The 144179-nt window shown below is 32.7% G+C and overlaps 4 protein-coding genes across 12 annotated transcripts in view; 2 read left to right on the forward strand and 2 right to left on the reverse strand.

The window, feature by feature from the left end:
* Window positions 1-1136: 1136 nt before the first annotated feature.
* On the forward strand, window positions 1137-21221 carry LOC143069592 (embryonic polarity protein dorsal-like). 4 transcript variants are annotated; one of them, XM_076244307.1, is made up of 13 exons: window positions 1178-1275; window positions 3721-3820; window positions 5703-5849; window positions 11655-11896; window positions 12639-12784; window positions 13272-13363; window positions 13797-13937; window positions 15215-15313; window positions 16304-16398; window positions 16771-16912; window positions 18002-18070; window positions 18470-18547; window positions 19150-21221. In XM_076244307.1, the coding sequence occupies exons 2-13, from the start codon at window positions 3805-3807 to the stop codon at window positions 19674-19676; spliced, it is 1794 nt and encodes a 597-aa protein (XP_076100422.1). In that variant the 5' UTR covers window positions 1178-1275; window positions 3721-3804; the 3' UTR covers window positions 19677-21221. The 4 variants fall into 4 exon arrangements, with proteins under 4 accessions (XP_076100424.1, XP_076100422.1, XP_076100421.1 ...); XM_076244309.1 differs by lacking the exon at window positions 3721-3820 and having other exon boundaries at window positions 1137-1275; XM_076244306.1 differs by lacking the exon at window positions 1178-1275 and having other exon boundaries at window positions 3752-3857.
* Window positions 21222-38164: 16943 nt separating this feature from the next.
* LOC143069594 (tRNA pseudouridine synthase Pus10-like) lies at window positions 38165-62755 on the reverse strand. The gene is made up of 19 exons (XM_076244310.1): window positions 62717-62755; window positions 60582-60713; window positions 60082-60201; window positions 59389-59475; window positions 58908-58942; window positions 57794-57905; window positions 57305-57366; window positions 56423-56474; window positions 55975-56048; window positions 55049-55134; window positions 54565-54690; window positions 47372-47428; window positions 46671-46747; window positions 45516-45571; window positions 44908-45025; window positions 43984-44027; window positions 43270-43368; window positions 40951-41050; window positions 38165-38280 (listed from the first exon to the last, which is right to left on the reverse strand). The coding sequence occupies exons 1-19, from the start codon at window positions 62735-62737 to the stop codon at window positions 38221-38223; spliced, it is 1518 nt and encodes a 505-aa protein (XP_076100425.1). The 5' UTR covers window positions 62738-62755; the 3' UTR covers window positions 38165-38220.
* On the forward strand, window positions 62709-108314 carry LOC143069589 (ral GTPase-activating protein subunit beta-like). 6 transcript variants are annotated; one of them, XM_076244297.1, is made up of 30 exons: window positions 62709-62863; window positions 69633-69857; window positions 71874-72072; window positions 72780-72944; window positions 74753-74773; window positions 77714-77953; window positions 80907-81173; window positions 82144-82284; window positions 83350-83559; window positions 84287-84516; window positions 85394-85536; window positions 86461-86561; window positions 87357-87482; window positions 88173-88277; window positions 89432-89524; window positions 90510-90877; window positions 92639-92701; window positions 94888-94998; window positions 95695-95872; window positions 96421-96512; window positions 96823-96953; window positions 97530-97709; window positions 98175-98247; window positions 100137-100310; window positions 100747-100888; window positions 101431-101571; window positions 104668-104919; window positions 105511-105667; window positions 107029-107145; window positions 107704-108314. In XM_076244297.1, exons 2-30 carry the CDS (start codon window positions 69654-69656, stop codon window positions 107819-107821), a joined length of 4542 nt encoding a protein of 1513 aa, XP_076100412.1. In that variant the 5' UTR covers window positions 62709-62863; window positions 69633-69653; the 3' UTR covers window positions 107822-108314. The 6 variants fall into 6 exon arrangements, with proteins under 6 accessions (XP_076100412.1, XP_076100414.1, XP_076100413.1 ...); XM_076244299.1 differs by lacking the exon at window positions 92639-92701; XM_076244298.1 differs by lacking the exon at window positions 74753-74773.
* Window positions 108315-143952: 35638 nt separating this feature from the next.
* Window positions 143953-144179, reverse strand: part of LOC143069596 (uncharacterized) — a 3941-nt gene continuing 3714 nt past the window's right edge. Inside the window, exon 2 of the mRNA XM_076244312.1 lies at window positions 143953-144179. This exon is cut by the window's right edge and continues 2338 nt beyond it. Coding sequence (XP_076100427.1) covers window positions 144147-144179 — 33 coding nt within the window. The 3' untranslated portion in view covers window positions 143953-144146.

A 144179-nucleotide genomic window follows, 5' to 3' on the forward strand; every position in this document is an offset into this window, starting at 1 on the left:
TTTACACTATAAATCCGTTGTACTGAAGAGAATACGTGATTTGTCTATTACAACTAACTTTCAGTAATTGCGAGTTCACTTTTTTTCAAATGTTTTGTCTCTAAGACTTCGGTGCCTCGGACCGAATCATATGAGTTGCGAATTTGCAACTGAGTTTTACCGCGAGTTTCATTATTATTTACTGTGTGTTCTTATGTTGTGTTGTTACATCGCTGTCCAAGATTCAGGAAGGGTTGAACGCTAACAGACATGTTTATCCCTTCAACATTATGTATGGGCCTGTCCAAATTCAGCCTGTAGTCCGGTGGTTGTCGTTGGTTCGCTGTATGTTGTCTGTCTTACATATTTGTTAATTTTCGTAAATAGTTTTGTTATAAATAAGGCGTTACTTTTCTCGTTTGGACATGTTGGATGGTTTAACATCGACACTTTCTGTACAGCTGATTATATATACATCACGAGCTTTCTCATTAGTCTTGAACACGGTTGCCTACATAATTGCTTACTACTACGACGGTCATTTCAACTCTGACTGTTCTACTAGTTATCAATAGCTGTCTGACTCTCATTGGCAATTATACCACGTATACATCTCCTTATTTTATATGAAATAAAGTTCCCTAAAGTCACAATTTAGTAACCAGTGCAAGTAACTGCTCCCACTTTATTAAGCTAGTGGTAGATGGATCATTCAATTGATTGAACGATTATACTATTATAAATAAAAATTGTTTGAAGGGGGTCTTAATTAATTTCTCATCCTTCCTTAAAGTAGGGACTTCAATCATCCCTAAAAAAAATAAGTCTAGTGATTCCAATTAATGTTTCCTCCTATCCCCGTGAAAAAAATAATAACCATGCAATGCAGTCCCTTGGAAATTAAAAAAGAAGCATATGTTTGATGCTATATTAGTCAGAGATATAAGTCTCTGATTTCAACGATTTCCGATAATCAGTTCTATCCCCCTATTCAATATAATTCTATAATGAAACTCTCCCAACTTTTTAGTTATTTGATTGACCTACTTATATTAAAAATTTCTGGAAAGTACGCAGGAATTTCCGCGTATTGATGTTCCGGAGATTAACGAATATGCCGGTTCTATTCGTGGTAAATCGTGTACATTCGTAAATTTAAAGATAATTTCAAAACGTAAGATGTCATAATAAATTGGGAATATCCTTATATTTACCGTGCGTTTCAAAAATCGAGTAGATGTGAAAAACATAGTGCAAAACAGGAGCCGGAAAACAATTTAAAAAGAAGATTGAAAGGTAAGAAAAACTTTTTTCAGAGGAAATGAAAGTCCCGACAAGAGGTTCTCCAACACCAAGAAAATAAAGACCGTGAGAAAATGCGAGAAAGGGGTTACAAATACACACGTTTTTTTAAAGTACGTGTTAAACCAGGAAGAGTTTTTGTATACATATTCATTTATAAATACGAAAAATTCAATGTATATGACATGTGTTTTGAATAATTTGTCATCCTCGTGGATCACAGTATTAAATTTTATTTTATTTTTTTAAATTAAAAAACCTAACTGAAGCTACCTTTAAAAATATCCGGAATTTAGGAGTGTTTCCTATAGCACATGAATAAAAAAAAAAAAACTAGGTTGTGTTAATTTCAGAGGTTCTATCGTTAACTTTCAAATGCACTGCGAAGGATAGAAAGTCAATAAAAGAAAACTATTAGTATATATCAATATATATATGTGTGAGTTTTAGAGGGACTAATGATACAAATGATAAACAACTAGGCAAAATCTAGTAATATCTAGAAAGTTCTTGCAACTACCCTTATTACATTCATTATGTTTAAGAAAAGGATCACTAGCTTTCAAATTCATGTTCATCGATTTGACTGACTCAAATTCTTATATGAAATGAAATCAAATGAAATCAAATCAAATCATTTTATTGGTATATGTGATTGAATGATTACATACTAAAACGTATATCCAGTTTACCATCAGTCTGAGATAAACAGTTAACAAAGCATGTACTCTATAATATGATATATCAGAATTTCGTGTTTATTTAGTCTAGAGTAGATGTCATCTAATTAACTATCCAGATGACCTCCGAATATTGCCGACGATCATATAACCCGATATAAACATAAACAGAAATAGATTGCTAACTCGTACAATTGGATTTTTATAGGTCTGATTTCAAGTTATAGGTTAAAAAAAGAGCTAAGTAACGTTTTTACCTGCAAAAGAATGATGACTGAACACGAATTATGCATGCGTAACCAATTTCTAGCTCAGTGGTTAAATTGAAAGTCGCATGCATACAGATTTAATGAGGATGAATTATTCACTTGCAAATTAAGTGAATAAGTCATCAGCGATATTTCTTTGCTTATTTTGATAGAATTGAACCGAATTGGCTGGCAAAAACGAATTAAAAGTTTCTTCATTTCCTCTTTTTTTTCAATGATAGAACCAAACGAAATCATATTCAATGTTTGTTTCATATCTCGTAGCTAGTGCCCATTTATAAAGTTTGATTTAAAACCTGTTTTCCCCAAACAATTTATCACAGAAAAACAAATACATATATAGTGTACATGGCATCTATCTGTGAGAAAGATGTCACAATTTTGTATCATGTTGAAGAAACTTTTTGATCTTACCGAATTCTAAATCATGACGATATGTAGTGAATTATCTACATATATATATATATTGCCCTCCTATTTTCTTTTATGGGTTCATCATTGGTGTCCAGTTTGTTCTATATTATATAGTTACTCTTTTTTAACTTTTGCAAATTAGTCACTGATCTTCACTTGTTCTTATCCATACACTTTTACAATTAATACATTATAGATCAAGATCGATGCTTAATTTGGTTTTCAAAAAGTGTTTGGCAAACTCGGATTTATCTTGCTCGCCATTACTATGAACTCAACCCTCTAATGTTTTGTAATACTCATGGGCGGATTTAGCCATTCGTTCGTCCGTCTGTCCCGCTTCAGGTTAAAGTTTTTGGTCAAGGTAGTTTTTGATGAAGCTGAAGTCCAATCAACTTGAAACTTAGTACACATGTTCCCTATGGTATGATCTTTCTAATTTTAATGCCACATTAGACTTTTTACCCAATTTCACGGTCCATTGAACATGGAAAATTATAGTGCGAGTGGGGCATCCGTGTACTTTGGACACATTCTTGTTGTAATTATTTTTGTTTTATATCTCTTATGAAATGAAAGAGATGTGAGTTAAACAGCAACAATATTGTGACTTTTTTTCCTGTGACTTTTTTTCTTGTGACTTTTTTTCCTGTGACTTTTTTTCTTGTGACTTTTTTTCCTGTGACTTTTTTTCTTGTGACTTTTTTTCCTGTGACTTTTTTTCCTAGTAATTTTGTGACTTTTTTTCCCGTGACTTTTTTTCCTGTGACTTTTTTTCCGTTTACCTTTAAAAAGAGGGTTCCCAACCCAGGATAAAGTGGAGGGGGGTTCCAACCACATGTCCCTATTCAAATGCATTGATCGCCCAACTGTATCCGCCACTGATACTTGTCACGGTTTTGTGTCATCTTAAACAATGTTGTTTTCAGAGATTTAATCGCAATTTATCACAAATATTGTATAAAATACTACTTTGAGAGAGTCCTCAGCTCGCTGTTTTCCGCCCACTGTAGTGAACAATTTTGTCCAATCAAAACAGGGTTATTATCCTGTGTTTCCCCGAATTCTTTTTTTAGCATATGACGTCTTTCACTGTGAAAGTCCAGTTTGGCCTAAAATAGACAGTAGCCGCAAATATTGTGCCGAGAAATCGGACTACGATGAGTGCATCAAAAGGTAAGACAGAAAGCCATGCCATTTAATCCAGTTGATGGTAAATATGCTATAATTATTGACCGAATCGTAAATTCCTTTATACACCATAAAGATGGTCGCCATATTTTCCTGGTCGTGGGCTGTTGAAAACAAATAAGAAACTTTGGGCTAGTTCTCAGCACGGAAATATAAACAACATGTAAACATGGAGTAGGCAATATAATAATTATATATTTCAGTCGAAGACGTTTGCATTACATGTCAACACGTGAAAAATATTAAAATCTGAGTGAATTCAGCTTTTGAACAGGCAGACAGGTAGAGAGTACTAGTGAATGTATAAAAACTCTACAGTTTCAATAATTAGAGTCTAACATGCTATTTTGTTCAACCTTTTACTGTTACATCTGGCTGTTATTTTTTGTCTTCGTAGGGATTTTCCTTTGTAATCTTACAATTAGGTTTTCTCAGTGTTGGAGCAATTTTATCTGGGTCTACTCCTCTGGGTGTGTTTGCCCTGTATTCTATCTGGGAACAGTATAACAGTCAATATATATATATATATATTCCATTATCCACAGGTTTTTTATTAATTAAAAAATAGTTTTATAAGTATAAAATGTTTTTTTTATGCTCCACCTACAATAGTAGAGGGGCATTATGTTTTCTGGTCTGTGCGTCCGTTCGTCTGTCGTGCTGTTTGTTCGTTCGTCCGTCCGTTCGTTCGTCTATCTGTCCCGCTTCAGGTTAAAGTTTTTGGTCAAGGTGGTTTTTGATGAAGTTGAAATCTAATCGACTTCAAACTTAGTATACATGTTCCCTATGATATGTCAGATCTTTTTAATTTTAATGCCATATTAGAGGGTTTACCCCAATTTCACGGTCCACTGAACATAGAAAATTACAGTGCGAGTGGGGCATTCGTGTACTGGGGACACATTCTTGTTTATTAATAAATTTACTTATTTTGTTTCATGTAAATGAAAAAATAATATGTATTTGAATCTTCTTGTCAGATGTGCCTCCGGTGTCTGGCTTTATACAGGTTGACAATTTATTAGAATACATTGCAATGGATATTTACAATGCTAATGAGGTATTATTATGTTGAACATGTTTGATTTCCATGATTGTTTAATCGAGCAATCAAACATTGTCAACTAAACATTAACCTTTGGAACCAAAATACAAATCTATTATAATATATACACGTAGATGGACCTCTGTTAGGCTTGACACCACACATTATAACTCTTTCTTCAACCCCAGACAGAATAATTATTACATATAAAAACAAGATATGTTTGTTTATACGATAAAAGATGCACTTTTTTTTAATCTGGGTCAAATATATAAAACTTGATTTCAGTGCATATGTACGGAACATACCTAATATATTTAAATTTCCTTGTAACAAAAAGACAGCACACATTTGCTTAAATTGAAACTTAATGCATATGATAGATCAAGGTTATATTGGGTTAGTTCTCCACAAGTTCAGCCAGGAGTTGCATAATCAAAATATACTTCTGAATGAATATAGCCTGGGGAATACATTAGATGAAATAACAACCCAACAAAATCACTTTAAACATTATCTTAGATTTTATGTATGGTTAAAGAAAGTAGTTTGCTTGTGTTTTAATGACTTTCACCCAATTCAAATGTAACTCCTTTTATTCAATATTCAATATTGTAAAATTAAGATACATTGTACATGTACTTAGAAAAGTTACCAGAACCTAAAAATTAAGCAACAATGTTACTATTAACATGACTAAGTATCCAATAATTCCTTGACAAATTTTGACTAATAAAATTAAAACGATTAAAATTTATAGTTTTCAAATCTAATGAACATGGTGAATGCATATATCTATAACTTTTGATTATTTGTTTACAGATTTCAGTCTGGAGGAGCTTGGAAACCTAAGTAGCCTTGAGCTACAACAGTTAATCAATAGTGGTGAACTAGATGTGTCCCCTTTACTTAATCTAGACCCTACGCAGCCCAACCTGACAACTAACAACGTTAGCCAAGGACATGCTGGTAAGTCCTCTTACTATGTTAACTTTTGTTCGGTTACTATCTTTATTTACCTTCAGACTACCAACAACTCATCTAGATGAGCGAGCACATGTTGTAAATAATGTATTGGTTTTGCTCATTGCTGAAGGCTGTGCTGTGATCTATACTTTGTATATGCTGGCTTCTTCATCATTTGGGTTTGGGTGGGGAGTTGTCTCATTGGCAATAATACCCTTACTTCTTATTTTTAAATTACATGAAACTAACGACAAGGCCATAAAAAAGAATATGTTTGTTTGTCTTAACTCCTAACCTTACCTACCCAGAAAATAGCTGTCTACTCAAAATCTTTTATTGCCTTGATTAGAAAAAGTTTTTTTTAATCAGATCTCCATTACTAAAAAAAAAACATCCAACACTTCCATTTCTCTTTTTCAAAATAAAAAAAAAGAAATGGCCTATCTACCTACCCACTGTCTCTACTTTTGGGTAGGGTATGGGCAAACCAAAATATTTTTAAGTGTGGCCCAATGTATTGTCAACCAAATATGTTGGATAAGTTCTTATTGAAGAAATGACCCCTACAAACAATGCTAGCTAATGCACTTGTTGAAAGGTTGAAACATGATAGACCCCTAGCCAACCAACAGATTTTAATTTATATCAGCCAAGTTTATAATGGTACTGGTATGGATTAAAAATAACTTATAAATATATTTTATAGGTAAAATTATTAGTTTTGAAAATAAAGAGTCCTCTACAATTTCAATAACTAACATGGTGGAATGTACTCTAGCTATAGTCTGCTATACTGTCTGGCAGGTTCAATTTTGGAAATTTAAACCACAGACTATACTAGCCTTTTGACAGTACTTTATTTTGATAAATGGAGAAAGAGCACACAACTTGTGACCCAATATCAGAAGACTTTTTACAAATTCAGATAAGGTTATAACCTATTAAATGATTCCTTAGCATCACAACCAATTAATCCTATCCCTATCAAGGTCATCTTGATAAGTTCTGTTGCAGTATACTGTAAATTCAGAAATGATTGCCTATATATAAAAGAGAAGATGTGGTATGATTGCCAATGAGACAACTGTCCACAAGAGACCAAAATGACACAGACATTAACAACTCGTTATTCGTTACTGTGAATTTTGGGGTTGAAAAAAGTTTTATCAAATACATGTACTATATGGTCAGTTGTACTATTCAATATTTGTTTTTTTGGGGATAAATGTTCAAACTCTTTAGGAATTTAGGGCAAAGAAGTGGTCCAAAAACCACAATTTTCCTTTTTCAGGATAATAATTTGTGTATGGATCTCTATGAAATTTTACCACAAGGTTCCATACCTAATATCTGATTTCAAATTAAAAGTTTCTACGACCACATTATTCCTTGTCGGAAACCTATGCCGTGTCAAATATTTAATCACAATCCAAATTTAGAGCTGTATTAAGCTTGAAGATAGTGTCTATACTTGCCCCAACTGATCAAGGTTTGACCTCTGCATTAGTAATTTCATATTAACTTTAAATTTTGAAAGAAATAAGATTTTTAAATTAATGAGAAATTGGAGTGAAATAATCTATGACAAATAATTTCCACCTGTTAAAGTAAAAATAAATAATCTTAAAAAAATAATCGTCAAGGTACAGCTGAAGTATTGACTGATGTATGGTCATCCTGTGCTTAGTAGGATTTATGTAAACTCATCATGACATTCAGATTCATGTTACAGGGGCTCACTACAGGGAAACAACTTCCTCAATTTATTCATGTTAAACAACTTCTCCTGTAGAACATGTCCACTGCTCTTTGAGCTACAATAGATTACTTTTACAAATTGAGACTTGGTCACTTGGATGGAGAGTTGTCTGCTTGGCACTCATACCACATCTTCTTATATCTACTTGAGTTTATAATTGTTTTGTGGGATAATTTCTCCTTTTATAACATGTGTACAATATGCAAGTTATTGAATGGCAAAGAGAGTTAAGTGGACAATAATTTTAATTCTCGGTGTTCTCAAAAATGTACATGTAGAAGCATGAAGTCTACGACTGACACTGGATTTTCAACATCTTTGTTCAATGTTGTGAAATTGATTTGGTGTTTGATGTCCATTAGTTTAATTGTTTAATACTATGTTAACAGACTGGTGTAGAAATAAGACAGTGCACTGATCAACTGGCATTTTGATTCAACTTGCCCTAATTAAACTCTGCTTGCTTGAGACTAACTTAAGACCTCTTATTTAACCTAAAGTCAGAAATATATGAACATAAAAATATGTTGTAGTATGATTTTAAATTAGACCACTATCAACCAGAGACCGAATTTTGAAATGACCTAAATGTTAACACCTACAAATGTATAGAACCCGAGTAAAATATAGGATAGGTGATGCTGTTGAATAGTACTAACACCACCTGAATGTTAATAGATGTTCTTCAGAGAAATGGACGTCCTAAGACAAAAAAAAGAGGATCATTGGATCTTAAACCCATTTAAATCAATTGTTTAAAGACCTCAAAAATTCAGTATATATCTCTCATTCTATTCCCCAACTATAGAAACCTGGTTTAAAAGGACTAAACTGCTTATTTCACAGGATAACAGTTTGCAGAAAGATATGTCACACACCCCACCTTGGTAGGGACACTAATCTGGTCTCAACTTCAAAAGCTTTTGCTCTTACTGCTTCAAAGTGCTCCTTATTGCGTGCGTAAGTTTGGCAAATTCTTAGATAAACTCAAGATCCTCTGTACAAAATGTACTTCTCGTCTTAATCAGGCTATTCAGTTTTGGGTGCCAAATTTTCAACCCACTTATTTGGATTTTGGTTTTAAATGCTATAATATTCTCCCCTACCTAAGAACCTTCTAATATTGAAATCAATATTTTCAATGAACTTTTATTCTCTATAACTGGTAATACTAAAGAGACATAGAGTTAGAATGAAAATCTGTAATTATTCATGGCTTATTTTAGCATGTCAGCCAAAAAGCATTATGAATGTGTGTACCTGAGATTGTTCTTTGTTACTATAAATCAATAATCCTTAGAACAGACTATAATTAAAAGCTTGTCATTCACAAATTGTAATTGATCTCAGTCGCATGCATGTTTTGCAGCAATTAGAAAAAAACACTGTTTCCCAAGGGTACATTTTTTTCTGAAAAGATGAGAAATAGCGGAATAGTTTTAAACTTTGTTGAAATTCGATTAGATCATAACAATTTTTCCCCAAAAATTTTTAGGGCTTGCTACATCCGATTTTCAACGAAACTTATTAAAAACAGAAATGTTCTGCAACAATAATAAAAATACCTGTTTATCATTGTTACACTTTTCTATAGAAAGGATATTAAATCACTGTTTGTACTCGGTTAGGTTACGTCAACATCCAACTTTTTGTGCGATTTTTTGGATACCACATCCGATTTTATAAAACTAAATGTTAAAAATAGAAATATCAAAAACTGTAAGGCAACAAAAAAAAAAATGTATGAGACAATTAAAAATGTACTCTTTAAAAGTTATGTCAACACCAAACTGTTGGTACAAACTTTTTGGTTACCACATCCGATTTTATAAAACTAAATGTTAAAAATAGAAATGCCTAAAACTGTTATGCCACTTTAAAAAACCCTGTTATTTATTTTTAAATATTGGCCATTTTTGCCGGAGGGGTCCAGTTAAGACCAGTTTTATTGTAATACTTCAAACTCATGTCGGCCAAATGTCTTTTTCTAGATTTTTTTTATCATGGCAATTTAAAGAAAACACCTTATTCAAATATTATGACATATAGTATGAATCATAACATTTAGTCATTATTTTAAGGTCCTTGTTTTTCTTGGCCGGTATTCTTTGAAAATATAAATTACGTTTGATATGTTTTCAAAAAATCCAAAGAATTGAAAATATAATTGGTGTAACCCTTTTATTCACTGCAGCATGAACTTTGAAAAGGTTAATTACCACTGGTGTTGTATTCTCACAATAGCATTTAAATGGCAGACTTATACAATGAGTACTTCTCTTTTTAAGATAAAATATCTTGGTGACATAAAACTTTATTTTTAGATTCTTTATATTGCGAAATGTATATCCTGTGGAAAAGTTTCCAGTTCTGCATACATTTGTATATTTAAACGGGACAGACGGTTTTTGTAATCATTATTGAAATGACATCCTGCGTTGTTCTCTGGTCATAAAAAAATACCTGTAACATGGATGAATATATCAACATGGATCCATTCCTGGATATTTTCAACAGTCAGCAGTATTTGCAGACGTGCATGTGTAAATTACTTTAATCTATATATAGCAAAATCAGTTAGTTGTTTGTTGGATTTTTTTTCTGCTAAAAATATGTTTTAGTTGCAATACATCTATTTTTCTTTTGATTTATAATAAATAATGTTGAAATGTGTAAGTTGCATTATTTTACTCTTTAATTTTTTGGGAATTTTTTAAAGGATAAAAGAAATGGTTGAAATTTTTTTTTTTGGATCAAATCTTGAACATTCTAATTTATAAGAAAAAAAAAGAAGTGATACAAATAGTAAAGCAGATTAAGAATCTCAGACAGTTTTTAGTAGCTAAAAAATTTAGAGAATAACAAATAAAGTTTTTGTGGTTTCAACACACTCTAAATATTTTTTTTCATTGAGTGAAATAAAACTTTGTGGTTTGTAACAAAAGGTGTTGGTTTGTTGAATTTTAAATTATGTGGTTTCATTATGTGCATTTGACAGTCGTCTATAATTGTGTATTCCGTTGGATTTTAAATATAGTGGTTTTAGTCAACAGCTAAACCCAAAATAATTTATACCCAGGAATACAATTTTCTTATTCATGTTTTTGAAACATTATAATGTAAGTAATATTTTCTTTCTTTTTATTTCGTATACTTGCAATAATAATCATTGAAAAATTGCAAAAGTTTAATATTTTTATACGACTGCAAAAAAAAATTGCGTCGTTTAATGGTATCATGTTGTTGTCATCTGCATCGTCGTCCGAAGACGCATATAATTTCAGGACAATAACTTTAGTTTTAGTGAATGCATCTCTATAAATTTTTACCATAAGGTCCAATACCACTAAAAAAAAGTTCGGATTGATTGGAAATGAGCATTTTTGCAATTTTCAAACAATAACATGTGTTTAAGTATACGAATCTCTCTGAAATTATTTAACAAATTTCCATACCATGAAGGTAACTATTGATTTTGGGGGTTATGGCTAAAAATGTTTTGGAATAAGGGGCAAAAAAGGGGGAAAAACTAGGTTTTTCTGGTCAATGGACAATTAAGACAATTTAAAAGCAGTGTACATGGTGTAAGGGAGGTAATTCAAAAACATTTAACATACAATGTTGGGTTTGTTCAGATATACCTCCCTTACACTTCTTTTAAATTATGTATAGAATGTCAGGTTTTGGGCTTATTGCAAAAAAAGGGGGGTGGGGGGTGGTAGTAGTTTTTCCAAATTTCTCAAATTCCAAATTTTTGAAAAGTTTGAAGAAGAAATCTTTAATTGCACAATATTGCGCAATAGATTTGTAAGATCTTGACATTTGTTTTGTGTCAGAAACTCATATTATGTAAAAAATTTGATCACAGTTCAAATTCAGAGCTGTACCAAGCTTGAATGTTGTGTCCATACTTCCCCAATAGTTCAGGGTTCAACATCTGCAGGGTTGTATAAAGCTGTGCCCTTCAGAGCACATGGTTATGAAATTTTGGAAATATTAATCTAGTGAACATTATGTTGCAAAAAATTATTTTTTTTCCACTTTTACAGCACAACAACTTCTACAGGGGTTTATGGCCGCTGATCAAAGTCCTGGTACATCTGCAACCAGAACCGTAACCAGAGGACCTACTGGACGGGCCCAGACTACTCCTGATGGCATTTATACAGAAATCGTAGAACAACCAAAACAGCGAGGGCTGAGGTTCCGTTATGAATGTGAGGGAAGATCTGCTGGGAGTATTCCTGGCGAGAAAAGTACTCAGGATAGGAAGTCGTTCCCAACTATTAAAGTAAGTTATTGAAGAGAATTTGAAAAAAAAAATACAATGATTGTACCATTCAAATTGAAGAAATAACAACATTTTTGTTTAGCGAATTTGAAAAAGAAGATTTATTTTTATTACCATCGTGCGATTCAAAATGTAGAAATACAGCATTTTGTTTAGAGAATTTTCAGTTTCAACTATGATATTGCAACAATTTACTTAGTGCGTAAACATTGCATGCTTTATTTCAGTGATTTAAAAGTATAAATAAACCTCAGTCGTTTATTACCTTTAAATGTATTGTCCTTGAAATGTCTGTGAAAGAATAAATATATAGACTTCTATATGAACGGCAAGAGACAAGGGTCATATACCATATATACTGGGTATATTTAAAAATCAAATAGATAAAATACCAAGTCTATTCAGTAATGATTGTTTTTCTCCCACACATGGTTGCAAGTATAATGTACAGCAGAAAAAACGGAATGAATTCAATATGAACAATGAAGCACAAAAAAATCATGTAACCTTTTAAAAACAAAAACAAAATTTTGGGTAATTTTTTTTTATTCACTTGTCTCAATAATCCGGACTTTCAAAAATAGAAAAAATTTAATATAAAATTATATATGCCATTTAAAAGTATACCAAAATGACATATACTGTATATGTATAAAGGACCTCTATACCATGGGTATTTAACTGAAATGAATAAAGTGTAAAAAAGTCATATAAATAAATATATTTTATATGTAAATTTCAGATTCATCAATATCAAGGAGTAGCTGTGATAGTGGTATCGTGTGTAACAAAAGATAATCCTTATGAACCTCATCCACATAACCTTGTAGGGAAAGACTGTAAAAGGGGTGTCTGTACACTCAAGGTCAAGGACACGAATGTAATTAGGTGAGTTTGAATATTCTACTTTGATATATTTTTTATTTTCTTTGTCAGTACTTGTAGATTAAATTGTGCCATTTATTACGAAAAAAAAAGTGAAAAAAGGGAGAAATTGAAGAATTTTTTTTAATATTTGATCTCTGACATGTACCAGTAGATATCCAGATGAAATAAGATATTGTGACACTCTCCCTGATATCTAGTGTTTTTCGCAGGATTTTTTTATAGTGCCATGGTAAACGCGCCATTATCCATATTACATTGTTTCAAATTTAAAAAACTTTTGCGCTAATATTTGAACGAATACCACTGCTGTATGCTCAATAGCACAGTGCTGAAATATGAAAGCTCTGAATATCACAGCGCTAAAACACTGGGTAGAACACTGATTGTTATAACAACTTAAATGGGTTGCTTTCTTTATTATTTAATTATTTTATTGTTACTGCTATCTTTATGATAGGATATTTTCAAAGTATTTATATTCTTTCAGCTTCCCACATCTTGGAATTCAGTGTGCGAAGAAGAAAGATGTGATGGACAACTTAAAACAAAGAAAAGAAATCAACGTTGATCCCTTTCAAAGTAGGTGTCCGATTATATTTCAAGTGTAACGAAAGTGTTTTTATTTTTAGTTATATTGATAAACATAGATTTATGATGTATAAACCACATTATTTTGGATTTTTTTTTATCAGTAACGAATTCAGAAGAAAAAAAACTCACATTGTATGACATATCTCCATATTGACCCAAAAATCATAATAACAATGTAACTAAATGTTATAAAATAATCTTAATGGTGAAACTTGTCTTGTTGGAACAATGTGATGGGGGTAGATTAAGATCCTAGTCTTCCATAAATAAGGCTGTCATAGACCTTAATAGAATCTTGCATACTGGTACTACATACATGACAAACAGAACATAGTATTGATATATTTAAGTAAACTACACAAAAATGAAAAACATTGTAGAATTGTAAAAAGATGTTTAACTTTATGTTTTAATTAACCAGGTGGATTTAAACATATGCAGAAAGCCAATAATATTGACCTGAATGTAGTTAGATTGTGCTTCCAAGTTTTCCTTCCTGACGAGAATGGAAAAATTACAAGAATTGTTCCCCCGGTGGTGTCGCATCCTATACATGATAAAAGTAAGTTGATATTTATAGATTATCATTGGTCATCTCGATGAGAATGGTTTTCTTGTTTAAGGTGTTGTGACGAAATTGAGAAAAGCAATCGATGACCAATGATGATATGTTAATTACTATTTTGCCTATGACAATATTAATGTTTACATTGACAACAGCACATGCTCCCCTTAGTTTCTTTTCCTATCACTTTACATTGACAACAGCACATGCTCCCCTTAGTTTCTTTTCCTATCACTCTACATTGACAACAGCACATGCTCCCCTTAGTTTCTTTTCCTATCACTCTACATTGACAACAGCACATGCTCCCCTTAGTTTCTTTTCCTATCACTCTACATTGACAACAGCACATGCTCCCCTGAGTTTCTTTTCCTATCACTCTACTGAGCTGAGAAAGGAAATTATTAATCAGTAGGATCAAAGGAAATTCTGTATAATAGCTATTAATTGATTTTTAGCTCACCTGGCCCGAAGGGCCAAGTGAGCTTTTCTCATCACTTGGCGTCCGGCGTCCGTCGTCGTCGTCGTCCGTCGTCGTCCTGCGTCCGGCGTTAACTTTTACAAAAATCTTCTCCTCTGAAACTACTGGGCCAAATTTAACCAAACTTGGCCACAATCATCATTGGGGTATCTAGTTTAAAAAATGTGTCCGGTGACCTGGCCATCAAACCAAGATGGCCGCCACGGCTAAAAATAGAACATAGGGGTAAAATGCAGTTTTTGGCTTATAACTCAAAAACCAAATAATTTAGAGAAAATCTGACATGAAGTAAAATTGTTAATCAGGTCAAGATCTATCTGCCCTGAAATTTTCAGATGAATTGGACAACCTGTTTTTGGGTTGCGGCCCCTGAATTGGTAATTTTAAGGAAATTTTGCTGTTTTATATTGAATATTATTATAGATATAGGTAAACTGTAAACAGCAATAATGTTCAGCAAAGTAAGATCTACAAATAAGTCAACATGAACGAAATCGTCAATTGACCCCTGTAGGAGTTATTGACCTTTGTAGTCAATTTTCAATCTGCTTCCTTTGTTTAATATTCACATAGACCAAGGTGAGCGACACAGGCTCTTTAGAGCCTCTAGTTTTTTTTTGCAAGAGTTTTGTTGTCTTAATTAAGCAGGGTAAAACTTTAAATTCGTTCAAGTTAAATTGATCGGAATTTTAGTATCTCATATTATCCAACAAAATTATAGCTTACAGTTTTATTCTTGGGTAAAGTGAAAGTAGAGATTATTTTTGAATAACATATACATTTACTTTTGTAGAATCATTGAATGAGTTAGTAATTTGTCGAGTGGACAAGTCGTCTGGAAGAGCAAAAGGCGGGGATGAAGTCTTTCTTCTTTGTGAAAAAATTAATAAAGGTGAGATATTTATTACTGTTTCCTATTGTAACTATGAGTAAGGAAGAGAAGGAAAGCAGGGAACATTTTAAGAGGGGGATGTAAAAATATGTCTTATGAATAATTGTTGATGGGCCAAAGAGCATTCATTTTTCTCAGTGCCTTTTTAAATGTTTCATGGTTTCCACTCATGAAGCCTTGAATGTTTAATAACCAGAATTATGGGAAATCATTCATGGTGTGAGAAATTTTGTTTGGATATTCTATATTGAATATATGGGAAGTGTAATCCAGATTACTAATCTTAGGTTCATCAATTGAAGAAAATGTTATTTATAATTTTATGCAATGCAAAACTGCATAGAATTGTTAAGAAATTGTGGACCATATAATGTATTGTATTAAGGTTTAACAGATTTTATCAAATATCTGGGATTTCCTCTATATTTAGCATAGCCTTTTGTTATTTTATAGTATAACACGATTGATTTCAGTTGAAACATTCTTTAAGAATAAGGTTGATGACACTAGAAGATTAAAGAAAAACTGTTAGTTGTGTTATATATGCATTTGAAAGGAATATAGGTCATGACTGTATCTTATTTGTTTTGCATGGTTTAACATTCAAAACTTATCAGTCAGTAAGGAAGAAAGAAACATATCAAATACCTGTTTTTAAAATCTAAATTTCATGATTTAAAATTGATTTTCTGAAATATTAAAAAAAAAGCAGCAAGCATATTTCGTGACTATCAGAAACTTTGTCTTTAAACTTCGCTTTTCATTGTAAATGTGTAACTGATTTAAATTTATTAAGAAAAAAGAAATTAATTTCTAGTTTATAATTTTGGTCAAAATTAGAACTTTTAAGACAAGCTAGCACAACAAAAAAAATGAATAAAAAATCAGCCATTGCTAAAAATCAAAATTTAACAAAAATACTGAAATCAAACTTTACCTTGAAGCCCTGACGTAAAACTTAAATCCTAACTTAATTATTTATTCTTACAGATGATGTTAGAATAAGATTTTACCAGGAGAATGATAATGGAGATGTGGTATGGGAAGATTCCGGTGATTTTAGTGCTAATGATATACATCGACAGGTATGTTGAAGTTCAAGACAAAAATATACATAGCTTTGCAGAGTGTAGATTCAGAATTTATTTGGCTAGTAAGATACAATTTTTAAAAGCTAAATATTGTCTGTTAATTGTTTGATTTGAAATTCTTATGATTTTGAAAGGAAAAAAATATAAGTGAGGTCAAAAATTACCACACTTACAGTATAATTTAAAGGCAATATCTAAACACCCTTTTATCATTATTATTGTAACAATAAACCAATTTTTGATAGGTTTCGGCCCTTGGCCTTCTTTAGATCTTTATTTGATTTATTTGATGATTCCCTTTTATCAGCTAAGTGATGTGATTGAAATACTACACAGATTTACTAATTAGTCCTTATTCTCTTTCAGTATGCCATTGTTTTTAAAACCCCGCCATACAAAGACCAGTACATTACACGACCAGAACAGGTTAAAATGCAGTTACAACGATTAAATGACCCAGCAGAAACCAGTGATCCAATACCATTTATATATATGCCAGAAGATCCAGGTAAATACCAGTTCTTAACTTGTTAAGCAAAGTACAATTTTCTTTAAATGGTCCTAAAATAAGAAAAGGAAAATGGCCATGTCCAATATTGTCAACTATGATTAATACAGAGCTACTATAGTATTTTAGGATAGCAATCTAGACATTAGTTCTACTGCATTAGTCAGAACTTTAAATTTGTACAGATTGTTTAATTCTTAGGTTATTTTAGTTTTCGGAGGAAAATAGCATTTTCAAGTGAATTAATGTGAAAAATTGTTATGAATACATTATTATTTGTTGGTTATCTTCTGTCCATGCACAAAACTCTTAGTGCTCAACAATATACAAGATTTCTCAACGCTTCAAAGCAGAAATTGTTTAAACCACAAAACCAAGTATCAAATAAGCATCCGTTCCTCAATTCACTAATAATGGTAACACCAAAATAAACAAGTTCAAAGTATTTAAATTGAGCATCTCAAATTTGAAATTCTGCACCAAATATTCTAAATCTGAATTAACCCTTTAGTCATCTGCTTGTAAATTTACAATTTTTACTTGGAAAGTATTCTGAAAGCAAAAATCCGTTTGTATACCATTGTTCATATTGATGATTTGTGAGATGCAGAGTGTTTTATGATAAATTAAAAAAACCCATGAAACATTGAAACAAGAAAAACTGGAAACCACAAAAAGTAGCATGTGTGTGTCCTGATGTGACTAACAGTAGGTCAAACAGATTCTGTGTCCTGATGTGACTCACAGTAGGTCAAACAGATGCAAAAACTTAAAAACTGGTACTTTCAAGAAATCATTCAAGATTAAATAGAACATTACATAAGTATGGACCATAAAGAGACTTAAAAAACTTATTTTATAAAAACTTCCAATTAGTAAGCAAAAGTCTTAATGCTTTGTTAGAAATTGCAAGTAATTCCTTGCTATTGCTGAAAGTCATTAATTCTCTGTGCAAACTCTTGTTTTCTCCAGCAATGACTGCCATGATATAGCAAAGAGTGCTAAAAAGAGCATTAAATAATTAATTTATTGTATGAACTCTCCCATATTTGTTGTCCTATATATTGACTTTTTGTTCTCTTATTACAGATCCAGATAGGATATTTGAGAAGAGAAAGAGGAAAGCAGATCAGCTGAGGTCACTGGGACTGTTAGATAGTAAGTTTATTTTAAAACAAGTCACTCACACCACATCTTCCTATATCTATACATTATGGCACACTGACTGGAAGATTATATGATGATATTTAGTGTTGGTGAACTTTGACTTTAATGACGGGGAACTTTGATGTATGAGATTTTTTGAAAACATTGAAGCAATGTTTAAATTTTTTGTCAGCGTATTTCTTTTTGAAAAATCTGTGTAAAGAAATAAGGCATAATGATTTTAAATTAAAAATTTTATACTAAGTATGATACAAAATAAAAGTTTCCTCCAACACAGCCATACATTTCTCTCTGTCACAACCCCAATAGATGTTTTACATATTAAAGATTTTGCACCATGACATATTAATAGAACAGTGATTTAAGATATAATTATTATTTCTTTTACAGACCCTTCACCAGACGACATTAAACAGAGGCTGAAGATTAAAGCCACAAAATCACGCATTAAGCAAGAAAAAATTGATAGTAAGTGTTATGTTATATCCAGGGTTTCTAGTGGTTTTCTATTTACTAATCAAAATGGTTTAATATGAATATAAGAAGGTGCGGGGTAAACAATGAGACAATTATAAACAAATTCACATGAAGAGGTCAGTATGAAGTCTCCAATAAAAGGCAGGTGTCTGTCCAATATGTCGAGCTCTAAATTCTGTAAAAGTTGTGAATTTTATCAGAAACAATAAAAGATCTACAGTTACACCCAATTTTCCAAATCGTAAAAACAATAAAGATTTATGCATATAACCACTCGCAAGGTTACTTTCTATAAACTCATTACTGTAAAAATGTACTGAGTATTGAAAACCATTATATTTAATGCATAATTAAGCATTCAATATAAATTGCCATTGAATTTAAGTCAATCAGAATTTCATTAAAGACAGCATGGAACTGCTATTATGAAAATCAAAGTAAAAAATCTATATGGCACAACAATTTTGAGACAATTTATGAACAAGACAAAATGGATAGATGAAAAACTATGTATTTTTAAGATTATTGGGTTTATTTTGGTATTTTATTTATCTTCTTACACAACTTTTAAATTTGCTTCATTACATTTTCAGCACCAACAGTGGTAGATGAGATCCCATTCAGTAACCTTGGAGCTTCGAGCCAGTTTACAACAAATACCTCTTCCGTCCGCACTTCTGACAACACTGGCATTGGAAATATGACAATTAACGTAGATAGTTTAAAAGCTCAGTTAGCCAGTTTACCGGAGACTTTACAGAACCAGCTGTTACAGCGACTTGCCATGCAAAAACTACAACAGGAGATGCAAATGCAGCAAAACTCCCAATCCAGCCAAGGTTTCGATTTAGCGGCAGCTTCTTCATCCGGTCTCGTAAACGCTGGATTATTAAACGATATTCAGATGCAGCCGGCTAATACTGAACAGAACACTATGAATATGATACAACAGTATTTAGGTGATCAAGGAACGAGTGTTTCCTTCGAAAGTTTGGAATTATCGGGAAATCTAATGAATGTGGAGTTTGATCCGAATATAGGGGCAATGGAGAGTGTAGCTAGTGATGAGAGACAAATAGACGAAGCTAATTTGGCTATTCATGCTTTAAATCAATCCTGAATTTTGACATTGGCATAATGTTTGGTGCTCAAAATACCCAAAATTCCGACCAGAGTTAGTTACTTGATTTGGCTAGTGTCGGTTATTTGAAGAATGGTATATTTTGTCAGAAATATTCTATTTTTGGAAAGAAAATGAAATGTTTGAAAGATGGTTAGATGAAGGGAAAAAAATGAAAAGAGAACACATTAATTGTGTCAGTTGCTTGTGCTGTTCTGTTTATAACCACAAAAAAAATGGCAGCTTGTTAATTGTGTTTTGTTTATGTTTTTGTTATTTTCTTATATTTTTGTTGAATCTCTGTTTGTATGATTTTCGCTGCTGAAGTGACAACCATTATTATTGCTTTGATAACATAAATGTTAAAAGGAAGTTTTTTTAGGAAAGAAATATCTGTTTGTAAAATGTGACTAGTTGGGTTCTGGGATATTTCCTAGGTTTTTTCATTGTGTGGATAATTATTTTAATATAAGTATTTTCAAGACCAGATATATTTTTTATTTCTTTTAAAGAAATGTTTTGAGTCATAAATTATACCTTTATCTTTGAATGTACAATGACAAATATCAGTCTAAAAATTGGAGGGAACTTCTTATGGTGGGCAGATATGATAAACAACAACAAAAACTTTTCCTGTCCGGATTCCATATTTGGCATTCCAAGACCTGATTTTTTGTTTAGATCAAATACACATGCCATATATTTTGTCCTGTTTAAATTCCTAGGTTGTACTTCATGTGAGAAAAATCTCCCAATATTGTTTACATGTTTAGTAAATTCTGGAAATTCCCCAACAAAAACCCCATTGTTAGTTATACACCCACATCCTGTAAAAATGAAAGTAGCTATAGGTTACACCCACACCTTTTAAAAGTGAAAATAGAATAAAGTTATAAATAATTTTATAGAAAACAGGAAGTTTATTTATAGTACATGGTTTCCAGGAAGTAGTGATTATGTTGGTATTCAGATACATTCCAAGAAATAAGTTAGTCAACAGATAAATATAAGTAAATTAATTGTTTCATCATGGATAAGGGAGCTGATATTTATTTTTAGAAGGGGTTGTGCATGGAAGAAATAAAAAGAAAAATTAAATTTGAAAATTAAAAAAAAAATTAATACAAGGGCACTGGAAAATAACTTATATATAGAATACAGAGCTTATAGGACAATGTAGAAAATATAAAACTGAAAAAAAAGGAAAAAAAAAAAGAAATTAAAACAATGAAACCAATACAACTGATTAAAGAATTAAATATCAAACCACTTCCAAGCCTCCCCCTAAAAATCCAATGATTGTTCCCAAAAAATGTTAAATTCTATGCATGGTGTGTCAAACCATCTCTATGATAGGGGATACTGAAAGTGCTATTAAATTTTTGTTTACTTTTCTTGGATGCAAGGCTCTTAGTGTAATATATTAATTTTGATTTTAAAAAATGTTGTATATATTAAAATAATCATTTTTGATACACAAAAGATAAATTCTACAATCATAATGTCATAATATCATATATAACTCATTAAAATAGTGATAATCATTTTTCTTGTTTTTGTTGATGTACAGTATATATATTAAGAAAAAAAATAATATAATCATTTTAAGTACACAACACATTTGTCAAAAAACCCAACCAGAACTAACAGCTGGATACAGATTTTTTTCGTCAATGAAGAAACTTTGAAAAAAAACACTCATCAAAGATACCAGGCCTATTATTGTATATGCCAGACTTGTGTTGTATCTTCATAAAAATCATCAATTACACTCGATTCAAAAAAGTTGGTGGCCAATAAAATCTAAAGAAGAGCTTAAGAGGACAAAAATTCAAAAATATGTAACTAATATGGGATTCTATACCTTGGTTAGAACAGCTTAGAAAATTCCTTAGGATTTTTAATTATTTAAAGATTTGTGAACAGATAAAAAAACTTTCCAGGAATCTGATGTACAGTAGTTGTCGTCTGTTTATGTAGTTAAAAATTTTTCTCGATTCTATGTAGATTAGACAGTGGGTTTTCTTGTTTGAATGGTTTTACACTAGTAATTTTTTGGGGCCCTTTATGGCTTGCTGTTTGGTGTGAGCCAAGGCTCCGTTTTGAAAGCCGTACCTTAACCTATAATGGTTTACTTTTATAAATTGTTACTTGCATGGAGAGTTGTCTCATTGGCACTCATACCACATCTTCATATATCTATTTCCTGTGAATGTTTTATACACATTGGTTGTGAAACAAATCACTGATTATAAGGATGATTGCAAGTGACATTACATTGGAATTTCACAGTCCTGATTAAGATGGGAACTTGTGATTCATCACAACAAGAATTTTCTTATAAACTTTAGATAAATTTAATTATGACACATAACACATCATGATTACAATAGCTGAGTCTTGTCATCATCAATTGAATTTGATTGATTGTGCTCCCAATTTCAGCGCTACTTAATGAGTCCAGCACACCTGCCATATGAGGGTTTCAAACTCACAACCTCAGTGTTGACAGGCTAGTGATACATCAGTTAGCGGAATACTTAGGCTACTTGTCATCATCAAGATCGTCCATCTTTTAAAAAGTTTGGTAAAACATGCATTTTTCTATATTTTACTGAAAATTAACCTCTTTTTTCATTCATTGCTTTGCATAATGACAAAACAAACCTAATTGAAAAGAAAACGATGTATGCATTGATCACTTTAATGGCAGACACTGAAGTCCCCTTAGTGAGGTTTGGAGTATGATTTGGACTTAATACCTTTGTGATTTCGAGAAACAATCCTGCTTGCAGAGTTTTGTTTTCATGTTTATCTTGACTCTTAAGATCAAATGTTTCAATGGGAATAATAAAACTTGGAAAAAAAGAAAAATTATAAAACCAGTTACAAAGATCTTGACATCATATTATTTTAAGTCACACAATACCTACTTTACTTGATTCTGTTAATATGGTCCAATACAGATAACATTGCGATATCTGTAAATTTCATACAGGAAATGCAGATCATATATCCAAGTGTTATCATAGGTTTAATTGTGTTGCCTTTTGTGTTCCATACTCTAAAGATGATCAAATATCAAGAATAACATTAAAGCTAAGGTCATCTGGTAATAGGTCCCTTACTCTAACATGATCAATTAACATTAGCACCAAGGTCATCTAGTACATAGGTCCATGAGTTAAATATGTCCTTTACTTAAACAGGATCAATAAACAATAGAACAAAGATCATCTGGTACACAAGTCTTGGACTTTCACAGGATCAAATGACAATATAATTATGGTCACCTGGTACAGAAGTTTGGCAGCATAGTTCCCAGACTTTCACAGGATCAAATAATAATAGAACAAAGACCATTTTGTGGCATAGGTCCCAGACTTTCACAGGATGAAATAACAAATACAACTAATTTCATCTGGCACATAGTTCATAGCTTTGCTCATTGCTGAAAGCTGTAAGGAGAGCTATAGTTGTTCATTTCTGTGTCATTTGGTCTCTTGTGAAGAGTTGTCTCATTGGCAATCATACCACAACCACTAGCTGAGTCTATTCATCATCAAATATTATCACCCATCTTTCAAAAAGTATTAAAGAACATACATTTTACTACAAATTAACAAGTATTGACGAACGTTCATTCATTGCATTGCATTATGACTAAACATAAAGAATAGAAAGATTAAAATATCATAGTTAGGACTGTTCTATGATTTGGTTTTATTGCATGGACTATAAATTTTGTTATTTAACCCCTTCGTCCCCAATCCCGCCTGTAGGCGTGATGGCGATAACCATTCTTTGATGGCCAGTATGACCCTCCATACTTTTCTTGAACAGCCCCAGCTGAACTGTCATGATGGCAGGGACTTTAACCAAGCAGTTCATGGTCCATAAACTCTTCTCAGATGTCTGTTTATGATAATATGGCATTCTGAAAGCCGTGTTAGAGTTAAAAATCGAAAAACCGTGAAAAGTAGCCAAAATCAGGTGGGGTGGGCATCTTTTGTTGGCAGCTACATAACTGGTAGTGACTGTAGATATAAACTATTATCATAAATGCATGCATAGGTAGCACAGGAACACAAAAAAGGTATAATATGGCCAATAGGAATCAATTCTGTAAAATCTAGAACACCGTTTTGTCAAAAATCCGTAAAAACAGACATTTTCGCAGACATGACTTGACAATAATAATCCCCCAGCAAGACACGTAGGTCCCATGAATAGACTTCTGTAACTATAGGGTAATACTCGAATGACAAAGAAACACAGTCTGGTCAATTTTCACCTCTCAAGGTCGTTTTAAAATCGAAAAATAGACTGAAAATGACAATTTTCAGTGGGGGTGGGTTCAAACCCACGAGAAAATATTCTACATCCACCCAACCCCACTCATGCCATCCGCCTCAAAATCTCAATACATAGTTTAATAGATGAGCGTCAGTCACAGCATAAAAAAATTACAATTTTTCAGTGGGGGTGGGTTCAATTTCCATGAGAAAATATTTCCAGAAATCTCTTTGTGCGAATGAGTTAAAGAAACAATCCTGCTTGCAGAGTTTTATTTTCGTAGTGTTCCTGACTCCAAAAATCAAATTCATTCAAAGGGTTTAGAATACTTGGGTAATAAGCAAAAATAACCTATTCACAAAAATTATCCCACATACCATCTCATTTAGGTGATAGTACTGGTACTAGTTGATTCAGTAAAATAGGTCTATTATGGATGACATTGCAATATCTGTAAATTTGATATCAGAAATGTAGATCATACTTCCGAGTGTTTTTATAGATTTTGATGGAACCATCTTTTGTGCTCCATTTTCTAAAAACGATTGATTATCTTAAATAATAACAAAACTAAGGCCATCTGGAAAAAAGGTCCATGAGTTTGGCAGGATTTAATAACAAAATAACTAAGGTCATCTGATACATAGGTCCCAGACTTTCACAGATCAAATAGCAGTTGAACTATGATTATCTGGTACATAGGTCCAGTACTTTAACAGGATCAAATATAGGCCACCTACTGCATAGGACCCAGACTTTAACAGGATCAAATAGCAATAGAACTACGATCATCTGTTACATAGGTCCCAACTATACAGTTAATTTTCATATGGCATATGGGTTATTGAGTTTGTCAGGTTTTAATAACAACAAAACTATAATCATTTGTTACATTTGTTAACAATTGTTTTATCATGGTAATGGAAACCGTCAGCCATTATATTGAAATGCAGTTTGGTAAGTCAAAAAATTCTGAAGTTATTTTTTTAGTTGTTGATTGGCACTGCAACAGTTTGTCATCGCAACTCCTCTGAAACCACAGAATTTCATGAAAGTTTGTAGATAATTAGGGCATACTATGTAGATGTGCATATCGACAGGAAATTATAATTTAATTATCAAAGGTACCATGATTATAATTTAATACGCCAGACGCGCGATTCGTCTACATAAGACTCATCAGTGACGCTCAGATCAAAATAGTTGTAAAGCCAAACAAGTACAAAGTTGGAGAGCATTGAGGACCCGAAATTCCAAAAAGGTGTGCCAAATACGGCTAAGGTAATCTATTCCTGGAATAAGAAAATCCTTAGTTTTGCGAAAAATTCAAAGTTTTGTAACAGGAAATTTGTACAAAATGACCACATCAGGGATGGGGTAATCGTAATCTGTAATCGTAATCGATTGTAATTGATTACATTTTTTCCAGTAATCGAGAGTAATCTGTAATCGAAGACATTTTTGATTACATGTAATCGTAATTTAATCGATTACAGCAAAAATTATGATGTAATCATCGATTACTTTTTGATTACATTTCGATTACTTTAGTAAAATAGTTTCATGAAAATAACCTTTTTTTAATGAAAATATGTATGTATTCATCACTTTGTAGTACAGATAAAATAGAATGTATTAATATGACTTGAGAGTTTATCAACTGTCTATTGTCTCATGCTGCATTATGATCAGCCAGATCCACTACCCAGTTTTACTTTATAACTAGCTTTTGAAACAAATGGATTTATGTGCTTTTCAATAATTCAAGACCTTTTATATATAGAATAAGAATATAGATTTGAAGTAAGAAAATAGATTTAAAATAAGAAATATGTCTTAAGTTAAGTTCTGTTCTACATTAAAGTAGTAGGCTTATTTGTATTAAAATTCATTAAAGCATAATTTTTAATAAGAGTTCTGTACAACATTAGAGTAGTAAGTTCATTTGTATTAAAATTCCTTAAAACACAATTTTCATTAAGAGTTGGGATTTAAGCTCAAAATAGACAAACAGTTGATTCCTTATAAAGTTATGATATATATAAAAATTAAGAAAGTACACAAAATCCTTTTGACAATGAACCAATGGCTATCCATTGACATTCTTTTCAGAAACAGATACATGTATTCCATTTTGACACTATAAATATATATTGTTTATAATTTAATTAAAGAATACAAAAATCTGAACAAACTTCTTGTCTTCACTAATCAGATGATCAAAGTCTTCTAATCAATAATATACAGACTTTGTTTTCGTTTCAATTATGTCTAATTAAGAAAGAGATTTACATTATTTTGCCCCAGTTTATATATTGTACTCCATTGGCAGTTTTATAACCTGTAAATAGGGTGGTTATCCAAACAAAATAATATAATAATAATAATAATAATAAATTCTTTATTTAAAGAGGGTAAAACTCAGTTAGTTACAATGAACTAAGCTTCTCTGAGGCCCTCACATACAAATTACAATACAATCAAAACAGATATTTACACATAGTTAATTTACACTCATGTAGTTCAATGTATTGTTATTAACATAAGATATAATGCTGTTTAAGATGTATACGTGTAGTCAAAAAATCAAATAAAAATAAAAATAAAAAATAGACAAATACATTGCAGCAAACATTTCTTATCAGTGTTGTGTTAGGTACTTCTTGATACTTTGCTTAAAAGTAAAAGTGTTTTGAGCTTTTAAAAGGATTAATTCAATATAATTATAAATTTTGGGCAGAATTAATTTGCGCCAATTGCAGTTTTGAAAAGGTATTAATTGCGCCATTCTCTTTTAATTTGATGGTATTAATTGCGCCAATAAATGAAATGAAATTGCGCCACATTTACCTGTTAATATGTTTTACCTAAATCAAGACAAGACAAGACAAAAACTTTATTAAAGTCTCTCCACTTGTTACATATAAATTATACAGCTTTTTAAAATACAAGTTAACAACAAGAGCCACTCTATAAAGAGTTTTGAGAGACTATAAAACATTTTTTCTTAAAATTATAATGCAAATACAAGTCAACTGTCACGAGTATAAAATACATTTTCGCTTTATTAAAATTTCATAGCAGATTTTGGCAGTATAAAATACCATATGTTCATTTTTAAAAAGAAATATAATTTTTTCATTATCAGTGTCCAGAAATTAGAACGTCAATTTTTCAGAACTGTGTGTATTTCAAAGAAAAGCAACCAATGTGTTGTCAGAGCCACCTTCAAAAATAATAAATTCAGAGATCTTCAAAATTGAAGAAGAGAATTTAGAAAAGAAAGATTTAAAATATGTGTGTCAGTCTGTGTATAGAGAGAGAGAAGAAAACTGCGTCCGGCTTAATCTAAAAATCGAGCCGAATTTCACAGAATATTGGATGATATTGGTATTGTTACAAACAAAGATGATGAGTTTGTATTGTGTAACGTTCCAGCAAGCGGTATAATTTTATAAGAATGCAAGGCTAATTTGAAATTTCAGTGTACAATGTCAGAGGAATTTTTTGCTGTTGGTACCTAGTCAATCATTTAGTTGTTATATATATAAATAAAAAAATATAAAATTGGCGCAATTAGATGATTATTTTATTGGCGCAAATGATACCTATAGTTTTGAAAATTAGGTGGCGCAAAAGAGGTATTGGTGCAATTAAGTTGTGGTGCAAATGAGTTACTTTTTGGCGCAAAAAGATATCGCCCTAAATTTTGATCTTTAAAATTAGCTGAACAAATTAATTATTCTACTTTTTTATATTTTTCTTCCATAGAAAACTTCCAACATTGTAATTGCCTATGTTAAAATATACCTGTTTTAATGCATAAAAACAAAAAAGCTAACATTAGTCAGTACGAAAGCAATTTTTTATATGAATAATTGATTGATGCAACATGATGTCATCTCTCATTCATGTTGAAATTCAAAATGTCAAGATTTTTTTTAATATTTCTGATCCTCAGTAAGAGATTCCATCTACAAAACAACTGTCAACTTATATTTTGGAAATAATGCTTTAAATGCTGTATTTGGTAAAGTTCTAAATTTCCACTATACAAACATTGAGACATAATTGTGTTTAAACTTACTTTATTAATTTAAAAAAAAAAATTAAGCATGTAATTGACAGTAATCGAAAAGTAATGTAATTACTTTTAATAAAGTAATCGATTGCAATCGATTACATACAAAAATCAGAGTAATCGATTATTCGATTTACACAAAAATCCTTCATGTAATCGATTATTAATCGATTACATTTGTCAGTAATCGTGCCCATCTCTGGACCACAAAATTGATATTCATGTCAACACCGAAGTGCTGACTACTGGGCTGGTGATAGGGTTTTTTTTCTAGGAGTTACGCCCCTTTGAACTTATTTCCTTCAATATACTACTGCAACAGTTTTTCATCGCAACTCCTCTGAAACCACACAACAGAATTGCATGAAACTTTGTAGATAATAAGGACATATTATGCAGATGTGCATATCGACAAGAAATTATGATTCATTTTTTTTCTTAAAGTTATATTTTTGTCCATTGACAATGTGGGGACGTTGGGTATGTGAGCACGCTCACTAAGGTTCTTTAATTTCCCATTCTTTTGAACCATTCTTCTCTATTTTTAATAATTTTTGCCCTTTATTCTCTATTCTCTGAACCCCAATCCACCACAATGTTGATTCAGTAAATATGGTCTAATATAGATGATTTTGCATATGATATTGCCCTCCTGTCAGCAACAAGAACACAGCTGCAAGCTATAACAGACAATATACAAAAACTGGCTTAGAAATAAACAAGAGAAAAAGTAAAATAATGTGTGTAAAGGCAAACAACATCCAGCCTATCACATTGGATAACGAAGAAATAGAGATAGTAGACAGCTTTACATACCTTGGGTCGGTCATAGATACCAACGACAATGCAACAGCCGACATAAGCAATAGAATTAAAAAGCAAGAGCAGCATACTATAAGCTAAGAAAAATATGGACATCAAACTAATACAGTAGAAACACCAAAATGAAAATTTATAAAAGCAATGTAATATCAGTGTTGCTATATGGGGCAGAATGTTGGAAGATAAGCAAGAGAGATGGAGATAGACTTAACACCTTCAACACCAGGAACTTGCGTAGAATCTTTAAGATATTTTGGCCAACTATGATATCCAACGCAGAACTGCTACAAAAAGCCAGCATGTGCAGCATAACCAACACCATTAAGAACAGGAGATGGAGTTGAATAGGTCACATCCTGAGGATGAACCCTTTAGAATGATTGTAGAATCGCCTTGACATGGACACCACAAGGAAAGAGAAATGTAGGAAGACCAAAAGAAACTTGGAGACGAGTGGTAGATAAGGAAAGGACAGAGTTTAGATGGAGAACATGGGGAGAAGCACAACAAGCAGCAGAAGACAGACTCAGGTGGAAGGATTCCATTCGCGCCCTATGTGACACATGGCGCTAACGGGAGTTGTAAATTGTAATATGAATAAAACAGCACAATCTGTACATTTCATACAAGAAACACATATACATCAGAGTGTTATCATATATTTAATTGAATCACATTTTGTGTTTCATATTCTTAAGAGGATCGAATATCATGAATAACAATAACACTAAGGTCATCTGTTACAAAGGTCCATGCGTTTGGCAGAATCAATTAACAATGTAAATAATTAGCTCATCCATTAAATAGGTCTGTTACTTTAACAGAATCAATGAACAATAGAACTAAGGTCATCTGGTACCAAGGTCACAGACTTTCACAGGAGGATCAAATAACACTAGAATTAAGGTCATTTAGTTGATAGGTCCCTACTTGGATGAAATAGCAAATATAACTAATTTCATCTATTACAGTTTTAATGGCGTTGCTCATTGTTGAAGGCTCTATGGTGACCCATAGTTGTTATTTTCTGTGTCATTTGTTCTCTTGTGAAGAGTTGTCTTATTGGCAATCATACCACATCTACTAGTCTTGTCATCATCAAAGATTATCCTTCATCTTTCAAAATATATCAAAGAACATATTTTTTACTGCAAATTAACAAGTATTGATGATGGTTCATTCATTGCTTTGCATAATGCCAAAACAAAAGTGAATAGAAATATTATAGTATATATTAGTGTGGACTGTGCTATGATTTGGTTGAAATGGACGTTTAAATTTTGTGATTTAAAGGAAAGATCTTGCTGACCGAGTTTTGTTTTCATGTTTTTCTTTACCCAAAGATCAATTTTTTCCATGGGAGTTATAAAACTTGGAAACTGAGCAAATATCATAAAACCATGTAATAAAAAAATATCCTTAATTTCACAGCACATTATAAAAATTCACATAGAACATACTAGTTGATTCAGTTAACATGGAAAACACTGCAATATCTGTAAAATTCATACAGGAAACACATATCGTACATCGAAGTGCTATTATAGATTTAATTGTATCACCTTTTTGTGCTTCATAATCTTAAGATGATTGAATATCATGAATAACAATAACACTAAGGTCATTTGGTAATACGTCCCTTACTCTAATAGGATCAATTAACATTAGAAACAAGGTAAATACATAGGTCCATGAGTTAAATATGTCCCTTACTTAAACAGGATCAATAAACAATAGAACTAAGGTCATCTGGTGCATAAGTCTTGGACTTTCACAGGATCAAATGACAATATAGTTATGGTCACCTGGTACAGGAGTTTGCCAGGATTTAATAACGAGGCACATAACATCATCTGACAAATATGTCCCTTAATTTAACAGGATCAATGAACAATAGAACAAAGATCATCTGGTACATAAGTCTTGGACTTTCACAGGATCAAATGACAATAGAATTATGGTCACCTGGTACAGGAGTTTGCCAGGATTTAATAACAATAGAACTATGGTCATCTGGTACATAGGTCCCAGACTCTCACAGGATCAAATAATAATAGAACAAAGACCGTTTTGTTGCATAAGTTCCAGACTTTCACAGGATGAAATAGCAAATACATCTAATTTCATCTGGCACATAGTTCACAGCTTTGTTCATTGATGAAGGCGGTATAGAGACATATAGTTGTTGATTTCTGTGTCATTTGGTCTCTGGTGAAGAGTTGTCTCATTGGCAATCATACCACATCTACTGAGTCTTGTCAGTATGAAAGAACATATATTTTACCGCAAATTAACAAGTATTGATGAGTGTTCATTCATTGCTTTGCATAATGGCTATACAAAAGTAAATAGAAAGATTAAAATATCTTAGTTTATTTCATGGACTTTAAATTTTGAGATTTCCAGGAACAATCCTGTTTGCAGAGTTTTGTTTTTCATTGCCTCTCTGACTCCAAAAATAAAATTTATTTAAGGGGTTTAGAATACTTGGGTAATAAGCACTATGTTCAGTGGAAAGTGAAATTGGGGTCAAAAATCAAATTTGGCATTCAAATTATAAAGATCATATCATAGAGAACATGTGTACTAAGTTTTAAGTTGATTGGACTTAACTTCATCAAAAACTACCTTGACAAAAATCTGTAACCGTCGGACAAACAAATGGACACACAGACCAGAAAACATAATGCCCCTCTACTATCTTAGGTGGATGACAGGTGGGGCATGCAAATATCCCAGTTAGCATCTTATATTATAAGTCATAGTACATACTAGTTGATTCAGTAAATATGGTCTTACTCTAATACAGATACCATTGTAATATCTATAAATTTCACACAGGAAATGCAGATCATATATCCAAGTGTTATCATAGGTCTAATTGTATAACCTTTTGTGTTCCGTATTCTAAAGATGATCCAATATCATGAATAACAAAAAGAAAAGAAAAGGTCATCTGGTAATAGGTCCATTACTTTAATAGGATCAATTAGCAATAGAATTGAGGTCATCTAGTACATTAGGTCCCATACTTTACAATAGAGTTATGTTCACCTAGTACATGAGTTTGGCAGGATTTAATAACAATAGAACAAGGTCATCTGGTACTAGCATGCAGACTAGTAGATTCAAATGGCAATAGAACAAAGCTCATCTGGTACCAAGTTCCCACACGTTCACATGACAAATGACAATAGAATAAAGGTCATCTGGTACCAAGTTCCCAGACTTTAACAGGACCAAATAACAAAAGACCTAAGGTAATCTGGTTGAAAGTGCCCACTTTCTGTGGATGAAAGACTAGTAGCAAATACAACTAATTTCATCTGACACAGAGTTCATGGCTGTGCTCATTGTTGAAGCAGTACAGTGACCTATAGTTGTTTATTTCTGTGTCATTTGGTCTCTTGTGAAAAGTTGTCCCATTGGCAATCATACCACATCTACTAGCTGAGTCTTGTCAGTATCAAAGAACATATATTTTATATCGCAAAATAACAAGTATATTGATGAGTGTTTATTCATTGCTTTGCATAATACTAGTAGATATACAAAAGTGAATAGAAAGATTTTAATATATATACTGTGGATTCATTATTATTCGTTGGATACTAATTTTGGTGGATTTTGTGGGTACAGGTGAACAACGAAATGACATGTTCAACGAATAGCAAGTTTTTTATAGGCTTATATGCAGACGTCTGCAAAACCACGAAAATAAATATCCACCAAAAAAATAAATGAATTCACAGAACTAGGACTGTGCCATAATTTGGTTTAAATTCATGGACTTTTAAATTTTGTGATTTAATGGAATTATCTTGCTGGCAAAGATTTGTTTTCATGTTTTTCTTTACTCCAAAGATCAAATTTTTCCATGGGAGTTATAAAAATTGGAAACTGAGCAAATAATATAAAACCATGAGATACAAAAATATCCTTAATTTCACAGCATATTATAACAATTCACATAGAACATACTAGTTGATTCAGTAAACATGGAAGACACTGCAATATCTGTAAAATTCATACAGGAAACACATATCATACATCGAAGTACTATAATATTTAATTGTATCACCTTTTTGTGCTTCATAATCTTAAGATGATTGAATATCATGAATAACAATAACACTAAGGTCATTTGATAATACGTCCCTTAATAGGATCAATTAGCAACTAAATTATGGTCACCTGGCAGGTATTAATAACATAAACAGGATCAAATAAAAATAGACATGAGGTCATCTGATACATAGGTCCCAAAATTTACCAAGATTTAATAACAATAGAACTAAGATCATCTGGTTCATGAGTCCCTGACTTTGGCAGGATGAAATAGCAATAAAACTTATGTCATTTGGTACATGGGTCAATGAGTTTTTCAGGATTTAATTACATTAAAACTACTTTAAATTTAGAAATTATTGAGAGGTTTTATTATTACGAATTATGCGACAGAGTTGTAAACGCAACAATTTAAACTTGCATTTTGAAATATATTCTATGAATTAAACAGAATTTTTCTCAAATTTGTAAAAATTAAAATCGTATTAATTCTAAATTGACAAAATTGCAAAAATAAATGCACGCAATAATTTCTGAATTTACAGTAATGTCATCTGGAACATGGGTCCCTGACTTTAACATGTTTATATTTCAACCAGAGTGCACAGGCTGAAATGTCTCGCCTTCTTTACTAATCATTGATATTATGTTGATATTCCTAAATATAAAGCTTTATTACAACTGTCACATAAACTTAACCAAGAAAACTAAACATTGACCAATGAACCATGAAAATGAGGTCAAGGTTAGATAAACCATGCCAGGCAGGCATGTACAGCTATCAATTCTTCCATAAATCAAATATAGTTGACCTATTGCTTATAGTTTAAGAAAATAGACCAAAACAAAAAAACTTAACACTGAGCAATGAACCGTGAAAATGAGGTCAAGGTCAAATAAAACCTGCGCGACTGACAAATAGATCATAAAATATTTCCATACACCAAATATAGTTGACCTATTGCAATTACAGTGACTTGACTGTTAGTGTTGCTATCCGACTATTGCAACTCATTCAAAAGTCTGACCAAATTGCAATTTGTTTTATAAAACCAAACTGTTCAACTGGTCAGAAATTTGAACAAACTGTTCAGTCAAATTGTGCAAGGTGATAAAATAAAATATACTTACAATCCTATAAGACTTTAACTCCACTTTGATGTTGAAGTAACAAAATCAGTCTAACAGTTTGTATAGATATATTATAGTCATTACCATGCAAGAGGTGAAATGTAATTTTGAATTGCTATAAAAATGTCCAAACTAATCTTTCATATAATTTTTCTTTTGAAAAGTCTTCTATATTCATAAGAATCAGACATCATTTGAATTAAAACATCATATATTCGGTAAACTATGTGTGAAATAACAATACGTTATTGATAAGTTTCCATGGGGAGATAACCTAAAACATTATTCTTTTGAATAAAGACTTTTTGATATAAAAAATGATTATCTCCCCATGGAAACTTCCTACAAACATATTGTAATTTTACACATATTTTACTGAATATAAAATGTTTTAATTCACATAATGTCTAATTCTTGTGAATATAAAAGACATTTTGAAAGAAAAACTATATGAAAGCTTAGTTTGGACATTTTTATAGCAATTCAAAATTACATTTCACCTTTATCATGAAAATTACCATAAAATATCTATACAAACTGATAGAATAAATTTACACATCAACAGTAATGTGGAGTTAAAGTCTTATAGGATTGTAAGTATGTTTTTATTTTACCACTTTGCACTTTCACGACTTGACTGTGATTTTCTACAGCAGTTTGTTCAAATTTTTGACCAGTTGAACAGTTTGGTTTTATAAAACAAATTGCAATTTGATCAAATTTTTGAATGAGTTGCAATAGTCAGATAGCAACACTAATAATCAAGTCACTGTAGTATTAGAAAAAAAAGACCAAACCTCAAAAACTTAACTTTGACCACTGAAAATGAGGTCAAGGTCAGATGACACTTGCCAGCTAGACATGTACACCTTTCAATCATTCCATACACAAAACATAGTAGACCTATTGCATACAGTATAAGAACCAGATGCTCCGCAGGGCGTAGCTTTATACGACCGCAGAGGTTGAACCCTGAACGGTTGGGGCAAGTATGGACACAACATTCAAGCTGGATTCAGCTCTAAATTTGGATTGTGATTAAATAGTTGACACAGCATAGGTTTCTGACACAGAATGAATGTGTTCTAATGAACTTAAAATTTTTGTTTTCTCTTAGAGCAATTCACTATGTTGTTGAATATTAATCCTCTCAAAACAAGAATGTGTCCTCAGTACACGAATGCCCCACTCGCACTATCATTTTCCATGTTCAGTGGACCGTGAAATTGGGGTAAAAACTCTAATTTGGCATTAAAATTAGAAAGATCATATCATAGGGGACATGTGTACTAAGTTTGAAGTCGATTGGACTTAAACTTCATCAAAAACTACCTTGATCAAAAACTTTAACCTGAAGCGGGACAGACGGACGGACGAACGGACGGACGAACGAACGAACGGACAGACGGACGGACGGACGTACAGACCAGAAAACATAATGCCCCTCTACTATCGTAGGTGGGGCATAAAAATGTTTGAAGAAATTTTCTTTTTTATTTATGAAATTTCAAATGAGAAAAATTGAACCCAATTTTTTTAATCACATCCCCCTTTCCCTTATTCCAAAACTAATCTCAATTAAAATTTCTAATGGAGTTTGCAACAATAACTGCTCATTTAAATACATCATAAAATATTAAGATGTAAAAAAAACTGCTTGTTATCACTGAATGTTATTTATTATAATTTATCAGTTGGTAGTAAAAAGTGAATATACATTGTATATTGTATATAACAAAGATTTAAGTTGATTCTGGACAAAGAAAGATAACTCCAATTAAAAAAAAATCTTGCTATTGCACAATATTTTGCAATTAGATATTTCTTGCTTACTATTCTGGACAAAGAAAGATAACTCTAATTAAAAAAAAATTTGCTATTTCACAATATTGTGCAATTAGATATTTCTTGCCATTGCGCAATACTGTGCAATTGAAAAGACTTGCTATTGCACAATACTTAATATAATAATTTTAGATCCTGATTTGGACCAACTTGAAAACTGGGCCCATAATAAAAAATCTAAGTACATTTTTGGATTCAGCATATCAAAGAACCCCAAGATTTCAATTTTTGTTGAAAACAGGACTTTGGTATATCAAAGAACCCCATTTATTCAATTTTTGATGAAATCAAACAAAGTTTAATTTTGGACCCCGATTTGGACCAACTTGAAAACTGGGCCAATAATCTAAGTACATTTTTAGATTCAGCATATCAAAGAACCTAACTGATCCATTTTTTGTCAAAATCAAACTAAGTTTAATTTTGGACCCTTTGGACCTTAATGTAGACCAATTTGAAAACGGGACCAAAAGTTAAGAATCTACATACACAGTCATGACAGTTAGATTCGGCATATCAAAGAACCCCAATTATTCAATTTTGATGAAATCAAACAAAGTTTAATTTTGGACCCTTTGGGCCCCTTATTCTGTTGGGACCAAAACTCCCAAAATCAATACCAACCTTCCTTTTATGGTCATAAACCTTGTGTTTAAATTTCATAGATTTCTATTTACTTATACTAACGTTATGGTGCGAAAACCAAGAAAAATGCTTATTTGGGTCCCTTTTTGGCCCCTAATTCCTAAACTGTTGGGACCTAAACTCCCAAAATCAATACCAACCTTCCTTTTGTAGTCATTAACATTGTGTTTAAATTTCATTGATTTCTATTTACTTAAACTAAAGTTATTGTGCAAAAACCAAGAATAATGCTTATTTGGGCCCTTTTTTGGCCCCTAATTCCTAAACTGTTGAAACCTAAACTCCCAAAATCAATCCCAACCGTTCTTTTGTGGTCATAAACCTTGTGTCAAAATTTCATAGATTTCTATTAACTTAAAACTAAAGTTATAGTGCGAAAACCAAGAAAATGCTTATTTGGGCCCTTTTTGGCCCCTAATTCCTAAAATGTTGGGACCAAAACTCCCAAAATCAATACCAACCTTCCTTTTGTGGTCATAAACCTTGTGTTAAAATTTCATAGATTTCCATTCACTTTTACTAAAGTTAGAGTGCGAAAACTAAAAGTATTCGGACGCCGGACGACGACGACGACGCAGACGCCAACGTGATAGCAATATACGACGAAAAATTTTTCAAATTTTGCGGTCGTATAAAAACCGACCAAAACACAAAAACTTAACTATAACCACTGAACAATGAAAATGAGGTCAAGGTCAGATGACACCTGCCAGATGGACATGTACACCTTACAGTCCTTCCATACACCGAATATACTAGACCTTTTGCTTATAGTATCTAAGATATGGACTTGACCATCAAAACTTAACCTTGTTCACTGATCCATGAAATGAGGTTGAGGTCAAGTGAAAACTGTCTGACGGGCATGAGGACCTTGCAAGGTACGCGCATACCAAATATAGTTATCCTATTACTTATAATAAGAGAGAATTTAACATTGCAAAAAATCTAACTTTTTTTTCAAGTAGTCACTGAACCATGAAAATGAGGTCAAGGACATTGGACATGTGACTGAAAGAAACTTCGTAACATGAGGTATCCATATACAAAGTATGAAGCATCCAGGTCGTCCACCTTCTTAAATTTAAAGCTTTTATGAAGTTAGCTAATGCCGCCGCCGCTGCTGCCTGATCACTATCCCTATTATGAGCTTTCTGCAACAAAAGTTGCAGGCTCCACAATAAAACTATAGGCTATCTAGTTCAAAGGATCACAAACAAACAATTGTTCCATTACTGCAATGGAATCTGTTTGCCATATGCAGTTTGATAGGTACAGAAATTTAAAGAACAAAAATAAAGATCTTCATATAAAGATCTTTAAATAAATAATTTTTTTTTGTAGTTCTTCACAATTTATGAGAAAAGCATAAGTGCATTGGTATAAAAATATGCAGATAAGATTGTTGGTGTGATATAAATATGAACCCTTGTTTGTACTAGACTTATACACTGATCTGGATTTTAAAACACTATTGAACAAGATAAAAGACTACAGGAAGATATGTCACCTTCACCAACATTTCTCTGACTCTAAAAACTTCATTTCCTTTTCTTCCATGATATAGAAATCTGATGTACAGTAATAAAACTTGAATCTATTTCATACATTTTTAGATTATTTTTAATGAAATTTAAAAATTAGTATTAAATATGACTAATGTTCATCATTTGTGTGGTTATTCTCTAATCTTTTTGGCCATTCCAACTCTACAGACTGAAAAGAAAAGAAGAAAAGTGATCAGATGTTTATTCTCAGTCAACTCGTACTACAAACAAATCTAATCTTTTACACATTTAGCCCTCACCAGCCAATTTTGATGTGATTTAGTTCCGCAATTTTTCTTATGTATTCCTCTAAGAGAAATTCAAAGTTTGACATATTCTAAATATATTTTCATTTTATTTTTTTTTATAGTTGAAATAAAACAAATTGATTAAAGATGGAACACTATTGGTTTTCTATGAATAAAATTCTCAATTCAATTCAATACTGTAAATTCAGAAATTATTGCGTGCATTTTATTTTTGTGATTTTGTCATTTTACACTTAAATGTGATTTTAATTTTTACGATTTTGAGAAAAATCCTGTTTAACACATATAAAACATTTCAAAATGCGAGTTTAAATTAGTGTGTTAACAACTCTGTACATTTTTCACAATAATAATAAACAGCTGCGCCATGAGCGCATGATACGCCCGACGTCTTGTGTGGAAGTTTTATGCAATAATCATAAATAGTTTCTGAGAAAATTTTAAACAATAACCATATATTGTTTTTGAGACACGGCGGGACATGTGAAACCCCCAACCCTCTTTTTTAAAAACTAAATATCACTAAAATAAAATTTTGAATCAAAACCAAAAAGTATACAGATCTTTAGATTAATATAACAAAGAAGTGTAAAGTTTTAAGCAATAATCATAAATTATTTTTGAGATACGGCGCGACATGTAAAAAAACCTTCCCCTGTTTAACAAAATACTCAATAACTCCAAAATAAAGTTTTGGATCATCACCAAAAAGTATACAGATCTTTAGATTAATATAACAAAGAAGTGTGTAAAGTTTTAAGCAATAATCATAAATTGTTTTTGAGATACGGCACAACATGTAAAAAAAACCTCCCCCGTTTTTACAAAATACTCAATAACTCAAAAATGAAATTTTGAATCATCACCAAAAAGTGATATTAAGATTGATATAACTAAGAAGTTTTTAGAGTTTTAAGCCATAATCAAGAATCGTTTTTGAGATACGGTGCGACATGTGATAAAAACACACCCATGTTTTAGTTACAAAGTGCCGTAACTCAAAAAGTTTTAATCTTATTTTCACCAAAAAGTATACAGATCATTTGACCATCATAAGAAACAACTATGTTAAGTTTCATGAAATTTGGATAAGTCGTTCTCAAGTTACGGTGTGACATGTTTACGCTGGACAGACGGAGGGACAGACGGACGGACACCGGACATTGTATACCATAATACGTCCCGTCAAAATTTTGACGAGCGTATAAAAACTCCGCAATAATTTCTGAATTTACAGTATGTTAAACAGATTTTGAATTTCGTCAATGGTCATACTATATTTTTTCAGCTTTTAATGATAAGTACTAATGGAAAGCAATTAACTGCATACTGTAACTTTAGAAATTATCGTGAGGTTTTTTTATCAATGTGAAAATAATGCGACTGTGTAAGTATTGTAATAATAAGTTGGATTTTGATTACCGGTACTGAAAATTACACCTTTACACAGATTCTTTTGAAATTGCAAAAAATCGCAACAATTAAAATCACATTTTTGTCCATTCTTAAAAAATCGCTATAATAAATGCACACAACAATTTCTGAAATTTTATCAATAGTGTAACAATATAAGTTAAAGTATAATACATGTATAGCTTTAAACAAGAATCTGTCCATATGACACATGAAATTAGGGTCAAAATCTAATTTGGCATTTGCCAATTCTCGTAATTGATCCTGTAATTAGAGATCCCTAAAAAAGTTGTCTCCCTTAAGAGGGACATTAATTTTTATTTACAATGGAGAGCTAGCAGAAAAAGCAAATCTACCTGTGCATAATGTGAGTAATCGATAAGGTTTTCAAATCTTTTAATAACATTATTTTGTTGTTTAACTAAATTACTTTTGACATCAGAAATTATTAGTTAAACCGCCAATACGTCACTTTCAATTCGTCATGCATTGCATTGGCTTAAGCCATTTTGTCCGGTATGGAACCAGTCTACGATTGACAAAGGGAAGTAATTTGTTTAAAAAGTGTGTAATAACAGAATCAAATCGGTAATTGGCAAATGGACTTTTTGAAATGTTAACAGCATAATGAACATGTATATATAGTTTAAAGTTGATGTGACCACAACTTTATCAATAAAAAATATTTTTTCTTGTTTGTATTGTTTTACATTTATTATTTCAGGAACATTTTAAAGCTGAATATGCAATATGGGTTTTGCTTGTTGTTGAAGGCTGTACAATGACCAATGTCATTTTGTCTCTTGTAGAGAGTTGTCTCATTAGCAATTATACAACAACTTTGACCAGAAACTTTAATCTGATACAGGACAGATGAAGAAACAAATGTAATAACCAACTTACAGATGAGCAGACCAGAAAACATGTCTTTCTTCTATTGTAGAGGAGCATTAAGAATGTCAAGGTTCATTTATTGGTTACATTTTTCATGTCTCATTTTTTGCATTGATATATACACTGCATTAATTACTGAATTGACAATACCTTACCTCTACATCTAAAGTTAATATATCACACTCCATCATGAATTAACAATATCTTACCTCTACATCTAAAGTTAATATATCACACTCCATCATGAATTAACAATATCTTACCTCTACATCTAAAGTTAATATATCACACTCCATGTCCAGTAACGTACACATGTTGGGTGTTGATCTACCAAAATCTCCATGCACAAATTCTTTTATATATCTATTTACTGTTAACGAAACAATGCATGATATAAACAGTATGTTCAAAGTGTCTTTTATTTTGGTTTTATGAGGGACTCAATCAAGGTCTGGAAACAGTTATATTTGCTAGTCTTGTCCTAAACTGAAAGTATTTGTCCTAAACAAGTAATTGGGATTTTGAACAAATTTTATTTTTTAACAGAAATAATTAGTCAATTTGTTGATATCGAGTTTCTAAACTGCCATTTTGAACTTGTTTTTGTTTTGTTATCCCTTTCCTGTAATAAAACTGCCCCAAAACTGCCACTCCAGTATAGTGTTATAATCCTGAGGGCCCTCCTAACATGCCTAATAACTATATTAATGCCTAGGTGAAATTGTCTTCATTATCTAATTATTTAAAATTAAACTAAAACTTGATTTAATTTACGTAGAAAAATACATTTTTTTAAAACTAACACACATGCTTTGTTTACTATGTAATACGTATGCTTGGAATTCTCTACCGCAGATTAGACTCTAAATCATAAATTCAAAATGATTTCATGCTAAATAAAGCAAGTGCAACTAATACCATTAATATTCAAACACTAATCACAGGTAATAAATTAAAAAGCCGATGATTTCCTGTGAATTTGATAAACATAACTAATCCTGGAAATGAGTCCGGAATTGTTAGTTTTAGTATTGTCGCAAAACATCTTGTTTTAATTTTGTCTTCAAAATTGACAGAAATGTTAGTGAGTTCTTAGAAACTGATCTATTTGAGTCATTAAAACCATTTAATTCTTTAACTGTTGCCTTCACTTAATTGCTCTTGCACGATGTTAAGAAAATGGTAGGAAAATTCATGAAGTAAATACAATGCAACAGTTAAAGAATTTTGTTGATGCTGATGATCTTTTTTTGAACAAGAATGTGTCCAAAGTACACGGATGCCCCACTCGCACTATCATTTTCCATGTTTTATGGACTTTGAAATTGGGTAAATATCTAATTTGGCATTAAAATTAGAAAGATTATACTATAGGGAACATGTGTACTAAGTTTCAAGTTGATTGGACTTCAATTTCATCAAAAACTACCTTGACCAAAAACTTTAACCTGAAGCGGGACGAACGAATGAACGAACGGATGGACGAACGAACGAACGGAGCCACAGACCAGAAAACATAATCCCCCTCTACTATCGTAGGTGGGGCATAAAAAGGGTACCAACTTTTAAGTTATCTCAAAATGACCGAAATTAGGTGAAAAAATTCCAGATTCTTGGTCTCAATCACTCATCTAGTAAACACTATATTGAATACTTTGGAATGAATGATTTTTGTATGATTTAAACTGGCCTAGCTGTTTTTGAGGAAAAGATATTGTAATGTAGAAAATGTACCTTTTCAATAAGATTCTCAATAAATTATTTTCCCTGGTTGGGTAACTTTCAATACAAACAGGGTCATATAATCTTATTTAGATAATAAATATAAAATAAACTACCGTCTTTTGGTATGTATAACGTGCACATTTATACCCTGGGTCATGTTTCTTGTAAAAGGAGTGCACTTCATACATGACTACAAACATTTTCTTAGTCTTTTTTTAGGTCCAAACTCCGACAAAGAAATTTCCAAGTGAAGTGAAGACATTTTTGGTATGTATAGTGCGCATTTGTGTATTTCACAAATCATGCTTTCTCGCCAACAGGAAATTTGTAAGTGTTTAAATTTGTTCATCTTTACCAAATAAATCCACTAAACTATAAGTCTAAGCATCAAACAAATAATTATGAATTTACAGTAATTCAAATATGTATATATAAAGGTATCCATAACAAGGATACAACTTAGATCAAATTTGGTTTCCAATGCACAAATCTATTACTGTATATGTAATACTTTATCTGTTGCTGATTTCAGAAGATAATCCACAAAAGTTAATATAAAAGAGAAGATGTGGTATGATTGCCAATGAGACAATTCTCTACAGGAGACAAGTGTTCTCTTTGAAAAAAAAATCACTTAAAACTGCTGTATTATAGTGGTCCTTTTACAGGTAGGCAGTAAATGGGACAAAACTCTGTAGGAGAAATGAACAGGTGCTTTAAGTGATCCTTTTAAAATAGGACTATCTTTCCAACTAATTTAATGAATTTTTAAACCCCAACTTGATTTCTACAATTCTTTAGCTTCTAAAGTGTGATGAAAGTTACTGTACATATAGCTTGACTAATGTAAAGGATACGTTCCTGCTTGAGTATTGAGAAGAAGTATAAAATGATGGTCATCTTGTAACTTGGCAGACATACTGTGAACAGTTCTTTCTCTAGTGGCTAGTGGTCGTCTATAAACAGAAATAGTATACTATTATGTATTTACACACAGAGAAACAATGTTTTATGAGCATTTCAAACTTGTGAATCTTTAGTTGTGAATAGTTCAATAGTTTTAGTCTTAAAATTATTAGACATTTTTCCTGCTAGGAGAATATATATCTTAAGAAGATATTTTTGGTGCAAATTGAATGAAGCTAGGAAGCTAATAAGCTATCTAAAAATGTGCAATTTCTTCAGTTCTTGGCTTCCATGACTGTTAAATGAATGAAATTAATAGTTAAATGTAATTTAATAAAAAAAATATAACAGAACAGAACATTCATCTCGTTTCAATGATCATGAGTAGACACTGGTATAGGGGTGTCTAATAAGGTTTTTTTTCTTGTTTTTTTTTCTACATAGAATACTTTTAAATATGAAGCTTCTATAAGAAAAAAAATCACAAAAATACTGATTTCCAAGGTAATTCAAAACAGAAAGTCCCTAATCAAATGGAAATATCAAAAGCTGAAACACATCAAACGAATGAACAACAACTATAAGTGCATCTTATGATTCATAGGCAGAGGATAGGATAATTGTCAACTTGCGATCTCGATTAGAATTTAAGTCCTTGAACATACCTGTGTAGGACTCTTATTGGTGTCTTTTGCTGCATGACCAAATCCTGTAAGGGAATAAGAATAGAATTTCAAATAAATACCACTATACTAATTATTTCGATAGCAAACATCTACTATGTTTTAGTGAATAACAAATTAAGATGCAATATGTGTAAACATGCAACAGGTATGATAGCTGGTTTAAATTTACCAGATTGTTTCTGTGGTTATAAGGGATTCTGTGGTGTCAAACCAGAAAAAAATGACCCCAACTCAGATTCTAATTTATGTTCTTCTATCTTTTTTTACCACTTAATCAAAATGTTCTGACATAAAATCACATAGAAATCTGTTAATGTACAAATTTAGAAACCCTTTCATCCTAAAAGACATATAAGACATACCAACACAAGTACAGACTGTTGCTTAATACGTTTATTGCATAAGCTTCTATTGAAATTTAGATTTTAATAAAGAATCTCAAGAAAAATGTTTTTGTTAATATAACTATATTTATATGAAAAATGTATAAAATTGACTATTGATCAATTAATTGATTGATTGTAATTAAGGCCACTTTCAGAAAAAGTGCCTGTATTGTGGCAGTCACTTTCTTTGTTTGTTGTAAATAAAGATTGGACTTGAGCACACCTGTCACATGAGGGTTCGAACTCACAACCCCAGTGTTAAAGTAGTTGAAACTAGGTCACTGAGGCCCCATAAAATTAATAAAACTTCTACCTAAATTTTTGTCACATATATGAAAAGCATATTCTAACCCAACAAACCTTGATAGAATCTAATTTTAACAGTTTATCAGCAGTAAGAGGTTCAGCAGTTTAAACTACATAGAACAGTCAGTCACAGAGGCCTCGTTAAATTTTATCAAACTTCTACCTTAATTTATTGTCACATGTATTATAAGCATATCTTAATCCAACAAACCTTGATAGAATCTAATTTTAATAGTTTATCAGCTGTGAGAGGTTCAGCAGCCCAACACAACGCTGAGTAACATTTGGTCTTTTCCATTTCTCCTTCCTTTAGATTGTTTGTTTCTTCTCTGTAAAAACAAATGTTCACTTTAAATACAACATTTATTTTGTGACTAAAATAAGTTAACTTCTGAAGATTATTTTTCAGTAACAAAAACTACTAACATATTTTCAAATTATTTTACTAAGATTTAAATTTGTATTTTTGTGGACATTCTATCTCTGATTTAAAACTTTTAACAGCAGACTTTGAAACTTTTCATGTAAATGTTACTTTATAGCTTGCTGTTTGGTGTGAGCCAAGGCTCTGTCTTGAAGGCCATACTTTGACCTATAATTGTTTACTTATATAAATTGTCACTTGGATTGGAAGTTGTCTCATTGGCACTCATACCTCATCTTCTTTAAATATTTATGTGATTTTTAGTTTCATGTTAATAAATGTTTCGTAATAATTGAAGAAATAACAGCTCTTGAAACAAGTTTTTTACTTAACTGTCTCCAAGATAATTTCACTAAATGGTCCCATAATGAGGTAAGGTTAATGCAGTACCTTACTTTGAAACAATCTGTAGATCTTGAACTTTCACATCTGTGGAATTTTTGTTGATTTCCTGAAAATTAAATAAACAAAATAATATGACATTATATAAATAAAACATAGCTGAGTGGATAATAGAGCTGATTGTTACCCTGAGAAAACATTGTTAACTGCAGTGAAGCAAAGGTTAACAATGCTTTTTCAAGGGGTAACAATCTGCTCTATCACCCTTTAAGCTTTGGGTTATTTACTTTATTATACTGCATGTTCGGTTATTTACTACTTAAGGAAGCTGGCTTGTCATGTTTTGGAATTTTGGTCTGATTTACGGAATTCTCTGGTTTTATCCACTTGAATGCATTAACAAATTTTGCCCGGTGACCCCAACTTTTCTTTTTATAATTCTTTTACATGTATAATGATAAGCTGTCTGTTAAAGTCTTTTAAAATTTAATAGTTTTTGAGGACTTTAACTTGTCAATGATAAAGCTATGAAAAGTCAAGAGAGAACATTTTCCCGCCAAAATTTCAATGGCTAATATATCGAAAACGAGCACGGTGACCTATATATTTTTTTCGCTCTTTGTATTCCTTTATTAATCCCCTATCAATATAAACTAGTGTTTTGAAAAGTTAATTACTTTGAAACTGAGAAGCGAACTCCCTTAATAAATTTCACGTCTCATACACTCAGTCATTCCTATTAAGCAAAGAGCACATATGATCAAGCGTCTCCATGAAGGGTAATAGAGTAGTTGCCATGGGATAAATCAAATTGTCTCCCTCATATTAACCAAAGAAATCTGGCATCTTGACATGAAGTACAAAATGTATAATAATATATACTTTATGATATGACATACCACCCATTAAAAAAGACAAACCAAAGAAGTACATATTTTACACTAAGCATTTCCTATGCATATCTGTAACTTGGTAAATATGTTAAATATTTGGGCTATTTTAGAATCAAATGAAAGCTTCAGCACTATGGATGGTATAACTCAACTAAAACTGAGGTAAATGCAAGTTATTTCACTGGACCTAATCATATTTCAACAGCAAATGATTTCTTAAATAGTTATATAGCAATCTTAAACAGAACTGATCAATTGCTAGAAAATCAATAAAAGTATTAAATGTTACTTCATAGCTAACTTAGATACACCTACATGTTGTAACAATATCATTTCTTCTTCTGTTACTGTAATTTTTCTTGGATTGATCATTTCTACAACAAAGGGCCTACCTGAAATAAAAGGTAAATATACAACCCAATTAATTATACAACAATAAAAACATCATCTAAAAATAAAAGGTTTCAATTTGCAGTATTTAAATTTAATCTCACATTTTGATCAGTAGTAAGGGATTTTCAATATTTTCTCAGGTTTGTACATCCAAAAGTGATATCAGTTGCACAGTTTTTAAAGCCAAGTGACTAAAAATCCTAAGTAGTGCATGTCCAATTTGTTTGTTCATGGGGAGCAAAGAATTAGTAATTGTCTGTTCTTTAAATTTCATTAAGTTATGCAAAGAGTTGATTGCCATATTTTCGAAGGTTTGAATTAAGTGTTATTTTCTTTCAATATGTTCTATTTTCTATGTATGTATACCTATATTTTTGTTGGCTTCCAATTTACTTGGATATTTAATTTTGTGGTTTGCCAAAGTCTGCCTTCAAGCCTATAGAAAGTTTGTAATTCCTTGAACATTTAAATTCAGGGTTCACATGAACCTGCAAAATCTAGGAAAATTGGTGTACCACTAATTATTATAAAGAATCCACAGTACAAGCACCAAAGAAAGACAACTCTTGTATAAAACTATGGAAAGGGAGAGAACTCTTAAGTTAGTAGGAAGGGATATTTACCTGAACCTAACATTCTCACATCTACATCCTCTCTACCTGAGGCTGAAAATCTCCCTTCTGAAATGATAATAAACAGTCTAACTTTAAATTTCATTTCATAAACCCAATAATTTTTCAAACCAACAAATATGAAAGCTGATTATTTCACATGTGTATCAAACAATATTGAATTTTATATATACTCCTACTTTTAATTCAAATTTTTTTTTTTGTGCTATATTTTTTATTGTGATTGTTAAAACTTTTCATAAGTTATTCACTCTGTACAAAACACTGCTTGCTTTAACTTCCTTGTGTTTAATAATGGCTCAAATATAAAATATACTGTAAATTCAGAAATTAGTGCTGCTAAAAATTTAATAGGGTTATTATCATCACAATTGTTTTAACTTGCATTTTGAAATTTTTTATATGAATTAAGGTAGCACAATACAAAGATTTTATAACTCTAACTCCCCAGTTTTAAAATGCTGTAACTTTCTTAATAATGCTTGAAAATTTATAAAAGTGGTAGTTTTGGATAGCTAACATATTACTCTTTCAAATTAATGCAATGTTAGTATTATGCAACAATTATGTAACCAATTATAACGTTAACTGTGTCTAAAATATTTTTCACCAAATTTCCACTTTCAAATGAAATTAGCTTCTGCATAGGTATCCCTAGAGGGTTGATTTTATTATATGTTGTTCCTATGGCCATTATCTACAAAAGGGTGTCTCAGATTTCAGATAGAATGTATAGAACAAATTTTACACCTAATTAAACATTATGTTCTTTTATGTGGTTAGGATGTTTACACTAATTAGAGATTTATGAGGGAATGGAATACCATAGAGACAATCTGAGACACCCTTTTGAATCCCATGATGTGTTGATTAAGATTTCGTTAAAATTTTCTGTATAGTTAAAGAGATGATAGAGGTAAATTCATTCAAGTGAACTTACCAAGATTTTACTCAATATTGCAAACATTAAAATAGCACTTTTGTCTAAAAAGACAAAATCGTAATAATAAATGCACATAATAATTTCTGAATCTACAGTAATGGAAAGGGGGTATTTAAGATAAAGAGGGGGGACTTACTAAGACTGAAACCCCTAAAATAGGTTGTTATTTTTAGTTTCATAATATGTCAGGACCATTCAATTAAAATGGACATGTGAGGGTAGAAAGGGAAATTTTATTTGTGGACTTAAGTTATGGATCCTTTTTGGTATTATGCACCTAAGAAGTGCCAAAATATTTTCAAAGAATGTAGGTTGGTTCTTATAGTGCGGTGACTGAAGGCAGATTTTTTTTAATTTAATCTCCCCAACGAACACACACCTATATAATATATCATTGGAAAGAGGAAATCGTGTACTATAATAATATGCCTGTCGTCAAGACTTGATATGGTCACATTTTTTTTAAATTGAGGTCAAAGGTCATATGTAAAAATCTGTGAAAATTTTGGAGGGTTTCAATTTTGACATTTTTTTATATTTCTAAACTCTACCTAAATACAAATGATACTGTGTTGGCTTTAGTAATGTTTGTTATTATACATAAACCTTACTTTATTGAGATTTTTTTATCAAAAAAATTCATAAAACGACGTTTTATAAAAAAAACTTCAAAAATCAAGTTTTCAACCTATAAAATGTTGAGAGCACCTTAACCTTATGGCAATTTTCAAATTCAGGTAAACATCAAGTGTCATGCAGGACAATACTTTAAAATTGTTTTTTAAACCATCATATTGGGTGAGGTATGAAACCAAAGCAATAGAACACTACAGTCAAATATGACCTCAAATTGAATTTGCGGATACTTTATTTTTTTTTAAAGACTACTCGTTGCTTTTGGTTTTTTTCACAATTATTACTGCTTCCATAGTATTATCTGTTGTTGTGTATTTTACTCTGGTTAAAATCTATTACATTAGAGGTTTTGTACCTATATATCCCTTTTTTTCCACAAACTTCAAAAGTATTCCATATAAAAAAAAAGAAGATGTGATATCATTGCAAATGAGACATAAATTAACTTACAATTATAGGTCCCGTATGGGCTTCAACAATGAGTAAAAAATTAAATTCATACTGCATAGTCTTCAATTCCCGAAACAAATAATGTAAAACAAACGAAAAATCTAACGGCCCGATTAATGTACAAAATGAATAAGAAACAAATAGAAACAAACGACAAACACTGCATTACCATCTCGTGACTTGAAACTGACACATACAGAATGTGGCCGGGTTAAACTTTTTTAAGGGCGCACCAACACTCCCCTAACCTGGGTATACCAGTGCAACAAGCTTTATACCAAATCAACCGTTATCTTCATCATCTTCATTTTCATCAACCGTCACAAGACATGTTTTAATATTTCTACTCATTTCACTCATGGCCACATGTCTGCACATGAAAGGTTCTGCTCACAGCAAACACGTTATTTGGAGTTTTTCTTTACAAGTATAGACAAGGTATTGTAGGAAGTCCGAAGACATTTGTTCCTAAAAAAAATACCAGCTTCAAACCATCCCTATCAATTCATCCAAGATTTAACAGAGATCTAAAAGGGGGTTTAGGAAGGTGTGATGACATCCATATGCGTGTCTGTAAAGATGCTGAGGAAACATTATACGAGATGAACACACTATCTTGAATTCGCTCAATTTCATGGTTTGCAATACATTAGATAGCGTCGCACTTTACTTTAAGAAGCACAACGTCCATTGGCATTCAATGTTTCAACAAGGTGTTTTGAACTAAACTCATGGTACATTTGTAAAGCCAATCCTAAATAAAAAAGAGTAAAACAAAATTGGCCACACACACGATTGACTTAACAATTTCTTAGCATTTACGCAATTTCTCTGGTGCCATTTCCTGAGAATAGTCTTGGCTGTATGCAGTTTCATCAAGTAACTATAAAATGAATTGCAATAAATACGAAGGCATTGACTGACTTGAAGAAGGAAGAGACAATTCATCCGAAGTTGGGTATTCTTCTTTAGAGTTTCGATGTCTTTTCTAAGTATACCTGCAGCGGAATGAAATATCTGTCCGTTATGTGTGTCTATTACCGTTGACATTGAGATTTTGAGGTCAGTTTTCAATTGCCTAGCAGCTGATATTGCATCTCAAATAGTTATTTTGCTACTATATATTATGTTATATTGGCCTTGAACTTGTTGTTTGACAACTGAATTTCTATAGAAATCAATAAGTTTAGACCGCATGTTAAAAGTATAATATTTTAAATTAGAGTAGATCTGTATTTATCAAGTAACGGTGTCACGAGGAATGACCATTAAATGGTTGTCAATAGCCAAAATAAAATTAGTAAAAGCAGTATCGTGATCTGAGATATCTGCTTCCACGGGTTTGGATTTTTTTGGGTCTTTTCTCGTTTTTAGCAAATGATTTGTAATGCAACCAAAATGACAGAGTGCTTGAAGTTTAAAAGATGGACAGAAAAACTATTTCAATTTTAACTTTGTCTGACACGGATAAAACATTCTTCATACGCTCATCTGATTCAAACTTGCGTAGTTTTTTTGATATTTCTAAAATGTTTTGTTGCAACAAAATGTACAAGCGCTCCAGTTGAACGACTTCATTAGTTTAAACATATTTATTTATAGTGGATTGGGAAACAAGTTTTACAACTTATATTAATCCCTTTCCACTTTGCGGGTGCGAGTGCTGCCTTGTAGCGGCATTAGCCTGCTCTTTTTCGAAATCTACAAGGGTGTCTCTAACGTGCAAGAGATATGGCTCTCTCTTAACACGGGCCAGCCATTTATCGTCCCCGTCCGACAGACTATCATCGTTTCCTCAAGACCATACTCGCAAATGGTGTCAAGGGAGAGCCGAAAATTGAGTTCCTGAAATTTTCATCCCAAACGGGAATCGAACCAGGAACCTTTGTGTTAGTAGTCCGATGCACTAACCACTACACCACGGCTACGACTGCATTCTAGAACGCATACAAATACTCGAAACTGTGGGACAACAGTCCGATAATTGTATGTCGTCATTAAATATCAGATAAGAAGCTTCCTCGCTCTAAAAGGGGGCACAAATATGTTAACTTGTGTAACTTTTGTAGCATGAACGATGGTAAACTGCCTGCACGGAGTTCTTCGAATTAACAGCTATCGCATGAAATCATAGGCACTTGTTTCTGTCAATATGGGGTTTGCTATCCATACCCGTACGGGTGATTTTTCGTACGGGTATGGATAGTAAACCCATATTGACAGAAACAAGTGCCTTTTCATGAAACATGTTCACCTCATCCAATCTTTTATTCGATGCAGATACAAAAATCGACTTCCCTATATGGTTAAATTGACTCAAAATTCCAGTCGAGTTTTTTTTTTTGCATATTAAGCACTGTATAAAATTGAACGACTTTATTCTTTTCTTTTGGACTTATTGGAGCAAGTTGCAACGGACTTCACATATCACGGAATATTTACTGAAACTATCCGTCAATTATTTTGATTTTACATTAAGATTTTTCTGACAAAGTATATTTGATGTTTTGAAACAAAAAACATAGAATATAAACATATACAAACAATGTATGTGGCACATATGTGCACTTTAATTGAAAATATATGTATATAATAGCGAAAAAGGTAGTAATTCCATCTATCAGTTGAGAGCAAATTATTGACTAATACACAAAATGTGACGGAAGGCAAGTGATTAAGTTCCGTGTTGAAATTGAAGTTTTTAGTCAATTCTTTTTCCATTGATTTCTTAAGGTTTTTTTCATATTTTGGTTCCGAAATTTTTATCACTTATTAGTTTTATTAAATACTATATGCTTAAAATATCATGGGATAATTTTTATTACTGCTATGAAGAAGAAACCAAAGTTTGTGTCTGAATTTGCAATTAAAATTACCTCAATTTTAAACAGTCCAAACTTCGCAAATTTTATAGATTAGAAGAAAATAAAATACTAAATAGAATATTTTGACATAAAAATGGCTTCAGGAAAAACTATTTCAATTAAATGTGAGAAAACATACACATTTTTTCAATTTGAAAAAGGGGGGTTGAAACTCTCCAATATACTACTAGTCATTAAAACGACTTTTTAGAAAAATGTGACCGTACGAAATTCTGACGACAGGGCAAAAACTAAAGAAGACACATTTGTCTTTAAGTTAAGACTATTTTTAGCCGTGTGTTATTTGGGGAGATTAAACTCGCGATCTAGACGACTTTTTACACATCTGTCACCGCACTATTAGATGATTTTTGAAAGTCCTTATCTACCCTCCAACACCCTTTTTAATAAAATAGAGCTCATTCAATTGGTATTTTAAAATGCCTCTTTTGATATAATCTACCCAATTTCTTTCTGTTCATGATTATTTGAAAAACAATACAAGTTGGTTATATACAAACCCCCCCTATTTTCCCCATCCAGACATCTCCCATATTTTCAAAGATAGGATACTGTAAATTCAGAAATTATTGCATGCATTTATGATTGTGATATTGTCATTTCAAAATGGGAGTTTAAATTTTTGCAATTACAACCCTGTCACATTTTTATCAAAAATAAAAACATTGCATTAATTTCTGAATTTATAGTAGTCATTATCACTGGACTAGTATATATTTATTTAGGGGCCAGCTGAAGGACGCCTCCGGCAGGGCTTCCAAAATGGTCATATATTCCGGTCATTTGTATAATGTCCGGTAAAAGTCCGGCTGGTCAAAGCATGAAACGGTCATATACTTTTTAGTTTTCCAGGCTTTTTCGGTCATTTTTACATAATTCACGATCTTTTTGACCCAACCTTTTGGCTTTAACATCATCACATTTCCGGTCATAAATGTGACATGATGATTAATTACTATCAAAACAAGTGAAACTGCGAGCTACTGCTCACTGATGATACCCCCGCCACAAGTGGATAATATTAATAGTGTAAAAATATGCAAGTGTTCGGTAAACAGGAAGTTGTCGAGTGATGAATCTGAAAACGCATCACACGGTATAGCTGACTTATATAAATCCTGAAACCAAATTTCAGAAATCCTTGTATTGTAGTTCCTGAGAAAAATGTGACGAAAATTTTCAACTTGGCTATCATGTGTTGATACCAAATTACAGAAAGGGTGGATGTGTAGTTCCTGAGAAAAATGTGACGAAAGTTTCATGGGACGGACTGACTACTACAATACTTTCTAATTTTAATCAAGGCTAAGTAGTAGTTGGACAGCTGAAATCTACCTGTTCAGGTGACAGGTGATCTATGTTCAGTACCGGACATCGTATAAATTGATCGGTTTATTCACAATTTTTTTCTTACTTTTCAGCGGTTTGTTTCTAATTGATTTAGTCCAAAAGATTAAAATTATTAGAAATTAGTTTATCAACATGATTTGATGAAAAATTTAAAAAGGTTTTAAATGAAAAATCGTCAGAACTACGTCGTATGAACTAGAACACGTGTGCGCATGTGCACAGGTGGGAAATTTAATTATGCATCCTACATTTCTTCAAAAATGCTAAAATTATCATTGATACATGTATCTAACGTTCGTTTCAAGTATTTTGTTGAAGAAATAACGTGGAAAGAGCTTCTTCACTCAGTCGTGCTTTGTAAACGTACACGGATTTTACGTATCCGTTTATGGTCCAAGTTTTACCATTGTCAAGTCAACATCCGGTTGACCTCTCCGGTTAGAACAATGTGAAACGAAAGTAAAGTTTTTGACGATGTCATTTTGCACAAATAAAAAGTCTAAGGCAGATATGAGCGCGCTGATGTGCACACTTTGAATGATGCACTGCCAATTTAACAGTTACATCCGTACATCAAATTCATATCATATCAAAGTAAAGTTTAAAATCGTTTTTTTAATGTTATGTCAATCATTGGATTATGGCCATCTGATTACCATAATTGCCTTTTGTGACTAAGTCTTAAGGGATTAAAATCGGGATCAGATATGAAATGTCCGGCTGGCTCAAATATTTTTTGGAAGCCTTGGCCTCCGGGTGCGGGAATTTCTCGCTACATTGAAGACCTGTTGGTGACCCTCTGCTGTTGTTTTTTATTTGGTCGGGTTGTTGTCTCTTTGACACATTCCCCATTTCCATTCTCAATTTTATAACATGAATTTTTTAATCTATACCATAAAGCAAACAGACAATCCTTGTACCTTCATATCTGAACGTCTTTTTGATAAGATTACAAATTTCTTCTTCCACTGAGGACACGCCTTTTCTTTTACCCTCTATAAACCATGGTGTCTGGCTCAGCTCTCGGCTGTATTTGTTATATCTACCTGTAATAAACAATGGGATATGATAACTGATTAAAAAAAGATTTTTTTTAATATTGTAAATCAACCAACTTTCTGGAACCATTCATTAACACATTTGCTAAGAGAAAATTCATTGAAAATGATAAACTGGATGAATAGACAGGATTGTGGTTTGAAATGAAAACTTAAACACATCCCTCTTCATCTGTGTAACAAATATTCAATAGCAATTAACCAACTCAGCTTAGATACCAGGAAGTGGCCAGGATAGAAATTTTGTATATGCACCAGACGTTTGTTTCGTCTTCAAAAGTTTGAATGTCTCTTAATACATTTAAGACATGTAAGAAAACTCTTTACTTAAATATAGTCTATATACCTGCTACAAACACTGGTTCATGAGAACATTTAATGTCCAGAAAATTACATGAACTTTTAGGTGGTGATGGTGGAGTCTTATACAACCTAAAATTATACAAAAACAATATTACATCATATAAGGGTCTTCCTTCATCGTAAGTGGCTGACAATCAAGATTGAATATTTTCATGATTATTCTTTTTAGGGACTACAGTATGTTTTTTTCTACTTAAGGTGGTACCTAACACCTTAACTAAATCTAATTTGGCTCGTTTAATTTTCTTAAAATTTTTACAAAGTATTTACTTTGACCCTTTGACAAAAATACAAAAATTTCAAACCAACCGTTTAATCAGAAAATTTACACTGGTTATTTAACAGTTTGACAAACACTTATTTTGATCATTGAGAAGCTTAATATTCCCTTAATAAGTCAACGTCATTAAAACGTTCTGCTGATTTTACAGAGTTATCTCCCTGTAATGTTAGGTACCACCTTAACAGTATGTTTATAAATAACATAAAACTGTTACTTAGATAACAAGACTACAAAAAAGGAAGAACAGAACATTGACAAACAATCTTAGGATTGTGCAAACATGTTTAACCCTCCCACATTCTGTATGTTTGTCCCAAGTCAGCAGCCTGTAATTCAGTGGTTGTTGTTTGTTTCTGTGTGTTACATATTTGTTTTTTGTTAATTTCTTGTACATTAATTAACTTTCTCTTTGAATTGTTTTGCATTTGTCATTTCACTGCCTTTTATATCTGATTATGCGTTATGAGCTTTGCTCATTGTTGAAGGCTGTGCAGTGAAATATAGCTGTTAATTTCTGTGTCATTTGGTCTCCTGTGAACAGTGGTCTCATTGGCAATCATACCAAATCTTCTTTTTCATAATCAAAATCTCACAAAAATCTTACGAGACAGGATAATTTTTATTACCTTTTAAACAAATCTTCTGACATACTGTCTAAAGCTTTTATAACATTGTTCCTGGTGAAAGTTTCATCAAGGTTCTGAAAAAATACATTTTTAAATATGACAAATATGAGATCAAGAGAAAGTAATATATTGATTCTAAAGATATTATAGATGACTATCAAATTTGAGAATTTGCCCATACATTTCAGGTATCAAAATCTTTTAATAAAAGCTGAAGTAAGAGTTAAAATAGTTTGACAGCCTCATTTATGCTGAATGACCTAGATGTATTACTAACTTAATGGGGAGTGAGTCCATGGGACACAGATGATGCCCTTGCTTGCATGTAAGTTAAAACGTTTTAATGGAACATAACTCAAGAACTGTGTCTTTAAAAATAGATCTGCATAATTTATTTGGTTTAAATAAGGGTAATAAATGTCCCTATTTATTCTGTTAGAAAACTCACCCTAAAGTTTTTACTTTTTCTTTTGATAAATATATCAGGTTTCTCATCTGAACTGAAAATAAATATTAAATAATATATTCATTTTTAAAGAGATCCAAAGTCATTATTATGAATTTCAATGAAGTAAAGAATTAACATCACTTATAACCAGCAAACAAAAAGATAACATTATTTGGAATCAGTATAAACAATGTTGTCCTTAGTGACTCCTTTCTTTCAATGTTTTACTTTTATTTTCAATTTTTTTTATCATTCTGACAATTCTTTTTTTGTGTTTCAAGTAATATAGTTTATCAAATCTAAAAAATGTTTATCCCATAATGCATTACTGGTTGAACAAATCAGTAAAATACTTTGTAAGTTTAAATTCTCATATGTCTTATTCTAATATGACATGCTTCTTTTGCTTTGTGAACAAACCCATGCTCTAAATCCAATAAAATGTGTTTGCACATGTGTTTATTGACTTCTTTAGAATAAAGAATTTTATCAAATTATCATGCATTTTTAAATATATTTCCTTAACTTTAAAACACTTTCAAACTCTTAAATAGTGACATGATGTTACTATTCATTTATTATGACTGCAATGTGTTGCATTCCGAAAAAGACATATTTGACCTAGATACGACAACCGTTCATGCAGGCTGTTCAAACTCCTCCCTCTGAAAAATCACAGTGCCAGCCATTTGCTTCACTACAAACAGAATGGGAGGTTTATGGAAGATAAAATTGAGAATGGAAATGGAGGTTTATGGAAGAGCCTACACAATCACGAATATAATGCCTAACCATGTTAAAACTACAAAAAATATAGCTTGCATCAATTATTTCTTAAATTAAAACAGGTTCTGAAAAAAATCTAATAAATAATTGACTTACAGGAAAGCACATTCTTTGTCTGATCTTTCATAGTTAAACAACACAGCTATGTCAAACATACTCTGAAATATATTACATCACATTATTAGAGCATGAAGGATCAAACATACTCAAACGGTTGGTTTTCCTGTTTAAAATAGTTTTACACTGGTCCTTTTTGGGGCCCTTTATAGCTTGCTGTTTGGTGAGATCCAAGGCTCTGTGTTGAAGGGCGTACCTTGATCTATAATGGTTTACGAGATCCAAGGCTCTGTGTTGAAGGGCGTACCTTGATCTATAATGGTTTACTTTTACAAATTATGGCTTGGATAAAGAAAAGTTTCATTGGCAATAATACAACATCTAGATCTTCTAATATCTATTTATATACAACATCACAGCTATGTCAAACTTGTATTTAAATTAAATTCATATTGAACTTAAATGTACAATAAACTCAAATAAAACAGCAACCCAACAATATAAGACCAAACTTAGTAGTCTGCTTACCTTTTGATCAAATGGAACATTGATGAGATTAGATAACAATGGACCACACCTTAACTTCCATGCTTCTTTTATCGATACAAAATCTTGCAATGTCATAATTTCGTATTCATCTCTGAAAAATATTTAACAAAAAGTAAAATGAAAACTCTGAATTTCAGTTGTACAATACAGAGAGTAGGAGTTGTTATAATTTATTCATTTTTTTTTTTAATTTGATGCTTTTAAGCTTTTTATTAGGTTCACCTTTATCGAGAAGATGCTGGATGAGAGCAAAGGATGCATAACACTTGAATAAGACAATCCACCATATTTTGCCAGAAAAAGTTTGAACCTAAAGTTTCTTATCAATTTCTATATTTATCATAAAAAGGCTGTTATAGATAACTTCAGTATAGATTCACTAGCTAAGTTCTTATTAGAAAGAGAAGGAATATGGTTACCATACCCATAGCCAGGGGAGTTCGGAACCCCCCCTTGAAATCAAATAAGCACTGTTAAAATCAACATTTTGTTCAAATTGTGACTGTTAAAGTCGAGTCCAACAAACCCCCCCCCCCCCCCCCCCCCCCTGGAAGTTCCTGGCTACGGGTCTGGTTACTAAATTAAATATAAAATGTATTGCATTGAAACTTTCAGATCTTCAGTCCATTCCATAATATATGTTTACATACATTACCTAATTTCATATCTAAAAATGCATTTATGTAATGTATGTACATGCACTTTATGTTGGGATAAATTATCTCCCCTGTTTACATTTCAAACAGTTTGCATAAATTTGTTTATGGAAAAAATATCTCTCTTGTTTATATTTCAAATACATGTACATTGATGATATTTTTATAGATTTTTCATCTAAGCTACATATGCAATTTACCAATAAAATGACATAATGCAAATTAAAGGTATTCTTTTAACTTATTTAAATGAAATTATACATATTTTGCTAAATAACACAACTGGTGCACAAAATGCAGAACCCATTGATGTAGATACTAAAATAGAAAGGACTTTTTAAAATAAAACTCTTGATAAAGCAATAGTTTGGCATATTCTGATTACACCTTTACTTATAAGAAATAATTCTTCATAATACAAAATAGGATTCACTTACTTAAATTTGTCTTGTAAATGTATTAAAACAGAATGCTGAAATAAAAATAAAAAAATAATCAGAAAATCAAATGAGAATGTGATCTATAAACCAGCTAATTGCATCAAGATATCTCATAAGAAAATGTAAATATTTACGAAATAATATGTTCAGCTTTTATTGTACAATGTTTTACTTGTTTTTTGCTAGATCATTTATTTGACCCAAACACTGACCAAAGGTAGAGACAGACAGTAGATAGGTAGGAAGTTTCTTTTTTTTCATTAAAGAGAAATTGAAGAGTCAAATGTTTTTTAGTCTTCATGCCTGTTTGATTAAAAAAAAATCTTTTTCGCATCAGGGACAATAACAGATTTTCAGTAGGCAGCTATTTTCTGGGTAAGGGCAAACAAACATTCTTTTTTTATTGCCTCATTTAAGAACTTTGTGTGTATACTTGTAGTATCTTAATTAACTCATAAATATGTATTTCCATCCTCACCTCTCTAACCAAAATACAAACTGGTATTGTCAGTGAACATATAAAGGTCTTGAATTCATAATCATCTTTCTCTACAGCATTTTTAATCTATAAAATATAAAAAAAATATTAGTAACTTACAATTTTCTCCCAAAATATAAGATCAGCAAATGTGTTTTTTGTGACATCTAAATAAGATGTGATGATCAATCATGTGGCCTTACTTTTGAGCACAATACAGTGACTGAGCTTGTTCACAACAGTGTTTGTTTTTGCTATATCATTTTAAAAGAAAAAAGAAAAATCTATACATATTTTGCCCCAGCTAAACAAAGTTAAAACTATTCTTTTTCATCCAATACAAATACTATGTTAAAACAAGGATGATTTTAGTAAAAGTATAAACCGATGTGCATGTAGATAAATTGATTGCTGGTTGTGAACAGCAATCAAGCAATATAAGCTAAATTTTGGTGGCCAGTTTTTATTAATGGAGGAAGCCAGAGTGCATGGATAGAACCATCAACCTTTGGCAGTAAAACTGACAAGTCTAGATTTGAGACAAATGCACTTGCCATGGGCTAGGTTCGAAAACTCACAACCTCAGTGTTGACAAACTGGTGATACAGTACATGAACCAGTTAGACCAATAGTCCACCGAGGCCCTCAACTTCTGTAGACAAATCAAACTTAATACAGGAACGACAAACATACCTTCTGTAGAAATTCTTCATCTATATATGTCTGTAGGATACCTAAACAAACTGGACATGGGGTAGTTAATGGATACACATTTTCCTTCTTTAATATTGATTCAACCATCTTCTCTATTTCCTAAAAAGTGAAACATGCCTTTAGTAAACCCTATGTTATGTTAAGCTTATGTCTCTTTTTTTTTTACATTTCATTTTAGAACTTCCAATTGTTAAGAACTTTTAAAACCAATTATAAATTTTTGATGTACCCTTTAGAAAATATTAACCATTAATCATTTTGTAAACAATATGTGTATTTACCTGTGTTGTCTGTAAACAATATTTTACATTTACCTGTGTTGTCTGTAAACAATATTTTACATTTACCTGTGTTGTCTGTAAACAATATTTTACATTTACCTGTGTTGTCTGTAAACAATATTTTACATTTACCTGTGTTGTCTGTAAACAATATTTTACATTTACCTGTGTTGTCTGTAAACAATATTTTACATTTACCTGTGTTGTCAATCTGTAAACATCTCCTTGTCTTTCCCCAATATACCTCAGTATACATCTTGGACAACATCCAATTTCCCTCAATGTTTCAGTTATCTCCCTTAGTAAGTCAGCGTTTGACGTTATCTTAGTCTAGAGAAAAAAATGAAAATCTCATGTAAAATCAAGGCGTTTGACAAAGATTTTTTTCATTTTTCTAAATAATAAATAAGTATTCTTGCAAATCCAGTTTGGTTGATGTTGCACACAGATGATGTTTTTCATCAACAACTCTTAATCCTACTTGAACTACAGTCATGTCCGGTAATTACAAACGTCTGTAACTCCGCCCATCTGATAATTCTGCCCTTTACTAAGTGGTGCATAAATTTCGTCTACTATATAATTCTTACATTGAAGAAAACCATTTGTTTACATCATATCTACATCAAAGGGAGATAATTCAATTTTAAAAACTATGGAAGCCAAAATAACAAAAATTAAAAAAAATCTTTATAAAGATCATGTATCTTTAAGAAATATGTGTGATTAAGTTTGAAAAAAGCTTTCTGTATTTTGGTGATTTATTTTAGATTCCATAGAATAGAAATAAAAGTTTGGGCTATAATGTATTTATTAAAATCACTACTTACTGCACAGATTTCAAACCCATTGACAAGGTTGATGGTGTCTTTAACTGCATTTCAGAATACTGAATGATGGTAATTCTCTTATGAGAATAATATTAACCAATCTGTTGACATTCTTATCTTTTTAACATCATATTTTTTTACTTATCTTTATTTTCTGATCTTGAGAATTTTTTTTTTTTTTTTACATTTTTGGTTTATTCGTCTTTTTCACCAATTTCTTTATCATATTGATTTTTTTAATTTTGTTCATCTATAGTTCTTATCTTAGTGGTCCATAAATAAATCAAAGTCATTTCAAATCAATTCTGATGTATCTTTGCGGAAATAAGATAATATACGTAACATTGAGTTTTCAGTGAATAGATTTAAATAAAATTTGATGCAATCTGAATCATGAAGAAAATTCCAGTATTTTTAAGTAGTGTAATGATTTTAAATTCTGGAATTCCAGAAATTTTTTCACAACTGATGTCCATAAAGGGGGGACGGGATGCATACATGTCAAGTGACATGATATTCGCGTGTAATACATGCTTTTTCAACGGTTTACAATCGAGGATTTTCTGATGAACTACCCAGTTTTAACCAAGCAATAGCAATGGGAGCAATGGCAGAGATAATAGATGACATTTTACATTGCCAAAAAAAAAAACATTATGACATTCTTTCAAATCTTGATGAAGTTAATTCAGTCAAATATCAATTCCTACTGTGGGAGAATCTTTTCAATTATAAAGAAAGTGACACTGAATTCTGATCAGAACTGGACTATTACATTTGTATTGTGTGCTGTTATCAAATAAATGTAACTAAACTTGAAACTGGCAGTTGTTTTGAATATGTGTCTAGTGGTGTTGGTTTAAAATCAACATAACAGACCACTGTTTAATACAATAAAAGTTCACAGTAGAATATATATTGCTTTTTTATATTCACAAATTTGTATGAAATTATGAACATTTACCACATTCATATTTACAAGTCCGCATAGATCTACGTCACACGTTTTCACACGCTTTTTGACATATCATGTCATGTCATGACATGATTTCCCTTTGTAAGAGGTTGACATGTATGACGGGATGGTTTATTTCTGGAATAGCCCATTCTGTCTCCACTAGCTACAATTCGTGTAAACAAAAAACCTGGTAAAAAAACAACTTTTGAGAAACAGACCAAACTTAACTGCGAGTCCAAATGTCGATCATTGAAAGGCTAACATACATTAAAACCTAAATACTTAAGTATATTTTATCAATTAAAACTAGAACGAATAAAATCTTGGGACGGGCCAATCTTGGGCGAGTGTATAATAGGGGCGAAATAACCAGATACCGGCTTCCCAATGTAATCACACAACGTGTTTAACATATTGCAAGAATGAAAGGAGAAGAAATTATGTTTATAAACATAAATTGACCTTAGATATAACAATTTTGGAGATATTTATCAAATGAAATTGCGCAAACAACATATAAAAGCTAATTTAAAAGTTACACGAACTTGAATTATGGGCGCAGCCATCTTGTTCTTTAGCGATTCTGTAACCGGAAGTTTTGAAATTACCTCCCTTCTGTTTTGGACTGACCAAACCCTACCAGAAGAGACTAACCAGATAATGCATTTACCATAAAATCAAACAGAAATACGGTAATTTTGTAAAAGAATTTGACACATATATACACTTCATATATTGCAGAAAATACACCATAATGAAAATAGAAACTGAATGTTTTTGGATGTACAAAATAATGAAAATTGTTGCAGCCGGACATCAGACTGAGTGAGTGATTCTGAGGCAGAAATTTAGTGTTTATATTGCTGCAACATTTAAGAAAAATTATTATATTCCAATGTCATTGGACCTAAAAATCGTAAAAATTTGATTCTTTCAAACTGATCTCACAGTTGAGGGTCGTTATGAGGGTAACTTGATGTCAATACTGTCATTTATGACGAATAACAGTAAAATTTTTGCCAAATGATAATAACGGTAGATTTTGGTGGATGACGATAACATGTACACTTTCTTTTAGACAATAGAAAAAATTGGGACTTATTTTTCCCCAAAATGCTGTTTACAATGAATAATTTCAGATCTCTGATGAATAACAATAGGGAATTTTGAAGAAATCTCAGAAAACTTTAAACCAATATGTGGTAAACAGCAGCCGGAAACGATTGTTTGATGCTTAACATTAAAGGGCATTTCTACCCTTACAGTTGTCAGATGCTTGACATTAAAGGGCATTTCTACCCTTACAGTTGTCAGAGTACATGTATATAAAATGATATCAGATATTATTATTTTTCCCAATTATAAATGTTGTAAATACATGTAATGAAATGATTGATTGTTATTCGCTTTATGTCCAATGGCACATAGTTCTTGCATATTCAAGACCAAAATTTGAAATCTAGAGGCTTATTAAAAAGTTATTTCAAAGGACGGAATGTAATAGTGATGTTCTGTCTTTGGTATATATCATTTTAAACCATTAGTTAGAAATAGAATACTTTCAAGGAATGTCCTCAAGATCCTTTTAATGACATCATTCTAGGAGGTTGCATGTATCCCTGTACTTTTAAGTTTATAAAGCCTCATTATGCACAATTAGCTGTTCCATTGGTAATTAATTGCAATTTCTTATTGACAGCAGTTGTGATAATCAATTATCATGATAATTTGATTATGAGAATTTAATTTGTCAAATAACTCGGCAATACAGCATTATATTTTTTCAACTGCTCTCCCAACATGGGGAAGAGGTTATGCTGCCCTAAAAGGCACGTATGATTTTCACTAAAACCTATGTTTTTTTTTTATGGTAAAGCAAACAAACTTGAAAGTTGTCCATTTACTGTAATGCCATTTTTCATATTTAACACATTGTAGAAGACAAGAGTGCCAATATTTTTTCCCTGTCTGTACACATGTTTGTATCTCTGAACTCTCCTTTTATCAGATTAAAATTTGGGTATTTTACAGTCCACTGAACATAGAAAATGATAGTGCGAGTGGGGCATTCGTGTACTGAGGACACATTCTTGTTTTTCTAGTTTTTTTCTATCTTCATATAAAAGTTGTAAATTTCCTGTTCTTTCTGTACATTTACCATGTTTACATGTATTTGTATTATCTTTTGGTTACTTTGTATTATCAATATCATAAATTTATGTACAATTCTGTGATTCATTTAGCTTTTGATAAAAATGAAAAACATGTTTGTCATTGTTTTATATAAAATTTTATCAGTCACCAACACTACAATAATCTACTCAAGGGAGCTTACTTCATTTCATACCATCATGTAAAATAGAGTTGTTTCCCATTTTTTTTTTTTTTCTAAACAGATCACAAATGATTTTTTTTTCAAATTTTATGGTTTATTTTTATTTGTCCCATTTCTAACTCTAGTAGTAGACTACATTATGTATTTACTGTAAAACAATGACAATGATTTACTCTTAGTTTTATACTGTAAACTTTTATATTATAAAACATTCCTTCCCAAACATTTCAAAAGCAGCTCGACAAGTCTTGCAATTTAGGCCAACCTTAAAAATATGTTTGTTTGCAGTTTTCCGACTGTACCTTCAGACTGAAGGGTCGGTAGGTAGGAAAAATATTTTATTTTATCAGCCAAAATACAGTTTAAACAAGCAGTTACACTAAACCAAGTTTCTTGTGAAGAAAAAAACCATTTTAAAACAACAAACACTGGACATGCTGAAAACCAACATCAAATGAACAGGCATTTTCAGATAAAAAACTTTTTAACCAAAACTGAAACTTTAACATAGTGTCATTATCATATTTATGACATAAAATATGGTATAATTATTAAATACTGGAACACTTATAAACAAGGAATGTCATTATGACTAGAACTGTTTTAAAGAAATTATGACTAGAACTGTTTTAAAGAAATATATTCAGACATGTATGCTTCTTGACTAGAATGTTTTCATGAGTAGAGTATTTTCATCAGAAAAATGTAGATATTAAAGATTTATCAGACAATGTATTAAAGAGTGTATTTTTAATAAAAAAAATAACCATTGAATCTTCCTCAATTGAAAAAAAGGCAACTTGAAAAAAAAGTATTAAGACATTCGACTGTTTTCATATTTCTAACAATATTTAATTATATGTGATAAGGTTATATTTTTGCCAGGCTTTAATGAAAACCAAAGAAATCTAAAGTTTGGGGTGAAATCCATAGCACCCCATTAAAAGTAAATGGTCTGTACTGAAATGTTTTTAATGCATAAAAAAAATTGGCAGCATAGCTCCTAAGGACATGTTTTAATTGAATTCACACAGGTCACACAGTTTGGGTATATTTAATATTGTAAGAAAGAGAATAATTGCAATGAGTGGGGCAGCCCCCCTTATCCTAAAGGAGCATACTCATTGCAATCGGATAGATTTAATATAGAGAGAGTATATTTATTTTTCAAGCTAAGCATTCATTTTCTCTACATCTTTGTGTAGTTAGGGTTGCTTCTTATTGATTTGGCATGATCTATATCCATTAACATTTCAAATGAGCCCTTCCTCCGTACAGGCGTGTTTACAGATATCCATGAAGATTTAAGTCACGGAGGAGTGGTTTCATCTTTGTCGTCTTCACAACGATTTGTAGAAAATATGCCATACTTCAAGCTGCTGTCGAATTATTTAACCACTGAAATTGGTTCCATAAAGTCAGGCTCCACAGATTCTGTACCCGATTTGTTTGAGACAGAATGGTTATCGTGTCAGTTATGAATATCCACTGCATCATCGTCAATGATATCTTCACACATCATTACATGTGCCTGAGTCTGTATAAACAGTTTACTAGTAAACTTTTTTTTTGTTATTTGTCCTAAAAATGACACGAGACGACCATGACGACAGCGTAAAGTACTCCTCCGTGACTTCATGAATACCTGTAAACAATTTCCATGTGCTTTATCATTAAATGGTCACATGAACGCTTGACGGGAAGCTAAGAAAAAACGAACTTGAAATGCGTAATTGACCCAGACTTTTAATCATTTCCGGAAAGGACCCAAAGTTCCGGATCGCGTCAATAGAAGTTTTAAAAAAAATTCTTCAAATTTAAAGCAATAAAATTTTCACAGTCGGCAGGATTTTCAAGGGTCGTCGGTAAACTGCAAACAAACAATATTTTAATTTAAGCCTTAATATATGGGAGATACCTTTCAAGTTATTGATACCATTAAGGTCAAATCTGCAAATAACTATAAACTTTAACTACATGTAATATAAGCACATTAGCACATGTATGATATACAGTGTACCACTGCTAGTCCATTTAAAAAACTATAGATCTCAATATTCTTGTACTAAAACAAGGGTAGTGAGTGTTCTGTGCCTGTTTCTGAAGTTGATACATGTAAATTAATTATTTGTCTACATATTGATAAGCGAAATTGTATGGATTCATAATTTGGTTTATAATATTCATAGACAGAAAGTTATACTAACTGTTTTGTTTTTATTTTTAGCACATATTTAAGTTTTTGAAAGTTGCAATTTGTTTTTTTTTTGGTAGGAATTCAAAGTTAATTTTATTTTAGGAGGCAAGGTGAAAAGGAAAAGCAAGGATCACTACTCTCATCTGTTTTAATAGATCACAACTGTCCCTGAATTGTACAAAAAGGATGGACACACATGATATTAAATGCTTCCAGCACTGTGAAAAAGGCTTAAACATTTTATGCTTTCAAGTCCCAGTTGTCTGCCCTTTGTGTGGAGTTGAGGTTGCATGTACTCCTTGCAGGATACCTCCATACATCATCTCTACACCATTGGTCAATGCCAAAGAATATCCATGTTCAGTTATCATCAAGCCAACGGTGGGGACATTTCTACAAAATTATAGTAACAATTCTGACCTACATGTTGGTGTTACAGACTCAGGCGGTTGTACTTACGATTTTAATGAAGAAGGAGTAAACGTTGGCACAGTATGGGACCAGTGTGTGGTGATGAGAATGATCAACAAAGATTACAACTTACAAAGTCAATGGGACTATGTACTTAGACAAATAGTACAATCTCAAACATGGAGCAGATCTAGATATAATGAAAACTCACATAATTGTTTTGATTTTGTTTTAACCTTTCTGCACTCTTGTGACCTTCAAAGGACAATTCCAGCAATACAATCCAAAAAGACATTTTGTGAAGAACTAGTAATCAAGCACACCCACAAAGCCGCTGTTTATATTTCTATTTATAGAAAAGTTCAGAAGAATGGATTTTACATTCAAAATGTGAACTGACAAATGCAAAACTATGTATTTTACCTATTTACAGGTGGTTCAGACTGTGTATTTATCCTTTCATAGAAAAAAGACTTGTTCAGATTTTCCATTTTAATAGACATAAAAAACCCACCTCCAAACAAAACCACTTGATTTAGAGCATGAAACATGAAGGAAGTGGATCAAATTTATATTTTAAGTCAATATTATTTTATTGGTTGTGGTGTATTTAATTTATTCTAGTCAAAATATATACATGTATGTAGACTATGTAACTGCCATTTATTTTTATACATAAATTTATAATTTTATTGTAAGTTACATTTGTGTATAATGAATCTTTTAAATAAAATATGAGGTCCATACTTAAACCATTTTATGTCAAAAGTTTGAGATTGTAATGTCTCCAAACTTTTCTCAATTTTTCTTTTCAAAAAAGTTATGGAGGCCCAACATTCCCAAAACGTAACATAGTAACGTATGATACTAAAAATATGATAATGGAATACATAAACACTTATGGTCAAATATTTTTCTTTGATATCTGCTCTGAAAAAGGCTGTATAACATAAGAAGATGGAAACATTGCTTATTTGAATGAAACTAGAATTGTGACCATGACCTTGCAAAAGGGATTTCAATATTAGAATTGAGAATGGAAATTGATTTCGCACCCTTGGACAGCCTCCTTTGAAATTAGGTTTTATTGATAATTTTCCCATGCATTAAAAAAATAAGCCTGGAATAACTAAATATGGTGAGTGAGTGGTAACTGGTTCGGTGTAAAACATTTGAAATACCATATTGTTTCTATAGATTATACTAGTAGCATCACATTCATATAACACAACCTATATAAACATCACATTCAAGAAATATAGCACCACATTACCATGTTGCTGAAAGGTCTTTGAAGGAACACTGAATACTGATTTACAACCGGGCATTTCATATATCATCTATACAAAAAACAAAGTGGTATTTAAAATTGAAACACCCAGACAATCACCAACATTCACTGTAAAAAATCTCCTCATAGAGAGATTTCTTACTGAATCAATGATCACTGTGTGCACTGTGAACAATCATTACAAAGATAGATTTCTTACAAAATCACTGTTTTCACTGAAAAATCACAACAAAGAGATATTTTACTGAATTACAGTGTGCACTGTGAAAAATCACATAAAAGAGAGATTTCTTACAAAATCACTGATTGCACTGTGAATAGATCATCACAAAGATAGATTTCGTTTTGAATCACTGTGTGCACTGTATGTTAAAACTTTTAAGATAACTTAAGTCTTAGCAGTCAAACATTCAAACCTTTTGTTTTCAACAAAAATTCCAAATTTCAAGGATAAATTATAACGCAAAATCAAAAGCTCAAACACAAGTTTACAAGACACAACACCAACTTTTAGAGAAAACAACAGTCTATAAAACACCAAAGGTACACAGAAAAACAAAGGGTTCACAATTGTCTTTAAAACACCACAGGCACTCCTGAAAACAAAGGGAACCATTTTTTATACCACACAGAGACTCAACAGGACAAGCAACACTACAGTCCAGAAAACAACCTTAAAAATTAAAAAAATAAGCAAAGCAAACCAGAAAAAAATAACGGGATGAACTCTTGGAAAGTTTGTGCTCCTGCAATGTTTTATATGTTGATACATTCAAAGTGTTTTGATGAGCAAAAATTGGATAGGTTAGAAATTATGAGACTGAATTAAGTTTTTATAACATCAATATAACCATATACATTGTGATATAAAATGTTATTCTTGAATTAGCATGCACCCAATAGAAAGAGTCTCATTTTAATATGGAATCATGGGAGATCCATTGATTTTAAAGCTTTTGCATGCATTTATGCTTACTTATAATGAGACTTCAGAGCCTGATAATTGACATTTTTGACAGAAAATACACTTTTCAGATGAGAACGTGATTTTCTGTGGTTATATGAATTTATTATATGGGTGCAATGAGGTCAGCTTTGGAATTTGGAAATTTTAAAACTTTTCTGTGTAGAGTGCATTGCATTAACAAAAATAAATAATTACAAAGCCATGATAATTTAGACTGACTGGTGGGTTGTCTGCATGTAAATATTCTTTATAATCTATAGGTTTTGTAGTGAATTGGCATCATGTATTGTGAGTGGGCCTCACTGCAAGGAGAAATACAATGTGACAAAGCTAACCAGAGTGTGTTACACAAGTTCCCAGCAACAGTTGGAAGAGATGTTGCCTACACGGTGGTTAAAAGTATTGCTCAGAACTTGAGCCTTGCTGGTAGTAACTCAGAACCAAGTCACCTGGTATCTGACAAAGAAGTCAAATGGACGATGGAGGTAAGTTATATCAATACATGAGGATTCATTTATTTTTGTGGAGTTCATGAATATTTAATTTTATTTAATTTTATTTAATTTTGTGGTTTTGCCAAAGTCTGCATACAAGCATTCAGGAAATTTGTAATTCTTTGACATTTAATTATGTGTTTTATCTAGATCTGTACCCACAACATCCACAGAAATTGATATGCAACTTTATTATAAGAAATCGTCAGTATACAATGGTCTATACTGTTCTTGTCAGTGCCCATCATCAGTATACAATGGTCTATACTGTTCTTGTCAGTGCCCTTCGTCAGTATACAATGGTCTATACTGTTCTTGTCAGTGCCCATCGTCAGTATACAATGGTCTATACTGTTCTTGTCAGTGCCCATCGTCAGTATACAATGGTCTATACTGTTCTTGTCAGTGCCCTTCGTCAGTATACAATGGTCTATACTGTTCTTGTCAGTGCCCATCATCAGTATACAATGGTCTATACTGTTCTTGTCAGTGCCCATCATCAGTATACAATGGTCTATACTGTTCTTGTCAGTGCCCATCATCAGTATACAATGGTCTATACTGTTCTTGTCAGTGCCCTTCATCAGTATACAATGGTCTATACTGTTCTTGTCAGTGCCCATCATCAGTATACAATGGTCTATACTGTTCTTGTCAGTGCCCTTCATCAGTATACAATGGTCTATACTGTTCTTGTCAGTGCCCATCATCAGTATACAATGGTCTATACTGTTCTTGTCAGTGCCCATCATCAGTATACAATGGTCTATACTGTTCTTGTCAGTGCCCATCATCAGTATACAATGGTCTATACTGTTCTTGTCAGTGCCCTTCATCAGTATACAATGGTCTATACTGTTCTTGTCAGTGCCCATCATCAGTATACAATGGTCTATACTGTTCTTGTCAGTGCCCATCATCAGTATACAATGGTCTATACTGTTCTTGTCAGTGCCCATCATCAGTATACAATGGTCTATACTGTTCTTGTCAGTGCCCTTCATCAGTATACAATGGTCTATACTGTTCTTGTCAGTGCCCTTTAGGCTTTAAGCACCATGGTAAAATTATTTTCTACATTTCAATATCTTTAGCCTCGTCAAGGAATTATTACAAATAGAATTGACAAATATACCTGTTAGATTTGATAAATTTATCATATCAATACTTTTATTGGTTCTTATGTTTTTTATTTATATTTTTGGACTATATATACATTTCGAAACATTACGGTATGTGCCAAATTGTTATAGTTATTCAATGTTTAAAGTCATAAGAAACTTCAAATTAAAAAAAATAATGCATATTTTTTTTATAACTCAATAAATAATTTTCATTATAAAACTTATGTACATATACTTTTTTCTGGAGAAAATTCTTTAATTTTTTCTTATTTAGAAGAAGTTTACTTCATTTTAATTGCTTCCTTCCAGGAAGCAATTCCCCCGACATATTTTCCGTATGAAAAGTGACCTCAGTGTGACCCATCTCGTAAAAATCTGGTGATCGCAATACGCATTGATGTCCTAAAAAATAAACTATTATCTGAATTTACATGTTAAACACGTGCTCAATTTCCATGCTTTTTTGTTGATTGTTGACAAACAGGTGACAATTGTTAAACTTCAGCTTCAAAACACGAACTTTAATTACCTGCCATATTTTCACAATAACACTGACTGATTGAAAAAAAATGACGATTATACAATGTTTACATGAAAAAAATGATAAATTTGTGCACAGAAGACTAAGTTTATGATGATTGTATGCATTGGTTCAAGAATTGGAATAACATTTTTTTTCACCGGTCACTTGTTTCTTATGACTTTAATATATTTGGGTTAAGCAGGGTATTAATGTGTTCCTACTCCATTATCATATCATGACTTTTTATCAAATTGTTATAGTTATTCAATGTTTAATTTATTTGGGTTAAGCAGGGTATTAATGTGTTCCTACTCCTTTATCATATCATGACTTCTTATCAAATTGTTTACATTTTTCCAGGTATTATGTTTTGGTTTAAGTTTACCTTTAACAGAGCAGGACACTATTAAGGAGTGTGTTAGTGTGTATTGTGATTGGCTGTCAGCATGTACAGAACCCAAGGCCTGTGTACCGGGACCTGTCAGGGAAAACCCTAACCCCTATACACAGGATATTATACATCATTTACTCAACTTGTTTGTTCCAAGACCAGGATCAGGTATGCATATGAAGCTAGACACGTGGTATGAAGTCTGTTGTCCACTTATTTAGCACGACATTTGAATTTACTAAAACAAAGGTTACAACTACATTTCACAAGGTTGACAAAATAGCACTGGGTCAATAAAATGTTATTTTTCATTTTTTAAGCCCATTATTTTTGTACTCCCTGAGATTCTAGTTAAAGCTTCCCAAATAAAAGGTATCGGAATAGATTTTAAACTTTAAAAATCTTCTGAAATAAATCTAGTATAAATTTAGTATTTTATTTTCTTGTACGTCAAGAAACATAGACAGTGTGGCTAAAATGGAACATATGGGTAGAATGCATTTATTTGCTTTTCAAGAAAATATGGCAGATGCAATGAACATTTAAATGCCATTTTTAAGCCACTCATTAATATATATTTAAAAGCAAAAATAATCATTGATGAAAAATTTAAGCAAAAAAATATCAGATGAGCAATTCAGGCTCTCAATCTTGTTTCATTAAGGGCAAAATTTTATTAAATGACAGTATGATAAAACAACAAGGGACTGATAAACATATCTGGTTGAGGACAGGATATAAACATTCTTATATATCTTTTAAAAAACTATTTTTTAAAAGTAATTTGAAATAGTACAATATTGGAGGAATTTCTGGTGATTTTCTGTACCTTTTATTTATTCTTTTGTTGAAAGTTATATGCTATTTCCTTTTAGTTTTGGACCTTGTTAAAAGACAAGCCTTGTTATGCCACAGAACATTGAGAGCTATAGAAGAAGTTGCTACAAAGTCCACCATTTTGACTAGGGAGACATGGGAAACTTTATTAAAGTTTTTATTGGCTGCCAATGATAGTCTGCTATCACCCCCTACAGAAAAAGGTAAAAGGTTAAAGATGGAAAAGTCAAGGTGCCTCTTGTTGCATCATGTTTAATTATATGACCAGGCACCTGCTTTGAATACCAGAGTTAATGTTGAATGCATTTTGAGATTTTGAATGGTTTTGTCAAGTTATATATATGCCATATTATTGAATTTGAACTTATATTTTTAAAAGATTTGTAAAGCTATAGATTAATATATGAATCCACTGTTACTGTCACCAATGACTGAATGATTTTAATTTAAACTTGTTAGATAATGCATTTTGTCATGTTTTAATTTATTTAAAAAATTGAAAGAAAACTTAAAGAATCATGTGCACTGCTGTTAGAAAACCCTGAAAATTGAATTGAATGCTGAGTTAGATCCCCTTATAATTGAGTGTCTGGATGGTGTCTTCTAATTTTTAAGACATTTTTCTCTATTCTTGATAATTTTGCCTTATACATGTATTATCTTTTCTTTTCTTTTCTTTATTTCTTTCTTTATATTTTAACACCCAATTTTCTCTATTATTCTTTTTGTCTTATTTTTATGCCCCACCTACGATAGTAGAGGGGCATTATGTTTTCTTGTCTGTGCGTCCGTTCGTTCGTTCGTCCGTCCGTCTGTTCGTTCGTTCGTTCGTCCGTCTGTCCCGCTTCAGGTTAAAGTTTTTGGTCAAGGTAGTTTTTGATGAAGTTGAAGTCCAATCAACTTGAAACTTAGTACACATGTTCCTTATGATATGATCTTTCTAATTTTAAAGCCAAATTAAACTTTTGACCCCAATTTCACGGTCCACTGAACATAGAAAATGAAAGTGCATGTTTCAGGTTAAAGTTTTTCAGGTTAAAGTTTTTGGTCAAGGTAGTTTTTGATGAAGTTGAAGTCCAATCAACTTGAAACTTAGTACACATGTTCCTTATGATATGATCTTTCTAATTTTAAAGCCAAATTAAACTTTTGACCCCAATTTCACGGTCCACTGAACATAGAAAATGAAAGTGCATGTTTCAGGTTAAAGTTTTTCAGGTTAAAGTTTTTGGTCAAGGTAGTTTTTGATGAAGTTGAAGTCCAATCAACTTGAAACTTAGTACACATGTTCCTTATGATATGATCTTTCTAATTTTAAAGCCAAATTAAACTTTTGACCCCAATTTCACGGTCCACTGAACATAGAAAATGAAAGTGCATGTTTCAGGTTAAAGTTTTTGGTCAAGGTAGTTTTTGATGAAGTTGAAGTCCAATCAACTTGAAACTTAGTACACATGTTCCTTATGATATGATCTTTCTAATTTTAAAGCCAAATTAAACTTTTGACCCCAATTTCAGGGTCCACTGAACATAGAAAATGAAAGTGCATGTTTCAGGTTAAAGTTTTTGGTCAAGGTAGTTTTTGATGAAGTTGAAGTCCAATCAACTTGATACTTAGTACACATGTTCTCTATGATATTATCTTTCTAATTTTAATGCCTAATTATATTTTTTATCCAATTTCATGGTCCATTGAACATGGAAAATGATAGTGTGAGTGGGGCATCCGTGTACTTTGGACACATTCTTGTTTTTTTTTTTAATTAATTGGTCCAATATACTATATTATGTAAACCCCATCCAGACCCTCATAGTCATAATAACTGTCTGTACATAATAAACATTGCTTAAGTATATATTCTTTGCAGTTTATAATGCAAAATTTAACACTTTTTAAGTATATTGATGTTTGTGAAACATAATCATAATTCTGCACATAAAGTGATTTGACATTTGATGATTTGGTATGTGTAGTATAGAATTTGCATGTTTTTTGTTTTCCTTCATGCAGACGACACTGGGCTGAGTTCATGTAAGTGTTTCAATGCTTGTAACATGTATATAGTGTACTAACAGTATCATTTCTCATCGGCAGACGCTAGGTTCAGATAATTTAAGGTACATAAAAAATATTCATACAATGAAATACTTCTTAAGAACTGTAAATTTTGCCATTCACTTATCAAAATTTTTCAATTGTTTATGATATTTTTATGTGAAAATGACCTATGTGACCTTGATGTAAAGGTCATTTGTCATAGATATTTTGCTCCTCAAGCATAAAATTGTAAACTCGAACTAGTTCAATAATTTATGTATTACTCATGTTTTTTTGTTAATTAAAAATAAAAACCTGTATCAGATTAACTTATTTTGCCAAATGTCATTTTTTTTCTTCTCTCACATTTTAAAACTTAAACCATTTAAATAGATGCTAGCTTTGATGAAAAAAATATAATTGAACTAAACAGTTGCAATGAAATGGTTACCTGGTAACACATGCTTGGTTTTTGCTGTAAATTTTTTTCCCCTAAAAAGATGAGAAATGATTTGGGATATTGTAACAGAGTGTTGTGTGGTTGCATGTATTAGATACTTTTTCAGCTGGTCTTTGGATGCAATTGAAATGTTTCTTTACATTGATGCATTTTATACAAACAGAGCAAAGTTTTGCTAAAGCTTGTTTGCTGTGAGGTAGTTTATAAATTTTTGACAGCTTTAGACTGTATATTTTATTATCTGGTGCTAGTAGTTTTGCTTTCTCATAATTAGATGTTTCAAAAACAATATTTTAATAATTTAAAGGTGATAAGTTCTGGTTAGTCTTTATAATTTTAATGCCTTGTCAATGTTGATGATAGTTTTAAAAAACCTTGAATTTTGAATTATTGAACAAACATTTTGATTAATCATATTAGTTGAAATGAGGGCAGACATTTAACTTCATTTCCATATCCATCACATAAAAATAATGGTGGGAAAAACATTATTTACTTTATATGACATTATTTTCATCTGCATTTCTGTGAAATCAGCATATTAGAAAGAAATGCATTGCTTGTGTTTTGACTTTTACTTTAGTCTTAAAAATACTTTTGTCTCTAATACCTTTTCACAATACATATCATTGAATGGATTTTTCAGCATTGAAGATTTACTGCTTGCAAAAATCTGGGAATTGCCCCTTATAATTTCAATTCTAAATAACATTGTTTCATTTGGTAACAAAAGGTAGAGTTATTGCAGAAGAAAAGTTTTAAAGGATAGACTGTAGGTTATTATTAGTTATTGTAACTAAAGAAACTGGTCAAACAGGGTCAAACAATCACAAAATTGCAACAAAAAAGTACATTATAGTTAAATGTATGTTGTGTACTTGGTAATTTTGTTTTTATCAAATGGTGACTTTTTAGTAATTTAGTGCTATCTAAATAATGTTTGTTATGGTCCATCCCTGTCATTCTTTCATCTCATTTATCAAATTTTCGTTTTTAGAATCTGAGGGATAATCTTTAAACCAAAACAAAGAAAAAAAGAAAGATTATGTGAAGCATCAAATGTTTAGGAAATTTACTAATCACAAAGTGTGTCTAGAATTATTTGTTTTACCCAAAATGCAGAAGTGTTTAGATTATAATATCTCATAAAACTTTCAATCTGATAAATAATTTCGATCTCTCTTACTCTCTTTTGTCATTTTTGTCGAGCCTGCAACTTTTGTTGCAGAAAGCTCGACATAGGGATAGTGATCCGGCGGCGGCGGCGGCTACGGCGGCGGCGTTAGCTAACTTCTTAAAAGCTTTATATTTTAGAAGGTGGAAGACCTGGATGCTTCATACTTTGTATATAGATGCCTCATGTTACGAAGTTTCCGTCAGTCACATGTCCAATGTCCTTGACCTCATTTTCATGGTTCAGTGAACACTTGAAAAAAAGTTCAAATTTTTTGTAATGTTGAATTCTCTCTTATTATAAGTAATAGGATAACTATATTTGATATGTGCGTACCTTGCAAGGTCCTAATGTCTGTCAGACAGTTTTCACTTGACCTCGACCTCATTTCATGGATCAGTGAACAAGGTTAAGTTTTGGTGGTCAAGTCCATATCTCAGATACTATAAGCAATAGGGCTAGTATATTCGGTGTATGGAAGGACTGTAAGGTGTACATGTCCAACTGGCAGGTGTCATCTGACCTTGACCTCATTTTCATGGTTCAGTGGTTATAGTTAAGTTTTTGTGTTTTGGTCTGTTTTTCTCATACTATATGCAATAGGTCTACTATATTTGTTGTATGGAATGATTGTAAGGTGTACATGTCTAGCGGGCAGATGTCATGTGACCTTGACCTCATTTTCATGGTTCAGTGGTCAAAGTTAAGTTTTTGAGTTTTGGTCTTTTTATCTAATACTATATGCCATAGGTCAACTATATTTGGTGTATGGAAATATTTAATGATCTTTATGTCAGTCGCGCAGGTTTTATTTGACCGATATCTCATTTTCACGGTTCATTGCACAGTGTTAAGTTTTTGTGTTTTGGTCTATTTTTCTTAAACTATAAGTAATAGGTCAACTATATATGTTGTATAGAAGCATTGTTAGCTGTACATGTCTGCCTGGCATGGTTCATCTGACCTTGACCTCATTTTCAAGGTTCATTGGTCTTTGTTTAGTTATCTTGGTTAATGTTAAGTTTATGGTACAGTTGTTATAAAGCTTAGCTTTTTACTTAGGACTATCAACATAATATCAATGATTAGTATAGAAGGCGAGACATTTCAGCGTGTGCACTCTTGTAATAATAAATGACAGTTTTCTATGCATACACATATTCCCCGAAAAGAATTAGGTATTTATCTAATTGTCTTTCATAAAATTTTCGATCTGATGAAATCTCTCTCCTCCTATTCTACATAATTTTGAATATCATGCAGTCATCCAGTTGTAATTTGTTTTAACTTCCTATTACAGATGATATTGGTGACCATTTATGTGAGAGAGTATTAAGTGTGTTATTTGAGATCTGGTTGTTAGCCTGTTACAAATGTTTTCCCTCGCCATCGTTATGGAAGACTTTCAGGAACATGTGTGTTAACTGGAGACACCATGAGACACTAGTAGTCCAATGGCACAAAGTCAACCATGCACTGACAGCCAGGCTACTGAAGTTTTTATATGGACCAGGTTATCCTATATTACAGCTTGGCAATGGTAGGTATAACTTTATATGGACCAGGTTATCCTATATTACAGCTTGGCAATGGTAGGTATAACTTTACATGGACCAGGTTATCCTATATTACAGCTTGGCAATGGTAGGTATAACTTTACATTGACCAGGTTATCCTATATTACAGCTTGGCAATGGTAGGAAAACTTTATATGGACCAGGTTATCCTATATTACAGCTTGGCAATGGTAGGTATAACTTTATATGGACCAGGTTATCCTATATTACAGCTTGGCAATGGTAGGTATAACTTTATATGGACCAGGTTATCCTATATTACAGCTTGGCAATGGTAGGTATAACTTTACATGGACCAGGTTATCCTATATTACAGCTTGGCAATGGTAGGTATAACTTTACATGGACCAGGTTATCCTATATTACAGCTTGGCAATGGTAGGTATAACTTTACATGGACCAGGTTATCCTATATTACAGCTTGGCAATGGTAGGTATAACTTTACATGGACCAGGTTATCCTATATTACAGCTTGGCAATGGTAGGTATACCTTTACATGGACCAGGTTATCCTATATTACAGCTTGGCAATGGTAGGTATACCTTTACATGGACCAGGTTATCCTATATTACAGCTTGGCAATGGTAGGTATACCTTTACATGGACCAGGTTATCCTATATTACAGCTTGGCAATGGTAGGTATAACTTTATATGGACCAGGTTATCCTATATTACAGCTTGGCAATGGTAGGTATAACTTTACATGGACCAGGTTATCCTATATTACAGCTTGGCAATGGTAGGTATAACTTTACATGGACCAGGTTATCCTATATTACAGCTTGGCAATGGTAGGTATAACTTTACATGGACCAGGTTATCCTATATTACAGCTTGGCAATGGTAGGTATACCTTTACATGGACCAGGTTATCCTATATTACAGCTTGGCAATGGTAGGTATAACTTTATATGGACCAGGTTATCCTATATTACAGCTTGGCAATGGTAGGTATAACTTTATATGGACCAGGTTATCCTATATTACAGCTTGGCAATGGTAGGTATAACTTTATATGGACCAGGTTATCCTATTTACAGCTTGGCAATGGTAGGTATAACTTTACATGGACCAGGTTATCCTATATTACAGCTTGGCAATGGTAGGTATAACTTTACATGGACCAGGTTATCCTATATTATAGCTTGGCAATGGTAGGTGTAACTTTACATGGACCAGGTTATCCTATATTACAGCTTGGCAATGGTAGGTATAACTTTACATGGACCAGGTTATCCTATATTACAGCTTGGCAATGGTAGGTATAACTTTACATGGACTAGGTTATCCTATATTACAGCTTGGCAATGGTAGGTATAACTTTACATGGACCAGGTTATCCTATATTACAGCTTGGCAATGGTAGGTGTTACTTTACATGGACCAGGTTATCCTATATTACAGCTTGGCAATGGTAGGTATAACTTTATATGGACCAGGTTATCCTATATTACAGCTTGGCAATGGTAGGTATAACTTTATATGGACCAGGTTATCCTATATTACAGCTTGGCAATGGTAGGTATAACTTTATATGGACCAGGTTATCCTATATTACAGCTTGGCAATGGTAGGTATACCTTTATATGGACCAGGTTATCCTATATTACAGCTTGGCAATGGTAGGTATACCTTTACATGGACCAGGTTATCCTATATTACAGCTTGGCAATGGTAGGTATAACTTTATATGGACCAGGTTATCCTATATTACAGCTTGGCAATGGTAGGTATAACTTTACATGGACCAGGTCATCCTATATTACAGCTTGGCAATGGTAGGTATAACTTTACATGGACAATGGTAGGTATAACTTTACATGGACAATGGTAGGTATAACTTTACATAGACCAGGTTATACTATATTACAGCTTGGCAATGGTAGGTATAACTTTACATGGACCAGGTTATCCTATATTACAGCTTGGCAATGGTAGGTATAACTTTACATGGACCAGGTTATCCTATATAACAGCTTGGCAATGGTAAGTATAACTTTACATGGACCAGGTTATCCTATATTACAGCTTGGCAATGGTAGGTATAACTTTACATGGACCAGGTTATCCTATATTACAGCTTGGCAATGGTAGGTATAACTTTATATGGACCAGGTTATCCTATATTACAGCTTGGCAATGGTAGGTATAAATTTATATGGACCAGGTTATCCTATATTACAGCTTGGCAATGGTAGGTATAACTTTATATGGACCAGGTTATCCTATATTACAGCTTGGCAATGGTAGGTATAACTTTATATGGACCAGGTTATCCTATATTACAGCTTGGCAATGGTAGGTATAACTTTATATGGACCAGGTTATCCTATATTACAGCTTGGCAATGGTAGGTATAACTTTATATGGACCAGGTTATCCTATATTACAGCTTGGCAATGGTAGGAAAACTTTATATGGACCAGGTTATCCTATATTACAGCTTGGCAATGGTAGGTATAACTTTATATGGACCAGGTTATCCTATATTACAGCTTGGCAATGGTAAGTATACATAACTTTAGCTGTGGATTTATTATTAATCTTTGGGTACAAATTTTCATGGATTCCATGGTTAAATGTGACACAAATTAAAACTATATAATAAAAGGTTAAACGATGTAACATTTTTTTTTATAATTTGCCGTTCTTGAACTTAAGTTCGCCTCAACCAAATATTATGAAACTTAAACACTATGCTTATTATTCCAAATCTCAGGTCAAGTTCACATTCGGGTAGCCTCATTTTTACTGTTCTTAATGCCCCTTAACAATGTTATATGCAAGCTGGGGCATCATCCTTGTCCCATGGACCCATTCTCTATTCCTTTTCTTTTACAGTTCTTTTGAACCAATGCTTTCAATTATCATGTTGAAATGAAATTACTACATATTTTTGCTTTCTTATTTCAGTTCAAGAGGAGGGAGGATCACAGCTGATACCAGATGATATGTCTTATGACACAATAGCCCAATGTTGGTTCAGATACCTCCATGTAATAAACAATCCAGTCGACCTATGTCATCCCGATATCATTAGTAATACACCAAAGTTCCGTCAACATGCCATGCCAGGGAATGGAGTCGTAGATCCTATACAGCATGAATGTCTTAACAAACTACCGTACATCTTCTTCAGGGCCATGAGGGGCATATCTATAATGGTTAATGCATTTCTAGGTAAGGATTTGAATATCTTAACAAACTACCGTACATCTTCTTCAGGGCCATGAGGGGCATATCTATAATGGTTAATGCATTTCTAGGTAAGAGTATTGCAGTTTGATGAAAATTCAGACCAAATTGCAACTTACAATAAAGCTGTACATAAACAAGAATTAAATAATTATCAATTAACAGCTGTAATGTATAAGTTCTATCATTATTTAGAAGATAACTTGGACTTTCCGATTTGAATTTTCTTTGAGTTCATTATTGTTGTTAATTACTTTTAACTTGCTATTAAATTCTCTTCATTGAGAAGAAATGAAAAAGATTTGAATTGATGAGGTAGAACAAATAAAAACTTTTTAAGAAATATTTAGGTGAATGACTTCAAGGAGTTATGTCCCTTGAGTATTTCTCTTAGACAGCAACCCAATAACACAAATAATCCAAATACATCTAGAAGTATATAAACTGTTTTCAACAATTGACAGTTTGTTGAATTTCTCTTTGTCCAGAGTTTAAACAAATATGAATAAGTAATTAGATAAAATTGAAAACGGAAATAGGGAATATGTCAAAGAGACAACAACCTGACTAAATAGCAGATAACAGCAGAAGGCCACCAATGGGAATTCAAAGCAGCCAGAAAATCCAGCACCAGGAGGTAAACCTCAACTATTTCTTTAATACTATTCTGCTGGTACAGTGTAACCTGTGTAATCCAACACCAGATTTTTTTTCGAATTAAGCAGGGTGTCTGAATATTCAGTTTTTTTTTGCAAGGATAGGCATATTTTGGGACCATGAAAATGTGTCGGTTAAAGCAGGATGCTGGAATACTCAGATGTCGGATTAGGCAAGTTATACTTTATGTATAATATATATTATATTGATGAACAGAATTAAGTATAGAATCTTAAAAAACACTCTTAAAAACAAAATATAGTTTCTTCTTTACAACATTTGTTGTCTCCCTTTCCAGGAATTGCTCAGTCAGTCAAAGCAGATGATGAGTTATATACATCACAAATAAGTCGACAAATACCTGGTCCTTCAACTCCACCAGGACAAAGAAAGCCAGGTCGTCCTATATCATCTGTTATAGCAGGCACTTTACAGAAAGGTAAAACTATGAACACTAATGATTGTCTATAGGACAGAAAACCTAATTGCTCTGCTGTCAAAGTATTATTGTTAATTTGTTTCCAATTATCTCAGAATTTGTGGTTCCATACGAAATTGAAATAAAGTACCCAATGAAATGAATTGAGTCTGGACTCTAAAATATGAGCTATAAGTGGGTGAGACAGCAACCAAACAACTTACAACCAAAGGCATCTAGAAGTCAAAATACAATCTTCAACAATAAATTGGTTTGTATATTGTATACCAAGGTCTAAATTGTCCTGGGCTTTAAAGTTAGTGAATAAATTTAAAATAGACACATACTATGAAATTTAGCTTGGACTTACCACTAAGATTTGACTGTAAAAGAGAATATTAGAATTTTCCATACTAAAATCCATGGAACATAAAGAAAGGAGAGATTTGATTGATCTCACACAAATAAAGAACATCGTTTAGTCTTTTAATATACAGTTAAAACAGGTTCATTTTCGAATGTTTTGACTTTTTGATTGACAAAAGGTCTTAGTAATATTATCTGATGAAACACTATATAAATCTTGGATTGAAAATATTACATTTCAATGCTTATTGTACAAGTTAAACAAAGAAAGCTTACTTTGAGCAGCAAAGCGCCAAAGACAAACAATAAATATTCATTTGCCCAGTATACACAATCAAATATGTTAAATGTAGTAGATATAAAATGACTGTCTGTTAAGGTGGTACCCAACACTTTCACTAAAACTAATTTGGCTCGTTTAATATTCATAAAATTTGGACAATAAATTTACTTTGACCCTCTAACAAAAATATAAAAATTTCAAAAATTTTGAACCAACCGTTTTGTCAGAAAAATTACATTGGTTATATAGCAGTTTGACAAACACCAATTTTGATCATTGAGAAGCTTAACATTCCCTTTACAACACAACGTAATTAAAACGTTTAGCTGACTTTACAGAGTTATCTCCCTGTAGTGTTAGGTACCTCCTTAATTAGCCTTTGTCTTCAGTAAGTAGAATATTCTTGGTTACCAAAAATCATTATTTTTCAATTACAGGGTCTAAAATGGCTGCAACAGTTACTACACCTAAATCGTCTACCCTACCTCCAAACCTAAGTGGTCATGTGTCATTTGATGCTAGGCAACCATTAGCTTCTGCACGACCCAGATGTGATAGTATTCTTCATCTTTTTGGTGCTTGGTTATTTGATGCAGCTCTAGCAAGAGTGTCTCTTCATCCTTCTCACAAAGAAACTGCAGATAAAGGTGAGTTTTGTAGTAATGCAAATTTACATTTTTTATGGTGAATAATGGTAATATGATTTGTGATTGATAGGTAATACTAATACAGTGAGCTCACCTTAAGTCAACTGGTAACCTATATGAACAGATATTCAATAAGGAAACTTTAAACGGTGTTATTTTTTATCATATTATCTGTTAAATTAAACAAATGTTACCGGTACATCAAGACTAAAATTTCAAAGAATTTAAGAATACACAGCATATCAAAAAATTAAATAATGAAAATTTCATAGTTGAAGAAAATGTTTTTTCTATGTATTTGAATAGATCAGATATACATGTATCTGAGTTTCCACTTAAAACTAATCATTTAGAGCATTTTATTTTAAATTCAAAAATTGATGCATGCATTCAGAGAAATACTTACAGCCAAAATCAATATTGAGGCGAAATTAATTTCAAAATGCAATTTCAATGCATGAGATATCAGTAAAAATGTAAGTCGGACTATAACAATGTTCAACATGACTTATTTTTTTAAACATTATAACATGAAAACATTACATCAACTCTTCAATTTTATACACAAAGTTCAGTTCTTTTCTAATTCGTCATTTCATAAAATAAAAAGAGATGGCAGCCAACAGGGCTCCTAACTTGGGAAAGGCTAAAAAAAAATAAAAAAAGTTGTGAGATTTTCTTGATGTATTACACTTTAAATTTAGCAATGTCTCATTGTAATTTACAGCAAGGACTGAGAGCAGATCTAGTTCCTTTACAGATTCCCGCCATGCCTCCATATCGCTTGATTTCCCCGTCATGGGTCTGAATGGTGACAACACCTATGAAGCAGGACGAGCTGAGGCTATAGGAGCACTATGTAGAATATTCTGTGCTCACAAAACAGGGGAGGCAATTCTAACTACTTATTACTCCAGATTTTATATTGCTATGTTTTATGGACTCCAAACAGGAGAGGTATGTTATAAACAAATACTTAGAATTCAGAAATTTTTCTCTGTTTTCAATTATTGTGAAAATTGCTACTGGATAGTTTTTGCCGAAATAAAAACTAACATTAACTTTTGCTAGCATTGTCTGTATGAAACTTACATTTTATCCATTGTTCAAAATTGCATTATAAATGCATGTAAGAATTTAAGAATTTTCTGTAGTGAAATGTTTTTGAATAGTAATGATTTATTTTGATAAAGTCATATTTAAGAATTTTCAAAAGTTGATTTTCAATGTACTTATGACACTTTTATATTTTAGTAAATAAACAATTAAAATGTCAAAAATTGTTGGTGTCTCAAATTTACAATTAATCTTCTGGTTGCCACTGAAGTTAAGCATACAACAATCAATCAGTTTTGGAAAACCTGAATGAGCCCCTTTTTGATTTCATGATTATAAGATGGTTTTAAGTAACCCATTGTCTTTTCAAAGACCTTTGTTGAATAGCAGAAGGGGTGTGAAGACGATACAGAAAATATGTAGTTTTGGTGTAACTACCAATGAGACAACTAATCACCAGAAAACAAAGGACATGGATGTTAGTCAATAATATAAATTCCTTAATATTTGAAATAATCCTAACATTTGTATTAGAATAATTAAAATAGGAGTGAACCAACACCTGAAGTGGTGATCGTGCGGTAGGGTAAAAATGAGTGGATACCGCTAGGTATTCCCAGTCATCTTGAAAATAAAGAATGTGTCGACAATAAAGACAACAACAGTTACAACACTCATGTTTTTACCGCATAGTATCTTTTTAAAGTTTTAGTTTGTTTTAAACATATTACTTGAAAGATATGATAACTTAACACAATTATTACTCATTTCATTGCAGACAATGAGTGGACAGGTATTATCCAGTATTATATTTAACTCCTGTGATCTACTCCGAGTAAACCTTGATGGTGTACAGCTCTTAGTGCCATATATACTGACGTCCATTCAACTTATACTGTCTGAAAATAGTTTACCGTTCAAGTAAGTAAAGGATGTACAGCTGTTAGTGCCATATATACTGACAGCCATTCAACTTATACTATCTGAAAATAGTTTACCGTTCAAGTAAGTGTATTATGTACAGCTCTTAGTGCCATATATACTGACAGCCATTCAACTTATACTGTCTGAAAATAGTTTACCATTCAAGTAAGTATAGTATGTACAGCTCTTAGTGCCATATATACTGACAGCCATTCAACTTATACTGTCTGAAAATAGTTTACCATTCAAGTAAGTATAGTATGTACAGCTGTTAGTGCCATATATACTGACAGCCATTCAACTTATACTATCTGAAAATAGTTTACCGTTCAAGTAGGTATAGTATGTTTAGTAAAATGGGATGTTGGATGGACATGCATTACAAAATACATACATCAAAGGAGCAGTGCTTTTTCTACTGTGGCCACAATAAATTATCTCTAAGTGTTTTCATTTTAGATTAATTGATGACATGAAAATAGTTGTTTGAAGATCCTGCATTGACCTTTTATGGTTTAAGAAACGACAACATAATGGTAAATTTACAGTGATCTAACATCAAAACTTTATCTGCTATCTATGTTTAAATGTTGACATGCAGATAAAGTTTATACAGAAATTTTGTTTGATCTTCTGTCTAAGTTTCAGATTTTGAAAACAACAGAATAAAATTGCAGAGATTAAGTATCCACTAGTTATTTTTATTTTTTCAGATTAAATATCAACAAGTATATTTATATAGCAATAGTCTTACTGAAATCTTTATGACTTGTTATTTATATTTCAGGTTAAATGACGACAGGACGATAGAGTTACGGAGATCGTGTACCCACCTTTTACTATTTATATTTCAGGTTAAATGATGACAGGACGATAGAGTTACGGAGATCGTGTACCCACCTTTTACTATTTATATTTCAGGTTAAATGATGACAGGACGATAGAGTTACGGAGATCGTGTACCCACCTTTTAATATCTATGTTATGTTTACCATTACATTTCAAAGACTTAAAGATTAAAGGTAAGGTATACCATGTATTTATTTAACTGAAATGAAAAGAAAATATATGAAACTTTCATTTTTAAGGTGAAGCAACATAACATATTAATTATCACTCATATTTCTGAATATTGAACATTAAAGTCACAAAAATTTTCATGTCATCAGCAAAATTTTCTTCTGCATCACAATTTCAAAAACTGCATCTACTTGAAAACATCTTGACTCAATTGAACCAAACATACTCAGAATCTCCACAGGACATGAAGGTACAATCTATTGTATTTATTTTATCTTGTTGATTTAAAAAATTACCATAGCATGGACTTTTTATTTTTATATAAAATTTAATTTTGGATATAAGACATCTACTGATTGGCTGAAATGTTTTGTCTATCAGCTCATAGACATAATTTTGTCATGTGATATGAATTCACTAATGCTTTTTCATGATAAACTCCTTAAAAATTGAATTTAAAACTAAATTTAAGGAATGACAGAAATATTTTTTTGTCTATTGGAAATAACCTTAAAAATGTTGTTCACCCTGAACAACTCTCGTAGAGTGTTATTTCAAAGTGTGCACTATATTTGAGGTTATTTCTTCATAGAGAGAAAAAGTATAACAGTCATTCCTTATATTATTAGAAAATGGCAGATGTGAGATGATACAATCTTCGTAAAACTGACAGGTTTTTTCTAAGAAATCGCAAGAATTTCAGTAGTTATATATAATATAACAGGTTCCATTGTCTATTTATAGATTTTGTACCAGCAGACATATATAATATAACAGGTTCCATTGTCTATTTATAGATTTTGTACCAGCAGACAATGTTAACCAAGTAACAACCTTCATTTCACTACGGAAGAGGATTACAGAATTACTATTGAGAGCATTGTTGATAGAGACTGATCCTACAAATACACAGATGTTAATAGGTAAACAATAAATAGTTTTTATAAACCTGTTTACGGGACAAATTATGACATACCATTGTCTGTTCATTTGTTCTTTTGTTGTCAACATGTTTGACAATAACCCATAAATACTTTTACCAGTTTGCATGAAACTTTGGTGAATTATTTATATCTATCTCCCTTTCAATTTTTATAAATTTTAGAATTACATTTCCAAGTTATGTTTTTTTTTATTCATCTTTTTTTGAATTTTATATCATCAGAATATTTTTCCAAGTTACCCTTACTTTTCTTTTCATAATTTCATCAAATACATCTAGAATTACACAGCAAAATATGTTTCATAAAATTATTTTAGAGATTTTGGCAGTGAAACTCATAAGTCCATAATAAACTGACAAAAAACAATCAATACTCAATCTTATTTTTAACTAATGCTCTTCTGATTATATAGTTTTAATTTTTGGTTTAAACTTTTAAAATTTAACATAAGAACATCCTAGTACATGTAACATGATACCAATTTTTGATGTTTTTGATGATGTCAAAAATTCAGACCAAATGATTGTGTGAAAAAAAGCTTACTGAACATTGATTTTTACATCCAAGCTACCCCAGTCTATGATTGATTATGGCCATAAATTAAAACCATTTTCATTTTTGTGAGTCATTATTTCATAGTTTAATCACTTTGACGTTTGTCTTGACCAGGAGGATTAATGCTAGCTGTTCAGGACCAAGCTATGTTTGAAGAAGCTGAACAGAACACATTACAACCTCAACATGATACAAGTACTGATTCTGAGGCACATGCAGGTAATGTAACATTGTTGATTGCTAATTTAGATTACACTGTTAATTGTTGGTTGGGAAAATCAATTTTACACACCATGGAAATCACAATTTATGATACTTAACATATGGAAGTTTTATTTTCATGGTCTCGCCTGTGACTTAAGTTGTGAAAATGAGACACAGTATGGTGTTATTGTCTTTGGATTATATGACTCCATTGAAACACATTTAGATTGGTATTCATAACCTCTCTACATATAACAGTATGTCCATATAAACAAACAATAAAACTATCGATCAATGTAAATGAGACAACCACCCAACAATATTGAATTTACCATCTAGAAATGTCTGTATGGAATTAATGAACAAATTCAGTCATGTATCACTAACTTTGGGAATGCATCCATTGATGGCCTTAAGTTGTTTTCTGCTCTTTGGTTGGGTTGTTGTTTCTTTGACACATTTTCCATTTCCATTCTCAATTTTATATAGGTTGGTATGCCGACAAGCAAACCTATGAATTCAATTTTTTCACAAGAGTTTATTGTAAAGCAGGTTAAAATAAAAAGGAATAAACTCCTGAGTGTTACAGTTAAAAATTGAGAGCTTTCATTCAAATTCAAACGAATTTGAAGGCTATGTATTAGTAGTTCCTAACATACATTTAATTCAGCATTGTTTCAGAAAAAGGGAGAAGGTTTGGATCCATTAAAACGTTTAATCCCGCTGCAAATGTTTGCACCTGTCCTAAGTCAGGAATCTGATGTACAGTAGTTGTCGTTTGTTTATGTAATATATACGTGTTTCTCGTTTCTCGTTTTGTTTATATAGAGTAGACCGTTGGTTTTCCCGTTTGAATGGTTTTACACTAGTAATTTTGGGGCCCTTTATAGCTTGTTGTTCGGTGTAAGCCAAGGCTCCGTGTTGAAGGCCGTACTTTAACCTATAATGGTTTACTATTTAAATTGTTATTTGTATGGAGAGTGGTCTCATTGGCACTCACACCACATCTTCCTATATCTATTTCATGGAGTTTGATAGATATATATCTCTTTCACAATCATAAACCATTTCACACAGAAGAAAAAGAAAAAGGAACAGCATCTATCCACTGACTTAAGACTTGTTAATAATATTTAAGTGTTTTAACTTGTTTTTGAATTTTTTGTTAGATACAAGCCATACAAGTGTAGGGACGACTTCATCAGACTCCAGCTATCAGGAATCAGCCTATCACAGACTGCATCAGACATCACAGGATGTTGGTAAGTAATCAGACAATCACAGGCTGCCTCAGACATCACATGATGTTGGTAAGTAATCAGCCAATCACAGACTGCATCAGACATCACAAGATGTGGGTAAGTAATCAGCCAATCACAGAATTCATCAGGCATCACAGGATGGTGGTAAGTAATCAGCCAATCACAGATTACCTAAGACATCACATGATGTTGGTAAGTAATCAGCCAATCACAGACTGCATCAGACATCACAAGATGTGGGTAAGTAATCAGCCAATCACAGAATTCATCAGGCATCACAGGATGTTGGTAAGTAATCAGCCAATCACAGAATTCATCAGGCATCACAGGATGGTGTTAAGTAATCAGCCAATCACAATCATTGTTGGTAAGTAATGATACTTAATAAAATTAACACAACAGTTTTCTTGCAAAACAGTGCACTAGTTTTGGTTAACTGTTACCTACATCTTAACAAAGAATATAGTTATGTGCAAGTCCTAGCTTTAAAAAATACAATGGGTATCCTTTAGATGTCTTTAGATAAAATATGGGTTGGTTTCAATTCTTGATTATTTTTAGTATCTTTTGGTCATAAAGCTCTTCAATCTTATAAATTCTTGGCTTTCATATATTTGGCTTTGAGCTTTGAGTGTAACTGTTGTGAGTAAATCCAGGAAAACACTTCAGGAGCATAAAATTTACATAAAGAGTTGCTTTCTTTTTTTAACACCACATTAGTACACAAAATTTGTATATCTTATCTTGACTATGAATTATCAGAGAAATATACAATTACTGGAAATTCAAAAATTATTGTAATGCTACAGGGTTATAATTGCAATAATTAAACCTCACATTTTGAATTTTTTTATATGAATTAAACAGTATGTTTCTTAATATCGCAAAAAAAATATCCACATTTTAGTCTTAGATGACAAAATTGTAATAATAAATTCATGTAATTGATTCTGAATTTACAGTAACAATCGATTGTTGTTTACAGAATCAGCCTATGGACTGTTTGGACAAGCAACATCAGAAGTGTGTACCAGATTAATGGTGAATTGGAAGACAGATCTCAACACAGCATTAGCAGCCATGGAATTATTAAGTGGTCTGGCAAAGGTTCAAATAAAACCACCGAATCTACTGATGTGTAAACGAACAGTCAAATGGATCTGTGACTTCATCGTGTTCCAATGTAATCGTCCTAATCAGAACCACACCAGAGATCTACACTCAATGATCGTAGCAGCCTTTAAATGTCTGACTCTTTGGTTGGTGGAGCACAGTAGGCTGTTGTATGATAAAGAATGTCTACATAATGTTCTAGAGGTGGTAGAGCTTGGTATATCTGGGTCAAAATCACAGGTAAGGAAGCTTCTCAGACACATCTTATATTTACATATACATGTATACTCATTCTCAGAAATTAAAGATGGACTATGGGTAATTTTGTTTTGTGCTTTTCTGAGAAAAGAAAATAACTTTATTTTGTGAATTTGTTCAGGGTGATTTTCAATCATCCCCATGCTGCTTGTTTAACACACTCTTGTTTAATTCAGAAATACAATCTCTACCATTGAGTAATTATTCTAGTTACCTTCAACTTGTCACCCTAGCCTTGTATATGCAAATGCTTGACTGATTGAATAGATTGATTTCATGTCATTTAGAGTTGCCAAAAATCTATTGTTAAAAATTATGCAAGCACTCAAACTGCAGTCAATTTCATTTTCAAAGTGATCTGCATAGGTCACTTTTGTATCAAAATAAAAAGTAAAATATTCCTATTCAAGAGAATGTTATCTCTCAGAGTTTTGAAAGGTGTCATACATTAGAGAAATACATGTTGCCTTTTCAAAATCCGATATGAGATTTAAGTAAGATTAAAACTTGTAGTTGCAGATATTTTTAGAATGTTTGGTACCTGATAGAAATAACCAGAAGGTAAAAACTTCCTATGTATTGGAATATTTAATATCATAATTATTACTTCATTCATTTATCTGACTAAAAGTGGCTTGAATGGTTTCAGAAGGATGTATTAAGGTGAATTTAAAATTCATTCTATAACATGTATAAGTCTAAGGAACAAAATAAGCTAAAACTGTTGATAGGTTATGGAAGTCCTTTTCAAGATTTTTTTGTTGTTTAAATAGCAGGAAAAAACTGAAACAGTCTTTTACCTTATATTTGCATTGGTATTATTGGGGTTTCAAAGCAGAAAGATAATAAATCTGGAATCTTAAATTGATATTTTTTTTTGTAAAGACCTTTTATGAGCTTTTGAAGTTTAATATGAAAAGAAAAATGGTTTTTATCGTAGGAAAAAAAATGAAGGAGTCTAAATATCTGATGCAAATTCCTAAACTTCACCTTAGTACAAAGTACATCCTTAAGCATGTTCTACTTCAGAAAAAGATATGTTACAATGCTCACAATTTTTAAGTAGATTTCTATTGTGATGTAAACGAAATGATGTTTTTTACTATATATGAGCCATTAAAGAATGCCCAGTCAGGTCAAATGAATGAAGTAAAACGAAGGGAAAACCCCATATGTCATGTATTTATAAACAAATTTCACTACCTCCCATCCACTTCATTTGAAATTTGGTTGATAGTTTTCTCATTGGCAATCCTACCACTTCTCCTTATTTTTATGTTTAGCATATTAACTACACAACAGCCATTGACGATTTTGCTTTTTCCACCTGCCCACAATGGACAGCCCACTTGCACCCAATCTAGCTATATTCTTTTTTTTTGTAAAAATATTGATTACAAATGTTTATACACTTTTTTCAATTGATTGTACTTGCAAGTCTTTTCATTAGACAAAAGAAATGACATATCCACACTCCTACAGGTAGGCAGAGTGGACAAACTAGAAATTTTGACCACCCCATGCCCACTTTCACTGTGGGCAGGTGGCCAAAGCAAAATTCCCATGAGCTGTAGTGTAGGTTATATCAATAAAATATCAAGTATCAGGTACAAACAAAAAATGTATTTATTATACAACTGTATAACTTTTTTTTTATATATATATTTAGCATATTTTCAAGGTTATATCAATAAAATATTTAGTATCAGGTATTTATTATCCAACTGTATACATGCATTTCAGACAAAACCAGCAGAGGCATATTCTGTGACATTAAAGGACTCAAAATCTGTCTCATTGAATAAGGTATCAGGTTGATGCTTGTCCATAGCTGCTACTAACTACACCATTAGATGAAACATTATCTTTGTGTGTCCACACTGACATTATTAACAAAATCTTTTTTTTTCTTTTATGAATTTATTAATATTTAGAAAATTTGCTTAGTATGTTTTTGCATTATCTTGAGGGCTTTAATAGTTTTGAATAATATCCATTTTAATGGTGCAACAGATGACAGTGTTTATAGGAACTATATGAATCGGCAGTTGTTTAATGTAATACATGTACATGGATTATTATATTTTTTTTATGTATTTCAAAAATTTTCATTGTTCAAAATCTTTTTCGTGTAGAATTTAATGAAATCAGGTTTTAGAGCTTTTTACACGATCATGATCGTGTAATCGTGACAAGGGGTCAAAATCATGGACCACGCCTTAATATCTTCCTTGCAGTCAATTATAAATTTCAGAGACAATATGTAGTTGTAAGACAAAGGGTCACATTTTAAAAAGATCATTGAACTTTTATCAAGTAATTGTCAGTGTGGAGAAGATATAATTCTTTCACAATCCAAATATCCCAAATCCTGTTTTAAACTGCAAGCAACAGTATTTTACCTGCTTAACTTGCTTAGACCAAAAGCTTTGAACAGATATAGTCCCCCTTTTCATTGCAGTTGAAGAAGCATTTTAGACTTAAGGCAAAAGCTTTGAAAAGATATAGTCCCTTATTCAATGCAGTTGAAGAAGCATTTTAGACTTAACACAAAAGCTTTGAAAAGATATAATCCCCCTATTCAATGCAGTTGAAGAAGCATTTTAGTTAGAAGTATGAAATTGGTAGCATGGTAAATTATTGCAGCCTAACAGTATAGTGAATGTTGCCTGTTTATGACCCGACAGTGTATGACATAATGGTACTTTGAACCAACCAATTTTTGCAAGTGTTTTAATTAGACAGACCTCGAGAGAGAAAAAATAATGCAAAAATGTCAAACTTTTTTCATGCATGAATATATCAACAAATATAATTTGCAATAAGTAAGATTGAAAAAGAGAAATTACTTCAAAGTAGTGAGAGAAGTACCTGTGAACAGCAATTTTCTACTCCCTTTTTTAGACAACCTCCTGAGAATTAAAGATATTACTTCAAAGCATCATATTCAGTGAACTTTGTTAAACTTCAGAAAGTGCCAGAAATTTTGTTTTCATATATAAATCTTCAAGATTTCCCAAAAGTATCTCTTGAAGTATAGCAGATGAACATATTTGAAGATTTTTTTTTTACTGTAATGGGTCTTACTATTAGAATAATAATTACCAAAGACTTTTCAATAGCTGTAAAACACACATCAGAATTAATTGTATGCCCCTGCTACTAGGCAAAGGTGGCATTAAGTGTTACCCTTGTCCGTCCTTACTTCTGTATTTCCCAAATTGGTTTGCATTCTATAACTTAAGTATGCCTCAACCAAATGTTATGAATTGTATATACAATTCGTATTACCATAAAACATAGATCGAGTATGAATTTGGGTAGTTTCACTTGTACTAATCTTAGTTATGTCCCTTTATAAAGTTATTTGCAAGTAAGGGCATCATCTGTGTCCCATTGACACATTTTCCTTTTATTTAATGTATTGATTTTGTACTAACTGTAAAAGCACAAACAATATTTTTGGGAATTAAGTAGACAATATACCAAGTCACGCTTATACTAAACCCACACTTATCTGGGGTCAGTGATGTGTGCAACATTTTTTCATTTAACTGATACAACTTCAATTCCCTTTGTCTATTTAAGAAGTCTTTTAAGAAATTATTATTTTTTTTCACATAGAAAATCCATTTCACATTAACAGCTAATCTATTTTTTTTAATTTTTTTTTGCAAACATTTTTTTGTTCTGGTGGGATTTTTTTGTTGTTGTAATAAATGATAAAAATTCACCAGTAACAAATGTTGAAACATATATAAGTAAAAAAAAATATGAAAATATGAAGTCTAATTACGTGTCCCTTCAATGGCTTCATTATCAATAGTTGTTGGAAAAAAAAGAAGATTAAATGCAATTTCCTGAAATTTGCTTTTTACTCAGACTTGCAAAGTGGACTGTTTACCATTTTACAGGGGAAAAAATGATAGTCTTTGATTTGAAAGTAGGATGTAAGTTATTGCCCTGAGATTAATTTCTTGTTGTACTTACAGAATCGTGCCAGTGATGTACCTAAATTCAAGGGAGATAAGGAGTTAATGCCAGCGTCAATGAGAGTAAAGGAGGCTGCTGAGGGGGTACTCACTGTCATAATACAACATGTGGTAGGTAAAATTTGTATGTCTGGAAATTGAATAATTCCAAAATGAAGTTTGAGATAATTACCATTGTTAGCAACTATATATTACACAAAAATTCACATTACACCAAGTTTTTATGTCTACTTCTAAGCAATAAAACTGTCTAACACTGTTCATCAAAGATGTATTGACACTGTGTGGGTAAAAATTTTAGTTATATTCTAATGAGGTCAACATAAAAACAATAAATCTTAATTTGGATCTGGAAACTTAATGTTTGTAATTTGACCAGTGTTAGTTTATTTAAAATTAGAGATCGGCAAGAACTATATTAATTTGGGACAGGGGTTACAACACATGTTCAAAGATTTAACACAACAATGTGGATTCATTAATATTCGTTGGATACCAATTTTCGTGGGTTTCATGGGTACAGTTGAACAACGAATTCAAATGTTCAATGAATTACATATTTTCAATAGACTTTGTATTCAGAGATTGGCAAAACAACGAAATCAAATATCCATGAAAATGCAAGTTTTCAGCAATCCACGAAAATTGATACCCACGAAAAAAAATTGAGTCCACAGTATGATTAACAAAATCAATTTTATTGTCAGAGTTAATGGTTTATGAAAGACTGTTGTTACCACAGATAATTTCCAGACAATATGCTATACTATTATATATATAATTTGACTGATGTTTCTTTTTATGTAGGGAGCCTTTCCTCCTCCATGTGGTCCAGAGTCTTTGTTTTCTTTATTGGATGAGAAATCGTTACTGAAGTACTGTAAAGGCAATTCTCTACCCGAGGCTGGATCTCCATTTAAATACTTTGTTTTGGATAACTCCATCATTGTTGGGTTACTGGAACAGCCATTAGGAAATAACGAAGGTATCAGTAATGGTACTGCCAAGTTGGTTTGTGTCCCACACACAAAGGGAGATAATAAAAATAAATCTTATTTTGTCACAAATTGTATAAAAAATTGTTGGATATCAAAGTCCTTTGAAATTTTACTCAATCATCCCAGTGGACTTTTTGAAATGTCTTTGCTATATGATGATATTGTAGAATTAACTTAAACACATAACCCTTAAATGCATAATATTGATTATTTATACATAAATTTTTTTCAGCTCAAAAACTGTTCATCTAATGTAAACAAAATATTTTTATTTCCTTTGCTGACTATTGGTATCATCTATCTTTGGGGATTTCCTTTAAATTCCAATTTGATTTTACTCCTCAGCATATGCTACTAAATTGAATAATTAATTTGTCTGGCAGGAAAGCTAAGCAAATAACCATAATCCATTGTATATGTGGCTATCAGTCATAGATTTGATGTTTGCAAATATGAGTAATGTTATCATCTGTCAATACTTTTTTTTCAACTCCAAAGTAATTCACATTTTTAAAGAATATTTGAAATATTTCAGATCCCTTACCAACGGTGACTTCTCTAATCAGAGGACCATTTGGAAGACATGCATGGACCATGCAATTACGACATTCACCTAGAAATAATAAAGTAAGCTTACTGTATATCATTTATATATAAAATTACCTATTCAGAACGACAAACTTTGTGCATTGAATCACCAACTTTAAATAAAAATATGTATTTTTGTGGTGTGGTCAGTTTTATAAACTCAAATTTACTCAATATGATGGTCAAATAAATGTATCTTTGTGAAAGGAATTAGTGAAAGCAACATGGAAATTTCCTTATATCTATTTATAAACAGTGGTTATAGGACATTTTGTAGTGATTTTAAACTTTTGAAACTTTTGTTCAGGTGAAAGAGCCATTAAATGTAATGTTAAACTTGATTTTACAGATAAACTCTCGATCAAGATCCCGTTTGACAGATCCAGGTCGACCATTACCTATGGAGAATGTTGGTATTCATCACAATATAAAACACAGATACTTCCCTGAATCAGCTGATAAAATACCACCTACCAAAGCGTAAGTTGTTAGAACAATAGATTAAAATCATAGTTCTTAAAGAACAAGGATTATCTAGAATGATCGTTTATATAATATGTGGCAATGGCTGATACGTCAATATCTTCCAGTGAAGATGGCTGTTTATGTCTACCTATTTGGTTGAAGTTAGAGACTAGCTTCAATTGTATGCAAAACTGAAAAGGTCTTATTGATTTAATGGTATTGATAAAGTTTTCATAAAATAAAAAATAAAAATATGTTTAATCCATTATCTGTGTTGGTTTTTTTTTTAAATTTTTCTGCAAACTGGTAATAATTATGAAAATAAACCCAACAATATAGTAAAAAACAATCGACAGTTCAAAAATTCTGTGAACATATTTAGAATTTTTAATTCTAAGGAATTTTTAAGATAATTTATTTCTTGGAAACTGCAGATTAACATGTAGAGAAAAAAAAGCTTTATATTGATTAAAAAATAAATTAGAAATAAATAATACATATGACATTTCCTAGAATATGAAATTGAATACATTTGTACATCAATATATTAAAGTGATCAATGCAACTTATTTCGTTATTGTTCTGTTTCAGAGATAAAAGTATACCCACATTAGAATCTCTTGTGAAGGATAACGATCGCACAGATCTGAACAAACTGAAATCATTTATTGACAAAGCCGTACAATTTGAAAATGAAATCAGTAGGAAAAGTAAACTTAACATGAAACATTCACCATTTCCCAGCCAGGATATCGAATGTAAAACCCCAAGGTATGGCTGTTACATTATTGAAATAATTTTCCAGAATTGAAACAGGAAATGTGTAAAAAAGCGAACAAAAAGCAGATCACAGCTATTAGTCTTCAAAACAGCTAGAAAAAAATCAGGCACCTGGACTACTAGCAGTTATTGACATGCCAGCTCCAAATCTCAATTAAACTAATTTTAAAGATTATGTCTTCATCATATGAAAATCAAGCAAAATCCCTTCTGTTAAGACTACAATGAAATTTAAAAGATGGTATAGATAGAATGCTTGTTTAATATTTCTGTCTTCTTTTTTTCTTGCTGTTTTTTATTTTTTTTTTATTCTTATGCCAATTATTCTCTATCCTTTATATTTACACACCCAACTATACTTTAATCTGTTTATTTCTGACTTGAGATGCATGTGTTTTAAAAAATATTGATGGTGGAAACTAGTGTACTAAACCATTTGAAATTGTTTCATTTTAGAATTACACAGGAATACCAGACAGCTAGATTGTTCCTATCTCATTATGGTTTCTTGTCATTGGAAGCTTTAAAGGTATGGTCACTATTCGGTTTAAATGACCTAATATTGTAACTGAAGTAAAACTATGTTATCCCATTGTAGGAACAACTTGCACCTGTAAATCATATTCAAGTCATTGCTAGGTCTTCAGCATGTATTAAGATCATGGCTGTTGGACAGGGTTGAGTAGAACTCTTATTGTCAGTTCTGCTTCAGTGGTGCATTGAAGAACACAGCTTTTTGTAGTATAAATGTTCCAGACCATATGAGTATTTGGACCGTACGCGTACGGTCCGGACCGTATACGTATACTCATACGGTCCGACCATACGCGTACGGTCGGACCGTATGAGTATACGCGTATGGTCCAGTACGAGCTGACCATACATGTTATTGGATCATATGGGTTAAATTCAAACGAATATTTATCGCAATCTTTATTTTTAGTTTAACAAATTGTTATTATTACAATTAGATGGATAAAATGTTCAAACTAACAATTGAAATTAAATATTTGTTTAATTGTATATCTAAATCCTATTTTGGTACTCTCGCCCAAGGTGACACTTGCTACCACGTACAAGTAATGTAATATTGTTTTACATTTACATGTTTGCAGTTCATGCATGCATGTTCCTTTGCATTTGCATTTTTCTGTAAAGTTGCTAAATATTCTAAAACAATTATCCGCCCACATTATGTTTACTTCCGATATCATCAATTTCAGTGAGAATAATTGTCATAATTCAATTAATGTATTACTGATCGAAATACTAAATACAAGAGATTAACAGATTTAATTAGCGTGGATTTTTTAAATAGATAAAATATAAAGTTTTTATTTCAATTACAATTGAACTTTTTTATATCAATAAGTTATGTTGATCTGTTATATGTATTTATATCTAGTAAACTTGACCAACTTCTTAATATTAGTCAGACCGTACGCGTACGATCCGACCGTATGAGTATTTTGAAAAAGTACGCATACGGTCCAGACCGTACGCGTACGGTCCAAATACTCATACGGTCTGGAACATAAACATAAAAGAGGGACGAAAGATACCAAAGGGACAGTCAAACTCGTAAATCTAAAACAAACTGACAACGCCATGGCTAAAAATAAAAAAAGACAAACAAAAAACAGCACACATGACACAACATAGAAAACTGAAGAATAAACAACACGAACCCCAAAAAAAGCTAGGGGTGATCTCAGGTGCTCCGGAAGGGTAAGCAGATCCTGCTCCACATGTGGGCACCCGTCGTGTTGCTTATGTGATTACAAATCCGGTATATAGTCTTAATCATAATGTCACATTCATGAAAGGGAAGGGGATTGTAGTTACGACGTAAGGAACATATCCGATATCATTTGTGAAACGGTTATTCCATAACGGTCAACCAACTCGTGATGACGTCTGTAAAATTTACGAAGGGATGATTTCAACTTCACCATTGGGAACTCTTGGTTTGATAGCTTCCTTGTGAGCAGCAACCCTCTATCAAGAAAATCATGATAGGAAATGCAAGCTCGGGAATATCGTATCAATTGGGAGATATATACCCTGTATGCAGATGCTGCTGGAATGTTGCTACTTAGAAATGGAAAGTTCACAATTGGAAAGCTGAAATCATCTCTTTTGTCGTAAAGCTTTGTTTTCAACCGACCCTCATTGTCAATTTCTAGATGTAAGTCAAGATATCAGGCCCACTTAACTGTATCTGTGGTATCCTTTATCTCTAGCTCGATGGGATAGATGCGTTCTGACAACTTACTATAGACCAAAGGACAAAGGATATTTTGTATGAATTGATATGAATTGATATGAATTGATATTAATTGAGGTTTGATATTTATGTTCTATGTTTTATGTCTTGTGTACTACATGTATAAATATTTATTATGTATATAATTGCAGGATAATAATAACAGTAGTATACCACCAGCTTTAGTTATGTTAGATACAACAAACTCCGGCTTGTTTACAGACCTGGAGATATTAGATACTGTGACATCACGTGACAATGATACTGTTCATATATTCTATGTTAAATCGGGTCAGAAGAATTTCCATGATATTATAGACAATGTAGTAAGTAGTGATATATATCTTCCTAGTTTACTCACTAGAGGGCCATATTATAGACAGTGTAGTAAGTAGTGTTATATATTGTCCTAGTTTAGTCTTTAGTGGGCCATATTCACAATATATAGTTTTATTTTGTTTTGATATTCAAATTGTATCACCATTTTCACTTAAAAGATAATTCTTATTTTTATTACTCTTTTCTTCAACTGCATTTATTTTTTTTATAAGGAAAAAACTTTATATTTTCATAGTATAATTTTTTTATAAATTTAACTACTTCAAACGAGCTTTGAAATATTTCTTTAAATGAATGTTTTGACTCAAGAAAATTGGAAAGTGCTTTAAAGAACTCAAAATGAGAGATTAATCTGTTCATAAAGTTTGGCATTCAGAATTTTGAAGTTAGTAAATTTGAAGAAAAAAAATGTTTTTATTATAGACATCAAGAACTAATGTACAGTCACAGTTTATTGAGTTCCTTCATTCACTTGGATGGCCTGTAGATGTTAGAAAGCATGCCGGCTGGACTGGACACATCAGTACAAGCTGGAAAGTTATGGAACCAGAGGAAGATATCAGTGGTAAGTTTGTATCATGTTTGACTGGGTCCCTGTTCATAAGATATAGAAAGTATGCTGAATGTACTTGACATTTAAAAACTGGAAGGTTATAGGAATATCAGTGCTAAGTCTCTCTTTAATAATCTGACTGTTTCAGAGAACTGTTGCACATAATAATTCAATTAACATACTCCATTACCATTTGGTCAAAAATTCAGATTAACTACACCAATATATATATTATCATCTTGTAATGTGGCATTCATTTTTGCTATAACTGAATAAAATTAATTACTGTCAATATGAAATTTTGTGCGCATTACCATTTGAAAAAATTAACAAAAGTGTTGAATTTAACATTGTGAATTCAGGGAATGCAAACAAAGAATGTTTCAACTTTTTACTATTGAGAAGGATATCCCTTTGTTATTTTCATGATAGCTAAAACATCATAAACATAAATGAATTTTCATTATTTTAAAAGCAAGAAGTTCAACTTGTCAACTTATCAGCTGCAAATGTTTTTATATTGGAGTTTTAAATAACTTAAGATATATTTCCAGCATCAGACTACCAGATGAGTACGGGAGGGAGTGTGTATGATGGTAGACAACAAGTATTATACTGGGCAGACGTGTCGTCAGAGGTCGCTTTTGTTGTTCCATCTACAGAATCGAGGATGTCATCTAGTAACACTTCTGGAGGTAAGGCTATATTTGTTCATGGTCCAAATCAATCTCAAAGATCAGACAAAGAAGGATTCTTGGTGTTACCAATGTGCAGGTTTAACCTGTGTAGAGAAAATGGGAAATTACCCTTTTTTATATGCAAAATTTCTTTTCTGTAGGAAATGAGATAGCAACTGAAAGAAAAATATCCAAAAGACATCCACAAACAGCTCTACATAATACTGAATAGACAAATTTCTATATAATATGTTGAGCTCTATTTGGATTGAATGTTAAAAAAAGTTATGAATGAGTGAAACAGAAAAATATCTGAGATCTGCTATCAACTCCAAATTCTTAAAAATAACATGTATATTACAACCACTGACAAAGGATGATAACTCGAGACAGACACATTGGCATGTATCAAACAGAGATAAGCTAATTGGCTTTGCTCATTGTTGAAGGCCGTACGGTGACCTATAGTTGTTAATGTCTGTTTCATTTTGGTCTTTTGTGGATAGTTGTCTCATTGGCAATCATACCACATCTTCTTTTTATACGACCGCAAAAATTTTAATTTTTTGGTCGTATATTGCTATCACGTCGGCGTCGTCGTCCTGCGTTGTCGTCGTCGTGGTCCGAATACTTTAATTTTCGCACTCTAACTTGAGTAAAAGTGAATAGAAATCAATGATATTTTAACACAAGGTATATGACCACAAAAGGAAGGTTGGGATTGATTTTGGGAGTTTTGGTCCCAGCATTTTAGGAATTAGGGGCCAAAAAGGGCCCAAATAAGCATTTTCTTGGTTTTCGCACTATAACTTTAGTTTAAGTGAATAGAAATCTATGAAAATTTGACACAAGGTTTATGACCACAAAAGGACGGTTGGGATTGATTTTGGGAGTTTTGGTTCCAACAGTTTAGGAATTAAGGGCCAAAAAAGGGCCCAAATAAGCATTATTCTTGGTTTTCGCACAATAACTTTAGTATATGTAAATAGAAATCAATGAAATTTAAACACAAGGTTTATGACCACAAAAGGAAGGTTGGGATTGATTTTTGGAGTTGAGGTCACAACAGTTTATGAATTAGGGGCCAAAAAGGGGCCCAAATAAGCATTATTTTGGTTTTTGCACCATAACTTTAGTATAAGTAAATAGAAATCTATGAAATTTAAACACAAGGTTTATGACCATAAAAGGAAGGTTGGGTTTGGTTTTGGAGTTTTGGTCCCAATAGTTTAGGAATAAGGGGCTCAAAGGGTCCAAAATTAAACTTTTTGTGATTTCATCAAAAATTGAATAATTGGGGTTCTTTGATATGCCGAATCTAACTATGTATGTAGATTCTTAATTTTTGGTCCCGTTTTAAAATTGGTCTACATTAAGGTCCAAAGGGTCCAAAATTAATCTTAGTTTGATTTTAACAAAAATTGAATCCTTGGGGTTCTTTGATATGCTGAATTTAAAAATGTACTTAGATTTTTAATTATTGGCCTAGTTTTCAAGTTGGTCCAAATGGGGGGTCCAAAATTAAACTTTGTTTGATTTCATCAAAAATTGAATAAATGGGTTCTTTGATATGCCAAATTTAACTCTGTATGTAGATTCTTAATTTTTGGTCCAGTTTTCAAATTGGTCTACATTAAGGTCCAAAGGGTCCAAAATTAAACTAAGTTTGATTTTAACAAAAATTAAATTCTTGGGCTTATTTGATATGCTTTATCTAAACATGTACTTTGATTTTTTATTATGGGCCCAATTTTCAAGTTGGTCCAAATCAGGATTCCATATCGAGTATTGTGCAATAGCAAGAAATTTTCAATTGCACAGTATTGCACAATAGCAAGAAATATCTAATTGCACAATATTGTGCAATAGCAATTAATTTTCAATTGGAGTTATCTTTCTTTGTATAGAATAGTAGTTGATAATATATGTTGGAAATTTGCCAGACATGACTATGATGTCATTTTCTATTTTTATTTGCCAATAACTTTATGTAAATAACTTCATTGGAAATTTGCCAATATAAAATGTTGCTGATGAAGCTTTTTTTCCTTATCTTATCTAAAATGTTTTTAGATAATGTATGTTGGACATTTGCCAGACATGACTATGATGTCATTTTCTATTTTTATTTGCAAATAACTTTATGTAAATAACTTCATTGGAAATTTGCCAATATAAAATGTTGCTGATGAAGTTTTTTTTATTGTTTTATACAATAAACAATGTATATTCACTTTTACTACCAACCAATCTTTACCATTCAGTGATAACAAGCACTTTATTTTACATTTTAATATTTTATGATGTATTTAAAAGAGTAGTTATTGTTGCAAACTCCATTAGAAATTTGAATTGATATCAGTTTTGGAAAAAGGGAAACGGGGATGTGAAAAAAAAGGGGGGGTTTAAATTTTTCTCATTTCAGATTTCATAAATAAAAAGAAAATTTCTTCAAACATTTTTTTGAGAGGATAAATATTCAACAGCATAGTGAATTGCTCAAAGGCAAAAAAAAAATTTTAAGTTCATTAGACCACATTCATTCTGTGTCAGAAACCTATGCTGTGTCAACTATTTAATTTTAGATTTAAATAAGTTTGAAGAAGAAATCTTTAATTGATTTGTAAAATCTTGACATTTGTTTTGTGTAAAAAAAAAAAAAAAAAAAAAAAAACCATGTAATGTCAAAAATTTGATCACAATCCAAATTCAGAGCTGTAATGTTTTGTCCATACTTGCCCCAACTGTTCAGGGTTCGACCTCTGCGGTCGTATAAAGCTGCGCCCTGTGGAGCACCTGGTTGATAATTATCACAGATACTAACTCTTCCTCTTTCAATCTTACTGTTTATCTCTAATCTACACTCTAAAAAGTAAAACTAACATATAAAAAAACATCACTTTCACATTGTCTGTGATTCTGGATTTTCATTATTACAAAATAATAGTCAAATAGGAATGACTATAGCAGTTTGTTACTTATGAAAAATGAAAACTTTTATATTCAATAACTTACGATTTATTAGTTTAAAGTACATGTAATAACTTTTAAACAGACAAAACACTTTTGCATCATTTGAAGCTATCATTATATTTATTGTTGTTGGATTTCCAGATAAATCTCCCCTACTGACACATAAAATGGCTGAGAGAGCTGCATCAGACATATCCTTAAACAAGCCAAAGACTCTGTCATTAGACAGAGCTGACCATGTAGACAAGATAAAGGGAGACAGTCCCATATCTCCTCAGGATCAGCCCATTTTCAAGAAGTCTGGTCGTCAACCTGCACTGATGGCTGGACCAGATATTAAGATACTAGTGGTATGGTTGGAGAATTTCCAGGATCATGAGAACTTCCCTACTGGTATGTTTATTGAATGGTTTGCTTTGAATATTATGAATTCAACTACTGTAGAATCACTATAACTTGTGGGAGACCAATATTTTCAGAATTCATGAGTATAGGTGAACCACAAGATTAAATGTTCTACAAAGTACACATTTTCTATAGAGTTGTTTGCAAGTTTTGACAAAACAATTTTGACAGTAAAAACATTTTGCTGGCTCTATTTTACATGCAAACATACGTTTTTCTCAGGTGAAAATGTTGTTTTATTCAAAATTAAATTTATATAGAAAAACCTACCAAAGATCTATCAATATTTATTTGAATTAGTTCGGTCAATATTCCTTTAAATTTTAATAGCAGTTTCGATTTCAACAGCTATCAAATCTTGAAAAAGCTCATGCAGCAGTCAGAATGACATAAATTGCTTGCAACTTATATGGTTAACAGAAGAGTGGTATATTATTTGGGACAAAACGTTAGATCATTCTACACTTAAAATATTTGTCTGTGAAATTAAAATTAAAATTTTACCAAGTAAGGAACATTTTTGGTCACTGTGACCTATATTTTAAGCTTGAGTAGTTTTAATGAAGTTTATTATTACAGGGGATATACTGAGTGTGACGAGGACAGGTATGGAACACCTGAACACTTCATTGATGTCATCAACCCCTAAATCAACGGAGAAAGATACATTCATCATCTTCATTCATGCATTACAAAATGGTTTGTTTAGGATACACATGCAGGGCATAACAGGAAGGTTAGTCTCACTCAGCTGTATATCTATACTACTAAAATAATGAGGTCCAATTTGTGAGCAGGTATGGAGTCAAAGGAAAAAAAAGAGGGACGAAAGATACCAAAGGGACAGTCAAACTCATAAATCCAAAACAACTGACAACGCCATGACTAAAAACGAAAAAGACAAACAAACAACACCACACACGACACAACATAGAAAACCTAAAAATAAATAACACGAACCCCACCAAAAAACTAGGGGTGATCTCAGGTGCTCCGGAAGGGTAAGCAGATCCTGCTCCACATGTGGCACTCGTAAAATCAAAGAATTCTAATTTATATATATATAACTTATAAAGTACAAATGTTACACCATTCCAGGCACTTTGGTTTTCCTCATTATTAAGATAACCAATAATTTACAAGCTCCATGTTGAATCCAACACTGATACCAATAGTGTATGTCACATGTAGTTTCCTTTTGTAACCTGCCACCTTCTGTAAATTCTTCCAGAAGTTGATTTATATCTATGTACACTAAAGCACACCAAATAATAAGTATATAATGTATTTGTATGCTAACAAACCAAACCTTTACTATAAAAAAAGCAATTTAAAAGAGATTTTTGAAATATTGTAAAGTAAAGGTCATTTTTTGCCCTTTGAATTAAATATATAAAATAATATTTTTCCCATGTTTACCATCAGTCTGTTAGCTCTCAGTAATGATAGGTTTTTATTTAGGTTTCTTTTGACCACTTAGCTATTCATATATTCAAGTAATATTCCACCTTGGCTTTCATTTTTTTGTGTTTTGAATGTCCTGTTGAAGGTTTAAATCAAGAAAAGCCCTTTGGACACACCAAATTTATCTAGTGAACTGCTTTGGATAGAAATCAACTCTGTTCAAATGAATATCGATACATCTGTTAACATTGTTTGGTTGAAAAAATCACTATACAAAGTCTGTAACTGTTTGAAAATTAAGTATATAAGAACATACCCCACTAAACAGTCCAAAATTAATGATTTATTTCGTATATGAATGTTAAAAAATAAAAAAAAGTTTTATATATGTACATGTTTATGTGCACTTGCATAAGGTTGAGTTCTATCTGACACAGCTCAAGTGTCATGTTCCTGCTTTAATCAAATTTATCTATAGAAGCTGAGTAAGGCCCTCTTTAAACTCTGCCTTATGATAATATCACCATATACCATAAATAAAAAAATGATGGAATTTGTCAGATTATCAAATGTAACTATATATTAGAAGCTGATTCAGGCCTCCTTAAAACTCTGCCTGATGATCACTATACTATGAATCATAAATGAAAAATGATGGAATTTGTCAGATCATCAAATGTTTCTTATCTTCAGAATCAATATGGCAATACCATTGATAGATGGGATGGTGGTCAGTCGACGTACATTAGGACCAATGGTCAGACAAACAGCAATTAATATTGGTAAAAGGAAAAGATTAGAAAGTGAAACGTAAGTTGTTGGTTCAGGAAGAAAAATAACCAGGAATTTAAACAAAAAGACATTCATGGAACAGAAAAATACTAAAAATCAGACATGTTTTTTAAAGTTTATATGTGTGTTCTGTTATGGTCAGATACATTTCAGAAAAATATATTTATCATGAGCAGACAATTGAATCATGAACAGGCCTAAAAAAAAGGATGCAATCTTTAAAAAGGCAATTACATGTAACTACCCTAGGAACATGCAAATCTCAGTTTAAATTGCAGTTTTGTATTTAGATCTTTGGATCCATTCAAAAGTTAAGTGAATATATTATTTACACTTCCAGGAATGAAACAAACTTTGCAATAATTGATATCAGTGTTTGTTAAACAAAGATGTCTTTTCAGCCAGATAAATACAACTTCTAACAGAGACTTTGATTGGAATAAACTTTTCATTTAAAGTTATATTATTGATAAAAATCAGATTAGTTTGCTTGACAATTCAAATAATATTTCTTATGAAACCAATATGCTTTATATGTTTTATTTAAACCATTTTAATCAATTTTTCTTTCCTCAGATATCAGCCACCGCATGTTAGAAGAAAGCTGAAGATTCAGGAGATGGCCAAACAGTATCGTCTTAAAATGTCGGAGCCTGAGTTCTACACGGCTTTATTCCATGACGTACCAAAATGATGTTAAATAATCAACACTTATCTCTATTTTAAAATACCAGGCTGTTGATATATACATTGGGCTATCTATCTCATACTGAAACTGTTCTCTTATGGATACCATTATTGATTCATGCAGTATACATTGTCTTCATTGTAAAGACTTAGTAGTGGACAGAAGGGAAACATTTCAGATGACTTTTGAAGGCTTTGACCAATAACCCTACATAAATCATATAATAGAAGGCTATGTGCATATAAGTCTGTTTAGCTTTGACCAATATCAATATGTTTAGATTATATTGGAAGACTGTTTGCATACTGATGCAATTAGCTACTATGAACATGTTCACTTTATTTAGATTATGTAAGAGGGCTATGTGTACATAAGTGTGTGTTTAGCTGTAAGCATCATTACTATGTACATACTCGATGTAACACTTTTGTTATGACTACCACAACTACATATAGATTTTAAATGAGGGCTGTGTGCAATGTATCTGTGATATTTAGAATACATTTGAAATAGTAAGGACAATGTAACAGCTTATTCATTCAACCAGACATTTGAGATGGAAGGTAAAACTGGAAATTCATAATTATTCCTTGGATACAATTTTTCATAAATTTAAATATGATGAACTAAATTAAACAAAGTAACAAAAAAATCTACAGGCTTTTATGCAGACTATGGTAAAACCACAAAATCAAATATCCACGAAAATATGATTTTTCAATAATTCACAGTTTATTTTCCTATACAAACATGTTCACCATGGCAACTTTTTATTGGAAATAACCAGGAAATTGTACAGGGCATGATATGTTGTTTAAAAAAGCTGTTAAGCTTGGCAATATTATAAAATATTTATTGCACTTGATCATAACCATTTAAAAAGTAATTTCAATAACTGAAGTAATCAAATAGTTTACATGTGCCAAATTCAAACATTAGTATTTGTCATTATACTACTCATAAATTTTACGTAAGGAAAGATTTGACAACTTTAAAGTGGAACTTTGTTTTAATATTTTTTAACATATCTCTGAAGTAAAAGGATCCTTCTGCTTTACAATTAGAGAAATATGTTTAGATAATAATATACAAAGCTAGTGTTTACTCAAATGCAAAATACATGTTTTGTTTCTCTTTATGAATTGTAAAAGCTTTGGTTAAGTGTTAAATGATATTGTCCATCTAGTCTGATATATGTACTACACATGCAATAGTGCTGTTATTGTTAATAATTGTTAATAAAATATTTATTGAAATAAAAGATTTTTTTAGTGAACAGAATCATCTCTAGCTACCAGAAGAATATCTTATTATAGATATAGGAAGATGTGGTATGAGTGCCAATGAGAAAACTCTACACCCAAATCACAATTTATAAATGTAAACCATTATAGGTCAAGGTATGGTCTTCAACACAGAGCCTTGGCTCACACCGAACAGCAAGCAATAAAGGGCCCCAAACAAATTACTTTTGTATGACCTATTGATAGAATGAAAAGAGTTTACTTTCGGTGGATCCCTTAAACTAAGAGTTGACAACATCTACTTACTTTGAATTATCAATAAGAGCACATTTATTTAATAAAGTAGCACATCTACATTTCTATTGCAATCTACATTGTCTTATCGGGGCCTATTATAGCTGACTATGCGGTATGGGCTTTGCTCATTATTGAAGGCCGTACGGTGACCTATAGTTGTTAATGTCTGTGTCATTTTGGTCTTTTGTGGATAGTTGTCTCATTGGCAATCATACCACATCTTCTTTTTTATAACTTCACTAGTCACAAATCACAAAACATTATAATTATTCTCAATAAATTAGTTATATATACAATAGAAAAATATTTCAACACAATTATAGCATCACCGTAACACTATATAAATATTCTTTTCAACAGCTGCAATCTATTGAAAATAAAAGTATGTCTCTTCATTATAGGAACACTAACAGATATATTTACAATAGAAACACATCTCTCTAAGATAGTAACATACTTGATTAAAAGGTGGCAAATCTCTCAATAAAAGTAATATTTTGTCCTACATATTATAATAGATGTTTTAGTCATAGTACATGTATCTTTGACAAGGAATAATAATATTAAATGTCTTACAATACAATATTTAAAACCTCAAACTGAAGTCAAGTCACTGTCAAAATGAAATTTGTCAGGTGCATGTTCATAATTTAAATAGAAGTGGTAGGCTTGCCAATGAGACAATTATCCTTTATACAACCAACTGACAAGGATGCAAACAACTACAGGTCACGGTCATATTCTACAACGATCATAGACCGTATAGTAAGATATAAGAGAACCTCGGAATTGCCAAATGTGATTCAATGCTCAACAGAAAAACAAAAAAACAATAAACTTAACAACAGTTGTGGAAAAAAACTACCAACCACAATCTATGTATTAAAGGGGCACTAGCTGTCAAATTCATTGTAACCGATTTGACTCAAGTTCTCATATTTGGTTTATAACAATGTAAAACATTTATCCAAACTATCAAAAGTCTAAAATAAACAGTTTACAGAGCATGAGGTAGATATTATATAGGTTCGTTTCGTGTGTATTTTAGTCCAGACGCCATCTAATTAACTATCGATTTGACCTCGGATGACCATATAAGCGATGTAAACAAAAATAAAGATACGAATAGATTAAACCAACACGTGCAATTGCATTTGTATAGGTCTGTTTGATTTTATTTTATAGATTAAAAATAGATGATTCTCATTGTTTTTAACCATATAAAAATGATTTTATGTGCATCGAATTAGTAATCAAATGATTTACCATAGTTTCACTTTCATTGTTGACATTCTTTTTCTTTAAATAACCAGTACACGTACAATGCATGCGTTGTCAATCTCTAGCTAGGGGTTAACTTGAAGTTCACATGAATACCGGTTAGAATGATGATGACGTTTTCACTTGCAAGTGAATCAGTCAAAAATTATGTTTAATCGCTTATTTCAACAAAATTGAAGGAAATTGATAGCTAAAAGCAAATTATTATTTCATTATTCCAATTTGATTAATGATTGATATAAAAAAAAATCATACTTTATTTTTTTATATATATCGTAGCTAGTGCCCCTTTAAAGCCCCTGTTATGGAATAGTCACATACAGCATTTTGCGCGGTTGAACATGTTTGTAGTGCTCAACCCTCCGCTTACCAGTTTTATAAATAACTAAAATATAGTTCGGAACAACAACAACTAGCTGCACAAGATAGTTTATCGCTAAGTAAGTTTTTCGTATGCCATCGAGTTGATTGACTGTTATAGATTATCCGTTCCACAGATGATAGTGGATCTGTTCCTTATGTTGAAACTACAATTACCCCACCCCACTTCATTTTCCCGACTTTGACCTACCTAATTAGACCTATTACCGGGTTTGTACTTACATTAGCACTACGATGGGTGCCACATGTAGAGCCAGATCTGCCTACCCTTTCGAAGCACTTGAGACCACCCCCGTTTTTGGTGGTGTTCGTGTTGCTCAGTCTTTAGCTGTCTGTTAGTCTTTTTCTTTTTTAGCCATGGTGTTGTCAGTTTATGTTCGACTTATGAGTTTGAATGTCAGTCTGGTATCGTTCGCCCCTCTTGTGCACATTGAAAAGTGCCAAGAACTAAATAGCCTTTGTATAAAGCTTTAATTCAAAAGTCAAAAGCTCTTCAGAAAACTTACAGGATACCGATAAATTTAACGTTTTAAGTCGTGTGTTTTGTCTACAAAAGATATATCAGCAACATTCCTATCAAAACATTTGGAAAGCCAAATTATATAGGAGATTAAAGTGCATAATAAAACATAAAAGAATGTGCTAAATCTAGTGACTACCGTCTTTGATATTACCCTTATTGCTGAATATCTTATAATTACTCATTCGAATTGTTTTATCACCGAAGACCTTATAATGATTGTCATTAGGATTCATTTTGTCACTGAAGATCTTATTAAGGTCTTTCCTTTTTCAAAAGGGAAAGACCTTACTGTATTTCTTCTGTTTAATATTAGGTCTTTCCACTTTTCTGTGGAAAGACCTATTGTTTTCTTCTGATTATTTTTTTTTTTTTTTTTTTCTTCCGCCAAATTTTGTTCTTGCGATAAACATTTGTTTCGCAATATGGCGCTTAGATATTTGGTATATGATATTGAACAGTTTATGCGCTTTTGAAATTTACCCTGCGTAACCGAATACTTTTCTTTGTAGGAGTTATCTCCCCAAACACTGTTTTCCTTGTGATCACAACTCCTTCGCAACCGTATAAGATTACGACAAATTTATTTTATAAAATTGCTCGTTGTATCCTTCGCATGATTTGTCCAATTTCGACCGAAGCAATATGAACGCTCCATATGAGAGTTATTTCCCTTTTTGTATTTGAAATTTTGAAATGTATTTTAAACTGGAACACCATAAGTGATAGAGATCCAGGGTCTTTTGATTTAAGATCCTTGGTCCAAAAAAATGAAAATTAGGTCAAGGTCAAAGGTCAAGGTCAAATTCTAAATTTTGGCTTATTTTCACTTATTTTCATTAACCTTATAAGATATCGACAAATTATTTTTACTAAATTGTTAGTTGCGACATGTCGTAACTTATAAATTTTGGTTGCAAGGGTGCGTAGACAATAAATGGGAGTTTTCGCCCCTCTTATATTTAGAATTATGCGTAAAGTGATATTACTCATGAACCATACATATTAAGGAATTAGTGTCTTTTGATTCGAGATGTTTAGTCTATATGACCTTGAAATTGAGGTCAAGGTCACAGGTTAATTGGACGTTCTAGATTTTGACCTTTGCTCGAAATTCATATTTCTACATCATAAAGCCATAGGAACTGACATTTTCAACTGAATTTTAATATTTTCATATCAAAATAGATCCTTTTTGGATGAAATACCTTTAATTGTTCTCTGAACAATTGGTTTTTAATTAAGGTCTTTCCTTTTACAAAAGGGAAAGACCTTACTGTATTTCTTCTGTTTATTATTATTATTATTAAGGTCTTTCCTTTTACAAAAGGGAAAGACCTTACTGTATTTCTTCTGTTTATTATTAAGGTCTTTCCTTTTACAAAAGGGAAAGACCTTACTGTATTTCTTCTGTTTATTATTAAGGTCTTTCCTTTTTCTATAAGGAAAGACCTTACTGTATTTCTTCTGTTTATTATTATTAAGGTCTTTCCTTTTACAAAAGGGAAAGACCTTACTGTATTTCTTTTGTTTATTAGGTCTTTCCACTTTTCCGTGGAAAGACCTATTGGTTTTCTTCTGATTATTATTATTATTTTTTTTCTTCCGCCAACTTTTTGTTCCTCCGCATTTTTTTTGTTTCGCAAGATGTCGCTTAGACATATGGTATATGATATCGAACAGTTATTACGCTTTTGTAACTGACACCGTGTAACCAAAATCTTTCCCATATAAGAGTTATCTCCCCGAACACTGTTTTTCTTGTTATCGCGTAATCTTCACAACCGTATAAGAAACCGACAAATTTATTTTTGCAAATTGCTCATTACATCTTCAGGATGTGCTGTTTTATTTTGACCGAAGCCGTATAGAGATTCCATATGAGAGTTATTTCCCCTTTTGTATTTGAAATTTTGAAATGTATTTTAAACTGGAAAACCATAAGTGATAGAGACCTAGGGTCTTTTGATTTGAGATCCTTGGTCCAAAAAAATGAAAATTAGATCAAGGTCAAAGGTCAAGGTCATATTCTAAATTTTGATTTTGGCTTATTTTCACTCATTTTCATTAACCTTATCAGATATCGACAAATTATTTTTACTAAATTGTTAGTTGCGACATGTCGTAACATAATAATTTTGGTTGAAAGGGTGCGTAGACAATAAATGGGAGTTTTAGCCCCTACCACATCTAAAATTATGCGTAAAGTGATATTACTTATTAACCATACATATTAGAGACCTAGGGTCTTTTGATTTGAGATCCTCAGTTTGTGACCTTGAAATTGAGGTCAAGGTCATAGGTAAATTTGGCGTTTTAGATTATGATCTTTGGTTAAAATTCATATCTATACATCATAAAGCCATAGGAACTGACATTTTAGACTGATTTTTAATATTTTAATATCAAAATAGATATTTACTGGTGGAAAGACCTTCAATTGTTCTCTGAACAATTGGTTTTTAATTATTATTATTATTCTTCCGTTAAACTTTGACAAATTTAGCCGCGTTAACCGTAAGACGTGTCGCTTTCATATTCACACTTTGTATAGGTGTCATGAATACCTTTCTGGAACTCACCCTGTGAGTCGAAATATTTTGTCGGTTCGGAGTAATCCCTCCGAAACCCAAAAACCTTGTTATCGTTCCAACACCGTAACCGTAATAGGTAGACAAAAAACAAAGGGTGAAATTTGTTCAAGACCAGACCCCGGTTCTTCATTACATTTGGATCGAAAAGATTCAACGACTCATTGGTAGGATTATGCCCCTATGAAAATTAACCGGTGTCGGTTGGCCACCAAAACTCAGAAACCGTAAGTCGTAGACACCTAGGATCTTCACCAATCATCATCAATTCATGTATCTTTGAAAAATACCTCAAGGTCAAATTTGTATGTTGACCTTGACCTTTGACCTAACACCTTGTTATGGGATAATCTCAGAAACCATTATACTTACAGAAGTTTTAAATAGTGGAAAATGTTTGGGTCATTACGGCGCAACTTTGTTACATTTTGACCAAAGAGATTTGACCTTTTAATAAGGGGCATAACCCCTGTTTTAGGTTTCTGAAAAGACAAAATCAGCTTTTACTATATAACCAAAGGTCCTAGACCCATGGGGTCTTTTGCAATGACATTGGGGACTAATGACCTTGACAAAGGTCAAAAGGTCAAAGGTCAAGGTCATGTCCCAGATAGCGAATTTAGTGTTTTTTACCTCATATCATGGATTTTAAGTGTGTTTTCAAGCTTTGTACGGTTGACCTTGACCTTTTCAATAGATTCTACATCTATAAGAACATGTATTTTACATTACAAAAGGAAAGACCTCTCAATTGTTCAAGAACAATTGACAGTTTAATTATTAAGGTCTTTCCTTTTTCAAAAGGGAAAGACCTTACTGTATTTCTTCTGTTTATTATTATTAAGGTCTTTCCTTTTTCTATAAGGAAAGACCTTACTGTATTTCTTCTGTTTATTAAGGTCTTTCCTTTTACTAAAGGGAAAGACCTTACTGTATTTCTTCTGATTATTATTATTATTCTTTTTGTTCCGCCAAACTTTGACGAAGTTAGCCTCCGTAACCGTAAGAAGTGTCGCTTTCATGTTCACACTTTGTATCGGTGTCATGAATACCTATCCGGAACTCACCCTGTGAGTCGAAATATTTTGTCGGTTCGGAGTAATCCCTCCGAAACCCCAAAACCTTGTTATCGTTCCAACACCGTAACCGTAATAGGTAGAAAAAAAACAAAGGGTGAAATTTGTTCAGGACCAGACCCCGGTTCTTCGTTATATTTGGATCGAAAAGATTCAACGACTCATTGGTAGGGTTATGCCCCTATCAAAATTAACCGGTGTCGGTTGGCCACCAAAACTCAGAAACCGTAAGTCGTAGACACATAGGATCTTCACCAATCATCATCATTTCATGTATCTTTAAAAAATACCTCAAGGTCAAATTTGTATGTTGACCTTGACCTTTGACCTAACACCTTGTTATGGGATAATCTCAGAAACCATTATACTTACAGAAGTTTTAAATGGTGGAAAATGTTTGGGTCATTATGGCGCAACTTTGTTACATTTTGACCAAAGAGATTTGACCTTTCTATAAGGGGCATAACCCCTGTTTTAGGTTTTTGAAAAGACAAAATCAGCTTTTACTATATAACCAAAGGTCCTAGACCCTTGGGGTCTTCAGTAATGGCATTGGGGACCAATGACCTTGACAAAGGTCAAAAGGTCAAAGGTCAAGGTCATGTCCCAGATAGCGAATTTAGTGTTTTTAACCTTATTTAAAGGATTTTTAGTGTGTTTTCGAGCTTTTTAAGGTTGACCTTGGCCTTTTCAATACATTCTACGTCTCTTGGAACATGTATTTTACATTAAAAAAGGAAAGACCTCTCAATTGTTCAAGAACAATTGACAGTTTAATTAAGGTCTTTCCTTTTACTAAAGGGAAAGACCTTACTGTATTTCTTCTGATTATTATTATGGCACCCTCAACGGAGTTGGGGTGACATATTGTTATTCTACGTTTCTTTTTGTTTTTTTTATTTTTATTATTTTTCTTCCACACATTTTTGTCCAGTCTGGAACTCTAATGTGAATGGACCCAAGCAGATGGAACTATACCATAATGTTAACCACCATATGAAGATTTGCTTTTTGGGGTTGGCACTTTCAAGATGGCTGCCGTTACCATGGAAACGGAACAAATGGGAAAAAATCCAGTTTTTCATTTTGATGAACTGTTTGGATATGCTTTAACTCAGAATCATTATATTTTAATACAATGTAGGTGCCCACTATATACAGGTGTTGGATGATTTTGGTACTCATTGGAACTACTATGTTGCCATGGAAACAACACCGAAATTTTCAAAAATATCAAAATGCTCCAAACTTAATGAAACTTCACAGTAACAATGAGCAACATTGTCAGAAGAAGCTTTTGGAGTTGGAATTTCCAAAATGGCTTTTGTTACCATGGAAACAATGCAAAAAAAATCAAAAAAATTAAAATGCTGCAAACTGGATGAAACTTTACAGAAATGGTCACTCGCATGAGCAGAGTTGACTTTTGAAGTTGGAATTTTCAAAATGGCCGCCGTAACCATGGAAACAGCAAAAAATTAAAAAATGTCAAAATGCTCCAAACTTAACGAAATTTCACAAAAATGATAATTTGCTTGTGTAGTTGCATTCTTTGACTTTACAATTTTCTAAATGGCTGCCGCTCGCCTGGCAATGGGGGAAGGGTGCCATCCGCTATTGCTTGCAATGGCAAATCTAGTTATTATTATTATTATTATTCTTTTTGTTCCGCCAAACTTTGACGAAGTTAGCCTCCGTAACCGTAAGACGTGTCGCTTTCATATTCACACTTTGTATCGGTGTAATGAATACCTATCCGGAACTCACCCTGTGAGTCGAAATATTTTGTCGGTTCGGAGTAATCCCTCCGAAACCCAAAAACCTTGTTATCGTTCCAACACCGTAACCGTAATAGGTAGAAAAAAAACAAAGGGTGAAATTTGTTCAGGACCAGACCCCAGTTCTTCGTTACATTTGGATCGAAAAGATTCAACGACTCATTGGTAGGGTTATGCCCCTATGAAAATTAACCGGTGTCGGTTGACCACCAAAACTCAGAAACCGTAAGTCGTAGACACCTAGGATCTTCACCAATCATCATCAATTTATATATCTTTGAAAAATATCTCAAGGTCAAATTTGTATGTTGACCTTGACCTTTGACCTAACACCTTGTTATGGGATAATCTCAAAAACCATTATACTTACAGAAGTTTTAAATAGTGGAAAATGTTTGGGTCATTACGGCACAACTTTGTTACATTTTGACCGAAGAGATTTGACCTTTTTTTAAGGGGCATAAAACCTGTTTTAGGTTTCTGGAAAGACAAAATCATCTTTTACTATATAACCAAAGGTCCTAGACCCATGGGGTCTTCGGCAATGACATTGGGGACTAATGACCTTGACAAAGGTCAAAAGGTCAAAGGTCAAGGTCATGTCCCATATAGCGAATTTGGTGTTTTTAACCTTATTTTAAGGTTTTTCAGTGTGTTTTAAAGCTTTTCAATACATTCTACGTCTATTTGAACATGTATTTTACATTACAAAAGGAAAGACCTCTCAATTGTTCAAGAACAATTGACAGTTTAATTATTATTATTCTTTTTCCGCCAAACTTTGACGAAGTTAGCAGCCTAAACCGTAAGACGTGTCGCTTTCATGTTCTCACTTTGTATCGGTGTCATTAATACCTATCCGGAACTCACCCTGTTAGTCGAAATATTTTGTCGGTTCGGAGTAATCCCTCCGAAACCAAAAAACCTTGTTATCGTTCCAACACCGTAACCGTAATAGATAGAAAAAAAACGAAGGGTGAAATTTGTTCAGGACCAGACCCCGGTTCTTCGTTACATTTGATTCGAAAAGATTCAACGACTCATTGGTAGGGTTATGCCCCTTTGAAAATTAACCGGTGTCGGTGGACCACCAAAACTCAGAAACCGTAAATCGTAGAGACCTAGGATCTTCACCATTCATCAACAATTCATGAGACTTTCAAAAATACCTCAAGGTCAAATGTGTATGTTGACCTTGACCTTTGACCTAACACCTTGTTATCAGAACAACTCAAAAACCATTATACTTACAGAAGTTTTAAATAGTGGAAAATGTTTGGGTCATTACGGCGCAACTTTGTTATATTTTGACAGAAGAGATTTGACCTTTTTTTAAGGGGCATAAATCCTATTTTAGGTTTCTGAAAAGACAAAATCAGCTTTTACTATATAACCAAAGGTCCTAGACCCATGGGGTCTTCAGCAATGACATTGGGGACTAATGACCTTGACAAAGGTCACAAGGTCAAAGGTCAAGGTCATGTCCCATATAGCGAATTATGTGTTTTTGACCTTATTTAAGGGATTTTCAGTGTGTTTTAAAGCTTTTCAATACATTCTACGTCTATTGGAACATATATTTTACATTATAAAAGGAAAGACCTCTCAATTGTTCAAGAACAATTGACATTTTAATTATTATTATTATTATTATTCTTCCGCCAAACTTTGACGAAGTTAGCAGCCTTAACCGTAAGACGTGTCGCTTTCATGTTCACACTTTGTATCGGTGTCATGAATATCTATCTGGAACTCACCCTGTTAGTCGAAATATTTTGTCGGTTCGGAGTAATTCCTCCGAAACCCAAAAACCTTGTTATCGTTCCAACACCGTAACCGTTATAGGTAGGAAAAAAACGAATGGCGAAATTTGTTCAGGACCAGACCCCAGTTCTTCGTTACATTTGGATCGAAAAGATTCAACGACTCATTGGTAGGGTTATGCCCCTATGAAAATTAACCGGTGTCGGTTGGCCACCAAAACTCAGAAACCGTAAGTCGTAGACACCTAGGATCTTCACCAATCATCATCAATTCATGTATCTTTGAAAAATACCTCAAGGTCAAATTTGTATGTTGACCTTGACCTTTGACCTAACACCTTGTTATGGGATAATCTCAGAAACCATTATACTTACAGACGTTTTGAATAGTGGAAAATGTTTGGGTCATTAAGGCGCAACTTTGTTACATTTTAACCGAAGAGATTTGACCTTTCTGTAAGGGGCATAACCCCTGATTTAGGTTTCTGAAAAGACAAAATCAGCCTTTACTATATAGCCAAAGGTCCTAGACCCATGGGGTCTTCAGCAATGACATTGGGGACTGATGACCTTGACAAAGGTCAAAAGGTCAAAGGTCAAGGTCATGTCCCAGATAGCGAATTTAGTGTTTTTAACCTTATATTAAGGATTTTTAGTGTGTTTTCAAGCTTTTTAAGGTTGACCTTGACCTTTTACCTTTCAAGTTTTTATTGGATATCTCAAAAACGATTATACTTACAGAAATAGTAAATAGTGAAAAATGTTGAGTTGACTAAGGCGCAACTTTTTTACATTTTGACCGAAAAGCTTTGACATACCCTTAAGGGGCATAACCCCCGTAAACGGTTTCTGAAAAGACAAAATTAGCTTTAACTCTTGAACCAAAGGTCCTAGACCCATGGGGTCTTTTACAATGATATCGTGGACCAATGACCTTTACAAAGGTCACAAGGTCAAAAGTCAAGGTCATGTCCTTAAAAGCAAATTTGTTGTTTTTGTCATATTTTAACGGTTTTATGTGTGTTTGAGAGCTTTTCAATGCATTCTACGACTATTGGAACATGTATTTTACATTACAAAAGGAAAGACCTCTCAATTGTTCAAGAACAATTGACATTTTAATTAAGGTCTTTCCTTTTCTATAAGGAAAGACCTTACTGTATTTCTTCTGATTATTATTATTATTATTATTAAGGTCTTTCCTTTTTCAAAAGGGAAAGACCTTACTGTATTTCTTCTGTTTATTAAGGTCTTTCCTTTTTCTATAAGGAAAGACCTTACTGTATTTCTTTTGTTTATTATTATTCTTTTTCCGCCAAACTTTGACGAAGTTAGCAGCCTAAACCGTAAGACGTGTCGCTTTCATGTTCTCACTTTGTATCGGTGTCATGAATACCTATCCGGAACTCACCCTGTTAGTCGAAATATTTTGTCGGTTCGGAGTAATCCCTCCGAAACCAAAAAACCTTGTTATCGTTCCAACACCGTAACCGTAATAGATAGAAAAAAAACGAAGGGTGAAATTTGTTCAGGACCAGACCCCGGTTCTTCGTTACATTTGGATCGAAAAGATTCAACGACTCATTGGTAGGGTTATGCCCCTCTGAAAATTAACCGGTGTCGGTTGACCACCAAAACTCAGAAACCGTAAGTCGTAGACACCTAGGATCTTCACCATTCATCATCAATTCATGTATCTTTGAAAAATACCTCAAGGTCAAATTTGTATGTTGACCTTGACCTTTGACCTAACACCTTGTTATGGGATAATCTCAGAAACCATTATACTTACAGAAGTTTTAAATAGTGGAAAATGTTTGGGTCATTATGGCGCAACTTTGTTACATTTTGACCGAAGAGATTTGACCTTTCTGTAAGGGGCATAACCCCTGATTTAGGTTTCTGAAAAGACAAAATCAGCTTTTACTATATAACCAAAGGTCCTAGACCCGTGGGGTCTTTACCAATGACATTGGGGACTAATGACCTTGACAAAGGTCACAAGGTCAAAGGTCAAGGTCATGTCCCAGATAGCGAATTATGTGTTTTTGACCTTATTTTAAGCATTTTGAGTGTGTTTTAAGTGTTTTTAAGGTTGACCTTGACCTTTGACCTTTCAACTTTTTAGTCGATATCTCAAAAACGGTTAATCTTACAGAAATAGTAAACAGTGAAAAATGTTAAGGTGACTGAGGCACAACTTTTTTACATTTTGACCGAAAGGATTTGACATATTCTTAAGGGGCATAACCGCCGTTAACGGTTTCTGAAAAGGTAAAATTAGCTTTAACTCTTGAACGAAAAGTCCTAGACCCATGGGGTCTTTTACAATGACATTGTGGACCAATGACCTTCACAAAGGTCACAAGGTCAAAAGTCAAGGTCATGTCCAAATTATCGAATTTATTGTTTTTGTCATTTTTAGCGGTTTTATGTGTGTTTGAGAGCTTTTCAATGCATTCTACGCCTATTGCAACATGTACTTTACATTTCGAAAAGGAAAGACCTCTCAATTGTTCAAGAACAATTGACATTTTAATTAAGGTCTTTCCTTTTACTAAAGGGAAAGACCTTACTGTATTTCTTCTGATTATTATTATTATTATTCTTCATGTTCCGCCAAACTTTGACAAAATTTCCCTCCGTAACCGTAAACCATGTCGCTTTCATGTTCACACTTTGTATTGGTGTCATGAATACCTATCCGGAACTCACCCTGTGAGTCGAAATATTTTGTCGGTTCGGAGTAATCCCTCCGAAACCCAAAAACCTTGTTATCGTTCCAACACCGTAACCGTAATAGGTAGAAAAAAAATGAAGGGTGAAATTTGTTCAGGACCAGACCCCGGTTCTTCGTTACATTTGGATCGAAAAGATTCAACGACTCATTGGTAGGGTTATGCCCCTATGAAAATTAACCGGTGTCGGTTGGCCACCAAAACTCAGAAACCGTAAGTCGTAGACACATAGGATCTTCACCAATCATCATCATTTCATGTATCTTTTAAAAATACCTCAAGGTCAAATTTGTATGTTGACCTTGACCTTTGACATAACACCTTGTTATGGGATAATCTCAGAAACCATTATACTTACAGAAGTTTTAAATGGTGGAAAATGTTTGGGTCATTATGGCGCAACTTTGTTACATTTTGACCAAAGAGATTTGACCTTTCTATAAGGGGCATAACCCCTGTTTTAGGTTTTTGAAAAGACAAAATCAGCTTTTACTATATAACCAAAGGTCCTAGACCCTTGGGGTCTTCAGTAATGGCATTGGGGACCAATGACCTTGACAAAGGTCAAAAGGTCAAAGGTCAAGGTCATGTCCCAGATAGCGAATTTAGTGTTTTTAACCTTATTTAAAGGATTTTTAGTGTGTTTTCGAGCTTTTTAAGGTTGACCTTGACCTTTTCAATACATTCTACGTCTGTTGGAACATGTATTTTACATTAAAAAAGGAAAGACCTCTCAATTGTTCAAGAACAATTGACAGTTTAATATTGTTCTTACATCTCTTCTGAAAAAAAAAAATCCACATGTTTGTTATCAGTTGAACTCTGAAACTACAAGTCCAATCGACCCCAAACTTTACAGTCAGCAGGGCATACATGTACTAAAGGTTCATAAAACAACGTGGTGCAGATATCTCAAGCAATTTTAACCATTCTGTTCCGTTTATATAAAAAAAAAAAAAAAAAATCTCCCCGAGACCCCGTTTTGCCCCCCCCCCCCTTTTTTTTTACCCTCCACTTACAAATGAATGTAGCTTGTGTGCTTTCTATCATATCAACGGATAAGAACGACAACTCCAGTTTTTTCCCTATTATTAGGTCTTTCCACTTTTCCGTGGAAAGACCTATTGGATTTCTTCTGATTATTATTAAGGTCTTTCCTTTTTCTATAAGGAAAGACCTTACTGTATTTCTTCTGTTTATTATTATTCTTTTTCCGCCAAACTTTGACGAAGTTAGCAGCCTAAACCGTAAGACGTGTCGCTTTCATGTTCTCACTTTGTATCGGTGTCATGAATACCTATCCGGAACTCACCCTGTTAGTCGAAATATTTTGTCGGTTCGGAGTAATCCCTCCGAAACCAAAAAACCTTGTTATCGTTCCAACACCGTAACCGTAATAGATAGAAAAAAAACGAAGGGTGAAATTTGTTCAGGACCAGACCCCGGTTCTTCGTTACATTTGATTCGAAAAGATTCAACGACTCATTGGTAGGGTTATGCCCCTTTGAAAATTAACCGGTGTCGGTGGACCACCAAAACTCAGAAACCGTAAATCGTAGAGACCTAGGATCTTCACCATTCATCAACAATTCATGAGACTTTCAAAAATACCTCAAGGTCAAATTTGTATGTTGACCTTGACCTTTGACCTAACACCTTGTTATCAGAACAACTCAAAAACCATTATACTTACAGAAGTTTTAAATAGTGGAAAATGTTTGGGTCATTACGGCACAACTTTGTTACATTTTGACCGAAGAGATTTGACCTTTTTTTAAGGGGCATAACACCTGTTTTAGGTTTCTGGAAAGACAAAATCATCTTTTACTATATAACCAAAAGTCCTAGACCCATGGGGTCTTCGGCAATGACATTGGGGACTAATGACCTTGACAAATGTCAAAAGGTCAAAGGTCAAGGTCATGTCCCATATAGCGAATTTGGTGTTTTTAACCTTATTTAAAGGTTTTTCAGTGTGTTTTAAAGCTTTTCAATACATTCTACGTCTATTTGAACATGTATTTTACATTACAAAAGGAAAGACCTCTCAATTGTTCAAGAACAATTGACAGTTTAATTAAGGTCTTTCCTTTTTCTATAAGGAAAGACCTTACTGTATTTCTTCTGATTATTATTAAGGTCTTTCCTTTTACAAAAGGGAAAGACCTTACTGTATTTCTTCTGTTTATTATTATTATTATTATTATTATTAAGGTCTTTCCTTTTTCTATAAGGAAAGACCTTACTGTATTTCTTCTGATTATTATTATTATTATTATTATTCTTCTTGTTCCGCCAAACTTTGACAAAATTTCCCTCCGTAACCGTACACCATGTCGCTTTCATGTTCACACTTTGTATCGGTGTCATGAATACCTATCCGGAACTCACCCTGTGAGTCGAAATATTTTGTCGGTTCGGAGTAATCCCTCCGAAACCCAAAAACCTTGTTATCGTTCCAACACCGTAACCGTAATAGCTAGAAAAAAACCGAAGGGTGAAATTTGTTCAGGACCAGACCCCGGTTCTTCGTTACATTTGGATCGAAAAGATTTAACGACTCATTGGTAGGGTTATGCCCCTATGAAAATTAACCGGTGTCGGTTGGCCACCAAAACTCAGAAACCGTAAGTCGTAGACACCTAGGATCTTCACCAATCATCATCAATTCATGTATCTTTGAAAAATACCTCAAGGTCAAATTTGTATGTTGACCTTGACCTTTGACCTAACACCTTGTTATGGGATAATCTCAGAAACCATTATACTTACAGAAGTTTTGAATAGTGGAAAATGTTTGGGTCATTAAGGCGCAACTTTGTTACATTTTGACAAAAGAGATTTGACCTTTTTATAAGGGGCATAACCCCTGTTTTAGGTTTCTGAAAAGACAAAATCAGCTTTTACTATATAACCAAAGGTCCTAGACCCATGGGGTCTTCAGCAATGACATTGGGGACTAATGACCTTGACAAAGGTCAAAAGGTCAAAGGTCAAGGTCATGTCCCATATAGCGAATTATGTGTTTTTGACCTTATTTAAAGGATTTTCAGTGTGTTTTAAAGCTTTTCAATACATTCTACGTCTATTTGAACATATATTTTACATTATAAAAGGAAAGACCTCTCAATTGTTCAAGAACAATTGACATTTTAATTATTATTATTATTCTTCCGTTAAACTTTGACAAATTTAGCCGCGTTAACCGTAAGACGTGTCGCTTTCATATTCACACTTTGTATAGGTGTCATGAATACCTTTCTGGAACTCACCCTGTGAGTCGAAATATTTTGTCGGTTCGGAGTAATCCCTCCGAAACCCAAAAACCTTGTTATCGTTCCAACACCGTAACCGTAATAGGTAGACAAAAAACAAAGGGTGAAATTTGTTCAGGACCAGACCCCGGTTCTTCATTACATTTGGATCGAAAAGATTCAACGACTCATTGGTAGGGTTATGCCCCTATGAAAATTAACCGGTGTCGGTTGGCCACCAAAACTCAGAAACCGTAAGTCGTAGACACCTAGGATCTTCACCAATCATCATCAATTCATGTATCTTTGAAAAATACCTCAAGGTCAAATTTGTATGTTGACCTTGACCTTTGACCTAACACCTTGTTATGGGATAATCTCAGAAACCATTATACTTACAGAAGTTTTAAATAGTGGAAAATGTTTGGGTCATTACGGCGCAACTTTGTTACATTTTGACCAAAGAGATTTGACCTTTTAATAAGGGGCATAACCCCTGTTTTAGGTTTCTGAAAAGACAAAATCAGCTTTTACTATATAACCAAAGGTCCTAGACCCATGGGGTCTTTTGCAATGACATTGGGGACTAATGACCTTGACAAAGGTCAAAAGGTCAAAGGTCAAGGTCATGTCCCAGATAGCGAATTTAGTGTTTTTAACCTCATATAATGGATTTTAAGTGTGTTTTCAAGCTTTGTACGGTTGACCTTGACCTTTTCAATAGATTCTACATCTATAAGAACATGTATTTTACATTACAAAAGGAAAGACCTCTCAATTGTTCAAGAACAATTGACAGTTTAATTATTATTATTATTCTTCCGTTAAACTTTGACAAATTTAGCCGCGTTAACCGTAAGACGTGTCGCTTTCATATTCACACTTTGTATAGATGTCATGAATACCTATCTGGAACTCACCCTGTGAGTCGAAATATTTTGTCGGTTCGGAGTAATCCCTCCGAAACCCAAAAACCTTGTTATCGTTCCAACACCATAACCGTAATAGGTAGAAAAAAAACAAAGGGTGAAATTTGTTCAGGACCAGACCCCGGTTCTTCGTTACATTTGGATCGAAAAGATTCAACGACTCATTGGTAGGGTTATGCCCCTATGAAAATTAACCCGTGTCGGTTGACCACCAAAACTCAGAAACCGCAAGTCGTAGACACCTAGGATCTTCACCATTCATCATGAATTCATGTATCTTTGAAAAACACCTCAAGGTCAAATGTGTATGTTGACCTTGATCTTTGACCTCACACCTTGTTATGGGATAATCTCAGAAACTATTATACTTACAGAAGTTTTAAATAGTGGAAAATGTTTGGGTCATTATGGCGCAACTTTGTTACATTTTGACCGAAGAGATTTGACCTTTTTTTAAGGGGCATAACCCCTGTTTTAGGTTTCTGGAAAGACAAAATCAGCTTTTACTATATAACCAAAGGTCCTAGACCCATTGGGTCTTCAGCAATGACATTGAGGACTAATGACCTTGACAAAGGTCAAAAGGTCAAAGGTCAAGGTCATGTCCCAGATAGCGAATTTAGTGTTTTTAACCTTATATAAAGGATTTTTAGTGTGTTTTCGAGCTTTTCAAGGTTGACCTTGACCTTTTCAATACATTCCACGTCTGTTGGAACATGTATTTTACATTACAAAAGGAAAGACCTCTCAATTGTTCAAGAACAATTGACAGTTTAATTATTATTATTATTATTATTATTATTCTTCCGCCAAACTTTGACGAAGTTAGCAGCCTTAACCGTAAGACGTGTCGCTTTCATGTTCACACTTTGTATCGGTGTCATGAATATCTATCTGGAACTCACCCTGTTAGTCGAAATATTTTGTCGGTTCGGAGTAATTCCTCCGAAACCCAAAAACCTTGTTATCGTTCCAACACCGTAACCGTTATAGGTAGGAAAAAAACGAATGGCGAAATTTGTTCAGGACCAGACCCCAGTTCTTCGTTACATTTGGATCGAAAAGATTCAACGACTCATTGGTAGGGTTATGCCCCTATGAAAATTAACCGGTGTCGGTTGGCCACCAAAACTCAGAAACCGTAAGTCGTAGACACCTAGGATCTTCACCAATCATCATCAATTCATGTATCTTTGAAAAATACCTCAAGGTCAAATTTGTATGTTGACCTTGACCTTTGACCTAACACCTTGTTATGGGATAATCTCAGAAACCATTATACTTACAGACGTTTTGAATAGTGGAAAATGTTTGGGTCATTAAGGCGCAACTTTGTTACATTTTAACCGAAGAGATTTGACCTTTCTGTAAGGGGCATAACCCCTGATTTAGGTTTCTGAAAAGACAAAATCAGCCTTTACTATATAACCAAAGGTCCTAGACCCATGGGGTCTTCAGCAATGACATTGGGGACTGATGACCTTGACAAAGGTCAAAAGGTCAAAGGTCAAGGTCATGTCCCAGATAGCGAATTTAGTGTTTTTAACCTTATATTAAGGATTTTTAGTGTGTTTTCAAGCTTTTTAAGGTTGACCTTGACCTTTTACCTTTCAAGTTTTTATTGGATATCTCAAAAACGATTATACTTACAGAAATAGTAAATAGTGAAAAATGTTGAGTTGACTAAGGCGCAACTTTTTTACATTTTGACCGAAAAGCTTTGACATACCCTTAAGGGGCATAACCCCCGTAAACGGTTTCTGAAAAGACAAAATTAGCTTTAACTCTTGAACCAAAGGTCCTAGACCCATGGGGTCTTTTACAATGATATCGTGGACCAATGACCTTTACAAAGGTCACAAGGTCAAAAGTCAAGGTCATGTCCTTAAAAGCAAATTTGTTGTTTTTGTCATATTTTAACGGTTTTATGTGTGTTTGAGAGCTTTTCAATGCATTCTACGACTATTGGAACATGTATTTTACATTACAAAAGGAAAGACCTCTCAATTGTTCAAGAACAATTGACATTTTAATTATTATTAAGGTCTTTCCTTTTACTAAAGGGAAAGACCTTACTGTATTTCTTCTGATTATTAAGGTCTTTCCTTTTACTAAAGGGAAAGACCTTACTGTATTTCTTCTGTTTATTATTATTATTATTCTTCCGCCAAACTTTGACAAATTTATCCGCGTTAACCGTAAGACGTGTCGCTTTCATGTTCACACTTTGTATCGGTGTCATGAATACCTATCCGGAACTCACCCTGTGAGTCAAAATATTTTGTCGGTTCGGAGTAATCCCTCCGAAACCCAAAAACCTTGTTATCGTTCCAACACCGTAACCGTAATAGGTAGAAAAAAAATGAAGGGTGAAATTTGTTCAGGACCAGACCCCGGTTCTTCGTTACATTTGGATCGAAAAGATTCAACGACTCATTGGTAGGGTTATGCCCCTATGAAAATTTACCGGTGTCGGTTGACCACCAAAACTCAGAAACCGTAAGTCGTAGACACCTAGGATCTTCACCATTCATCATCAATTCATGTATCTTTGCAAAATACCTCAAGGTCAAATTTGTATGTTGACCTTGACCTTTGACCTAACACCTTGTTATCAATACAACTCAGTAACCTTAATACTTACAGAAGTTTTAAATAGTGGAAAATGTTTGGGTCATTATGGCGCAACTTTGTTACATTTTGACCAAAGAGATTTGACCATTTTTTAAGGGGCATAACCCCTGTTTTAGGTTTCTGGAAAGACAAAATCAGCTTTTACTATATAACCAAAGATCCTAGACCCATGGGGTCTTCAGCAATGGCATTGGGGACCAATGACCTTGACAAAGGTCAAAAGGTCAAAGGTCAAGGTCATGTCCCAGATAGCGAATTTAGTGTTTTTAACCTTATATAAAGGATTTTTAGTGTGTTTTCGAGCTTTTTAAGGTTGACCTTGACCTTTTCAATACATTCTACGTCTGTTCGAACATGTATTTTACATTACAAAAGGAAAGACCTCTCAATTGTTCAAGAACAATTGACAGTTTAATTATTATTCTTTTTGTTCCGCCAAACTTTGACGAAGTTAGCCTCCGTAACCGTAAGAAGTGTCGCTTTCATGTTCACACTTTGTATCGGTGTCATGAATACCTATCCGGAACTCACCCTGTGAGTCGAAATATTTTGTCGGTTCGGAGTAATCCCTCCGAAACCCAAAAACCTTGTTATCGTTCCAACACCGTAACCGTAATAGGTAGAAAAAAAACAAAGGGTGAAATTTGTTCAGGACCATACCCTGGTTCTTCGTTACATTTGGATCGAAAAGATTCAACGACTCATTGGTAGGGTTATGCCCCTATGAAAATTAACCGGTGTCGGTTGACCACCAAAACTCAGAAACCGTAAGTCGTAGACACCTAGGATCTTCACCAATCATCATCAATTTATGTATCTTTGAAAAATACCTCAAGGTCAAATGTGTATGTTGACCTTGACCTTTGACCTAACACCTTGTTATGGGATAATCTCAGAAACCATTATACTTACTGAAGTTTTAAATAGTGGAAAATGTTTGGGTCAGTACGGCGCAACTTTGTTACATTTTGACCGAAGAGATTTGACCTTTTTTTAAGGGGCATAACCCCTGTTTTGGGTTTCTGGAAAGACAAAATCAGCTTTTACTATATAACCAAAGGTCCTAGACCCATGGGGTCTTCAGCAATGACATTGGGGACTAATGACCTTGCCAAAGGTCAAAAGGTCAAAGGTCAAGGTCATGTCCCAAATTGCGAATTTAGTGTTTTTAACCTTATTTAAAGGATTTTAAGTGTGTTTTCAAGCTTTTTAAGGTTAACCTTGACCTTTTCAAATCATTCTACGTCTGTTGGAACATGTATTTTACATTACAAAAGGAAAGACCTCTCAATTGTTCAAGAACAATTGACAGTTTAATTATTATTATTATTCTTCCGCCAAACTTTGACGAAGTTAGCAGCCTTATCCGTAAGACGTGTCGCTTTCATGTTCACACTTTGTATCGGTGTCATGAATATCTATCTGGAACTCACCCTGTTAGTCGAAATATTTTGTCGGTTCGGAGTAATTCCTCCGAAACCCAAAAACCTTGTTATCGTTCCAACACCGTAACCGTAATAGGTAGGAAAAAAACGAAGGGTGAAATTTGTTCAGGACCAGACCCCAGTTCTTCGTTACATTTGGATTGAAAAGATTCAACGACTCATTGGTAGGGTTATGCCCCTATGAAAATTAACCGGTGTCGGTTGACCACCAAAACTCAGAAACCGTAAGTCGTAGACACCTAGGATCTTCACCAATCATCATCAATTCATGTATCTTTGAAAAATACCTCAAGGTCAAATTTGTATGTTGACCTTGACCTTTGACCTAACACCTTGTTATGGGATAATCTCAGAAACCATTATACTTACAGACGTTTTGAATAGTGGAAAATGTTTGGGTCATTAAGGCGCAACTTTGTTACATTTTAACCGAAGAGATTTGACCTTTCTGTAAGGGGCATAACCCCTGATTTAGGTTTCTGAAAAGACAAAATCAGCCTTTACTATATAACCAAAGGTCCTAGACCCATGGGGTCTTCAGCAATGACATTGGGGACTGATGACCTTGACAAAGGTCAAAAGGTCAAAGGTCAAGGTCATGTCCCAGATAGCGAATTTAGTGTTTTTAACCTTATATTAAGGATTTTTAGTGTGTTTTCAAGCTTTTTAAGGTTGACCTTGACCTTTTACCTTTCAAGTTTTTATTGGATATCTCAAAAACGATTATACTTACAGAAATAGTAAATAGTGAAAAATGTTGAGTTGACTAAGGCGCAACTTTTTTACATTTTGACCGAAAAGCTTTGACATACCCTTAAGGGGCATAACCCCCGTAAACGGTTTCTGAAAAGACAAAATTAGCTTTAACTCTTGAACCAAAGGTCCTAGACCCATGGGGTCTTTTACAATGATATCGTGGACCAATGACCTTTACAAAGGTCACAAGGTCAAAAGTCAAGGTCATGTCCTTAAAAGCAAATTTGTTGTTTTTGTCATATTTTAACGGTTTTATGTGTGTTTGAGAGCTTTTCAATGCATTCTACGACTATTGGAACATGTATTTTACATTACAAAAGGAAAGACCTCTCAATTGTTCAAGAACAATTGACATTTTAATTAGGTCTTTCCACTTTTCCGTGGAAAGACCTATTGGTTTTCTTCTGATTATTATTATTATTATTTTTTTTCTTCCGCCAACTTTTTGTTCCTTCGTAATTTTTTTGTTTCGCAAGATGTCACTAAGATATATGGTATATGATATCAAACAATTAATACGCTTTTAAAACTGACACCGCTTAACCAAAATCTTATCCATGTAAGAGTTATCTCCCCGAACACTGTTTTTCTTGTTATCGCTTAATATTCGCAACCGTATAAGAAACCGACAAATTTATTTTACCAAGTTGCTCGTTATATCCTCAGGATGAATTGATTTATTTTGACCGAAGCTATCCGGAGACTCCATATGAGAGTTATTTCCCCTTTTATATTTGATATAAGTGATATGCATTTTTAACTGGAAAACCATAAGTGTTAGAGACCTAGGGTCTTTTGATTTGAGGTCCTTGGTCCAAAAAAATGAAAATGAGGTCAAGGTCAAAGGTCAAGGTCATGATTAATTTTTCGATTTTGGCTTGTTATCTCTTTTTTTTTCAGAAATCTTATAAGATATCGACAAAATATTTTCACATAATTGTTAGTCGCGACATGTAGTTACACATAAATTTTAGTCGAAAGGGTACGTAAACATTTGTTGCTAGTTTTTCCCCTTTTATATCTAATATCAGTCGTATGGTAATATAACTCATTAACAATATAAAGTAAAGACCTAGAGTCTTTTGATTTGAGGTCCTCGGTCCAAAAAAATTAAAATGAGGTCAAGGTCAAAGGTCAAGGTCATGATTAATTTTTCGATTTTGGCTTGTTATCTCTTTTTTTCAGAAATCTTATAAGATATCGACAAAATATTTTCACATAATTGTTAGTCGCGACATGTAGTTACACATAAATTTTAGTCGAAAGGGTACGTAAACATTTGTTGCTAGTTTTTCCCCCTTTTATATCTAAGATCAGTCGTATGGTAATATAACTCATTAACAATATAAAGTAAAGACCTAGAGTCTTTTGATTTGAGGTCCTTGGTCCAAAAAAATTAAAATAAGGTCAAGGTCAAAGGTCAAGGTCATGATTAATTTTTCGATTTTGGCTTGTTATCTCTTTTTTTCAGAAATCTTATAAGATATCGACAAAATATTTTCACATAATTGTAAGTCGCGACATGTAGTTACACATAAATTTTAGTCGAAAGGGTACGTAAACATTTGTTGCTAGTTTTTCCCCCTTTTATATCTAATATCAGTCGTATGGTAATATAACTCATTAACAATATAAAGTAAACACCTAGAGTCTTTTGATTTGATGTCCTTGGTTCATGACCTTGAAATTGAGCTCAAGGTCATATGTTAATTTAACGTTCTAGATTTTGACCTTTGCTTTTACCTCATATGTATTCATGTTAAAGGTATTTGACTTTTTGCATAAGGTTGCAAGCAGTATGACGTTGAAAAAGCTAACCGGAAGTGACCTTTTGTAAACCGGAAGTAACTAATTTTTGTAACAAATTATTGTAAAAGTATGTAAAACCTTATATTTTTGGAATCAGCGTACAATAAGTTGTCATTTGACGCTGAAATTGACATTTAAAACCAAATTTTAATATTTTCATATAAAACAAATCATTACTGGTGGAAAGACCATCAATGGTTCTCTGAACAATTGGTTTTTAATTATTAAGGTCTTTCCTTTTACAAAAGGGAAAGACCTTACTGTATTTCTTCTGTTTATTATTATTATTATTAAGGTCTTTCCTTTTACTAAAGGGAAAGACCTTACTGTATTTCTTCTGTTTATTATTATTATTCTTCCGTTAAACTTTGACAAATTTAGCCGCGTTAACCGTAAGACATGTCGCTTTCATATTCACAATTTGTATCGGTGTCATGAATACCTATCCAGAACTCACCCTGTGAGTCGAAATATTTTGTCGGTTCGGAGTTATCCCTCCGAAACCAAAAAACCTTGTTATCGTTCCAACACCGTAACCGTAATAGGTAGAAAAAAAACAAAGGGTGAAATTTGTTCAGGACCAGACACCGGTTCTTCGTTACATTTGGATTGAAAAGATTCAACGACTCATTGGTAGGGTTATGCCCCTTTGAAAATTAACCGGTGTCGGTTGGCCACCAAAACTCAGAAACCGTTAGTCGTAGACACCTAGGATCTTCACCTATCATCATCAATTCATGTATCTTTGAAAAATACCTCAAGGTCAAATTTGTATGTTGACCTTGACCTTTGACCTAACATCTTGTTATGGGATAATCTCAGAAACCATAAAACTTACAGAAGTTTTAAATAGTGGAAAATGTTTGGGTCATTATGGCACAACTTTGTTACATTTTGACCAATTAAGATTTGACCTTTTTTTAAGGGGCATAACCCCTGTTTTAGGTTTCTAAAAAGACAAAATCAGCTTTTACTATATAACCAAAGGTCCTAGACCCTTGGGGTCTTCAGTAATGGCATTGGAGACTGATGACCTTGACAAAGGTCAAAAGGTCAAAGGTCAAGGTCATGTCCCAGATAGCGAATTTAGTGTTTTTAACCTTATATAAAGGATTTTTAGTGTTTTTTCGAGCTTTTTAAGGTTGACTTTGACCTTTTCAATACATTCTACGTCTGTTGGAACATGTATTTTACATTACAAAAGGAAAGACCTCTCAATTGTTCAAGAACAATTGACAGTTTAATTAAGGTCTTTCCTTTTACAAAAGGGAAAGACCTTACTGTATTTCTTCTGTTTATTAAGGTCTTTCCTTTTACAAAAGGGAAAGACCTTACTGTATTTCTTCTGTTTATTATTAAGGTCTTTCCTTTTACTAAAGGGAAAGACCTTACTGTATTTCTTCTGTTTATTATTATTATTATTCTTCCGCCAAACTTTCACAAATTTATCCGCGTTAACCGTAAGACGTGTCGCTTTCATATTCACACTTTGTATCTGTGTCATGAATACCTATCCGGAACTCACCCTGTGAGTCGAAATATTTTGTCGGTTCGGAGTAATCCCTCCGAAACCCAAAAACCTTGTTATCGTTCCAACACCGTAACCGTAATAGGTAAAAAAAAAACGAAGGGTGAAATTTGTTCAGGACCAGACCCCGGTTCTTCGTTACATTTGGATCGAAAAGATTCAACGACTCATTGGTAGGGTTATGCCCCTCTGAAAATTAACCGGTGTCGGTTGGCCACCAAAACTCAGAAACCGTAAGTCGTAGACACCTAGGATCTTCACCATTCATCATCAATTCATGTATCTTTGAAAAATACCTCAAGGTCAAATTTGTATGTTGACCTTGACCTTTGACCTAACACCTTGTTATGGGATAATCTCAGAAACCATTATACTTACAGAAGTTTTAAATAGTGGAAAATGTTTGGGTCATTATGGCGCAACTTTGTTACATTTTGACCGAAGAGATTTGACCTTTCTGTAAGGGGCATAACCCCTGATTTAGGTTTCTGAAAAGACAAAATCAGCTTTTACTATATAACCAAAGGTCCTAGACCCGTGGGGTCTTCACCAATGACATTGGGGACTAATGACCTTGACAAAGGTCACAAGGTCAAAGGTCAAGGTCATGTCCCAGATAGCGAATTATGTGTTTTTGACCTTATTTTAAGCATTTTGAGTGTGTTTTAAGTGTTTTTAAGGTTGACCTTGACCTTTGACCTTTCAACTTTTTAGTCGATATCTCAAAAACAGTTAATCTTACAGAAATAGTAAACAGTGAAAAATGTTAAGGTGACTGAGGCACAACTTTTTTACATTTGACCGAAAGGATTTGACATATTCTTAAGGGGCATAACCGCCGTTAACGGTTTCTGAAAAGGTAAAATTAGCTTTAACTCTTGAACGAAAAGTCCTAGACCCATGGGGTCTTTTACAATGACATTGTGGACCAATGACCTTCACAAAGGTCACAAGGTCAAAAGTCAAGGTCATGTCCAAATTATCGAATTTATTGTTTTTGTCATTTTTTAGCAGTTTTATGTGTGTTTGAGAGCTTTTCAATGCATTCTACGCCTATTGTAACATGTACTTTACATTTCGAAAAGGAAAGACCTCTCAATTGTTCAAGAACAATTGACATTTTAATTATTATTATTATTATTATTCTTTTTCCGCCAAACTTTGACAAATTTAGCCGCGTTAACCGTAAGACGTGTCGCTTTCATGTTGACACTTTGTATCGGTGTTATGATTACCTATCTGGAACTCACCCTGTTAGTCGAAATATTTTGTCGGTTCGGAGTTATCCCTCCGAAACCCAAAAACCTTGTTATCGTTCCAACACCGTAACCGTAATAGGTAGAAAAAAAACAAAGGGTGAAATTTGTTCAGGACCAGACCCCGGTTCTTCGTTACATTTGGATCGAAAAGATTCAACGACTCATTGGTAGGGTTATGCCCCTATGAAAATTAACCGGTGTCGGTGGACCACCAAAACTCAGAAACCGTAAGTCGTAGACACCTAGGATCTTCACCATTCATCATCAATTTATGTATCTTTGTAAAATACCTCAAGGTCAAATTTGTATGTTGACCTTGACCTTTGACCTAACACGTTGTTATGGGATAATCTCAAAAACCATTATACTTACAGAAGTTTTAAATAGTGGAAAATGTTTGGGTCATTATGGCGCAACTTTGTTACATTTCGACCAAAGAGATTTGACCTTTTTTTAAGGGGCATAAAGCCTGTTTTAGGTCTCTGAAAAGACAAAATCAGCTTTAACTATATAACCAAAGGTCCTAGACCCTTGGGGTCTTCAGTAATGACATTTGGGACTAATGACCTTGACAAAGGTCAAAAGGTCAAAGGTCAAGGTCATGTCCCATATAGCGAATTTAGTGTTTTTAACCTTATTTAAAGGATTTTCAGTGTGTTTTAAAGCTTTTCAATACATTCTACATCTATTAGAACATGTATTTTACATTACAAAAGGAAAGACCTCTCAATTGTTCAAGAACAATTGACAGTTTAATTATTATTATTATTATTATTATTCTTTTTCCGCCAAACTTTAACAAATTTAGCCGCGTTAACCGTAAGACGTGTCGCTTTCATGTTCACACTTTGTATCGGTGTCATGAATACCTATCTGGAACTCACCCTGTGAGTCGAAATATTTTGTCGGTTCGGAGTAATCCCTCCGAAAGCCAAAAACCTTGTTATCGTTCCAACACCGTAACCGTAATAGGTAGACAAAAAACAAAGGGTGAAATTTGTTCAGGACCAGACCCCGGTTCTTCGTTACATTTGGATCGAAAAGATTCAACGACTCATTGGTAGGGTTATGCCCCTATGAAAATTAACCGGTGTCGGTTGGCCACCAAAACTCAGAAACCGTAAGTCATAGACACCTAGGATCTTCACCAATCATCATCAATTCATGTATGTTTGAAAAATACCTCAAGGTCAAATTTGTATGTTGACCTTGACCTTTGACCTAACACCTTGTTATGGGATAATCTCAGAAACCATTATACTTACAGAAGTTTTAAATAGTGGAAAATGTTTGGGTCATTACGGCGCAACTTTGTTACATTTTGACCAAAGAGATTTGACCTTTCTTTAAGGGGCATAACCCCTGTTTTAGGTTTCTGAAAAGACAAAATCGGCTTTTACTATTTAACCAAAGGTCCTAGACCCTTGGGGTCTTCAGTAATGGCATTGGGAACTAATGACCTTGACAAAGGTCAAAAGGTCAAAGGTCAAGGTCATGTCCCAGATAGCGAAATTAGTGTTTTTAACCTTATATAAAGGATTTTTAGTGTGTTTTCGAGCTTTTTAAGGTTGACCCGACCTTTTTGATACATTCTACGTCTGTTGGAACATGCATTTTACATTACAAAAGGAAAGACCTCTCAATTGTTCAAGAACAATTGACAGTTTAATTATTATTATTCTTTTTGTTCCGCCAAACTTTGACGAAGTTAGCCTCCGTAACCGTAAGACGTGTCGCTTTCATGTTCACACTTTGTATCGGTGTCATGAATACCTATCCGGAACTCACCCTGTGAGTCGAAATATTTTGTCGGTTCGGAGTAATCCCTCCGAAACCCAAAAACCTTGTTATCGTTCCAACACCGTAACCGTAATAGGTAGAAAAAAAACAAAGGGTGAAATTTGTTCAGGACCATACCCTGGTTCTTCGTTACATTTGGATCGAAAAGATTCAACGACTCATTGGTAGGGTTATGCCCCTATGAAAATTAACCGGTGTCGGTTGACCACCAAAACTCAGAAACCGTAAGTCGTAGACACCTAGGATCTTCACCAATCATCATCAATTTATGTATCTTTGAAAAATACCTCAAGGTCAAATGTGTATGTTGACCTTGACCTTTGACCTAACACCTTGTTATGGGATAATCTCAGAAACCATTATACTTACTGAAGTTTTAAATAGTGGAAAATGTTTGGGTCAGTACGGCGCAACTTTGTTACATTTTGACCGAAGAGATTTGACCTTTTTTTAAGGGGCATAACCCCTGTTTTGGGTTTCTGGAAAGACAAAATCAGCTTTTACTATATAACCAAAGGTCCTAGACCCATGGGGTCTTCAGCAATGACATTGGGGACTAATGACCTTGCCAAAGGTCAAAAGGTCAAAGGTCAAGGTCATGTCCCAAATTGCGAATTTAGTGTTTTTAACCTTATTTAAAGGATTTTAAGTGTGTTTTCAAGCTTTTTAAGGTTAACCTTGACCTTTTCAAATCATTCTACGTCTGTTGGAACATGTATTTTACATTACAAAAGGAAAGACCTCTCAATTGTTCAAGAACAATTGACAGTTTAATTATTATTATTATTCTTCCGCCAAACTTTGACGAAGTTAGCAGCCTTATCCGTAAGACGTGTCGCTTTCATGTTCACACTTTGTATCGGTGTCATGAATATCTATCTGGAACTCACCCTGTTAGTCGAAATATTTTGTCGGTTCGGAGTAATTCCTCCGAAACCCAAAAACCTTGTTATCGTTCCAACACCGTAACCGTAATAGGTAGGAAAAAAACGAAGGGTGAAATTTGTTCAGGACCAGACCCCAGTTCTTCGTTACATTTGGATTGAAAAGATTCAACGACTCATTGGTAGGGTTATGCCCCTATGAAAATTAACCGGTGTCGGTTGGCCACCAAAACTCAGAAACCGTAAGTCGTAGACACATAGGATCTTCACCAATCATCATCATTTCATGTATCTTTAAAAAATACCTCAAGGTCAAATTTGTATGTTGACCTTGACCTTTGACCTAACACCTTGTTATGGGATAATCTCAGAAACCATTATACTTACAGAAGTTTTAAATAGTGGAAAATGTTTGGGTCGTTATGGCGCAACTTTGTTACATTTTGACCAAAGAGATTTGACCTTTCTATAAGGGGCATAACCCCTGTTTTAGGTTTTTGAAAAGACAAAATCAGCTTTTACTATATAACCAAAGGTCCTAGACCCTTGGGGTCTTCAGTAATGGCATTGGGGACCAATGACCTTGACAAAGGTCAAAAGGTCAAAGGTCAAGGTCATGTCCCATATAGCGAATTTAGTGTTTTTAACCTTATTTAAAGGATTTTTAGTGTGTTTTCGAGCTTTTTCAGGTTGACCTTGACCTTTTCAATACATTCTACGTCTGTTGGAACATGTATTTTACATTAAAAAAGGAAAGACCTCTCAATTGTTCAAGAACAATTGACAGTTTAATTAAGGTCTTTCCTTTTTCTATAAGGAAAGACCTTACTGTATTTCTTCTGTTTATTATTATTCTTTTTCCGCCAAACTTTGACGAAGTTAGCAGCCTAAACCGTAAGACGTGTCGCTTTCATGTTCTCACTTTGTATCGGTGTCATGAATACCTATCTGGAACTCACCCTGTTAGTCGAAATATTTTGTCGGTTCGGAGTAATCCCTCCGAAACCAAAAAACCTTGTTATCGTTCCAACACCGTAACCGTAATAGATAGAAAAAAAACGAAGGGTGAAATTTGTTCAGGACCAGACCCCGGTTCTTCGTTACATTTGATTCGAAAAGATTCAACGACTCATTGGTAGGGTTATGCCCCTTTGAAAATTAACCGGTGTCGGTGGACCACCAAAACTCAGAAACCGTAAATCGTAGAGACCTAGGATCTTCACCATTCATCAACAATTCATGTATCTTTGAAAAATACCTCAAGGTCAAATGTGTATGTTGACCTTGACCTTTGACCTAACACCTTGTTATCAGAACAACTCAAAAACCATTATACTTACGGAAGTTTTGAATAGTGGAAAATGTTTGGGTCATTAATGCGCAACTTTGTTACATTTTGACCGAAGAGATTTGACCTTTCTGTAAGGGGCATAACCCCTGATTTAGGTTTCTGAAAAGACAAAATCAGCTTTTACTACATAACCAAAGGTCCTAGACCCATGGGGTCTTCAGCAATGACATTGGGGACTAATGACCTTGACAAAGGTCACAAGGTCAAAGGTCAAGGTCATGTCCCAGATAGCGAATTATGTGTTTTTGACCTTATTTTGATGATTTTTAGTGTGTTTTAAAGCTTTTCAGTACATTCTACGTCTATTGGAACATGTACTTTACATCACAAAAGGAAAGACCTCTCAATTGTTCAAGAACAATTGACATTTTAATTATTATTATTATTCTTCCGCCAAACTTTGACGAAGTTAGCAGCCTAAACCGTAAGACGTGTCGCTTTCATGTTCACACTTTGTATCGGTGTCATGAATACCTATCTGGAACTCACCCTGTTAGTCGAAATATTTTGTCGGTTCGGAGTAATCCCTCCGAAACCAAAAAACCTTGTTATCGTTCCAACACCGTAACCATAATAGGTAGAAAAAAAACAAAGGGTGAAATTTGTTCAGGACCAGACCCCGGTTCTTCGTTACATTTGGATCGAAAAGATTCAACGACTCATTGGTAGGGTTATGCCCCTATGAAAATTAACCGGTGTCGGTGGACCACCAAAACTCAGAAACCGTAAGTCGTAGAGACCTAGGATCTTCACCATTCATCATCAATTCATGTATCTTTGAAAAATATCTCAAGGTCAAATTTGTATGTTGACCTTGACCTTTGACCTTACACCTTGTTATGGAATAATCTCAGCAACCATTATACTTACAGAAGTTTTAAATAGTGGAAAATGTTTGGGTCATTACCGCGCAACTTTGTTACATTTTGACCAAAGAGATTTGACCTTTTTTTAAGGGGCATAAAGCCTGTTTTAGGTTTCTGAAAAGACAAAATCAGCTTTTTCTATACAACCAAAGGTCCTAGACTCTTGGGGTCTTCAGTAATGACATTGGGGACTAATGACCTTGCCAAAGGTCAAAAGGTCAAAGGTCAAGGTCATGTTCCAGAGTGCGAATTTAGTGTTTTTAACCTTATATAAAGGATTTTTAGTGTGTTTTCGAGCTTTTTATGGTTGACCTTGACCTTTTCAATACATTCTACGTCTGTTGGAACATGTATTTTACATTACAAAAGGAAAGACCTCTCAATTGTTTAAGAACAATTGACAGTTTAATTATTATTATTATTCTTCTGCCAAACTTTGACGAAGTTAGCAGCCTTAACCGTAAGCTGTGTCGCTTTCATGTTCACACTTTGTATCGGTGTCATGAATACCTATCTGGAACTCACCCTGTGACTCGAAATATTTTGTCGGTTCGGAGTAATCCCTCCGAAACCCAAAAACCTTGTTACCGTTCCAACACCGTAACCGTAATATGTAGAAGAAAAACAAAGGGTGAAATTTGTTCAGGACCAGACCCCGGTTCTTCGTCACATTTGGATTGAAAGGATTCAACGACTCATTGGTAGGGTTATGCCCCTATTAAAATTAACTGGTGTCGGTTGGCCACCCAAACTCAGAAACCGTAAGTCGTAGACACCTAGGATCTTCACCATTCATCATCAATTCATGTGACTTTGAAAAATACCTCATGGTCAAATGTGTATATTGACCTTGACCTGTGACCTAACACCTTGTTACCGGATAATCTCAGCAACCATTAAACTTACAGAAGTTTTAAATAGTGGACAATGTTTGGGTCATTACAGCGCAACTTTGTTACATTTTAACCGAAGAGATTTGACCTTTTTGTAAGGGGCATAACCCCTGTTTTAGGTTTCTGAAAAGACAAAATCAGCTTTTACTATATAACCAAAGGTCCTAGACCCATGGGGTCCTCACCAATGACATTGGGGACTAATGACCTTGACAAAGGTCAAAAGGTCAAGGTCATGTCCCAGATAGCGAATTTAGTGTTTTTAACCTTATTTAAAGGATTTGTAGTGTGTTTTCAAGCTTTTTAAGGTTGACCTTGACCTTTGACCTTTCAACTTTTTATTGGATATCTCAAAAACGATTATACTTACAGAAATAGTAAATAGTGAAAAATGTTGAGTTGACTAAGGGGCAACTTTTTTTTTTACCGAAGAGCTTTGACATACCTTTAAGGGGCATAACCACCATTAACGGTTTATGAAAAGACAAAATTAGCTTTAACTCTTGTACCAAAGGTCCTAGACCCATGGGGTCTTTTATAATGACATTGTGGAGCAATGACCTTTACAAAGGTCACAAGGTCAAAAGTCAAGGTCATGTCCTAAAAAAGAATTTGTTGTTTTTATCATATTTTAACGGTTTTATGTGTGTTTGAGAGCTTTTCAATGCATTCTACGACTATTGGAACATGTATTTTACATTACGAAAAGGAAAGACCTCTCAATTGTTCAAGAACAATTGACATTTTAATTATGAATATATTTTGTACTTAGCACGACATACTTCATAATGTTAAATGAATAGGGATTGCTCTTATTATTACAGATCTTCTATTGACTCTCATTACAATGGATTTCAAAAGTGAAGACATTGAAATACCTCAAAATCTTAATGTATCAAATGGTATTTTTTTCTCATCACTGAATACATTATGATAACTCAAAGATATGTTCTCATCATTAAAGACCTAATAAAGACTCACGATAACTGTTATCATCACTAGAGACCATGTAATGACTCGCATTTGGATTATTTTCACAAGTGAAGATATGATAATGGGTCTATTGTTAACTTTTTAAGCTCAAAACATCAAATGAATCTTATTCCTGACTTAGTACAGACATTTCCTAAATAGACATTTTTCGTTTTTATATAGATTAGACCGTTGGTTTTCCTGTTTGAATGGTTTTACACTAGTAATTTTTGGGGCCTTTATAGCTTGCTGTTCGTTGTGAGCCAAAGCTTCGTGTTGAAGGCCGTACCTTGACATATAATGGTTGAAAGTGTTACTTGGATGGAGAGTTGTCTCATTGACACTCATACCACATCTTTCTATATCTATTTGGCATATATTTGTTTTAGTATTGATAATGAGTCTGGTGTTCTTACTGATATAACCTTTATAATGACTCGTATTCCTAAAGACTGGCAACCTTAAAATAACCGACAAGTTTATCTACTGACGATCTTATAATTACGGAAATTAAGTTCTCGTCACTGAAAACCTAATAAAAAGTAAAATCACAAAAATCTTGAACTCCCAGGAAAATCCAAAACAGAAAGTCCCTAATCAAATGACAAAATCAATTTGATAAAACACCTCAAACAGATGGCCAACAACAGTCATATTCCTGACCTAATACAGGCATTTTTTCACCAATGATGACATTACAATAATTGTCATTAGAACTGCTCTCGTAAATGAAGACCCTTTATTCATGTTAATATCTTGCGCTGATTTCAGTGATTGACTAAAACATTTAATTTCGAATATACAATAATCAAATTATCTACATCTAATGTGTGGAAAAATCATTTAGAATAATGATATAAGATCTGTCTTAATACTAGAATATACCTAATTAGATTGAAATATTTTATTGTTCAAATATCAAAAGTACATTTAAACAAGGGATTGGACCAAAGTCGACGTTTATACAAATCCTTTCCCATACAAGATTGATTGAATAATCTGATAGTGTATAATATTTGCAGGTTATTCATAGATCATTCATTGTAGCAGTGAGTAAAGGAAGGCAATGCCCCACTTCTTGAAAATTTTATGTGGTATGCATTTATAAATAATAACTATGTGAACCATTGCAAGTTCACTACTGAAAATGGTGCCGAATTTTATACCACATTATTAAGTAATGTTTACAAATCGAATATATTGTTTAGGTGATACCTACTCAAATTTACAAACTCACTGCAACAAAGTTGTTCTATTTGTATAAATAATAACAATTATTAGAATATAAGCATACATGTCAGTGATAAGACGAAAGATACATATGAATACATTTAAATATTTTACGATTAAAATTAACAACAAATGTACAAAACGTCAACTTTGCTGCTATTTTAACAATCCTGTTTTGAAAATTAACAATTCATAAATTATAAAAAGCCTTGATGACAAAAATCTTGGTTTTTGTCCTTTTGAACACTAAAACAATACAAACGCATCCCATTCGAGGCCGAATATACTTTTTTTTGGTGTTATATTAATTACACACTGTCTATGAATAACATTATCTTTCTATATTTGTTTTTGCAAAGAGTGTTCCTGACAATAAAGCAAGAAAAGGTAAACCAAATAGATAACAACTTTCATGTTTTTAAATTCGAACAGGCATTTCCTTATGTAGAAAATGGTGGATTAAACCTGGCTTTATAGCTAGCTAAACCTCTCACGATGTGTGAACAATCGACCAGAAATTATAGGTAAAATGTGAAAAATATGATATGGCAGTCAACATTGTAATATAATCTAAATCACTATAAAACAAATAATTATTTTATATGTAAACCAAAACGGCATAAATACACTCTATAGACAAAGTACATAAGCCAAAAAAGAAAGACAAAAATACAACATTGACCATAGAACAATAAAAATGGCACAGATAAGAGTCAAGATACTGATAATAAATCGCCAGATCGTCTTCTCTGTAATTTTACCGATGGTGTACAATTGTTGTTAGTGACATTTTGGCAATGTTTGACTGAATGCAAATAAGCATTGCGGGTGATGCATTCAAATCAACATGACCAATAGACTCCTATTCTGTCCATGAAACAGATTTTGGTACCTGCGGTTCCCGCTTTTTTTTTTAATTGTTATTCTGATGTCATTACTAATAGATTTACGAGACTATTACATCCGTAGAAAAAAATGTAACAAGAATACCGAACTCCAATTTTTGTTATCAAGTTACAACTGGCAATCACCATCCCTTTTTTTAAAAATTTTTAAACACAGCTACTATCAAAAATCAAATCAAC

This window comes from Mytilus galloprovincialis, chromosome 3 (genome assembly GCF_965363235.1).
Source record: "Mytilus galloprovincialis chromosome 3, xbMytGall1.hap1.1, whole genome shotgun sequence".
Classification (NCBI taxonomy): domain Eukaryota; kingdom Metazoa; phylum Mollusca; class Bivalvia; order Mytilida; family Mytilidae; genus Mytilus; species Mytilus galloprovincialis.

Bases quoted from the DNA above. Each gene is read 5' to 3' on its own strand.
- LOC143069594 (XM_076244310.1), bottom strand. From the start codon at position 62,737: ATGGCTGCGCCCATAATTCAA. The intron at 60,714-62,716 runs GTTCGTGTAACT...TTTTTTCTCTAG, and splicing joins TGGCTGCGCCCATAATTCAA to ACTAAGATAACGTCAAACGC. The intron at 43,369-43,983 runs GTATGTTCAAGG...TTCTGTTTATAG, and splicing joins CCAATAAGAGTCCTACACAG to ACGACCACTAGCCACTAGAG.
- LOC143069589 (XM_076244297.1), top strand. From the start codon at position 69,654: ATGTATTGTGAGTGGGCCTCACTGCAAGGAGAAATACAATGTGACAAA. The intron at 72,945-74,752 runs GTAAAAGGTTAA...TCCTTCATGCAG, and splicing joins ATCACCCCCTACAGAAAAAG to ACGACACTGGGCTGAGTTCA. The intron at 104,920-105,510 runs GTATGTTTATTG...TTATTATTACAG, and splicing joins TCATGAGAACTTCCCTACTG to GGGATATACTGAGTGTGACG.
- LOC143069592 (XM_076244306.1), top strand. From the start codon at position 3,836: ATGCCATTTAATCCAGTTGATG. The intron at 12,785-13,271 runs GTGAGTTTGAAT...ATATTCTTTCAG, and splicing joins AAGGACACGAATGTAATTAG to CTTCCCACATCTTGGAATTC. The intron at 15,314-16,303 runs GTGAGATATTTA...TTATTCTTACAG, and splicing joins TTGTGAAAAAATTAATAAAG to ATGATGTTAGAATAAGATTT.